General features: G+C 41.9%; 1 protein-coding gene across 1 annotated transcript; it reads right to left on the bottom strand.

The window, feature by feature from the left end:
* Positions 1-4,363: 4,363 nt before the first annotated feature.
* Positions 4,364-121,379, bottom strand: adgrb3 (adhesion G protein-coupled receptor B3). Its single transcript, XM_061087441.1, has 30 exons — positions 120,626-121,379; positions 77,829-77,939; positions 75,133-75,294; positions 67,925-68,089; positions 66,980-67,144; positions 65,064-65,228; positions 64,569-64,670; positions 58,915-59,021; positions 57,702-57,896; positions 55,560-55,628; positions 52,244-52,352; positions 44,493-44,639; positions 43,412-43,487; positions 41,240-41,342; positions 40,146-40,189; positions 26,803-26,929; positions 25,708-25,811; positions 25,467-25,569; positions 16,343-16,493; positions 14,393-14,462; positions 13,916-13,982; positions 12,380-12,465; positions 11,919-12,017; positions 11,388-11,559; positions 11,069-11,164; positions 9,369-9,408; positions 7,062-7,774; positions 6,889-6,924; positions 5,880-5,984; positions 4,364-4,552 (listed from the first exon to the last, which is right to left on the bottom strand). The coding sequence occupies exons 1-30, from the start codon at positions 121,377-121,379 to the stop codon at positions 4,364-4,366; spliced, it is 4,632 nt and encodes a 1,543-aa protein (XP_060943424.1).
* Between the last annotated feature and the right edge of the window lie 2,151 nt (positions 121,380-123,530).

The raw sequence follows: 123,530 nt of genomic DNA, 5'->3' as shown, positions 1-123,530 counted from the left end.
TGTAGATACCTGAGAAACTACACATCAGGGCAGTCTTTGTCAGGAACCTTATCTGAAGCCATCGTCTGTCCACTGCTCCACAGGATGACAGAGCGAAATGCATTATACAGTGCAGGAGAAGTTCCTGCTGTGTCTTTCAAAGCTTAATTTCTGTTCAAACTTTCTCCTCACATGAAGTAAATCTATCCTGGAGAGTACAAGTTTCAAAGTTTGGCTAATTGGACTTTTTGACACACGTGTATGCTACAGTAACTTTATCACCACAGACTCAGTTCAGGCAATACGCTAATTCTGAACCTTATCTTCCAAACTGGACAATATACTTTTGATTTCATTTCATGGTATAAATCTTCTTCTTTAGTTGTGTTACATATTTGAAGCAGTTCATCACCGAATAAAACCACAAATGGTCCATTACTCATGCAAAATAACAAGATTAATGATCAGTTCAATGTTGAAACCAAGTGGCTGGAGTGAGTGTATGTTTATGTGTGTGTGTGTTCTGATCTGGTGTCTGTTTGGAAACAATCATTTTGGTTAATTTAAGATCTGGATCCTAATTTATAGATTGTGTTCATGTACACTCATCTACACTCAACCAGAGGGCGAAATAATTCTACTTGCATCAACTTCAAAAGTAGCCCATATGCACAAAAAGAAAATTTAGGAGAAACGGCCTGAATGTGATTGATTTGTGAAACATCACTTTTCCTATTTCATTTGCTGGAATGATTTCTTTGATTTTTTGAGATGTTGCCCTGGAGTCTCTCTTCCGGGCTTTAACTCTTCCGACAGGCCCCTTACAGACCAGCAGTTTGTCTTCCCCCTGAGTCGCGCCTCCAGGGAGGAAAGTGACGCAGGACCAGTGTAATTATGTTGATTCAGCTTTTGCAGCCCCTAAGCAGGTTAACCTCTTTGCTCTTAAGGGCCTGAGGGACCTGCCACTCACGTCCAGATGAAGACCTCTCCAGCAGCCTTGTAAACAGGTCCCTCAGGTTTTCAGTTTCAGACCCACAACCTAAAAACACACATTTTGCATACACAATCCATTGAAATTAAAATTTAAATAATTATAATAACATAATTTTCATGGCAAGCTAAGTGTGAAATATAAAGTCATCGCAAGCTCTTGGAATTATGATCTTAGCCATATGACACATTCATTGAGCTCCAATGTTCAATCAGGACCTCTGTGAAGTATTCCCACATTGCATCGTGTTTTTTTCTTCCTGCATTTGAACTGGGGCTTTTAGTAAGTGGTACGAAGAGACTATGATGAAATAGCTATAGTTATTTTTAGGAAACTCATTTGCATGTGGTGCCTGTTAAAATTAAGGGTCTCTTAAAATAAAGATGGCAGCGTGTTTCGCCCAATTTGATTGGCAACTCTGTTAAAGAGTAGTAATGGTGTGTTGTTAATGGGGGAAACAATGAACCAATCTGTGTTATGTCTTAGTACGTTGTTCATTTAAGCACTTTTCATCCTCATCTTTGACGTTTTTTTCAACTTGTTTGCTAAACTCAATATTATCACAAATGACATCTGAGACAAACAGCAACATAAAGTGTCTTTTCCTGTTATTTATTGGTGTGGTCGTGTCTGTCATGCTCAGTAGCTAGTGGGGTTATGGCACATTTAGTTGACACAGTACCTTGTCACTTCCTGCTTCTCATTTGAATAGCATTAGTTCATATAAAAACATAAATTGTCTCTGGAGTCGCTGAAAGAGGCTGTTTGAGCAAACGCTTACAGTCTCAACAGCTAAGGCTGAACAAAAGAAAAGCAGCTGATGTGCTTTCCAAACATGACATTGGTTCTTACAACCATGACACCCTGGTTTGTAGCTACATGTGCACAATGAGTCTGTCCTTCAAATACAGAAAGTAGAGCATTAATCCATCAGTGTGAAAGGAAGAAAGCATATTTAGTGTCTGTATAAAACAAGTTCTGTCCTTAACAAGTATCCTTATGTAGTATTTATTAATACCCTGTAGTTGCTATAGAATGTCATGATATAGTCCAGAGGTTATTTTGCCATATACAGGCAAATACTAAGACTGCTCCAACAGTTACTGTTACAGTTCGTAAATACAAAATATTTTTGTATTTTTCAAAAATTATCCGGACTCAAAATGCATTATGTTCCTCATATCCCCCTATAAAAATATTTGTTTATTATTATTAAAGATCAGTTATTATACATTATACACCACTTTCTAATGGTGTATAAGTTTAAACCAAATATCACAATATAGAGGTGTTTCTTGTTCTTAAGGTTATTTTTATGCACCCCTCTCTGTAAAAATACAACTTTGTTTTAAAGTATTATTGTAGTATAAAGCTAATCCTTGCTATAGGTCAATTTCATGCTGTAAAAAACATTTTTATAAATTAAACATCACTCTGTCAGAGGATTATATTTTTTATACATCTTAAAGTTACTATCACTCTCTAGTCGTATTTCTTGTTTTTTTAAAAGAATACTTTTATATATTACAAACTGAATAACACTGTATTAAAATGTTCTTCTTTTTAAAGATTCATTTTCCTACAAGATGGTTTTCAGCTGAAACTCCACAGGCAGGCAGCGCTGGGATGATGAGTGGTGAAAAGCCCTTCACACTATTAGACACATTAATGAAAATCCAACTTCTGTCTCACAGAGTTCTGCATATAATTAGCCTTATTATGTCGGCTGGTCTTAATTGAAACGGCCTGTAAATCCAGACATTCATGTCTAGTCAGAGCTGGATGTGATATCAGCTTCTTTTATATTGAGCTGAAAGTGAGTCCTCCTCGTCTGCTGCCTCTTTTTTTCTTCCCTCGGTTGTCATTCTTCACTGATGGAGCAGGTCCAAGTCCCTCCTCCCCTCCTCCTCCTCCCCCTCCTCTTCCTCTTCTCCTGATGGGCTGACCCACTGCTCCCCCACAGGAAGGACACATACTGATGTCCTTATTGCCGAAGTGCCAGACCACCACACAGAACAAACAGGATTTTCCCCCTAAGCCCACACACACACACCCTCTCTGGCCCTGATATTATCAGGTGGAGCTTCCGGAGGTGCACAAACCCGTTTAGGGAGCTCGAATCCAAATTCAGAAATCAGATACAGGGCTGGATTTATGAGGCGAGTGAGGAAAGTTTCCAGTAGTGACCTTCAGCTGCAGTTAAACCTGAGGCTTAAATCACAGAGGGAACGACCTCCTAACCCGAGAAATTATCTTTGGCGATGAGACGTGAGGTGCGAGGGAGACATAATCCAGTCTGTGCTAAGATAACCTGCAGAAAAAAAGTTGAATTTTCATGGTCTTTTGTTCTTGGAAGTTCAGATTTTACACCATTTATAAAACTTCCATAGTCACATCCCCATCCTTTGATTCCATACGTTCAAATATTCTCCTCAAACACAGCAAACAATTCATCCCACATCCGACAAACCACATAAACTTGACACGACCTCTGAAGCAGTACGAACATATTTCCTCTTTTATTTACATTCCTTTTCAAATGTTAACATTTTTCGCTATAACTTTTGATCAGGTTGGCATCTTTTTTTTTCTCATCAAAATAAATTGGCACAAGTAAAACATATGTAGACAAAAGTTTATTTACACCATACAACATTTCTGTTTTTAAATATTTTATACAGAGCTGCAGATGTGAGAGCTTGCTGGGATCCTTCAAGCAGAGTCTGCAGTATTAAAGTTGTGAAATATATTATTTATATAAAAGTGGGTATTATCTTTATTGCATTTAAAGCAATGAAGAATGTAGCTTGACAAACATTCATTTTAATATGACAGAAAAAATCCTCTTTGCCTCCCATGTTTTTATATCATAAAGTAAAAAGTGTAGTAATGGCCAAACAGACTGTTATAAACTTTTTAAAAACCTGCATAAATATATACATTGTGCTCCCGGGTCCAGTTTTTAGGAAATCAAAACTGGACCCGACGAAGCTGGGACGACATGGCATGTCATTTGCTTTTCGTGAGGTTTTCATTTTTCGAGAGATTACCTTTTTTTTTCTTCTTTTTTAGCCGATTCCTCAACAGATAATTTGAAACACATGATGGTAAATATTGTACACCAGGCTGCCCCACACTAAGTACACTAGTGAGAATACAAAAAGTAACACTGATGTTTTTTTCCCCTTTTTTTTTTTGTCTCTTTTTCTTTTTTTTCTTCTTCTCTCTCTCCTCAGTCCTTATGTTGTATTGGCACATAATGTCCCTGCCACACTCGTATTATCCAGATATGTTTGCCAAGGCTGTTAGAAAAGTCTGTTGCTTTATTCAGTGCAAAATACATCCCTTTCTCCTCCATTCCTAGTTTGCATTTCTCCTCCCGTCTCCGCCCCTCTAGACCTCCGTTTGGAAGTCTCCTTCCTGGACGTCTAAGGGGAGGTTGACACACTTTTCCCACTCTGCGGCCGTCATCTCCAGTGAGTCCTTGGGGTCAGATGCTAGTACATTCATAGTGGCGTAGTTCTGGTACTCACAGGCTGGATTGTAGCTCTCCCATGGGTTCTTGTTTGGCATTGCCTTGTCCTGTGAACACGGCCAGTGGGGTGTGATATTAGTGGCATGACAACCTCTGGAGCGAAAATGTTATTTTTTTGTCACACGCACACACACACACACACAAAAGAAAACACTATTTTGCAGTGAGGTCAATTCATTCAAACAGGCATTATATGAATTCCTACCCACTGCTAATTGAAAATAATGGATTAATGCTGTGGAAAGCATCAAATAACAAAAGATAATGGCAGTGTATTAAATGTGAACATGCTTACGTTGAGTCATAGCAGTCGGGTTTCCCCCAAGCTCGGTGACCGGTGCACTAAACGGGCTTCACGTATGAGCCATTCATCTGAATGAGCTCTCATTGACAGTCCCAAAGACACTATTTCAAATAAGGGCGAGGAGCTGCTCCCAGTCAGGGAATACAAAATGGATCCTAATGTCTGCAGCCAGCTCTGCAGTGCATTCATTTGGGGAGTAAAAAAAAGAAAAAAAGCTGGAAGTGTGAGTGTACTGTAGTTATCGTTTTCGACACAAAAGAACTCGCACTGGTAACTTAGCAACGGGCCTCAAATTGCATTGTGCAGTAGGGGTGATTGAAATGTGAGTGAAAGAGGATTACGTGCAGCGAAAAAAAAGGGAGACGCGGAGGAGCTGACATTGTCTGAAAGTCTGGCCGTGTTTGGTCACCAGCTCAATTTCTGTTTGTTGCGTTCAATAGAGAAAACATCGCCGATTGTCTGAGGGGGGGCAGTAAAGCTCTGCGTCCCCATCGTCTGCAGCTCCAGTCAGGTGTGGAGGATTCTGGGACTTTGTTTCATCTGCGGCAAGGTCAGGGAAATGTTTTTGTCGTAATTCGCCTGACTTCCAGAGCAGCTACGAAAAAGTTTCCCCCCCCCCGCAAAGAGTAAGAGGAGAGCGACCGGTAGATTCAAAAGTCTGCCATGCATTAATGGAAAGAAGATGATGCAGTTGCTAAGTAGATAAATGTGCATGTAAACAAAAGTGCATTCGTGGCCTTGCATTGGAATGGGTGCACTCTATCGCAAAACAAGGTTACCAAAGGTTTCTCTTCCCTGAGTCTGGCCTTGTGGAGCTAAAAAAAGACGCTTCGGTGCTTTTAAGGCGGCTGCCTCCTCCCTCACTGCCCCCCCGCCAGCTGCTGGCAGGCCCTCCATCTATAGGAAGCTTCACTTCCACATGAATACCTCAGCTACGCAGCCGCTCATTTGCACAATCACACGTTACGTGTCCTGCACCGGATGTCTACATAGGGTGTTTGGATGTTGCTCTTTCTCTCTCTCTTTTAATTGGCCGACAGCAACCCCCCTCTGGTTTTCCTGTTACTCACCATGCTGCCCATATTTGGTATGTCTCGAAATCGGTCCAGGGTTTGAAATTTCTGATTCAGTTCCTGGAACAGCTCCATGTGTCTTTTCCTGGTGTGCATGACTTTCTGCAATGGCAAGGGGTTTTTGCTTTGGTATTGACAGCCAATAATGGAAATGCATCTTCCTCTCCACCCCCTCCAACTCTGATCAATTTGTTAGTGTCATGGTGGTTTACTTATAGGCCAGGATTTGAAGCAAATCTGTGTGTCTCTGCATAAATATACAAGCCGCTGCCAAAATAAAGGAAACACCGGGGTAATTAATGTTCGGTTGATGGGACGCTGAAAGCTCGGACTGTTTTAATTGCAGTATCTAGATTCAACATAATTCTCCAGTGACAAATTTCCTTTTAGAGTTTTGTAGGGGTAAGGGAAATCCTTATCATCAAGCCTTGGCACAAATCTTCCATTTTAAGGGTCGGTGTGCATCTCAGCTAAAACGGAAAATGCTCGCCGCGCCAAGAGCAGCTGCCAGAAGCCTCATGTTTCCTTTACTTTGACCGAGCGTACAATATAAATGCAGCAAAGCCTGATTTAATAATGCAAAGGAAATGCTAAAAAATCTGCCAAAGGGGGTTGAAAGTTATGTGTTTGCAAGCCAATATAATAATTGTTGGAACCAGTGGTAAAATCAGATGTGAAATGTGCAAATGACTTTTAAAAGCATACAGTTTGGAAATCAACGTATAGCTAATGGATGGAGGAGATGGCGGAGGGCAAAATGTAGATGAGGACTGTTGCCCTGTTTGTCAGTTGACAGCCTTGCTTTCACCTTAACTACACAGCATGTCAATAAATCTCAGTTGAGTCAAGGCTGTGTTACTCCAATAAGCTTAAGAGGCACAACAAGTACTAGTAAATCAAATGACAAACACAAGTGCAAAAAATGGCTTTTCTCTGCATAAAAAAAGAAAAGAAAAGAAGAAGCTAGATGCATGTGCTATGGCAAGAAACGTTTATCGTTACGTACCTCAAAGTCCATATCGGAATATCGCGACTTTCGTCTCTGTAGGGGTAAAACATAAAGGTATGAAGTTATTAAGTAGTTACGCACATTTCCAGACATGCATTGTGTATTTTTAGATGTGTGGTGTTGATCGCAGCTCTGTCTCCTCTGCGCTTCACCCACAGGAGCATATGTACCTCTAAGGAGCTCATAGATATTGTCGACCCTGTCTCACTCCTAGAGAGCCCGGCAGATTCCTCCATCTCCGCCAGGAAGTTCTTAACCGCCGTGCGGGGTTCAAAGGGCAGGTTCTGCATCTGCTCCGGAGCGCTGGGATACTGCTGCTCCAGGTTCACATTCATGTGGTCCATGCCTGACGGGCTAATATTGAAATCGGGGCTCATCTTGTAATGCATCAGCCTCTCGTGCGACAGCGTATCCATAGTGATGTTCATCTTGGTGTCGTCCTTGAGGAGAGTGGGCATGTTACCCGACGCCGCCGAGGCCCGGGGCATGACGATGTAGTCCGTCTCCATCATCTGACCCTGCATCGGGTGGCCCTCCATGTCGTGGCCCCCCATGCCGTGGCCGCCCATGCCGTGGCCGCCCATGCCGTGGCCGCCCATGTCCTGGTCACTCTGCCGCATGGCGTCGTCGGTGCACAGGTAAACGGCGCGGCGCATGTCTCCGCTGCCGTCGGCCATGCATTGCTCCTTCAGATCACCCACTCCCATTGGCATGTGCAGAGCCGAGGGCTGCTGGATAATCACTTTGGAGATGATGTTGCCAGGCAACGTGGCGTAGTTGAGGCCCTCGGGGATCTTCTCATCCTCTTCATCATTGAGGGAGATGCGGGAGAGGGTGCCTGTAATGGTGGCTGCGCGACAAGAGCCCATGTCTTTGTGGAGTGCTGCGGGGCAGAGTGATACAAGGATTAGTGGGAATTCCGCAGTAATGAAAGTAATGTCATCGTTTGTGTGAGATTATCCAGCACATGACCCAAAGAACAAGAGAATCCGAATCAATATGAGTCAATTCCCAGAGGATTTATTTCTGCTGAGCGAAGATGGGGATGACAGAGCAAATAACTGTGGATGTGTAGAGTTTGACATTACGTCTATACACAGGAGCACAACAACAGATACAGGTATCTCTGGAGGATGGGACTGTGAGAAAGTGCTGAATCATTCTCACTGCTATTCAGGATGCGGCTAATCCTAATTTAGTGATTGGTGACGACCTTGTAATCCCTATATTCATAAATACCCTGTCGTTAAGAACATCCTGTCCTCCCCTCCCTGCATTTTACCATTTGCCTCATGAATCAGTGGGAATTATACTGTCTGTTCACTAAAGACCTGCAAGGAGACGACAAATAAGATCTGTTACCTCAAGCCCTTTTTTTCTGTTTGAGTGTCATATTAAACTCTCAGAGTCTGGTGGTATTCACACTGAAGAAATAGTCCGATCCAAGTTTACACTTTTGATTCTGCAGGGTGACACAGCAGGTCCTTGTCTCTGCCCTTTTTGTAAGCAACCTCTGTTCAGCCCAGGGACTTATCAGTGAAGTGCATTTCTGTCTGGCTGCCGCTCTGACATCAGCCTGAATCTGCTCATGATTTATAAATGACACCTGTCTCTTTGTGTCAAGGGAACGTGGGTTAGAGGAGTCTGTGTTTTTTTTTGTGCTGTGAATAATTGGTCTGCTCCGTTGTTCCCTGTTGGTTATTGTTGGTTTTGGATGGTTTGGTTGGGGTCAGAGCACGACAAGAGCAAGTCGACACCATTAGTCACATGAGGGATACTGTTTTTGTCTGCTTTTGTTTGTCTGTTACTTAATAGGATTACGCAAAAAAACGATGGCCATGAAATTTCATGGAGGCCTGGGGGAATGACCCAAGGAAGAAGCCATTAAATGTTGTTGTGGCTCCAGATCAGGGGGCAGATCCAAGAATAGTTTTTCACTTTCTTTCACATTGCCAGATAGAGATCACCAATTTCTAAAGGGGATCATCCATGGATCTTGATGAAAGAAATCATATTTATGGGACACGTACACAACAACAAGATGAAGGAATCGGGAAGAAACGTTTCCCTTCTGCTCAGCATCAGATGAAAACAATCCTCCCAAAAACCAGACACATAACACCTACGCACATTATCTATGTCGGCGTTGACATGTTAATGAAAAACATAATTATGCGTACGACTGCCAGATGACGAGAAGAGTTGATGTTGTTTAAATCTATTAAGGCCGTTTATTGCGGTAAAGCCGACTCGTGAAGTGAACATCCAGCAGCTTTCTTTCTACTGTTTTGCTCTCAGATTAAAGTCAGTGTTTGAGTAACTGTGAAAAGACTCCTGTGGGGTTTGCTGGTGGTTACGTAACCGAATCTATTTTTTACTGTCTAACCTCTTTTTGGTGGGTTTTTCTTTTTTCCTTCACAGGAAAAGTAAAAGAGCCACTTGTTCATGATAATAATTATAAGACAGCATCTGTTTACCTGATCGGCAGGCGATGTCCACATCCTTCTCAAAGTCCGTCTGTAGAGAAAAGACAATCAAATGGTCAGTGTTTTTTTTTTACCGTGTATATACAAACCCAGAGCTGCAAGATGAGGATCAATAGCCCATATTTATATCATTATTTCTCACTGCTTAAGAAAAATGCAAAGCAGTCATTTGTTCTCCTTGTGCTCCTCCTAACAATGTATCAACAAAACATCAATGGGGGGGAAAAGTGAAGATGCAGCAGCTGGGAAGCGTTTTGTGCATTTTGCTAATGACTATATTGAAGCGGGGGGGGGGGGGGTGACGGGGTGGGGGGGGGACACCATTCTGTTATCATGAACACTACCTCACTCCGAGGGGCATTAGAATACTAATCGCAGATCATTGCTTTGGTGTGCCGGTGGTGTTGTCATGCTAGATGAAGAGAACCAGTGTCCCATTTCAAAGGTCAGGCGGGGGTGCGCTGGTGCCATTACCCCGAGAGAGGAAATGAGAGGGACGACGCACGGGCAAACATAGACGCCGGGTTCAATCACAGAGGTATAAAGGATTGGGCTCAGGGGCCTGAACAAGAACAACCAAAGGAAACTACATGCCGTTTATCAGAGGGCCGAGCATCCACCCTGCATGTAATTGCAGCTTCACAAAGGCGTGAACATTATAAACCAATGGGAAACAAGGGTACTTATTGAACTGAGTAATGCAGACATTTTCAGACATTGCATATAGAGCACAAGTAAAGTTAAGGTCAGAAGGTTGTGCATGTGTTTTAAAAATAACCAGGGAACATTATCCGTCCATCCATCTATTTATCAGATGGAGCCAGCTGACAGAGGGCGAGAAGCTGAGTGCACCCTGAACAGGTCCACATACAGACTAAAGGCCGGCGCATGCTTCTGCAACGGCGACTGCGGCATTTCAAGCAGTTGTGACGCAGGACTTGTTGTCATTCATGGTTTTCCAAGCGTTGATCAAAGCAAAGCAATTCCCCGCCAGAACACTAGGCAGAGTAATGTTTTTTGTCAAAGTCGGCTCTTCTTAGTGCCACACACGAAGAAGAGACGTTTATTTACATCGCCACAGCGGATCCTCAGAGCCTTTTTCTGGCGGACAAATCCGCCAGTCAGTGACGGGTTATACTAGTGGTCATAGTTCCGGATCTCTTCTGCCAAGTGCTCTTCTATTTGGTCCATATTCGTTCTTCTAAATCTTCCGTGGTTTGAAACCGGAAATGCGACTCCGGAAAGGATGTAGTTAGCAGACCAATCACAGCCTTGCCGGCTACGTGAGGCTTGCGGAGCTCTGCGTCTAGTTAGAAAAATTGGGGGACGCACGTAAGCATGGAAGAAGGGAGACGTAAACACGTAAGGGGCCCGGAAGGGCTCTTACGCTTGCGGGCCGCTGAAAACGCAGAAGCATGCGCCGGCCTTAACAACTATTTACACTCACATTGACACCTATTGGACAATGTAGATAGGAACATAGCACCAATCTGCATGACCCGAGTAAGTCGGGGTACCGGAGGAAAACTCAAACAGACACAAGGAGAACATGCAAACTCCACATAGAAAGACCACGGCCAAGAAGAGATTCAAACTTTCTTGCTAAACCCCTTCATCACCGTGCAGGAACATTAGGTCTATTTAAATTACAGAGGATCTTGTCACAGAAAATAGGGGGTAACTGTGCCTACCATTATCTGAGCATGTCCATTAGGGAAGGTTCCTGTTGCGTCACCGCTGATCGGGTCTTGGCAGTTTCTCAGCCGACATCGGAAAGCATCTTGCACCTAAACACAGGGGGAATCAGTTCTTCATCATGTCCTGAATACTGCATATCACAAAAAAGTGTTGGAGTGTTGCAAAATCTCTCAAGATACAATATCCTGATTGAAAAATTGCTACTTGATGTGTTTAGGGAGTAGTTTGTGACTTTAGCCAATCTCGTCTCTGCAACATTTTCAATAAAAGACCCACAGGGGGAAGGACGGATGACTAGAAAGCCTCCTCTACCTCTCTCCGTAGGACACAGTGCACCATCACGATGACGAAACCCTGCAGCGAGTCGAAGACGGCGAAGAGGATCTGAAAGAGGATGGAGCGCTTGTCCGTCATGGCGAGCACTGCGGACATCCAGGTCAGCGCCAGCAGAGGTAGGACCACACAGGAGCTCCACAGGGACGCCCTGCAAATAGGGGAGGAAGGATTGTGTAGAGGGAAAACAACAGTGAAGACGCGATGATGTCTGGACCTCTGAGTGCAATCTGCATCACAGCCTTTTTATACTCCATTGCAACAGAAGGGCTTTAATGTGCATGCGGGTAATAATGTGCTAAATTTACTTTTTAAAACAAGCACTGCGTGTTTACAATAGCAGATGTTCCTGCACTGTACATCAAATCTCCTGTGGATGCAAGTGGAACATCAGCTAACGACGCAGCGGACTGCGAGCGGGCTCTAAAATGGTGGAGGTGGACACGTTGTACATGCAGAGACTCCCTGTAGCATCGTCTTATTGATTCAGAGACACTGACAGGCACTTACATTGCATTGCTAGCTGTAGTTGCTGATAAAGCAGTTGTTGATACAACGCCACATTTGGCACACTTGAGAGTTAATCCTGTATGCGGCTCACTCATCTGTCTGTGGGACATAGAGACAACAGCATGACACACAACGCTCACGGCCACTACCCCGACTTTAAAACCCACCCCGTCATATCAGCAACAAGCGGAGGCCGCCAAAAGTGTGTGCGTCGTGATGATTTTTCGTGAGATCGTGGACTGATTCTGCCAGAGAAACTACAGAGCCGTGTTTTGCTCCCGAGAGAGATCTGACCTCTTTATGTTTATACCTCTAATTTCCTTTCAGCAGCGAAAGAAAACAGGGTCTCAATCTCCATATGTATACAAGACAAAATTCAAAGCACGTGTGTATTTTTGCATGATTTTTGAGAGTAAAAAAGAGAAAAAGCAGGGGGTACTAACAAGGACGTGCTGTCATACCCTGCACGGTGCTTCAGCTTCTTGTCCAGGATGCCGTCTCTGGACACCAGTTTGTTAAACACCAGGATTCCGATCACCATGTTAACCTGTCGATGGGGGAGGCGAAAAGGAATATTAACTTTTCAATAAATCAACGGCAACAAGATCAGTTCAAAATCAATGCGGGATATTTCTTTTAATTTCTCTGTTTGACATCCTCCGTAGGTAGTCGATGATTTATGTCAAGATCCCGCGGGTGTATCTTCTTTTTTTTTCACCCTCTCTCTCTCTCTCTCTCTCTCTCTCTCTCTCTCTCTTTCAGATTTTCCGTCTACGCTGAGCTTTGACCTCCAGCTTCTATCTCTGTGACATTTCAGCCAGTGGATGAGGCATGCCCGGCCCACTCAGCCCGGCACCACAGCCTTAAGAGAAAAGATCTCCCTGACAAGAAGCACTCGTCTTCTCAAAGGCACCTTCCCCTATTATTAGCAGTGCACCGCACTTGTGTAAAAACCGAGGGAGATTCGCATCAGATTCTCTAAAACATGAGAGGCCATTTCGAAATCCCTCCGGCTTGAGGCAAAGAGTTCATTAACTATTCATACAAATACATTTGGGTGCGTTTTGTTCGACACGCTTTGTTTGGGCGGCACATTTGATTATGATGTCACAGTATCAACTCAGTCTGGTGCTCGGTCTCACTGCCGAGGGTTTTCTTTCTGCTCGTGTTCCCACAGTTTTCCACGGTTCAAAAATAAAATCCCTCTCTCAGTTACATTCTTTTGTGAAATTGTCTCTTTAAAACAATGTAAAGACGAGATCATTATGAAGACTCCAGTGTATTAGATTTTGCACAAATCCGACACGTTAATAATTGATCACCTCACAGCTTGAGCCTGTTGCCTGATGGGATATGATCATTACTTTTACTTTCTAACCAGAGTGTTCCTCCATAGGGTGATAACACACTGCAGCTGTATCACTTTGATACTTTACCATCACTAAAACAACTCTGTTGTCTGTGAGCTTCTTGTCATTTGAAAACAAGCAGTAAAATGTTGGAGTTTATTATTAATAAGAAGAAATGCAAAGTCTTGTGAATCAAGATGAAATTCTCCTGTTGCTGCTTTAACATGATTATTGTCCTTTAACCCTCATCAAGGAGGTTAAGTATACATTTATGTTTGTTTGTTAGCAGGATAACAGAAAAACTACACAACTGATTTCCATGAAATTGTGTAGAGGGGTGGAGCTTTAGCAGAACTCCTTACATGTTGATGCGGATCTGAATCAGGGGGCACATCCAGGAGGTTTTTTCCATTTTCTTAAACATACTGTCCCTGTTTTTCAACATTTTTGTTGCTGAAAAAATTCCAGCATGCTTAGACGACTGATATCCACATCAAAATCTGTATCTCGTGAATTTGAATGTGATTTCATAAGGCCACTGTTGGGCCTTTGCGGAGGCCTGTTTTCTTTTCTGTTCTAAACCTACATTTCCCTTGTATCCTCGGTATATGAAAGTAGAAAGCTGGACGTGTGTAGACTGAAACCTACCAGAACAACAGCAGCTGCAGGTCCAACAAAGGCGTAGAGGAGCCCACCCTCCAAAGACAGCCAACAGCTGCAGGCGAAGCAGGGGAAAAACAGTTAACTCCCACCAAGGCATTAACATCCAAGTTAATGGCGCACACCAGCCTACAATTGCATTTCCCTTGACTGTCAGGGGAGATGTGCCATATGCTGTAACTCTATTTCCAAAGTTTCACAGGGTAATAAAATGCTAAAGAGATTTTAAGCAGTGTTTATGCTCTTGGTCTCCAGCAGGGATACAACTCAGTCGAAATTGGGGTCTTGCTGTGCTATTTTGAAATTTGATTGGGTTCATGGGACTTTGTTTATGGCGCTATTTAGGAGAGTAAGCCAACGCACGCGTATTCAATCACCAAATTTAACGTGTTCCCATGAACCTCCTGCTGCATGTGCGCTGAATAATACATTCAAATATGTCTATAACAAAAATTGAAAACTTACTATAAGGGTGTCCCATAGCCTTTTGTTTTGGTGAATCCCATTGAAACGGCAACCACCAAAGCTGGTAACCCTTAAAAAAAAAGAAGAAGAAAACAATCGATAGTTATTGGAGCAGCTCTCGTTGCCTGTCAGAAGTGAGAGACTAAATCCATAAATCTGCAGAGGGAGTCGGCCTCGGTGCCCTCCAGTCATTAAACAGAGTGCAACGAGGTTCTCTCCATTAGAAGCTGCAGGATGACACCAGACAGTCGTCGTCCCAGAGCATATGATCAAACGACGTGCATGTAAATATTTCATTCTGTATAACATTACACTGAATGGCAGAGGAGAACAGTGTGTTCTCTGCAATGACAAAATGGCAGCGGGCGCATCATGTCCAGAAATTTCATCACATCACACCACACCGGCTCTGTTAGAAATCTCACCGCCTTCCGCACCTTTTTTTCTTATGACGGAATCTTTTTTTTGCTGTACTGCTCCTCATTATAGATCTGTGTAATGGATTCAGTCCTTACTACAGTGTGCTCGGAATACCAACGCTTTTTTTTCCCCTTCCCTCCTCTCCGAGTGGCGCAGGCAGGCAGGTGCTATTGATGTAATCAGTTTCCCGGAGGCACGAGGCAAAGACCCCGTGGCCATCCAGATCCTCTCCGCAGTGCTGAGGAGGTAAAGAGTGCCGAGTGTACACAAGCACGTCATAAATCACCGCCTGGTGGAGGCTCCGCAGTTCAAACCGGCTGAATTAAGAGACAACAGGTTCCGTGTGTTGCACGACAGAGAGAGAAACCAGTTGTGTGTTTGTCTTCTGTCCTTGTTAAACACAAGAGGAAATCTGGAGGGGATTAGACTGGTTTTTATCTTTTGTCCATTCCATTCCATGGGAAAGACGATGTTGATATTATGTAACGCGTTTTAATGGTCACACAACAAAATGCTGCCCGTCTTATTTGTCATTAAAGTGTATGTTATATCTGTTTCTTCTATCTATATGTGATTGTGGAACAGCTTTTGTCCATTTCTCTTTCTTTGCAGCAGGCACTGGCACTGCAATGACTAAGAGAGCCTTGTTTGTTGCTAGGTAACAGGAAGAATGAGTGTGGGCTCTTTCATAATCAAATAGATTTTTTTTTAAAGGAGAGATTTCTACTAGTCTGTAAGAAAGAGAGACAGAACCCTTTGGACGAGGATTCATATAGACATTTATCAAATGAGGAAAACAATTCAAATGTTTACAGATATTTATAACGTGGTTATTGACTTATGTGCGTATTTCCCACCTGACGCGTAATTCTCCTGGTTTCATCTTTTTTTCCAGTGTGGTGCAGGCACACAGGGATCAAAGTGTGGGAGGCAGGAACGTAATAATCTAAGATCAACCATAATCAATCGTTTCCTCTGTGATACGTGGATTTTTTGCAGGTTAAGGTTACGAACAACTGAACATTAGCTCCTCCAAAGCGTCTGTGACCGTGCATAATCCCACAGCTCCGACACGCACCGAGCTCCAGTCCATAAATCCGTGACTTTATGGTTCTGTCAACTTCACATTATGCCGAGCTTGGTTTCTGAGGGTTATCAGATGAAATGTATTCCTGCTGCAGCGTAAATGCTCGACTCGAACCCTCTTGATCAGACATAAGGTCATTGCAACCTGCTACAGGAGAGCCACACCAGCAGTCTCACAACGCTTCCCCCCCCGCCCGCCGCTCGCTACCATTGCCTCAAGGCCGGCCCATTTACCCGGCCCCTCGAGAGAAAGCTCAAAAGTATCACAACAAAGGACCAGATAGGATGAAGATCTGGCTGAGGACGGAATGAGAACGCCGGGCCGGGGGAAAAAGAAAAACTACTTGTGAAGACACCTTGACTGAAGACCTTGAGAGAATACAAGCGTGAGGCATAATGGGAGATAATGGGAGCGGCTTAGGGAAACATGCTGCTCCGACTTACCCCAGCCCAGGCACAGAAAGCGCTTGCGGATGAGCCGAGTCCGAACCTTTCCCGTCACTGCCATGTAGGACTGCCAGGCCTCTGTGAGCACCCAGCAGAACGATGCCAGGAAGAAGAAGTGCAGGAAGGCTGTTGTCATGATGCAGACGCCCTGGAAACACAAGGAGAAGAAAACAGGTCAGGACGATATACACTCATCGACTGTGGATGGAACCGAGACAGACACTAGCGTAGTGCCCAGTGTAAACCTGCCTGTTTGGAATGTTCTGTTCTCTTGTCCTGTGTTAATGCTCGGGAACGGATTCAGAATTAATCCTCGTCATTAGTGAGTCCTCCTCAAACAGTTCAACAATACATAGTCACTTTTTATTAATTGTGTGCAGAAGCTTTTATAAATAGTCTATGGTGCAGAGGGGAGTTAAATAGCGTTGTTTTCATCCTACTTGGTTTAACTGCAATGAAGATTTTATCATTTATTTGTTTTGTTCTTAATATAGCTATGTAAAAGAAGACATGTTCAACTTGGTCCGCAGGCTGAAGGCACACTGCCCCACCCCCTCTGGTGGCTACAGAGCACTGGTCACCTGTTTATTCAAATTATAATAAAGAATGTATAGCGTGTTGTTGGTTCGTGAGATGTTTGTTCGTCATAAAGAAAGAAAGACAGCCATTTGTGGAATTAGTCAACAGATACACCTGTGTAGCTCTGCATTACCAAACCAAATGCACACTACTTCAGATTCCACATGTAGAGTGCTGATCCTCCCTGCAGGAACACGTCAATTCTATTGATACCTCATTATTCGGTTGAACTTTTCTCACAGCACCAGCAGGCGTTCGCCCGTCTAGACCCCGTCGGCTGGGGGGGGGGCCGTCCCGTGCCGTGAATGAAAACAAAGCGTCTGGTTTTGAACCGCAGCAGCAGCAGAAGGCGCTGGTAGTAAAGATCAGAGACAGGCCCTCGCTGACACAGAAAGCCACAGCGTAGCATTCCTCCGAGCTAACTCTCATCAGTATGCTGTGGATCCCACCTGGAGGCATGTGAGCCAAGGTCAACTGTTTTGCACGGAGAGAAGTGGAACGACCCACAACACGGGAACACACGTGTCGGCGGAGGAGGCGGCAGATTACGTTCAGGCTCCACAATGTAGCCGCGCTCCTCCGCTTCATTAGCGCGTCAATCTTTGTTCCATTTCTCTCCAAATGGGATTGTTTAGAAGAGGATTACAATGAATAAGTGTGTTCTTCAGACTTTTTTTTGTCGTCGCACACTGACATTTGTGAGTGAGAAGAGATTTAGCGTCTTCTCTCTTTTCACTTCAGATCTGTTTGCAGTGTGAAGCTGTGGTAATCTGAGTGACACCGCACAATGAGGAGGAAGATTGAAGTGTATCGTGTCCCGGGGCGTCCACAGCATACTGCGAGAGCTCATCTTCACTTTACATCCCCACTGAGAGAACCACACTAAACCCATCATCCCCTGGAGTGTTCCCGGGGTTCACGTGGAACAATAATCCTGCATTACCTCACACCTCTGAAAACCCAGGGAGGACGTTTATCACTGTACTGTACATGTGGATTCAGGTAGAGAATACGGCTGTTATTATCCAATTTCTAACGCCAGTGTTACTTAAAAGCCAATGACAGGTTTATTGTTTAATACGACCAACTTCAAAGAAATTCTGTGTAAAGTAAGAAGACAACAAAAACAATCACACTGCTTTGCTAACACTAAGAGGATTTATTAAATATACAGCATAGTGTATGTGTGGCATTATAAAAAGCTGCAGTGTCAGATTAACAGTGTTGCACTTATACTTTGACTTAACTGCTGACCAATTGTAAAACATACTCTGCAGTTGTGGTGACATTAAAATATTACAGCCAAACTATTGAAGTATATAAGTCAGTTTTGTCACAGGTTTTTTGATAATTCACTGTTCAAGATGCCCAGTCTCTTAAAATGCACATGCCAAAAGCTGTATGGCCTAATGTCTGCAATGACACAGCATTTTATTAGTAGATTTGAAAGGAAAGGTAGAGAAAATAAGCAACAGCCTATTGGATTTGTCTGATCACGTGCTTGTATAACATAGTTTTGGAATACTATATCTATTGAAGTACTGCACACATTGCATGGCTGACAGGAAAAGAAACGCTCAGCTTTAGAGAAGAAACTGAGCTGCCAATCCTGCAAAGATGAAAGTGTCGGAGCAACACATCAAATCAAAGTGTGTGAAGTTCCCATGACACACAGCCACCTGCTTGTGTGGTAATTACAGGTGCGTGCAGCTGCTTTTGTAGAAAAACACACTTATTCTTGGAATGGCAGAAGGTTTTGCTTTTCCATTTCAATGCTACGTGCGGTGTCTCCTTAATGTGTCTTTCTTGTACGTTAGCAAACAGCTGGGGCGTTGCAATATGACGACCAACATCTTCTCACAGAATCAGACTCTTTAACTGTTTCCATCATTTGGACGCTGCTTCATTTTTTCACACTACAGGGATGCAGTCTGGAAATTTGCATGAAGCCATCAAAAAACTAACATGGAGGTGAGTCAGTGAATAAAGCTGGGTCTCGATTCATGGCTCACATCCTTTGGAGGCTGCATTTAAAAAACAGTTGCGTCAAAGCAGCAGGACTAGACGGGTCGATTCTTCTCAAGGCCAACCGATCCCAGGATTCACTGCGCTTTGGGCAATGATGCTGGCAAGTTGCAAGACGTCCAATGCTTGACTATCACGCTTCAACTCAACCGAACAACTAATGGTGCACAGGTCAAAACTGTCTCGTCCTGTCCAACTTCAGCTCTGTGGCTAAGACACAGAACTAAGGGAGGGACAAGCTGGTAACGTTCTAGACAAGAGTTCAAGACAAAAGACAAATAAAATCTAGGGAATAAGACAAGGAGAAGCCATGTTGATTCTGTTATATACAGTCGCTACACTGCTTGTAAGTCGGCTCACATCCAAGGCTTATTCTAGTGTAGCTGTTGCTCATGTACTGTTCAAGGTGCTGAAAATAGATCCTGCCTTGTTCCCTGGAAACAGGTCATATGCAGCCATTATGCTTCACGGCTCATTTGGCTGCCTATACCATCCGCTCTCATTAGTCCTCAAACAAAACAAAAAAAGTACATTTGAGAAGAGAGAAAGGTACACGAGGAGGATGTTGTGATGTCAGCGGTCGGACGTAGGCAGTCCAGACAATGTAAGTAAACAAACAAGGTTGAGACCTTGAGTTCCCTCTGCCCTTTAGAAAGGCAAATGCCGGGAGATGCTGAGCACACTGTGTCAGTCTCCATGGAAACAGAGGAACCGAGGAAGGGACCACATTAAAACCGTGGCTGAGTTGATAGACATGAGGGTAAGATTAGGCTGCGAGGGGGTGTACTTCAAACCAGTTCTATGAAGACAGTCTTAAGGTCAGGGCAGGAAATTTAAACTGTTTATTTTTTATTTTACCTGATTAAAAGTCTGGGCTGAACCCCGGTGCTCTGACAGATATTATCAACAGGAAAGCTAATTGCCACCAAGTTCTTAATGTCATGGCAGGCCAGTGGAATGGAAAGGGGATTTCAGTTTTACACATTTTAGAATTGCATCAAACAAATATTCATACGGTGACTTCAATATTTTTCTTAGCGGTCCCAAATGATTCCCACCAGTTCAAATGTTGTTTGCCTGAGAGCGTTTACAAGTTGACTTTTAATATATCATTACTTGTATTAAAAAGTGCAATATAAAATATAGTTATTATTATTATTGCAATGCTTTAAGAATTGGCTCAAGCGGCACGGTGGTGCAGGGTAACAGGGTCATGTTACAACAAGAAGGTTTGAATCCCAGCTTGTTGATTTTCTCAACAAACTGGGATTTGGAACCCGGCATGTTGACAAAGAGTCACTCTGTCCAAAGACATGCAGAACCAAATCCAGGATTTTTCCAAATCAGGGGCCATAAAGGGGCAACAGTCTACACATATGGTGCAATTATATGTCCCTGCACAATTCCAGATTAATTAAGATGCATAAGTCATACCTTGTTTATTGTTAGCTTGACCAAAGCCACAGTTATGTATTAATATGTTTTCTATTTTGTATATACAATGAAAACTGTTCAAGCTCATTGTCATACTATTTGTTAGTACTGTTGATAAGTGACTTGTTTTTTTTCTACAGGGCAGGGGCACTTCAGGGGCCAATCAGATTTGAGCTGGGGCCGGTGCCCCCTGGACCTGCCCCTGGATCCGCCCCTGAGATTGGGGTTAGGTTAATTGGAACCTCTAAATTGTCTGTAGGTGCTAATATGAGAGTGTTAATGGTTCATATGTCTCTGTATGTCGGCCCTGCTATATGCTAGCGACCTGTCCAGGGTGAATCCCACCTTTCGTCTAATATGACCATGGCTCATTGGAAAAATCGGCTCGCTGGGAAGAATCACATGAAACGCACTGTAACTGAAGTTTAGCACCGGCATTCTCTTCGCTACTCTTCTGGTTTAAGAGTGGGAGGAGGAGGCTGAGGCAACAAGTGTTTCACAGAGTGGGTGCTTGGGTGGAGGACAATAAAACTCCAAACACAAGAGTGGTGGTAGAGTGTTTTTGAACCAGCGAGCAAGACACTAAAGTCAGAAAATGCATACTTGTACTTCGTATCCTACATGAATGTGCCTCCACCGCCAACCTGGAGTGAACTTGTGTTTTAAGACTCCTGCCTACTTTACTTCGATATGCATGTTACACTCTCAAGGCTCCAAACAATGCATATATTATTGTGCTGCACCGCGCCAGAGGATTCAAGCTGCTGTTTACCAAGAGTTTGGAAATGAGCTGCATGTTGATTTCACCTGTTTCAAAGTTGAACCTTTAATGACTTTGTCTTTGTTGCTTGAGACAAAGAGTTAAAAAAGAAAGAAGCATAATTCATTCTTCGTTTCATTCTTTGAAAACCTCAATACTTTTTATTTCAAATGTTCCACTGTACTGTGAGAAAACATGTGGAGACACTGAATTTGCGAATGTGACGGGAATGATTAAGTGCATTTCAAGCTCTTTTTTATTATAAGGATATTAATATTTGACAAGTTGCCTGCTTTGATAAGCCATCTGTGGTGATGCATACAGATTTAACATTAAATATGTTCTTTTATTTTTCTGAACTGCGTCTTCTGGACAGATGTGATTTCATAACACGCTTATTTATATGATGACATTAAGGCTCACACATATCTGATGATCTGTTTATTAACTTCTCTGTTAGGACAGGCTGACACGCGGTGGACCTCGGCCACCTCGGCCCCCTTCTCACCTCAGGTATTTTTAGTCATTGTAGTGTGGACATTTTTACAGAAACATCCCAGTCTCCCTAAATCTCCTGCACCTCCACGGTGGAAAAACAAAGAAAACAACAATGTCTGCCTCTCGTTGTTTGTCTTCACTCCATAAACCAAGATGAACAAGGACAGAGGACAAGGGAGGGAGCGCAGACCGGCAAAGGTGACTCACTGACTCCTCGCTCCCAGAGGACACTTCCACAGCAAAGAGATGATTTATATTAGATGATGAGCAACTGTGAATCAACAAACAGTGGAGCCAATTATATGCACTTCTTACACGAGTTGAAGGAGAAACAGAAAACAAGTGAGGCAGTGCCAGGCAGCGTGGCAATTAAACCCACACAGGGGTGATGTTTTCTCCTCATGTTGGCCTCAAACATTGTGCTTCTACAGTATGTCTGATCCAACACAACTCAAATATTATTTCTACGGGAGAGACACATTCAAAGCAGCAGCAGCAATGAAGTCGTTGGCCTGGAAGTTTCCTACAAAGCAACCTGGAGTTCAACAAGACACAAGCAGCTTTCTAACATTAAATGACTTCTCTTGAACATAAACTTTAGAAATAAAAAATATAAAATGTAACCTTTGATTCTGATATATTCTTGCTCGCAAAGAACGAAACATAAAATGACATGAAATTTAATTTGACAAGATTGTGTTTGTATACAAAGCCACACTGTGAGGTTGCTTTACTTTAACGATAGAATTGGATGCTTTGATCGCAGCTTTTCTGTTATTTGCTTTCTCAGTTTCTAAACCTATGAAAAGTGTCTTTCACTACATGAATACAATTTATTATCTTTATGATTATTATTCATATTCATATCAATTAAGCAACAGACTGTAAACACAATACTTAATAGTGACACGAAGTTGGCAGATTAACTTATTTGGAGTCATGTTTTAGGCCACAAACTATTGACATTGACTCGTCCTTTAGCCTAACCCTAACCCTGACCCTCTCGACAGTGTCTTAATGCTTCAGTTGCTAACTCTGTCAGGTGCTGGGCAGGTTGCAGGTAAATCAGAGAGAACCCCATCACTGAAAGCTTCTCTTTCCACTGGACACAGGCTGATGATTAAACCAACAGAGCAAAGCTGTAAAACCCAAACAAAGAGCTGAAAGGTGTTAAACTGCTGAGTAAGCTGCTAAACCTCTATTTGTTTTCATCTCAACACGATACCTCTGTCACATCACACTCCCATCGGATTTAGTGTTAATCTGAGAATACTGATGAGATCAGCTTTTATTGTTCAGTAAAAAACAATTACTGCACGTTGGCCCATGAAGAATAAATCGGTCCACGTTGCTGTAATTCGGCAGCCGGTGAGTCAGGCAGGGTAACTTTGTCGAGTCACTCTGGGGGAGAGACGCTGAAAAGACAGCTCCAGTATCTCAGTGGGGTTTTTTTTCTCAAAAGCACATAATCTGGTTGCAGATCTCAGAGACAGATATCCCATCAGAAGCGTGCAGACTCACTCTTCCATGTTAAGTGGTGCTCGTCATGATCAAGACAGGAGACGACCGGAGCCCTGATTAAATCTGACAAGGCTTCAAATCAGCTCAGCTCTAAAAAGTGCCCTGAAGCCCGTTACATTCATGGTCTGACTTGCCATTGTGTGCCAGATATGTGAGGGAGGGGCCGGCGAGGAAAACAGGAAACAGATGAGCCCAAGACGCTGTTTGTTTAATGGGCGGTGAATGATAACAATAACTCATTCAGTTTCAGGTGAGTGTTACCAATTGATCACATTTGATATTCTAAAAAAACAAGCGTCACGCTATTTTTATTGTTTCGTTCCTTCATTCATTAATCCTGACTCAATTTTCATTGGACATATTAAAAAAGATATATATTAATGACCAGGAGGAAGCATTTTGATTAACGAGCAGGGTCGGGTTCATTATGAGCCCCAACTGCTGTTCGGCCCATCTGCTCCCAGAATAACTCCTACCTGTAAGCACAGTGGAAGTGGCCACGCTGTGTGGCACCAGCACAGGCACCCCTTCTAAATGGAATACCCCAGATGTGTATATTTTTGCCTTTCATACATATATTTTGGGCTCTGTTTAACATGCTGTTGCGCTCAAATAAACTAAAGCGATTGAATTAATTAGTAGGAGCGGGACCTAAAAGCAATGTGGAGGATAATAAACAATGCTTTCCTTGCAGAAGGTGAAGGTACACGCTGATAATATGGTTACACAATAAATGTCTGTGTGGTTGGATGTGTCGTTCTGCAGCGCTGCCAAACGACTGAGAAGTGCATCTGTGTGGGCAGCTTGTAAATCCCAACCTCTGTTTGCCAAACAATCTTTTTACATTGGCCACTTGTTTACTGGCTGGTTACGGAGCCGGAGAGAGAGGAAAAGTGATACATATTTATTGGAGGCACTCCGGCTTTAACTGTATGAATCCTGCTGACTTGATCCAAAACCGCGACTCTCGCTCCACATCCCTCTGTGATGGGCCTGAGTCGTTTGAGGAATGCAACACAGCGAATCTAAGATCCAGATCCAACCCAGTCACCCTTCCAGCAGAGCTTTACTGTAACCGTAAGAGGATCCTTCTGTGGCGGCATCACGATTTCGCTACTTCACATCAGTATTTTACAAGGACCGTTGTGTGAGGTCAGGGTCAGAGGAGGGATTTACCTGTGCACCAAGTGTGAGTTATGTAAGATGTGGGTGAATCCAGCCAAATCCTGCTGTTTGAGACCATACGTCCATGCACCAGTAAATTTGTTTCACTGTATTGGACTGTTTGTTTGAGATAATTTATGTCCTCTACTTTGTACTATGTATATCTATTATCTATTACTTTATATCTTTAATACTTACTGCATTTAAAGGTGATATATCTGAGAGAAACATGAGCTCTGATGAAGACTGCAGATGCTTTGTTGACTTAATTGATGCATTTTCTTGTTTAGTAATGGTGCACATTAACTTATGTTGTTTATGTCTAGAAAAACAATCCATTCCCCTACTCATCCACCTATTTTGACTAATGGATAAATGCCTTTTGGATCCATGTGTTTGAATGTGCACACCAGCTAAGAGATCTCTGACCCAGTCACCTTAAATTCAACTACCTGAACTAGGTTCATAAACTTCAGGACAACTTTACAATTGTATAGTCTTTTTCAGTGTCTGTACAGGCATCACGCTTTTAATCGCAAAGTCTCAATGCCGACAGATTAAGGGTCAGCCCTCGATTTTGACACATCCAATCAGAGACCAATGGACGCAGAGTGAAGCCTTATCTCACATAGAGCCATTAGAAACACTTATTTCTCCATTTGCATGAGATATGACAGGCTTCTTAGTGCAAAAGCTAAAAAAAGAAAATGAGTAATGAGCTTGGAAGAGGCTGTAATCTCCCAGTTATGTTCTTGTTTTTATGCTCCGCGACAGGAACTAACATCTGGTGCACTAACGGCCTTATTTTGAAGATTAAATTCCTGGTGAATGTCGTATAATCTCAGCCTTTTCTCCAAAATAAGACCAAAGCTGATTGACAGTTCTCAAATTGATTGGTAGAGGGTGAATGTGATGGCGCTTGGACTTTAGAGGAACTTCTTGATGCACTGTATTACTGTGTAACAACACAATAACAAAACTAATGCTCACAACATAAAGAGTACCAGGCTCCATTCAAATCCACAGTGATGTGCCACGTGTATCTTTCCACATTATCTTTGATATGGGAAACAACCATTAATCCCTCCCCACACACACACTTTGTAAACCATGCAGAATAAATCCTTAAATAGCACTTACCACATTGTGTGTCTGTGTTTGTCCAATAAGGATCAGTATATTGGAGCAGATTATAGATAAGCAGAAGTTAAGCAGGATGATGGATCGCTCCGAGCGAATGTACCTAAACAACAACGAAAGGGAAAAACAAAAAAGCAGCAGGATCAGTTGCCTTCCTTCCATGTGTGGCCGGACGTTCTGTTTTCAAACAAAATAATTTGTTAACAACATCAACGTGTGTGAGAAGCTGTGTTGCAGTTACCTCCATAGCACGGCATAGATCACTGCCAACGTGATCAAGGCGAGGCAGGACAGACCACAGCCAACTATCAATGTCACAGATGGGACCCCTGAGTACGCCATGGTCTGTGAAGGAGACGGAGCAAGGCGGAACCAGTCAGTGGGAGGCGTTGGACGCGCTTCACACAGGACAGTAAATCTTTATTGTTGCCCAGAGAGGAAACCAATCAACAAACAACCGCCGCTAATCTGAATAACTCCTCAGTGGGTTTCCCTTTATGCACCGCATAGGTTAGGGACTAGCATGCGTGGGCTTGAAGGTTGTTTAGTCACGAGGCCTCGAAACTTTCCACCTGCAAATTACATTAGAAAACAGAGAAAGACATGGGAAGCTGCATAGGCCTGAGTGCATGAAAGTGTTGCTTCTGCTTGAGTCTGTCTTTGTGTTGTGCAAGCATGGGCCTAGAATTTGGAGCTATACTAATGCTGTTCCCGACAATATATACACTTAGCCTGAGCAATAAATAAGTGTTTATGTCCAAGTTAACAGCTGTCATCCTGCTGCAGGCCTCACAGAGGAGATGGATCAACTAAATTTGTGTTATCTCACTTCCTACTGTGTTTCTCACAATATGCAGAGGCCCCAGTCTAAGTACTCCATGTTCTCAATGTTAATTACTTTATCCACTTATGAAATCACAGGCTCAAGGTTCTTTTCAGCACATAAATAAACAATGTGAACTCGAGAGATTTTGATGTTTTCTAATGTCACAGAAGAACAAACACTACAAGGGCATTGCATCCCCAAAACTTCCTTATCTGAGGCCATAAGGTGGGTTTGACTGATGAGAAGCTGACAAGCATCAGCAGGCACACGCCCTTGCAGGAGTTATCAGAATAATGTGCAAACTAGAGACAAACACATGCACACACTCACTCACACACACACACACACACACAAGCTCCCTTTACAGCTGAATTACTGTTTAACAGGATTAGCACTGCAAAGATTCAATTCCCGTTCTCTCTCACACACACACACATGCACACACAAACATGCACACACACACAAACACACACACACCAAAATGGATCACAAATCAATAGCCACACTTACTATTTCTCTCGGTTGCTGAGCCAAAATGGCGAAGGTAGACACACGATCACACAGGCATTTTGTATGGGATGCATCTGTGAGCACCGTTTTACATCCTTTTTTGGACCAGGCTCCCCAGGAATCGTTCCTGCAAAGAAGAAAAAGGGGAGAGGAAGAGGAGGAAGGTTGTTTTTTTTAATTCCAGCGGTGGCACGACTTCACACGACTTCTCCACATCAGCGACATCGGAGCTTGTTGTCTTTGCTCTCTCCCCGATGATTTCACTATTTAGTCCGAGCGCTATCAGAGTCGGTAACGCAAAAGGAAAAAAGAAAAAAGAAAAAAAAAAAGACAGACACATCGACGCGGCTCCTGTGTGGCCACGAGCGGAGCGGATGGAGAGGCAGAGGCACGGAGGAGGAGGACGGAGGGAGGAGGGAGAGATGGAGAGATGGAGGGATGGAGGAGGGGGGGACACAGGAGCTGTCCACGCAGACCGGTGCTGATTGATTCGCCATACGCAGAATAAACAGCATCAGAAGAGATAAGATCGCTTCATATTCACCTGCATTGGGATTCCTCTCTTCCCTCAAACGGCTGTATCACCCCTTTTCTCCCTCTCCTCCTCTCAATGCACCCTGTTATCCCCCTCTCTTTCCCCCCCCTCTATCTCTAGCTGTTTTAATTAGCAGCTTGTGGATGCTTCCTCAGGGGGGGTTTCACCCTGGAAACGGCGGACAGCATCAGACTGATTCTCTGTTCCTCTCCGCTGCCGTGAGAGGAGGATGAGGAGGATGAGGAGGAGAGGAAGGGCTGATACAGTGAAGGGAGAGAGGAGGAAGCAAAAAAAGAAAAAGAAAAAAAACAGACCCGCACGCTGTCGCAGGATCCGCTCACACAGCCCCACGGTGCGGAGACGGGACGGGATGAATTGATGGGATTTGGGTTATTCCTCAAAATCATCTTTATTATTTCTTTCACTGCGGCTCCGAGCTGCAGGAGCGCTTCAGAGAATAACAAAAAAAAACACCGCAGAACTAACACCACCCCGCGGAAGCAGCGCCAATGGTTGCAGCCGCTCCTCGCTTCACACCACGAGCTGCCGAGGTGGAATAAAACGAGCGTCTCTCTCCTGTTTATCACACCTCTCCACTTGTTCTCAATCTTCAGGGAAAATCCACCTCCACGAAAAGTCCAAACATCCGAGAAAACTTTATTGACGCGGAAATGGACGAGGACAGTGGTCCCGAGTCATTTCACCTGCGCGTTAGGATTCACGTCACAAACACCTGTTGTCCAGCCACACAACTTCCTGTCTGTTCACTCCTGCACAATCCAGCCCGTTCCAACACAGAGACAGAACAGGACAAGCAGGTCAAACTGGAGTGAAGCTCAGCAGAGTTCACATCAACAGTCACCTGAAACAGCATTTAAAATTAGCTAGATTCATATTTTTAATTCAGATCTGCATGCACACACTCAGAAATACCATCACTGCTGCGGATCCGCATTTAAATGTTGCGCCCCTCCACGAAATTTCATGCAAGTTGGTTGAGTGGTTTCTGTGTTATCCTGCTAACTAACAGACAGTCACCCAGTCACTGCAAACCTCCAGCAAGACCCAATATGAAGCAACATTTGTTTGTTTTTATTTGGATCAGCACCAAATTGCACAAACACATGAATTGCATATCCCCTAAACATCCCTTGAAAATCAACCTGTCTTGCAATGTTTAAGAAAGAAAACAATCCTGGATCCACACCAAAATGTAATGGGCCCTTCCTTGGGTCATGCACTACACCTCCACAAAATATTATGGAAATCATTTCAGTTGTTTTTGCGTAATCTTGCCCACAAACAAACAAACAAACAAACAAACAAGCAATGCAGATGCAAACACTTGAGGGGCACTGGGGTATGTGATGTATTTGTACCAATGATTTGTTAAATACCATCAATCCATCATATCACACGTGTGCAGCAGAGAGAGGGTTTGCTTCTGAATGTGACAGTCATGTTGTGAGAGTGCAAACAGCACTATGCTCCAAGGGGGATATCTCAAGTGGGCAGTGAAGGGTGTGATGCTCGCTGGTCACCCGGTGCTTCTGTCTGTTCGGTCCTGCAGGATTTACCTCCCATCGACCTTCTCTTTTGAATTACCCAGCAGACTGCAGCCTCTCACATGGGCTCAGACTTCATGGCTGTTGTTTGGGCTGCCAGAAACCAACTTTAATCATTGTTTCAAAAGCCACAAGATGGTCAGACACATCTACTGATGCAAACCACAAGAAACAGAGGGGCTCTCAGAAGAGTGCATATTCCTGCCAGAGTCCAACAGTCCTCTGATGAAACCACATTAAAATTCAATAGATTCCATCTTACCATTGTCTGTTCAGTTGCTGATCTCTTGGGGAGCAGAGGAATAAAAACCTGCTTCAATGTTCATATGAGTTATAGACCTGAAAAATAAGTGATATATTCTACAGTACTATATTAATATTGTGTGCATAATATTTTCATTATCATGTGCAATGCTTCTGAAATTGTAATTTCCAAAGCTACGTTTTCTCTTCCTTGTTTTGTCTACTTGTTTTAGTTTATTCTTTTACACCTTTACATTTTTGTAACTTATCTTACTCCTCATTACACTCTTGTATATTTGTATACTACTATATTGCTATACTATTGTAACTTCTGAGTTCAGTCTTATTTTATCTCATCTTATTTTACACCGCTGGCTTCAGTAGAACGCTCACTGCAGCTGTTGATTTGTGGGTAGAGCGGCCGCTGCCCATGCAGCTGCAAATTCCCGACCAGGACCATCTCTGCAGTGTCAGTGCAAAGCAATAAAGTAATAAAGCAATAACCTTCACCATACACCCCCTTACAGCCCCCATCCCCCCTCTTAACTAATGCATGTTTTTGCTTGGCCGGCAGACTGCACATATAAAGCCATACAGCTTATATTTTATGATGAGTCACTCTTATGCTGCTGTTTCGACCGATTTTTAAAAAGGAAAATCAATTTAAATGGGATAAATGCACTCGTATTGGTATCATCGAAACACAGGGTTGTTAAAATGTCCTTTCATAAATAACTGTATGAAGCCCATTCCAACTCAGAAAGCCCTTGAGGAAATATGTCACAGTAGAATCAGCTGCATTCCTGAATCACATCTTAAAGGTCGATGGAAACACAATGGATGAGAACCGTTTATGAAGATGTCTTCATAGAAAGACAGATTCAAACACAAGACATCCCACAATAATAAAGTAAAGCAAAGTCTCTGATTAGGAATTCGGCTGGTTTAGGTTGTGAAGCTACTCAGCTACACTGAATAAATATGATTAGAACTGACAGTTGAATAGAAGCCAAATTATATAGCAGCATGTATTGGCAGGAAACAGCCTTTCTGAGAGTCACCAGGGTGAATAACGTGAGGCACCCGAGGGTACAATAAAGACCCCCGGCTCAGGCGCCCAATCAGAGCTACAGTAACTGTGAGTTCACATAGAGTTCATGAGGGTTTGACCTTCCTGTCACTGACAAAAACCACACTGCTGCCTGTAGCCCAGACCACTTTAAAGACTTGACTCAGGGGTGGTGCAAAATTCATCATGAACTTCAAGTTTTGATAAAGAGATCAACGTGTAACTCCACCCCTTAGTTTTAAGTGTCTCTCCCAGGGAATTCAAGAGAATGCCTTCAAACGGCAGTGATGATGATGAGAAGGAGGACGAAGAGGAACCATCATGGAAAGGACAATCCCCTTGCACGGCATGTGACACCGACAAATAAAGGAAGTGGTTGATATCACGAGATCCTACCAATGGCTGGAAAAAGCTGGTTTATATATACAGCACAGATTCACTAATCATGTCAGCACAGGACCAGGCCCTAAGCACAATCTCCACAGAGGCCAGGGTCTATCACAGCAGACAGGATCCAAGGTGCCGGCTGTGCAAAGATTCCCCTGAGACAGTCCAGCATATAGTAGCAGGGAACGTCTGTGCTGAGTATGTATGGATTAGAGGCACCCAAATCCCGTTGGGACACACCACCGAGAGAGGTAAGAGAAGAACAGAGCTAAGATCCTGTGGGACTTCATAATTTCCAGACTGACAAACAGCTGCTGGCTAACCCACCAGACACACTGCTGGTGGACAAAGAACAGAAGATGCCAGTAGTGATAGATGTGGCAATCCCAGCAGACGGTGACATCGGGAAAAAGGAGCCTGAGAAGATCGAGAAGTACCCGGGGCTGAAAGAACAGCTGGGACAGATGTGGAAGGAGAAATGCCCTGGGATCCTTGTGGTAGTGGGAGCATTAGGGGCTGTGACCGCCTTTAAACTGGGAGAGTGGCTCCAGTAGATCCCAGGTAGAACATCTGATGCCTCTGTCCAGAAGGGCAGAGATCTAGGAACAGATGAGATGCTGCTCAGAACCCACAAAGTCCCAGTCCTCTGGTAAAAGACCCGAGCTGGAGGAAGACCGAGGAGGTGTTTATGTTTATGTTCAACACATAAATGTAGGCTTTTTATTAATTTGGTAATGAATGCGATACTAAAACCAGCATTAATGTGTTTCATGAAAGAAGAGTAATATATTTAATTCATAGCTCCAAGAGGTGCACAGTATGTCTTTAATGACAGCCTGAACAAACAGCCATGAAGTATGAGCCCGTGTGAGAAGTTGCAGAATGCAAAGTACTTCAGGGAGCTTGCACATGATGGAAAACAACATTTTAGTAATCACATCATATAATATACGAGTGGGTTTAATTATTGTGTATCCTGTCAGACAGAGAAGACAGGTCACGGAGAAGCACTTGGTGACCAGCGAGCATCACAACCTTCACACAGCTGCTCCCATGGAGCATAGTGCTGTTTGCACTCTCACAACATGACTGTCACATTCAGAAGCAAACCCTCTCTCCACTGCACACTCGGGATATGATAGATTGATGCTGTTTAACAAAACTTTGGCACAAATCCACCACGTCCCCCCCGGTGAGATCTCAATCCTCGACATGATCTGTTTCTAACTTTTTTGACTTGCTAGATGTTTTTCCTCTGCTCTGTGCCAAAGGGAGCAGCTGACAGGAGCACATCCCTGGCTGGGGATTTATGTACGCCACGTTTGATGTGTTGTCTGACCTTATCAGGGGCCTGGTGGCCCTAGAATATAAAAATCGTCCCCGAGGGAAAGTGTCAGTGCTGATGTTAACCACAGCGAGGCTGATGACACGACATCCGTCACGGACCCTTTGTTGACCATCCCTTGTTGTGATGCTTTGACAACTTTGAGCTGAAACTTCCGGGATTGGAATGTGACAGACTTGAATCACGCTCCTGTTTTAACATATTTGGGTGTGAAGACGCCTGATAAGTGACAGTGGAGTGGCACCAACAAAGCTTTAGACGGCGCATTCAGTATTTAAACCGCTGTGTGGAAGTGAAGCAGAGAGACAGACGGTTGCTAAAACGCTTGTGTGCCTCGCTGGACTCTGACAGATTGAGGTCCTGCAGTCAAAGAGATCGTATTACCGAACCCATAACTTATCCACTTTAGAGTCAAACAATGAAGCTCCGTAGCCTCACAGCACGGTGCAGCTCCACCGGTTAAACACCCAGACAAGGTCGCCGTCTCTTTAGCCTTCATTACACTGCTTTGCATATTGTATGTTTCTCCAGTGATGGGGGTACGGCCACCCCAAGAACCTCTCTAATTTCTTTGCATGCCCACTTCAGGATTAGCCAGACGCTGGGCTGGTTGGTGGCTTACGGGCCTGAGGCGATGCACTTCAGGAAATTCTAGGGAAGTCTTGAATGACTGACACGAACTGACAGGCAGAGGAGGGAGGGGGCAACGCTGCATGAAAAATAGAACACTCCATCCATCCTGGATCTCATGATGATAGACATGGTTGTTTTTTTTGCAAGAAGAATCTTATTAATCCTGAGTGGAACAAAACCGTCGACAGGCGGCCGATGAGGAAAAGAAGCTGATGTTTGGGTTTAGTCAGTGAGGATGTAAATAACACAAAAGTCAAGATATTGTATTGTTGCTTGCAAGTAAGATTACAGAAAAGCTACTAGATGGAGGAACGGAAACGTGTATGGTCATTTATCTTCCATTGTATATGTTGTATACACTGAATTTATACATTTATTGCATATTCTTACTGTGCTTCTTTTTAAATATTGTATTTTAATCCACATATACGTTTTTTAAAAGCTTTTTATATTGTACTTTTAGTTTTTTTTTCTATCTCTTTGTTATTGCCTTGGTCTGTAACCCACTATCCTCCTGGGATCAATAAGTATTTCTGATTCGTAGGGGTTTTGGATGGGGCAATAACCCATTACATTTTAGTGGGGATTCAGGAACTTATTTCTCAGTGTCTTTAACATAGATCTTGATAAATAAATTAAGGCATGTTCAGGGAACTGATATTTATGAGCCTCACTCTCGCTGTGGCTGCGCCACACAACTTGCATTCATTATCATTTCATTTATTATGAGGTTTTTGATTCTGTGTAGGTTCACAAGTAAAAGCATGTATAAATACATCAACCAGGGCAAGTAGAGCAGGTAATTACATGTAGCACCAGTGAGTGTTCACATCATGTAATATGTCAGGGTTTACATGTGAATCACTCCCACACACACACACACACACACACACACACACACACACACACACACACACACACACACACACACACACACACACACACACACACACACACACACACACACACACAGACACACACACAGCGAGACCTCCTGCAGTCAGATAATGCACGGTTAGTGTCCTAGCTTAGACGCCCCATAAATGCCGACATCCTCTTACAGTACATCGGAAAGTGGACATCCTGAGATCCCAAGCAAAGGAAGTTCTTTAATTTCATGATGAATTAATCCACCAAAAATAACCCCAACGCAAAACTCTCGTTGTTATCCTCTCCCCCATCTGCAGCGTAGACAGTTCCCATTCAAACGCAGCTGAAAAACAACAAAAACCTTCCCTGCAAGAGCTTGAATCTGATCAAGTGTGAGGCGCAGACAAGTCTGTTTGAGGGTCTGTGACGTGAGAAACTGCCGATCTGAGATACGGAAATGTCAAAAGAAAGCTTGACGTCAAAGAGGAAAAACAATTAACGAACTCTTTCAACGGAATTAGAAAGATTAAGACTAAAATTAAATAGAACTTCAAGTGAAAGATGGAGGTGGAGATGTAAATTCAGACGCATGAAAAACGCAGTATATCACCAGCTCCGGGTGCTTTTACTGTTTACTCAACTTGTCCAACTTCTTAAGTAGCTTTAAACATAAGTAGATTAAAAGGATCAAAAGAAAGTGGCGACAAATATTATTAATTACATTATAAATCGAGCTGTACACGCACACACATTATATAACTCTCTCTTTAAACCGTGCATATAGCTAATTAAAGACTGTAGGTGATGTTTATGCTGTTGACTTCACATGTCCTCGGGTAGATTCTTGTTTCTAGTTAAGCTGGGACCAAAACGTACAGCAGAGGTTTATCCGGGTTCTTAAGCTTCGCCTCGGCCGGGGGGGTTTAATGTGGCCTGTTTGGCTCGAGTCCAGGTTCACCAGATGTTCAGTAGAACCCATCGCTGCCGCTGCTGCATTTCATACCTTCACATGTAAATGATTAATATGCTTTGATTCCTCAGGAGGTAAACTGCTGCTGCAAATCTGTGGCACTGACTGTTTAACACCAAGTCATCTGGAAACTGATTATATCACCAATGCAATATCACAAGAATTACAACGTTTTTGTTTTGATTCAGAATTTTTAAGAGCTTGTTACTGTCCACTAACTAAGAATGAGTTTAAACAATGTCTTATATATTAGAGTATTTAAAGTCAAATATTAATTAGAATCAAACTCACAAATAAACTGTTTTCTATTTTATATTGATGAAAACAAACTCACTCAATAAAATCCAGTAATTCAAATAAAAGGAATAAACCACAAAGAATAAACTAAAGATAATTCAAAAGAATTTAGACTCACATTTATTCAGTTTTATATATATATATATCTATAATATGCATTCAGATAACTGTGCATTGAAAAAAGAAAAAAATACTTTTTAATCGGTGGCGTCTGTAGTCTCCCACTGCAGTTATGTCAAACATATCTTACATGTTTGCCATTAAAGTTTGCAATCTGTTTGTTTATGGAGCACCATAAAAGGAAACTATACATTTAATACTAACAAGGACAAAGTAATGATATCATTTATCACCTTCTGTTTGCTTTCAGAGGAAGAAATACATAAAAGAAGGGTAGATAAATGTGGAAAAAGTAAAAAAGAGAGGTGTAATAAATGTGGCAAAAATGCTGTGTCCTAAAGGTGTTTTATAGAAGGCTCGAGATGTTGTTAATCCTGATGTGGCGAGTAGTTCACTGATAAAGGTCATCGCTCTCAGCCTGGTATTCGGCCTCTTATCAAGTTATCTGAGATTAATAAGACAGAGACACACTCATATGTGTTTCTCTGCAAAGATTCATGTGATTTTAAAAGCATCTAATTGCTGCAGGATAAGGAGTTAGTCTGTACTGTGATAACAATATTCACAATGAGATGAATTAATCTCTTGAGCCATTAAAACAATGAGTTCTTCAATTTGTTGTCAAGAGACTGTAGAATAAGTTATTTCCCGTGATTTTTATAAAAGTCAGTGAACAAACTAATACCTGCATCCTTAAAAAGATAGTTTGAATAATTCTAGTATTTTTTTTACTTTCATCTTGTGAACACAGTGGGGACATCACAGGGCTGCACTTACTTTTTTTCCACCCCTCGCCCGAGGGGTGAGATATTGGTCATTTCAGGCTTGTTTGATAGCTGAAAATATTGACATCTGAGAGAGTAATAAAAGTGCATACATCTGAGCTGTTTACGTTCGGTGCTGTGGAGCTGAAGAGTAAATGAAAAAGATATTGGCTCTCCAGATACTCCAGAGTTACATTTGTTTTTTTTTACAACACGCTAGTCGCATATCAACATGTTTATTTACAAGTTTGTTTGATTCTTTTCCTCGTTTATTTTTCATTGATTTATGATATTGAAAAGGTAATCACAGAGGCAGCAGGCTGTCCCACAGTTCTCTGGGATACATGACAAACGCAGGATGCTCATGTCATTGAACCATCGACAGGTCAGAGTTGTTTTACTTATTTTAATTGCACATAAGAAAAGAAGATATTCAAATTCATATTTAATTTGTGTCATACACCAACCCAATTGTATGACATGCGTTTCTGTGACTTTCCTTGACATGAAGAAAGGATAAAAAGATATTTAAAAGATTTTACTTGGGAACTGATTATATTGTTGACGGATTTCTGCTTCACTATAATGACACAAATCTTCTTACTAAAGCAGAATGTCAGTGGTAGAAGATTAAAAGAAAATGTACTATTGTTAAATTACAAATACCACAATTTTCTGTGCTACAAGTACAACATGTATTGGAACATATGAACATATAAGTATTAATTTATGGAATTGCCTTCTCTCAGATCCTCACTTATCACATTATTGATTATTATTATGATTATTATTATGATTATTATTGGTCACAATTTCAATGCTGTAATTGGACTTTAGTTAGTAATTAAGTATATGTACTTCCCATGACTGCACACTATTACCCTGAGTTATCATAAAACGATGTGGGTCTCAAATGGGCGTCTTGTATTACTGATACAAATATCTGCATAGACAGAATAGGTCAATTTTACACACATACATTCTTTTCTGAAGTGCATCTTTGCCTAGTTTATGGATTTCATTATATATTAAATTGTTCTCATTAAAACTGTTCCTTAATTTAGTAGAAAATATCGAACATCAAATGAGAAACTGCTGCAGTTGCTCTGATTGAGATTCAATTGAACCTCATTAAAAATGCATCCGTTCAATTCTCTGTGCATAGTGAAGTAATGCACAGAATGCTGCGAAGTGAAGAATGTATGGATTCCATCACAATGCTCAAAGTGGGGAACAACAAAATGAATTCACGCATCTGAATGTGGGAATTAATTTTGTGTAAAAGACGTGTAAAAGGTTTTTGTTGCTTTACAAACACTTGTGTATATGTTAATTACATTTGTGGAGGAACATGTTCATAAATCAACAATGAGTCGCACAAATTTGGCTCAAATGTTTTAGTCACGGGCAAATAGTTTGACCCTGCATTTAATCCTCTGCTGACGAGCCAATCAGCATGTTACCCACTCACGATCCAATTAGAAGAAGTCACACTGTCCAAGAAAAAGAAGATGAAGAAGAAGAAGAGAGTAATCTCTCGGTTGAAAAATTCCTGCACATTTTTAATCACACAAACATAATTATTATAACAAATATATATTTTTATCGTTGCAAAACTATAGTATTCATGAACATCATTGCGAAAGCTCATACCATCAAGAACCCTTCTTTACAACATCCTTTGAGTTGCTCACACAAACAGACAAATCATGATGTTTTTCCCTGGCGCTGTCAGACAATATATATATTTCAGGCCTGTGCTGAAAGTGAAGCAGCAGAGTCTCGGGTGCAGGATCTGTCTCCGCCTCACGGCTTCATTCCAGCCGCCTCGAGTGCACAGCTCAGTATTCTCATGTTGTGTATCAGCACCACAACGAGTCGGTGAAACAGGAAGCGCAAAGGACTCAGCTCTCCACTTGTGAACAACATTTTCATTCTGCTAATTGTTATAGTGAGCACTCTCATTTCGTTTGAGCCAACATGGCTGACAGATGGTGTATTAGCCCTCGATGGGCCCGGAGAGTGGCTGCTAGTCTGTAATAGGATGAGCCAACTGTTTGAAATGAACACGGTAATCATAGCATGGAGTCATTCAGCGGAGCCCTGATTGTAATGACTTAGGGTAAAGCAGAGGAAAAATAAATGGTAATATCCAAGAAGAGAATAGAGCAGAGTCGTCCCAGTTGCGTCTTTGCTGTTCAAAAAATAGAACGCATGCCCTCTGACATAGAGGATAGAGGACAAACATGCAGAATCCACATGTAATTTCAGAGTAAACTGCTGCCTAAGCTGCTTCATCCACAACTGTTTGTATACTCACAAATAAAAAAAACTCACAACTGCCGCAAAACCCATCACACAACAGGAAAAGCCAGACAATGGAAACAAAACCACAACAGAAGTGAGCGACAGCAGATGTTGACAATAGAAATAGAAGAGTTAGTTCCTGCTGTCAAGTACACTGCCGTTTGCAAAAAAACAAGATATGTGCCATTTAAAATCAGATGCTTGTCTATTTGAGGTGTTACGGTACAGGGGCTAAGAACATCCAAAAAGAAGAATACGCAAGTACTGTAAAACCTCTAATAGACAAGCATTAAATTTTGTTGTGTTTTGGCTTTTGTAGTGTTTAGTTTTTTGTAATTGTGTTGCGTGTAAATGTGCATGTGTGACACATCTCGACCACCTTTATTTGAAATCAACGAATAAGTACAAACCATATATACCTGAACTACAATTAGTGGCTAAGGGAAAGACTGTGCTGTATCCATAGACAGTATATAAAGATCTATCTATATCAATCTATAGCTCTCACAAGCTACACAGCAATATGTGATGAATTGGATCCAGCTGCAGAACCAATACACCCATTTAAAAAACTGATTTGATCTTGATATTGATTTTAATTCCCCTTGTAGTAACTCGCAGTAACAGCGAGTAGCTCTAAATGGTAAAGGTTCTCAAGTTGGGTCTAAAAAGAACTTAAAAATACATGAGGATCAAACGCTGGTGGAAGCAAACATGCCTGGAGCAGCTCCTGTCAGGACGGAAACAGAAGGAGGGCAGAAGCATGTGTGTGTTTACAGCGCACCCAAACAAACCATGAGCTGAGACCATTCACCACATTCAACAATGTCGCCCGACACCAAATGTTTCCCTCCACATTACAGAGTGTGACACGCAGGCAGCCCGTGGCCCCTGCATCACGTTTCCTGCGAGTGCTCCGTGCAGAAGTTTGATATTTGGAAAAGCAGCATTAACATTTAAAAAAGATTACTATACATGGAGAGATAATAAGAGCAAATATATAAAAATATTAATAAACCTTAAGACCCTCATGTCAAGTTATGAACTCACAATAAAATATGATAACGAGAAGTAGCCAAGGGAATAACCCTGGATAAAAACATGTTACCTTGGAAACTAGAGGCAGAGACAGAAGGCATCCGCAGTCTTTCCCACAACCACATATTGTTTTATTGCCGTGTGCTAATATCCGTATCATTAAGAAACAACCACAAAACATGGAGACATACCAAACGATGCACTACGCCAAACAACTATTATCTTTAAGATATAAATGATTTATTTGAATATGACATTTTAAGACCGAAATTTCAGACAATTGATATTTAGGTTATTGTGGATTTTTAAGATCCTGCAGAAACCGGGCCTGAAGCAAAGTCTCAAGAAAAGTTGAGTCTCTGCAGGTGGAAATGCTTCAACAACTTTGGTTCTATCACAACTGCAACAGGAACATTGCTGTCAAATGCAAACCGAGCGAGAACACAAATCCTTCTGCTGCAAACAAGGTGACATGGAATCAACTCCGACAGCAGCACAACACCAAACTCAGGCAAAACAAGCCCAGCATAAAAAAAAAATCCAGCAGCAAAGTTAAGTTTCAGAGATGTTGATGACGTGTGAACACGTGGGTGTTTCAAACGTCCTTGTGATATTTGCTATGTTATTTTACTATCCAGGCACTTCCTGGTTTGTTTCTACCTCCGTGAGCTGCTGTTATCAACAAAATCAGCTGAAATTAAAATAATTTCAGATGTGTGTTAAAGCCGACACTCATTCATGCCTGGTTGTACATTCTGTACAGTACAGCTCACTTGTACAAATGACTGTAGAATTGTGATGTATACACTGAGCCTATGACTCATGAGTGACTCATGTCAGGATGGAGGTATGGGCTGAACACAGGAACACTGCGACTGTAGAACCTGAACAACACCAACTCAAAGCAAAAGAAAATCTCCACAAACTGAGACGTCGTGAGTTTGATTCACAGCGGAAGCGTTTGTCTAGGTCTGTATGCGTCATAAGATATTTATGCCCATCTGATGATAAGAGTTAAATGTACAATAATGCACAATTAGGTTGCGTCTATGTTAAGATATGTGCAGAGAGAAGATGCACACTAACCCACAATCAGAGGTGTAACAGAGAAGCACTGTAACAACACTGAAAAGCTTGATATTTAACAGAGTGACTGAAAAAAAAAGCTAGTTAAAAAAAAGAAAGTTCATGCCCACTTACATGATGTTGCTGTCCCACAGGGCGCAGTACGGGTGCATTGTTCCCTGGAAGGTAGGAAAAAGGACAAAATGTTCACCTGATAAATTGTGATGATGACAATTGCTCTTCATCGGCACCATCGTTATTAATGAACTTCGCATTTGCCCTTCTCTGCAGATCAAACAAATAATAATAGAGTGTTTTATGGATCACACAGAAACTACAAACTGGAGTGTGTATTCCATTATCACACATGAACGCGTTTGTTGACCCGTTCAGACTTACATGCACTTTACATCCCAGTTGAGTAGCAAGGTCTGGATCATAAAAAAGGGAAAATGTCCTCGTAATGATCCGACTGCCAAATTAATTATCGAGCCAATTAGGCCCCATTGTATGCAGGAAGGTGCCGTGGTCACTGTCGGGGCTCATACAGTCAACAGATAGGACCTCAGGACCATCGAGAGACAATCATAACTTCATTCTTATTTTATCTAACACCATCACTTTTCCTTTCTCATCATGAGATAAACTCATCTTCACCCCGGTCATGTGTATCTAACTACAACAGGACTGTTCACCCATCCATAATTCTAATTAATCCGTCTATATCTGTCTGTGTGGCCTGCCTGTCCATCTGTGTGTCGGTGTATCCTGTCCGCCCACATGTCTGTCTGTCCTCCATCGATCCGTCTGTTTGACTGTCTGTCTGTAGTATGTCCTGTCCACCTGTCTGTTTGTCCTATTTGTCCTCCTGTCTTTCTGTTTTTCCCATCTGCCCACTTTTCTTTCTGTCTCTTCTGTTTGTCCACCTGTCTGTCTGTCCTGTCTGTCTGTTTATTTGTCCTGTCCTGTCCGCCCACCTCTCTCTGTCCATCCATCTGTCTGACCTGTCTGTCTGCCTGTCTGTTTGTCCTGTCCACCCACCCACCTGTCATTCTGTCTGTCTTTCTTTCTTTCCTGTCCATCTGTCTATTTCCGCTCTTGTCTCTCAGTACAGGTTTATCACCAATGGTTTGAAAGGTGGGACAGAGAGGATTATGGGTAAAGGTAGGTGTGGCTCCTTCACCTGTATCTGTAATAAAAAGAGGACAGGGCGTGTCTGTGGTTCTTACGTTTGCCAGGTGAGCCAGTTCGATCTCCAGGTGGGACTCCGTCACTTTGGGCTCAGGTCTCACCGTGACAGCGATGACCTTGGAGTTCACAACAGTGTGGTTCCTGCGTCAAAGAAAACAAAATCAGTTAGGAAACAAATCTCATTTCCTGGATATTTTTTTTAAACTCTGTTTAATTGAATCGTCGAGGGTCAAGTGTTAAGACAACGTTTGAAAAGCAGAGGCTCCTCTTTGAAATAGAAGCTTAACCATGATGGTATATTGTGTATCCCTATAAATGTTACATGCAGCTTATTGATATAAAGGATGAGCACTATACAACATTTGCAGTGTTTTAAGCCTTGACCCTGATTTTACTTCAAACACCCCAGGCCTCTTTTTCTGCTCTGTGAAGAAGCATTAACACTTAAGGATTAGATTAAGACTTATGTGGGATCTGGAGTATAAGGAACTCTTGGTGTTAAAACCTGATTTGGTGTCTGAGAAGACTTTGAATTTAAAGTTCCTCTCTGAGGGGCTAATCTAATTATCTGAAATCGGGAGTGCAAGTTTCTTCAAATTAATTTTTTAAACCTTGCAGAGTGTTAGTGTAAGGTATTTTCTCCGGTGAAGCTATAACCCAAATATCACACGGACTTCAAAAGCCCATCAGACGTGAAAGCAGCTCTGCAGGATGTTTTCCAGGTGTTTCAAACACCCGAGCAGATCAGAAACCCGAGAGTACAAATCAAAGGCTCAAGATGTTTCTTTGTGTCTTTCCCTTTTAAAAATCAGGCATTCTACTCCCGTTTCAAAAAACCCATCTCCGGCTATTGTATAGTTGACAGAATATTACTTTTTATTAGGAGCTGGAATCCACAAGCACTTCCCACTAAGGAAGAAAAACTGTCAACCACACAGAGAAAGCAGAGTAGAGAGAGGAGCGGCCGGCTGTCCTAGCAGCACCACCTGAGAATCATTTCATCTGCCTTTTTCAAATTGTATAAATCAGTCACTTTCCTGGACTCATTTGAAATCGATGGAGCAAATAGGGAAGTTCTTTTTGCTCCCTGCTCTCGGTGCACATAGAAACTTCTGACATTTACTTTTTATACCTGAAACCTCACAAGCTTAAAATCTGGCAAATAGAAGATCGGTGTATCCTCTTGTTATTCTAGGGAGAGTGACCTTCGGCGTCACATCATGAGCTCCTCTCCACACGTCCACAGCTGCTGCTGCTGCTGCTGCTTCTGCTGCTGTGACTGACAGCCTGGCCGGTCCTGGGATGACCGCTCTGTCCTTGGGCTGTTCGTGCCAGGGACCTGTTGATCGGGCTCTGGCATCCCGGTGGTTGTCTGGGACGTCCCACTGCTTGTTCCAGGCTATAACGTCTCCCTGAATTTAACTCCACAGTCCGTGCTTCACTAAATACGTTTTCTTTGAATTGGACTCGTTGTGTTCTGTAGCACAAACCCCTCTTTTGATGTTTACACTGTATATGCTTTCTCAGCAGCAATGACTCCATACAAATTGGTATGCGAAAGAAAACTATTTATTAAACTTCTACTTAAAATAGATGGAGCAATCCTCCAGGTTTATTTAAACAGAAAACTACTACAATTTAAGAAAGTTCAAGCTATGAAAAAATTTAAATACTCAAAATAACGAAGTGGATGTGTATGAAAAAGTTTTGGCTCCCTAGTGGAGGTTATAAAGATGATCAAAATACAGGTAATTAAAATAAGTTAAAAAGCCTGTGTAAAACCTCTATGTTATAAATGTGTTTTTTCCCATAACTTTATTCTTATTTTCTACTTGTGTCTCTTTGTTTGAATAATTTGTGTTTTTGATTGTAAACCCATGAATTGTAACTTGGAAGCATTAAAGCTGCATGTATGTGTTGTATTGAGAAAAAAAAGAAAGGTAACTTAAAATAGAAGATACAACATCAGCAGCACATTCATCTGCTTTTCTCTTTCTTCCTGTTTGACACGTTTAATGTCATTGTGCTGCGGAGGAACAGCCGAGGGACACATGAGCGAGGCAGAGTCTCTTTTTAAGACTTAATCTACAACTTCAAATAAAAATAGATACCCGTGCTGCTTCAAAAAGATTAAATCTGTCATATTGTTTGTCTTTTCTTTTATCACCAGCAGTTCAGAAAATACAGACGAGGAAATGTGATGCTCTTACTTTGGTGAAGGCAGCATGAGTCCGAGAGTTTTGTAGAGAACTGTTCCCAGAATAAAGGTGGGGGATCCTTCCATATCTAGAAGAGAAGATGAAATATCAGGTATCATCACTCATAGACTTTTATATTTATAGCATTACACAACCTTATTATTCAAGTGGATCAGATTTAATGAGGGAAATATTCAAAATGTTCATGCTGTGTAGATTTAACAGTGTACGGTTTTGCTTTCCAGTAATATGGCTGTTTTTCATAACTGGAGACAGTTGTAAATGGGAGTAACACTTGGCTTATGCAAACCTGCTAGTTTGTTCTGCCAGTGCTGAATCTGCCAGAAACACTTAACACTCAGACTTATTTTTGACGAAGACTACTTTTTGCAACTTTTTTGCTGCAGACTTTGTCGACTCGGCTCCTACACAGAGTCCAAATGAGAGTGGTCGGGATTAGGCAGAGGTTCCTCTAATCAATCCCTTGTTTTGTTATCTTTGATATATTCCAGATAAGACTGATTACACCAATTAAGCAAATTGTCTGGCTCTGGATTGCAGTAAACTGTGGCAACTGGCACCATTTGAGAGGAGGCTCAAAACGCTGAGTCGATTGGAAATCCTCGACGGGTGAACAAGCGAACGCAGGCGAACCAGCTTTGTTCGGAGGCGTGCAGCTTTATTTCACTCCCCAGATACAAGGGTCGGAGTAGCATAAAATGAAAAATATAATACATCCTGCAGAAGACTAATGCTGCTGTGCAAAAGTCATACTGCAGGTTTTCAGGCAAGGCAATGCAACCAAAATCACTCAGCGTTTGCCGAGATGTCAAGATATTCATTTTCCGCTCCTCAGCAGTGGCCCCTGAATCCATCACAATGTGTTCGCTGTACATTCATCTCACATTTCTGCTGCATTTACCTGCACAGACGCTAGAAAACATTACAGCCGGCTTTAAAAAGGAGAAAAACTTTACGTGTATGTCCTACGAGAAGTAACACTCGTGCCCGCAGACGTGTTCACGCGGCTCCGGGTCCTGAGGAAAGATGTACAATTGAAACGTCTCCGTGTGAGATATATTGCGCCCCGTACCTGCTGACTGGGAAACAAAGAGGCCCTTCGGGATGACCACTTTATCTTCGGAGTTTCTGGCCCAGTCGACCATGCCTTTACGACCCTTCATGGGGAAGTTGATGTCAGTCATTACAGACACTGCTGGAAGTCTCTGGATGCTGGCCACTGCAGAATTCAAGCAAACGGAGCAATGGAGAAATATGGATGATCAATATACTTTCGGGCTATTTATGCATTAGGAGATTGTCTTACAGAGGATCACAGTGGATACATTTACCAGAAGTCTGTTGTAAAAAAAAAAGGGCTCCTGCCAGTGTTCATATTTTCTCTCTCTGGCCACTGCTCACATGTGAATTATGGAGTGAAATACACAGATTCATGTTTAATAAGTATTTCTGTTTGCAAGTTTAGTTTTTAAACCTTTATGGACACATGGGAAATATAGAACAACAGAATTATAAAATAAAATCCATTGCTCTTCATTATTTGTCTCTCTATTATAAACTTGTTTGTGCCTCAGGCTCACAGGATGGGACGCACACAGAAATCAGTTGTGTTGTCTTTGGTGTGTTTGAGGTTGTTGTTGTGGTTGTTAGACAATTTATAAAAATGAAAAGTGGAGAAGAGGAAGATGTTTGCATTGTTGCTGTTGGTGAGAAGGAAGAGGAGGAGGATGTGACGTTGTTGAATGCACTGTGATGTAACCTGCTCCTCCACCTACATGGTAATATATGCTGTGAGAAGTCAAAATTCTTTGACCCCAGAAAACCCAGAGTTCACCTCAATGACCCTGAATCCTGCTTCTTAGTAGAGGCCTCAGATACTGTAGCATCTTACCACCAGCAAAACAAATACATGTCTATATCAACCCCATGGAATTAGTTATTTAACCTGCTCTATTTCTATATCAAGATATATACAAAAAAAGTGTGTCTTACTCTTTAAAATCTGTGATTTGTGTATAAACTCTTGGAGGCTTTGGTTTTCCTTTTTGGAACTCCTTTGGTTTGTAATTTAGATCCATGCAGTGTTAAGGGTTTTGGGGTTTGACTTTTCTTTTTCTTCTCCCCATTTTACCTTGAAGTTAGTCGCCTTGTGTGTTTTCCCGACTTGCTTTACTTCCTGTCTCTGTCTGGTTTCCTGCGTGTGCGACTGTCTGCCCCTCCCTCATCTTTCACCTGTGCCCAATTATCCCTCACCTCCCTCATGTATTTAGTCTCCGCGCTCCTCAGTCTTCTTTGTCACTTCGTCTGGCTTTGTTCCTGCTGGTGCTCCCTGGTGTTACCTCGTACTTGCTTTCCCTATTTGTTCCTGTTCCTTAGTTTTTGCTTGAGTTTGAGTTTTGGAATCCCAAACTTTCTTATTCTTTGCCTTCCTGTCTGCCAGCAGAGACTTGAAGCCTGTGTTTTAGATTAAATATTCTGTCTCTGACTGACTTGCTTGTCTGACGTCTGCTCTCTGGGTCCTGTAAATCACAACTCCTCACTATATAACAGTCCCATGACCTGAATTCAAATACACAGGGTTGCTGCCTGCAAATTGAAATAGTCCACTAACTAACACCATCAGTTTTAATCTGTGACCATACAAACACGTGACCACTCACACACTTTACCCGGGTAGAATTTTTACATATTGCTTGAACATTGGCTCGTCTCCTATGTATGTATATAAGCAGTTGTATCATTATAATTGAATGTAACTGCACAACAGCAGTTAGCAAAGACGATATTGCTTGTAATGGATTCCAAACTTCTTTAAGTTTAAGCAGCTCTAAGACTCCAGAGTAGTGTGGCCACCAGGCGTATTCGTATAGTTGATGTGTTTTCAAACTACAAAAAATTTATAGTTTGGATGTAGCCTCAGATTCTGTTTGTTTTTTGGGGCATGACAGGCCTGTGTTTTCATTTAAAATAAACTGTAACCTTAGAAATCCTCACTTGACATCTCCAAATAACTTAATACCATTCTGGATGTCTTTGGATTGTTAGAGGAAGCTGCACACCCCAGAGAAAATAAAACACAAGGACACAGGGCGATTGAATACGCAGGTAATTTATCATAAATTCTCAAATGGTTTTCTTGCAACGCATCCACATTTACCACAGGGCGGAAAATCAAAGGAACCACATGACAACTTTTAGACCGGTAATCTCCTTAATCACTGTTTTCTTCTCTCAACTCCCCGGTGAGGTGCAATAAAACACCAGTCCATACGCCGACAAGGAAAATACCCAGGATCAGCTGAAGCCGCCTCAGCATTACAAGGGCGGGGGGGGGGGGGGGGTCGATAAAGCTGCTCTGTTCTCTACCTGGTGTCACATCCAGTCCCTGTCAGGTGGTGCTTCACAGAGACGGAGAGCAATCTGAGGCTAATCCCACCATTGATGCACAAGCTCCGTTGTTCCTCAGGCCCAGACTGACAATTTTAAATCTTGGAAAGACGCCACGACTGAGTGAAAACCTGAGACAGGGAAGGTGTGTCTCTGGTGCTGGGGATGATCGAGCTGCGGGCAGGAAATCACAGAGCACCACAAAGGCCCTGTTCCCAGCGCCAGATGTTGGGAGCAGCGGTGGCTAAGTGTTTGTGTGTGTTTGGGTCGGCGGCTTTAGTCACGAGGCACGCTGTGACACACACGCCGCTATAGGCTTCTGGGTAATGCGGCAGGTAAATGGGGCTTTTCCACATGCCTGACGGGAGCCGACAGCGTAAATAGAGCGATCGTGTTGGACTGTGATGCTTCTGAACACGGATTCGCTGAGGGAATTATAGCAACATTCCATCAGAAGTGCTCATACAAGACTCAGCATTCAGCCACACGTACAAATCAGACGACATAAACATTCTGCAAAAAATAAATCACTGTGCATTTGCAGCATCTTTTTTCGTGTGTGATTACGATTAATGGCTATTAATGTCAAAACGCTCTCCGGACCATGAAGTGCGGGCTCACAATAGACCCCTAGAAGAACAAAAATGTCAAAAGTGAATGATGTCTTCCACCTTCAAAGTGGCATTTAATTTAATTTCTAACATGTCCCAAGCATCACTTTTGTCCTCCAAGTGTTTGCTTGCGCGGCGAGACAGTAAGTTGCCGGAGTGCGGAGCATTTTTGCAATCAAGGTTATTTGACTAAAAGTGGGAGGACAGAGGACGACGCCCTGGTGACAGCCAGTATTTATCTAGGTGTCAAGAGGCTGCCATAAATTAGTGACGAAATGATGCCGCAATATCTTACTCGGCCAGATGCTGTCCACTTGGATTCGACCGATTGCTCCACAAAACTTTCCATTCCTTTAATCAAAAGAGACACGCCACGAGGCCTGGGCTGAGACGATCGTGTGGCTGCCGACCAAAGACTGAGCTGTTTCCGGGTGAAATAATTAACATGAAATATCTGCATCCCCGTGTCTTAGTCGTGTCTATTCAAAACACAGATTGGCATGGGACTCATGGAAATGCGGAGTCTGGAATTGTTTCTCTATAATGACAGAACCGGAAACTTAAACAAGAAGCAGTAATTTCTTTCTGAAGGTAGAACACAGAGTTCTTTCTCCCTACAAGACCTCGGTGCTTTCAACCAGCAGCCAGCGAGCTTCTGGATGATTCCAGCCAGAGGCAGCTCATTACTGCTACATCTTCAAATAACCGCTCACAAGCCAAATAAGCCCTCAGCTTGTGTGCGAGGATGTTCCGCCCAAAAAAACTCTCAAATCTGCCTCTGCTCGGTTCTGCAAGACCAGAAATGATAATGATGCTGTTGTTCCAGGGTTATTTTAAAACAACACATATGTTCCCTTCAAAAATTGAAGGAAAAACATGTTTGTGCTTTTTTTTTGAATGAGTCATCACATTTTTTTCCAGAGTAACTTCAAGTAATTAATGTATAAACATTACATAAACTCTATGTATGCTAAAAATTTCAAATTTCAAATTCATGTTTAGTCGTCATCAGTATTTTTCTGTGACCTAGTAAAAAAAAAAAAATCCTCTTAATACATATTAAGCTTGTTAATGAGGTGAAAGTGTGACTAAACATATCTGCCTAATTAGATATTAAAAATGAGGGTTGATACAGATTTAGGACAATAACAAGATGTATGGAATAATTAACCAGACTTCAGTCATGATTTTTATTTGCATGTATTAGAAAACAAGGATTCAAATAAACCTAAGGAGTGCAATATTCACCTTTCTAAGAGTGTGAGACATCTACACCTACTGTAAGTAATTTAAAAAGATCTAATTTCCATTTATTTAAAATATCATAATTAAACATGTCAGAGCTGTTGACGCTTTCAAGGTGCCTGCAGGCTCTGCTAAAATAGAACCAGAGTTGGACTTGTGTCTTAAAAAATGAGTTTCCTCATTAGAGCAGTCAGATTCATTAGTGACAAGATCATGGTTCAGGGAAAACATGTTGTTTCTGATCACTTGTGAAGCTCAAGATAACAACAGTGGTGTACAGCTTGTGTAAAATATTTAAGTTTATTTAAGTTTATTTTTAGCCATCCATTATCTATGATGTTTATCATTTGAGGGATGTTGACCGACTGTAGCCAATCCCTGCTGGCATTAGCTGGGGGTTGTGGTACTTTGCCAAACTCAGCCATATAACAAGATTGTTTTGGCCCAGATTTGACCCACATCAAATACTGGAATGGTGTGGAGTGATGGCACTTGAGCTGTCTGCTCCTGTTTGCCAGATCTGGGCCACAAGCAAGCCATAGCAATACCGCCGGTCAGTGACCTGAATTTGTTTTGTGTAATTCAGGTCATAGTCACGAGTTCCATTCACATCCAGATTACACATTGCCTAGAGCAGCGCATGTCTGCATCCCTCAAGACTCTTACCCTTTGTGCCTGAGCCTCAACATGGTCAGCAGTGCCACATCATTGCCTGAAGTGGCCCACATCCGTTTGCTATCTGAGCTCCAGATGATCATTCACAGCTTTATTTTTTCCCCTTTAGACTACTGCAATCCACTGTTCGCCTGCATCAATAAAATGTCCCGAGTCTCTATGGTCTTCAAGTGGTCCAGAATGCTGCTCCTACACTGTGGTCCATCTTGTTGTTGTTGTTGTTTCACTCTTTAAGTCTTTTTATTTCATTTGAATTTCTTAGTAAATGCTTATTTTTGTATTATCTTATATTCCTTTTAAAATTAGTCATGACGCCTTTTATGTTTTATGTAAAGCCCTTTGAAATGTGCTTTACTAATAAAATGGTCTTGTCTTGGATTTTTGGATTTGTCTTTGCTTTTCATTCCCTGTTTTATTTTGAAACTTTGTGCCTCTTGTCTCTCTCTGGCTTTACTTCCTGTCTTTGCCCTGCATCCCGTCTGCACCTGTCCTCATGTGTTTCACCTGTGTTCATTATCCCTGCCTCCCACGTGCATTCCCGTGTTTCCCTTTGTCTTGTTCGCGCTCCCTGTGTTTCAGTTTCGCTCACCACCGTTAGCCTACTTGTTCTTTCCTCTTGTGGAGTTCTTTTGTGGAGTTTTGGATTTTCAGTTTGTCTCCCTGCCCTCCAGTGACTGTTATCTGTTGATCTATTTAAGCCTTTTCTTCTTTGCTGCTTGGTCAGTTATCTGCATTTGTGTCCTGCAAACACAACACCCTGATAGAGTCAAGGTGATTGTACTTTCAAAGTTGTGGCCCCAACACTATGGAAAGCTCTCCCTTTAGATTAACATGACTGACTTTCATCTCACTTGGTGCATTTCAGTGTTTGAATATGTGGGTTTTTATTGTCTTTCTGCTGCATATTTTTAACTGTTTTCATTGCTTATATTTATTGTGTTTTCTACTTCCTGATGTTATATTATTCATGTGAAGCTCTTTGTGACTTGTCTGAGAAAGGTGCTTTATCAGTTAAACTTACTTATCCTGGACAAGTCTACAGATGTATCAATTGGAAATAAAATCGGTAAAATATGTTTTTGTAGGGAAGAAAATAAAAAGAACGAGCAATAACTTGAGTAGGAGCACTGGTTGTGCCACTTAGTGCTGTTCTCTAAGAAGGACTCACACTGTTTAGTTGCATCACTGCCTCAATATAGATAGATTTTCCATGGTAACTGGTCTAATGGATGGACACAGTTTAATCCATTGTGCTACAGAATGGAGCGATGGCCCCACGGTCATGTAACTGCTCTATACAAACAAAAGTAAAGTATTTTATTTTTATATTTATCGAAGTAAAATGCACTCCTTTTTAAAGAATTTAGTTTGAAAAACTTTACTGTCTTTAAAAAGACAGTAAAGTTTAGAGTTGGTTTTTTAAATAATAAGTTGCATATTGTCCATAAGGCACTGGTCATGTGTTAATGCTTTTTCTGGCCTAAAGAGGAGGCCGTGGCAGAGAGATCGGATGACCACCATTAAGCCAAACTGGAGGGTGTAAATATTCCAGCGTCTGTGAAAGAAGTCAATAATGGTCGGCGTCCGAGCCTCGTTTCCAAGTGTCCGTTACTTAATTTCCCTCTCACATTGTTTCATAATGGCCTTTTGATGGGTGCATTCATCGCGCCATGTTTGTCGTGCTTTTTCCTGGGGGCCGCCTACAGTATAAATCATTATGGAAATCACACACCATAAAGAGCCACTGAGTGCAAGTGTGTGCTCGAAGTGGGTCAAATGTTTGCTATTGTACAGAATACATGGAGGCCTCGCTCCCCATCAGAGGAATTGCCCACCAGCAGCAGCTGTACATGCTCACATTCACTTGCATGAATAAATCAGCACCAAGGTTCTATTATTCCGTTGCGGTAAGTTACCATTTACAGCTTAGTAAGGAATGAAATGCCACCGAGACCTCAGATCAGCAGAGAGGCTCCGCGACACAAGCTAACAGAACCCATGAGAACATTAGGGAGGAGACATAGTTTTCAAAGACTCATATCTATGCACTATATTTTAAGGGGGGAGATGTAATCTGGACCACAATCAGTGGTGCAGAAAATTTGTTTGCGAGTTTATTACAACTGCAAAGAATAACTTGAAATTTCACTTCCAATTTATCTCTTATCAGACACTGAAGATATTTTTTCCCATGACTTTTAATTTCACAAGAAACTGACAAACATATTTTTTTTAATGATGCTGCACTTCTGTACACCGTGCTTCAGGGCATGTTCTACTAATCAAGCCTCTCTCACAGGACTGCAGTAAAGTGCAACATCAGACTCCTACTTTACCTTAGAATACGACAAATATTTAATCTGACATTTATTTTAAACTGCGGATGAATATAGCGACAAGTTCACACACTTATTAATTATTCAAATAAGTTATTTTAGTCTTATTTGTCTTAATCTTCTATTAAATTGCTTTAAATATGAAAATATTACTAAAACAATATCTTTCTAATTAATTGTTTGCACCTGCTGTGGTTTTTAATCTTAGGGTCAGTTGTTGTTGTTCTTAAATGTTGTATATAAATAAAAGTGACTTAACTGGACTCCTTATAGCTGCCGGTTAGGAAAAGCTTGTGTAGGGCTCTTAATATTAGATTAGCTGTTAAGTGTTTTTCTAGGAATTTAGCACATTAAGACCACAATCTCAGTTTTAAATTAACCTTATTGATTTGCAGTAATTCTTCCCCCCCACCAAACCCTCACCACGGGCCATTTATCCTAAATTAATGATGGAGGGGAAATTGACACAAGGAGTGAGCTAAGCACAGGATTATATGTCCATGTCAGGCAGAAAAGAAACGGCAAAATGAACGAGGTCAGGGAGTAAAGTGGGGCTGGTTTCTTCTTACCCAAGTTCCCAGTCATCAAATAGGCGTTGTGGAAATCCTTCATGCCCAGTCCGACGATGTGGATGAATTCCTCTATGACCTGCATGAGCTCCACTGCTCCAGGATAGATCTGGACAAGATGAGAGAAACACAAAAAGACAAGTCCAATGTCAACAGTGCTGCCATGATTAGGTCAATGATAAATGGATGGAGCATAAAATACAAATAAATGATAGTAAATAAATTAAGTATATTAAAAAGCATGAATTTGTTTTTTGATTTTCAGTTTTTAATTTGTGTAAAACTCTTGATATACAATGCATTGTTATTATTATAAAAAATATATACTAGAAACAAACACCGATACAAAGTGTGGATGTTGTTAAAAGTATCTCCTAAATTATATGAAGATATAAAAGTGCGTAAAAAAAGTAAAGTAAATAAGTTAAAGCCAAATAAAGCTTGAAGCAATGATAAAGAACAGTCAGTGGAAGATAAATATAGAAGTTCAACTGAAATTCTAGAAGAACCATTTGATCCATCGCCTGTCATTTCTTTAGTTGGTGTTGCACCACTGAATAAACCTAAACAATCATAAGCACAACACTCTGACCTTCTGCACTATTGTGACTCTTTCTATTTAGATGGAAAGACCATCTCCCCCCCCAAAGTATTTTCATCGGATCAAATAGCCTGTGCAATACATCAGACTAGAGAAGATGAGATACTCTCCTTATTCAAGGGTCTGTTCTGAAAGTCTTCTAACATGGCAGCCATTTTTTATGTTGGAAGATCAGATGGAATCAGAGCCCTGTAATTTTATTTTACTCCCCTGTGGCTGTCGGCAGATTATTAACTTTAATTTGTAGGCACATCTCTGATGGTTGGACACAATGTTTTGTTAGTACTCCTGTTTCTAATATGAAAATCAAAGAAGTTAAAGAAAACATTGTGTTTTCTGATGGAATGCATTTTTTTCTAACATTTTATAATGAAAAGAAATTATAATGATGAAAAAAACAGTGCATTTTAGAGAAAGTCCCTGGTTGGCGTCTCTTCTAAAAGCCTCTAAGAGCGATCGTCTCTGTTCATGTTCTGCTCTGTGGCCCTCAGCAGAGGAAGGAGTTCAGCACCACGGACAGCTCCACTGCTCCACCAGTGACACGGCTGGTCCGCTCAGCTCTTTTCTCCAGGTCAATAAACCGGAGGAACGCTTAATCCCATAACTGACCTTCAAACGACTGCACCACTGTCCCGGCTGACAGTCCCGTGGTGATGAGTCACATCTAATGAGAGGCTCTGATCGACACTGTGTGAAACTTTACACCACAGACTCTAACACATCCGACACTTTCACAAAGTATCAGCGCGGAGAACATTTCAAGAATGTCTGCAAGAGGAACGTGTCATATTTCCACAAAATATTATTGCAGGACTTCGGCGAACGTGAGAGCACATGCTGATGATGTCGGGCAATTAGAGAGACGAGGCCTTTGAGTGGCATTTAGCAATTAACACCTCACTCAGGCCTGTTATTCAACAAACACCTGGGGCAGGTATCTCTCTCCTCGCTAACACCTTGCACTCGGCGTGTTTGCAGATGCCTTTCCGTGTGCCGCTGAGCCGGGGCGAGCGGCTCGGTGATGCCGAAGTTTGAGAGCCTCTGACACAGCAGAGTGAAAGCCATAGTGGGGGAGAGAAAAGCACATCACGTCGCCCCTTCCGGCATGTCTGACGCACAGTGCAGTCATGCTCGTTCCGCTGGTCTCCATGGCAACCGTGAAGATGTGAAGGCAGCGGAGGGAAATGGCTGCAGTGGAGCTTCTGTAGACGGAGCTCTTCCTTTCCTTGCCATGGTAACAGTGACAGGAGGTGAATATATAGTGATCTCTGCACAGAGCCAATTCTGCAGCCAGTAAAAAGCTCATAGTGAGCTGTTTCATCTGGGGGTTTTTTTGAACGTCCGCGGCACGCAGCGTGTGGGTGCTGTTGAGAAACTCGGCTCGGAACACTCATTAATGCGAGAAAAGCCTGCGAGTGAGAAAAAAAACTTAGAGCTGTGAAGTCCAAGCGTCGTCTGGTGAAATCAGACGACGCTGCTTCACCAGTGTCCACTTAGCGGAGTGCCAGAAGTGAAGCAGCACCTCCTTACAAAGGCACATTAATAACTGCAGGAATAATTACCCATGTCAAATAGCTTCTCTGGGTTTTCAATCATGGAGACAATTTCTCCTTTTTCTATATTTTCTCTGATCTATCCGTCTCCCTCACCCACTCCTCCTGATGAAACCGCTCCTTTGTGGGCTCCTCTCACCGTCAACCTGTCTCTTTTGGGGCCTGCCAAGCTAAAGCTGCACTGAATAAACACCAAATTGCTGCCTGCAGAGATGGAGACAGCCATGACTGGCACTCCTGGCAGACCTCCAACCGCTTGTGTCTCCTTAAACCATATCAGTCAGAGGTGGAGAAAATGGTCACAAAAATAAGATCTGACCGATTTTTAAGACTTGCCCCTCTGTCATGTGTCAGCGCAGGCGATACCTAATTTAAGACAATTTAGCAGTGAGGGTGACAACAGAGCAGATGCCCTCTGCTGACTTGCAGTCATCACAGATGGTATCTCAGTCGGGGTCTGGATGTGCACGGTGTCGGGATTCAGGTCGTCTCTGACACCAAAGATGAGAGTTGCCACCTCACAGGCTGAGAGCTGTGTCTGACGGAGCCAGGAGCCTGTCTCCATGGATAAACCCGGCGTCGAGAAAATGTAATGTTCTGAGCTCAGATTTTGATCTACAGTACGTTACTGCAGTGCTGCCGTCTGTCGCCTCTGCAATTCTACTGAATATTGAGACTGTCTTTCTCCTCCGCGCGTGATGGAGCTGCTTTACAGTGTCAGAGAAAGACACACAGGGAATCAGGAATAGTAACTGCTGTGGTACAAGCAATAACACGTCCAAACTGTTTGTCTTTATGTTTAAATTCATCTTAATTAATGGTCTAATCACGGTCGTTGTTGTGATTTGTATGAGCTGAGTGTCAGCCGCAGGAAGTGAGTCCTGCAGTGCTGATGCCTGGACAGCCACAGTGGCACTGCTGCTGCCACCAAGTGGAGGTCTGGGGAACTGGCTCTCCAAATGAGGCCAGATGTCACCCCTGCTAAATGACCTTTCACTGTGATATGTGTGGGTATAACATTATATCAGCACCAACCTGGCTGCCCTTAATCTCTGCTATTCAGACGCAGCGACTATAAACAAGCTTTCAGATGATTTTCGGGGGAGCGTGGCATTCATGCAGAAAGCTAAATTATTTATTGCGTGCGCTGCCAGATGCTTACCTTTTGTGCATCTTCCCATTTCTCCTTATTTTCCTCCTCCAAGAGGTTGCTGATGATTTGAAAGAAGTTCTGTGGAGATGATGAAAGGGAAAATACATAACACGCCCACACACACACACAAGTACTACAGGCACTGCGGCGAGATGCTTTTCAAACCATGAGACATAAACACTGTGCACACGGAGGCGACTATTATGGATGATATACTGACATTTGTGATCGCAGGAAATTAGGGAATTGTGTGCCAGGGGAATAATGGCGTTCCCCGCAAGGGCTCAATGGCGACAGGAAATTCACAGCTGAGACCGCCATGGGGAAATGATTCGAGAAAACATGGAACGTGTGATTTGCCTCTGACAAAAATACACCTTGAACCCTTGCAGCGTGCCGCAAACGCCCAATGCTAGAGGAGAGGAGCACAAGCTGCAATCAGGGAAAGAAAAGGAAGATGAAAAGGAATGTTGGAGCAGATGTGTGGATTGTCTTTTTTTGTTCCAGCAGCGGGAAGCAGGGGCTGCTCGGGGTGCATGCCTGCAGTAGTAATAGGACCCCCTGTCTGATCTTTAGCCTTGTTATTTCGTCTGGTCTACAATGTGCCTGAGGGAGTGGCTCTCTCTCTTGACACAGGCTATCTTGTTTTCTACTTGAATGCTTATGCTCCCTCTGGTGGTAATGTGCCCACTTTAACACTGCATTAGCGCAGAGACACACGGAGGGGGTGGGCTGGCTGGCTGACTGCTCTCCTATCTGCCCACACACACACACACACACACACACACACACACACACACACACACACACACACACACACACACACACACACACACACACACACACACACACACACACACACACACACACACACACACACACCACATAGAGTTCTCATAATAACCAGGGACAGGATGCTTTCCTCATCTCATAGATTGTCTAAGGTGGTGGAGAATGGCTGAATGGGCAGAGTACTCCATCCTTGGCCGGAACATTTTGGCTTTTATTTCTGCAGAATATTAGCAGCGGACCGTGCACCTTCAACCACCGTAAATGTGCACAACACCAGCAGAAAACTCGGAGAAAGGAGCATCCCTGACATTTTGTCGTCCAAATACCACCGAGCTTTGGAGAGGTATAACTTAGTGAGTTGAACATTTTGGGTGATTTAATTATCTCTGTCCTGAGCTGAAGGAAAAAGCTGCATTCCAATTAAGTTTGATCACATTCAAAAGGGACTAAAGCTCCCATAGTCTGTCTATAGGAGAGGGTTTGGGTTTCTTTTCCTCTTTCTGTATATATTCTTACTTTTAGAGTTTATATTCTTTCCTCCCCCTTAAACCTGGACATCGTTAAAGCATCTAACAATGTGAGTTTATTTTCACATTCAATATACTGTAAAAAGCCTTTTGGGTGACATTTTACTGGATTTTATAACCAACAGATGTTTTTTTCACCTTGTTAGAAGCAGAAATCATTTCTACTTCCACACAGAAAAATGGCTGATGTTTACTTATAATTTCATCTTTGTGTGAAAGAACAGCATCTAAACCAGCTTGATACAGTCGCAGAGGAAGATGGGAAACACCCATAAGAACTATAATGGGAGAATTAGGGTTTTTCATTAACAAGCGTACACTATTCAATCTGTTGTTACCAGCACAGGGCGAGCAACAATTACTTCTTTCCCATTCAGCTGACTCTGAAAGAACAGCAGGAGCCAAACATGTGGTGAGGGAAAGACACACACACACACACACACACACACACACACACACACACACACATACACACTCTCACACACAAACACACTCTATAACAATATGGGCCTATAACACTGCACAAAGATGCCTCAGAAGGGTGTCTTTGAAAAACGACACAGCTCTGAGGATCTAAATTATCTTATTGGCGACTGGGGTGGAGCTTTAGCTATAATCTCCATCATCCTATTGACATAAAGAGGATCAAGACAGCAGTCAACCCAGGCATGATGAGATGAAACAGTTCAGGACGTGGTGGGGGGGGGTCTACTGATACAATAGAGACACGGGATGTTCGTCAGCATTTTGTGGTGTTTCCGCCGTGTTGGTCAACGTACACGTCCCAAGCCAAGATCCAAATGTGATAAAACAAACTCCACTCTGCACTTACTTGCACATCGTCAGACGAAGGCTCGTAGCTGGCTCTCTTGAATGTCTCGGTCACATTGCGCAGGATCTCCACAGACGACAGCAGGTCGCCGGCGTAGAAGTTCCTCCTCTGGGTGAGGTCCAGAAGGTTCTTCGTGACTTGGGACATCCCGTCCCCAGCCAGCATCCTCTGGCCCTTCGCAAGGTGCCCCTGAACCTCCAAAAACAGCAGAGGAAAGGACTTGGGGCCTTAGGTGTCCTCAGCAGGTTTTTTCCTTTTTTCTTTTTTTTTTGCCAAATACACACTTAGCTGCACATTCGGAGTTAACGGAGTGAAAAAGATCAGGAAGAAAGAGCCTGCTCTCTGAGGCCCCTCCTGTGACACATGTATATCTGAGCCGGGTCGAAATGAATTCTGCCTCACGGATGTTTTGAAATGAGCCAGTCTGAATAAAAGAGTTAACTGGAGCAGAAGACTCGCATTTAGGCAGAAATTGCACAGTGAAATGACATTTCACATCATTGCACAGGGTTTAGGTCCATAAATACACGTTCACAGGTGCAGATTCTAGTTTTTTACTGTGATGGAGGTTTTTCTTAAATCACCTCTTCTAATGGACGTGTTATTGTTTTTCCAGGCTAAACCCACAAGCCTATATACTATATTTTAAAAAGTGCATCAAGATATTCTCAGATTGAAAATGTCTCCAGAATCCAAATGACTAAAGGATCCATCTCTCCATCTTTGTATATATCTATGTATCTATATATAAACATATATATATATATATATATATATATATATCCCTCTATCTGGATTATTAACTAAAATAAATTGTAATATGTGGAAGTAGATGCTATTTAAAATGCAGTAGTGTGTATGTGTATGAGGAATAAGACCTAATATGATGATACAAAAGTACAATATGCTTCTTCCCGTCTTAACAATAATTTATATCATTTGTTTCTTCTATTTGTTTTTTATCTGATCAGAGACTGACACAGATGAGACGAGAACTGTCTGGAAACACTAAATCAACCCGGTAAGGACCCGACTATGACCGTTCATTACAAAAGAGAAAAACGGCAAAATCAGTGTTGTAATTTACTCCTACTTATTGAACGTGGTTAATCTTTAGGTACAGTGTGATGAGAATTGGGGGAGAGCGGGGGGGAAGGTAATTTATGATGCATTGGAAACAGAGGCAGTGAGAGGAAGCTGACTTTGCACCTACTGATTGCTGCAAGTATCTGAATTCGTTTGTTATGCATCGAGCATAGCTGGGCTGCTCCCAGAAGGCCATACCGCGGTGATCCAAAGAGCAGCGTCGACTAGTGGTGCCTGTAGAGGAGGAAGAGGAGGAGGAGGAGGAGGAGGAGGAGGAGGAGGAGGAGGAGGAGGAGGAGGAGCAGAGGAGACAGCGACAGATTTGGAGGGGAGATGGCAGGAGGAGGGAGGGAGGGAGGGATGGGGATGCAGGCGGAGAGAGCGCAGAGATGGAGGGTGGGGTGGGAATAAGGAGAGCCAAAAGAAAGGCAGATGGAAGTGGAGGGGTGGAGGGAGCGGAAGGACAAAAAAGAAGAGGAGAGAAAAATTAATTCTTCTCATGAGAGACTTTTTTCTTTTTTCTTTTTTTTTTCTTCATTTCGGTCGCCCATCACTCATCATCAAAATTTGATATTGCCCATTAAACGTTGCGGTGGATGGAGAGGGAGAGGGAGGACTCTGGAAGGAAAGTACTGCAGTGTCATACAGAATTGGTTTTATATCACATCGGCTCCAGACGCAGGCTTTTAATGCACAGTACTGAGCGGCGTGGATACAAGATCCAGTGGTTTACTCAACCTACGGGCTGTGATAGCTGTCAGGCATTTAAACAGGGATCCCGAAATAGCCGACCCACCCAACATCCCTCCACATCCCCCCCACACACATCCCACGTATGGGGTCTAACATCACATCTTCCCAGCTGTCGACCGGGCGGAGTGCACTTCACACATCACCCAGCCGCTCCGGCACAGGTGCTTGACATCCCGAGGAAAAACTCCCACAGTACAAAACATTTCCCCTGGCGTCCATGCTTCACATAAAACTCATCGCTATGTCTTCTTCGCTCGCCCGCTCCCTCCCCGCCGTCCACACACAGACAGAGAGAGAGAGAAAGAGATCAAAACCACACCTCCTACGCCCACCTCCTCAACTGCTACTACCTGGCGATGTGCACTTAAAGCCACGAGTGCACACACAACATGGTTATGTGCCGGGGGCGTCCATGCAGGACCGTGAGACGGCCCAGAGGGCAGCAGGAGAGGCCGACTGGTTCACACTTTGCCGAGCATCCGTCGACCCCTGAGCCGGCTTCACCTGGGAGGTTTTATTTACCTTCATATTGCACCCTCCTTTTGTTAAGCACTCCAAAAAATATATATTCTCACATTTCTATTCGATCATCTCCCTGCCCATGACAAATACGGCAGGGTAAAATGTGTATTTTCAAAGGATGCCTGAAAAAATTGGGATTCACTTCAGTTTCCTGGCTCCATCATTCTAAAAGGTCATTGTAAACTGAGAGAGACGGCGGTGTGCTTCAAATGGGAAGCGGCAAAAAGACAAGGAGCAGCGAGAGGAGGCCACGTTCAAGAACCTCCTTAAACTAATAAGCAGGAAAACTGCTCGAATGAAAGACGCAAATCTGGTTTGTGTATCAACTATAAAGATGAATTGAATTCAACAGTAACAAAAAGACTTTGAAATATAAAAAAGACAGATCGGGATTTAGACCTGTGGTCGGCCGTCATTTCAGTATTACACTGGATGACACAATTTTAATGTGAATTCGGCAGAACTGGAAGGTTAAAAAATTGCTCAAGGCCAGAATCATTTTTGTGACACTTATTGGGACAGAGCTCATTTTTTTTTGTCTGCACGACGGATTTGCAGAGAAAATTCATGATTTTAGGTAAAAACAAATGTGGTGGAAGTGTATTAGCTGTATAAAACAAAACCTAATACCACACTTGTTGCCATTTCATAACAAAAAAATCGTCCATAAGCACTTCTCTGGTGCTCGCGGGGTTTGAATTACTGAAGAGGGAATGAGCAACAGTAAATTCAGCTTTATCTCCTTTTGTCATCAGTTTTGTGAATTCAATAGATGCACATTTTTATAAATAAACCTTGTATTTAATTTAGTTTTATATTACTGATTCAAATCCTTTTAAGTTATTTAGAATTGGCTTCGACCTGCGACAGTCGTGGGTTCCAACAGGTTCAGGGCTGCAAACACAAATCTTTTCACTGGGATTTTGCATCAGTCTGTCATCTGTCCATCGGTGATGTACGTAGAGTAGGTTGACTGTGAAATATAGGTCAGTGGAGATGTGCTCCATCAAAACCAAGGCTCCACAGAGGCATTGACCTGTCGCTGTCCGGCTTTTACGGCATCCTTAACTCGGCTGCCATTAGAGGAGAACTTCTGCCCAAACAATCCTCCCCGAGACAAAAAAGGCTAAAAACCAAGTTAACAACCTGAAGAGTTAAGAGAAGAGAAGTCTTTAAAAACACAGGCTGAGGAGGAGCTTTGTGGACTTAGTGAAGTGAATATAACCAGTGGTGGAAAAACAACAGAAATCCTTTAAAAACAAAATCTTGCAGACTATGAGATCCTAAAAAATGTATGGGACATGTTTTAATACTGCATGTGCTAGTAAATACTATATAGGATGGTGTTATTTGTGAAAGGGAACGGGATCATTTTCCTCTGTGTTAACCTGTGCTACCTTGGTGTAATAGCTTATGGTTCCGTTGATTTAATTGCTCCTTCTTTCAGCCGAGTGACTCAAACTTCAGTTGATGATTCAGATTTCTCATTAGAGAATGAGCATCAGCTTATACATGCAAAATCTCTTCTGTAAGGCTACTGGTAAAAACCATCCACCTCCTCCCACTGTCCAGAGATGAAGCCAAAATATATGGAAACACACCCTCTTCCACATTTGGAATCTGCACAGTAGAGGGACGCCGCAGCGTCAGCAAGGTCCACGCTCGACCAATCACGAGTCAGTCACAGCTGTTAATCAGGACATTTCAGTTTGTTTTTAGAGCCTCTATTTCCAAATAAAACCAACTACTGTAATTAAACACACATTAAAACTATCTGAAATTACAGAAACCATCTTGGAGAAAAATCTATTCAACCCATACTGCAACCGGCCACCAGATGGTGTTTGAGATACTTTGGCTTCACTTTTGGGGAGCTGTTATGGCGTCCATCTTGATATATAGTCTATAGTCTGTATTTGTCCTAATACAAGGTGCACAGTTAGATTAAATGATACTGAACATATTGGGTTTTTCGTCTTATTTAAGAAAAACGAAATGTGACTGAGTATGAGATGAAACAATTTTGTGAAATATAATTCTATCTCATTATTATACAAACACAGTATAATTAAAGAAATTCAGTTATATAATGTATAAGATCACGTGGTTGCTCATGTGGTGTTTTGCTTCTACCCTCCACAGCACACAGAGGTCACCTAAGGAGCAGCTGTAAGTGTCCTTTACGTGTTTACAGATGTCTGATCGTTTTCTGAGTGATCCAAAGCGAACAAATTCATCTGCTGTCTGCTAGCATCCTCTCGACTTTTCCCTCTTTCTCGCCTCCGGTGGCAGTTGTCATCGGCGATGACCGCGGCTGCGCTGACGACCCTGTTCCTATGATGACCTTGATGACGCCAGCTGACTGCAGCTGAGTAGGCACTGATGGCTCTAACACATTCAGACGCCTCACCCGCTCAGTCTCACTGCGTTTGTGTCGCACACTTTGTCGTGTCGCTCTCGCTGATCAATATTTCATCTTTGTTTATACTCGCTCGGAGCAGCCGTTACGTTTCTGACTCGTCCTCGAACAGGGGAAGAGGTCTGGACGTGAGGGGTTTGGTCTCTTTTCCCGTTTCTTCTCATCGAAGGCCATTGCTGGATTGACCTTAATCTAATTACCGGCCAAAGGTCGGAAGGTGTTGATTTCATTTATAGTTCCATAATGTGCGCTCTGTGAAACCTGCTGACACCGGACCTGTGATTAATGGCTTTAGATATAAACTTGACCCGACCTGAACAGTTGTTCATCATGCTCTGTTTTCCTTGTGGTCAGTAGCGGCTGTGACCGGGGGGACGTGCTGCAGTTAAAACACTAAAATATGGCTGTTATTCTACCCTTTTATCAAGATACTGTTCAGGCATTAAAGGTTCTGCTTCTCAATTAACTGATACAGCAGCCTTGTGTTATTGCTCTAGGCAAATTGTTGTGCATCCTGTGCATACAGATCACGATCTTCAAGTCCACCAGCACTGACGCACACAAAGAAGTCGGCACAAATTTATTATGAAATGTCACAATGTGTTGACCTGCAGTGCAGTGTGTAACATTAAACAGTATATACACAGCAGCAGGTGTAACAGGATCCACATTTAGCTCCATATAAGAGGAGTTTGTGGAACAAATTAGTCGTTTATGTGTGAGGTTCACAAGACTACTGTTAATTTCCTTTTTTTTTTTTATTATAATTAATGTAATTAATGAATGTGATACCGCTAAGTAAAGAAAAGTAATTAGTCTGGCTGCATGAAGGAGCCAAGTGTCTCACTCTGACTAAGTGACCTGAGACACCTCTCAGTGTAAATTAAATTGTTAATCAGTGAAGGTGTTAAATTTCCGTCACAAGAAGACGACGACGCAAAAGAACCCCCCCCCCCCCAAAAAGTCCTGATAGTGCGAGCTTGAAAAAGCTTTGTAGTGCCGAGCAGTTATTAACCATAAAACTAATGTCAAGCCGGAGAGCTAATGTCACACTAGTAAATCTGACTCTGCATAACTTTGCCTCAGGTGAGCCATCTGTGAACGGCACTGTGTTTTCCTGCCACACCTAATTTACCAGTTAGCCTTTTTTTCACGGTTGTGAAAGACGTGTCCATTCAGGGAGTCCAGCGTGTTTGGAGTTTTATAACATGTGACTTTCACAGCCGACACCATCGTCCTGTTGTCTTCCTTCTGCAAACTGCCCTTCACCACACACAGAGATAACCTGGATCACAGCAGCGTTACCATCGGTTGCATTTCTCATTTTATCCTCTCGCCTCTTTACCCTCCTTCCCTCCTCTCCCGTCTTTCTTTCCGGGAGCCGAGTGTTAGTCTCGCCCTGTTAGAGAACGTGCATCCTCTCGCTCTGATGCTCGTCTCTCACTGCACATATTAAAGCTTCTGCTTAATGTCTGAAAACAGACCTCAACAGTGCTCACTTCCCCCCCCCCTTCCCATCTAGTACACACCTTTTGCACTGACAGGTGCAGAAGCATCGCCGTGTGTGGAAATGAAGGGAAGGAAAAGAACATTCACTTTCTCCTTTAAACTGGAAACAGGGCTGTTGGTGCCATGCAAAGATTTCAAGGGAAACTAAAGTTGTGTTAACTTTCCTTTGTGGCCTTATTCTTCATCATAGTAGAGGAACATTTATGACACCAGTGTGTTTCAAAGCCATACTTTGAAAACAATGCAAATGTGGCTCCATCGATAGTCTTGAATAAACTTTATATACGTGAAATATTATTCCATTTTTTAGCCCCTTTTATTAGAGGTATTCTCTTTTTAGATTCCATCAACCACATTAGTTCACCTGGTCCATTCTGAATGCATGAGAGTGAACCGTGCAACATCTTGCTTTCGATTTATTTCGGTGAAAAAAAAAAGGCAGAGGAAACGATCTTTCGTATATTCAAGACAATCTCTGTTGAATGTGTAACAAACAGAAATATTTGCAACACTTCCTGTACCTGTGTCAAAGTAAATACCATAGTGTTGTTGCAAATTGTATTGAAGGTGTTGCTCACCTGTGGCATTGGGGGGGCATCTGTTGAAGGCCAGTTCTCCCGAAGGCGTCCGTCTCCACACCATGGACGCCGCATAGTCCTCGGGACAAATCTCATACGGTGCTGAAGAGCAAAGTGATACTGAGTTAATGCAAAGAGGCAACAGCTGTGCAGTGCTGGGGAATATCACTGTGGGAGCTATATTATAATAATAATAATAGTTTTATAATGATATAGATGATGACAATGAGTTTAATGCAAATTTATTTTGGAAATTGCAGCGTGAGCTGTAATGATACTTGCATTACTCAGTATGTCCATGACCATCATAATACATCCAAATTTATTCACCCCCCTCCTCTGTATCCACTTATCTGCATCTCCTCTTCACATTCTGTTTGAAATCATCTCGTGTAATGAGACATGTCATTCAACTGCACACTGATAATCATCTTCCCGCTTTCAATTGGCTCCCCCCGTCCCCTCTGCGTAAAGTCTGATTATCCTCCGGCTCACCTGGGCAGCGCTGGTCGCTGCACTTTCGGACTTCCTCTCCCTTGCCGTCGCACTGCTGCCCGGTCGCCGCCGCCCCCTGACACACCCGGACTCGCCTCTGCCAGCCGCCGTCGCACGACTTCGAGCAGCCGCTCCACGGACCCCAAGGATTCCACTGGCCGTTGGCTAGAACAGAAGCACGCAGGGTCAGAGCCAGATACTCTAAGATGAATCAAATTATTAAACCAACACCTACTACGACCCATGATTTGTATTCGTGTGTGAAATCTAAAATAAGTTTCTGATTGCACTTGATTCTAAATGATTAAATAAATGCAGTTTGTTGTTAATATTCCAAAACTGAATACGATTACTCTGAATAATCAGGAGACTGTGTGTTTTACGACTCCAGGAGCTGCTCTGTCAGTGGTGATTATTTGCCTCACTTTGCCAATATTAAAACTCATTTTTGCTGAAGTTTCCAAAACGGGCGGCATGTTTTATGTCCTTGTAATGAAGACTGTTAAATTGTGCATTAGACACAAAAAAAAACCCAGATGCGCCCCTTCAGCGGTGTAGTAAATCACATACCCTTGTCTGAACGGAGAGGTACAACACTCTGTGAGCAGCGAACACACTCTACTCTGGTCTGCACCTCCACTTACCCCCTTCTGCACACGTGTCAGGCTGTTTCATGTCCTACAACTAACCTCTGTCACGTCCGCTTCCACCAGGAGTAAAAAAAAAAACAGGAACCACTGTGGGGTTTTTGGGGCTAAAACTATCCACCGGACCCAGTAGATACTGAAGCCTCTGGCCCGACATCAGAGCAGCAGATTCCTCAGACAGACGCATGCTCGTGTGTTTCAAAGAGCTCAGTGAGGACGTTCTAACACATAGCATTGATTCAAAGTCCCTCACAGGCCTTTATTGTATAATTAGGAGGCAATCTTTTGACGTCATTGTGTTTTTTATTTCACTTTTTAAAGGATTCTACACTTAATACTCAATGATGCCTGTCTGTTTTCCTGAGAGAAATATTGGGATTTACCTTGAAATGTTTCGGGTTTTTTTTGTTCAGTAAACCGGGGCGACCCCTCAGATTCTCTTTTAATAACGGCCGTCTGCAGTCTCTCTAATATCTGATCCCTCACCTCGGAGACAAATGAGACTGGCTGGGCCTCATTAAATGAAAAATTGCATAATGCGTCCTCTCACAATGAGGCAACCGGCAGCCTCTCCTGCTTCATTATCATTCGCACGGACTAAAAATACGTATTCACCAGCTTTTACCGCTGCTTTAGCCGTCTGAGAGAGCATAAGGCTAGATGGCTGGTTACGCAACACCCCCCCCCCCTGAATTTCAACAATTTGAGAGGAATCTCTTTGCCACACACATACATACAAGTGAAATACCCCCCCAAAAAAAGGGAAAGAAAAGAAGAGCATTTTTTTACTCTGCTCTAGTGAAAATTGCATCAGGAGATTATGAGAGTGTTCAGGCCCTTCATATGATCAGACAATTCAAAGCCTGATGGAGAGCACTAAGCTGACATCTTTGAGCCTCTAATACATCTATGATGTTGACAGGCAGTTTGGACAGCTAACCCGTGCATTATGGGAAAGGCATACAGTACATCTAACTGGATTTCACAAATCCAATTGATAGAGCATGGTCTTAAACATTATTCTGGATTCTTACAACACAGATTTGACTCTTGCTACGAGGCTCCTCAGTGTGCAACACAAAGTAAATCAGGATCTGTATTTAATCTTAAATTCAATCTAAATTTTCTATGATTACAGTGCTTGTGCTTAAAATAGTGATTATGTGGGTCGAGGTCTATTTGTAGTTCTTTTCCCTTATTACAAATCATGATTTATTTTAATTTAGACATCAAAGTGGATATATAGAATTAAGAGGCTCAGGATTTTACCTGTGCAGTCAGGATTATGGCACTCTCTGCTTTCTGCCCAGTGACCGCGACACTCAGATCCCCCATGGGCGGCTGCTGAACACTGCCTGGTCCTCTGCTGAGTGCCATTGGCACAGGTCACCGAGCAATCGCTCCAAGAGCTCCACTCCTGCCACTGTCCATCCACTGAGGCACCAACCACAACCCAACAAGCGTGTCCCAAGCGGAGGGAGAAAGAGGGCAGACAGAAATGGGAGGAGATATTCAGATCACTATTCCCTCGCAGACGTGAGAGCCAATAAGACATTAGGTGGAAAGCAAAACAAAAGTATTCAATGAATCACATGACTTTTTGGTAAATCTGGGAGAATTGTATTCTTTCAAAGGTTAGAAAATAAAATAGTCAAATGCGATAGGAGAATAAAACATAAAATCTGTTTTAATAGAATGTTTTTATGTTAGATTATTATCATGGCTACTGCACAAAATGCACACACACTATTTGTTTGCCGCCTTCCATCGTCCATGTGGGGTTGGAGGGAAAGCATCTGCGACTGAGTGGTTTTCACTGAGTCTGTTACCAGAGCAAAGCTAACATTTACTGTGTGGAAGAACTCATCATCACTAATCTGCTTAGCACTCACAGGCAATTGCGAGTAAGTGATGTGGACGTCGGTAGCAGTATTGACAGGGTTTCCTAAACAGCATTATTCTGTAAGCGCTATTACTTTAAATGCACCGCAAAATGCAGTCACTCTTCTTTTTTTTTTTTACTCACCTTTGCAGTATTGTATTGATTAATGATTAAATCGCTGTGTGTGAGGGAAACTGCTAGCGTCCTCAAGAAAGGAACTTCTGAAAAGTGTTGATCATCATCTCTGCGATTACATCTTTTATATTTCGCCTTTAGTAATAACGGTTGATATTGTTATTTTTAAATGCATTTAAAGAGCAGTGAGATAATACCTGGGCACAGGGCTATGTTGCAAAGCTTAGTCTGGGTCTCAGGTCCATCACAGGCCCTGCCTCCGTGCTGGGGAGGGGCGCACACCCTAGTCCTAGTGCGATGCCCTCGGCCACACGTGAAAGAGCACAGGCTCCACGGTGACCACTCATCCCATACACCGTGTACTGCGGGCACAGAAAAGGCGTCAGGCCTAATCAATGTCCCTCTCCCTGCTGTAGCATAAACAAACCCATAACAAACTGCAGCCAGCTATAAATGAAATTAAATCAATCAAAAATAATTAGCAACAAAACTAATGTAAGGGAAACACTGAGCGAGCAGACTGTGTGTGGCTGAGCCACAAGCTTCAGTCACCTCTGTGCATGCAGTGTTCTTCATCTTGTGCACAATGATGATGAATACTTATCCACTAACAATTAGATAAGAAATATCTTCACATGGACGTTTTAACATACAGGAAGAAACAATACGAATCCACTCTTTCTAACTGGGTGAGGAGCTGCAGGTCTATTCTTCTTCTTGGGAATCTAGAGGCACTGAACCCTCAGGTTAACATAAGCTGACAATTGTGTTGCAGAACTGTCATCTCCTCAACATACTAAATGGTTGTTTTACACCAAACGGACAGGACTTCACCTGGTCTCAGACCTCAGAATAACAGTTCACATTTCAGGTTTTGTCAAATAATTTGTAAGGACGTGGCCACTCTGACTGAAAATCAGCCCGACTGTCCAAATCCAAAGGAAACTGTATCATTAAGAAGACACTGGTGTGTTTCGTGGATATGCCTGCGGGCAATTATGCAAAAATGTTCCATAGAGCGATAATTCTCTCTTCCTCAAAATCATTCTAAATCCCATGTGGCACATTATTAACATGGACACCTGGGACATGGGACTGCTGCAATTGTTCAATCCAAAAATATTAAAATGTAAATTGGAAAGGTAGCTTTAAAACAGCAACAGCGGAATGTGGGTGATTTGTTTTGCATCTTGGTTTGGGTGTAATTTCAAGAGGATTCTGTTTGAGGGATGCTGAGTCTTAGAACTGCGGAGGATTTTTGCTTTGGGCTCAAAGTTTTACTTCAGAGAGGGAAATATGGAAAACAGAGAGACAGACAGAAGTAAGGACACTTTCTGTCTCGTGTCCCCACAGAGACAAATAACAATAATGAAATGAAATGATGAAGACACTGGTGATTTAAATGTAAAAGTTGAAGCACTCATATTAGCATCTAAAGTGCATTTACTGAGACAATTAAAGTCTCCAAAATAAACTTTAAGTGGATGGTAATTGGATCAAACCCAAATCACACTGGAGCGATTCTTAAGCACCAGACGTACGCATTGTTTCAAAATGCACAAAACACAATTTAGCTGTGAAGTCCTTGTTTTCTATGCAGCTTCAATAACACCCAGGGAGCTGCAATGGGAACGTCAGGTTGATGTGGGAGCAGCCGTGTATATACATTTACATAAGAACAGATTCAATTATTCTAGCCTATGTGCACTAACAAACAACAAAATGAGGAACACAACAAACTTAAGGACTGACGCATGGAATAAAAATGTATGGAAATTGGCGGCAGACACCACCGATCGTTTGGCATTTAATCATCTTGGATAACAAATGGGATTTAAGACGCTGGAAATCTGTCCGACTGCTTTGTTTACAGGCAACCGGCGGTTCCTGTTCCGAGAGGTCACGGACCTGTGCAGAGGCTTAAAGATGCCGCGGAACAATAGTCAGATCTCAGGATCAGTTGCAGAGCCGTCGGATCATGGAATCAGGCCGATGGGCCGCCATGACGGGAGCTAGCGTCTGTCCCTGCCCGTGCCTGCAGGCGCAGCTTTGATGCTCTTAGCTAAGTGTCCCGTGGTGGCCGGAGCGTTTACTTTGAAAATGTGGAGTTCAAAGCAGCCAGTCACCACTGCTAGCAGTGATGGAAAAGGATTCCGCTTCTTTGTGTGGTTTCCCTCTGAACCGCGGCCATGATTTACTGGGACAGACATGAGCAGTCGCACAGTGCCCCTAGAGGTGAAACTCTTGGATCACCACAAGATGGTGGCCGAAGCGAGTGCGTTTCCCAAGCTGTGTTATTAATTTGCAGTAAACTGGGATTTGGTTGGCCCTCTCATATCATTCCAGTGAGGGTTGAACTTGTTAGCCTGCCTCTTGTGCTCAACTGTATTCATCATGCAGTATTTATTATTTTGCTGCCGACTCATTATTTTTGCCACAGGGCTGTTTGAGGCTCCGTCTCGAATCCACACTGCTAAGCATAAAGCTGCACTTTACATCTGTCGTGCTCGATATTGCACCTGGCTCGTGCATTTGCACAATGTTAAGAAGGCAACAATAAATGTTTTTGGCCGTACAGCAGGTCATCCTTATTCATATAGTGCTTAGTTAGTTTCAGAGTCCTTCAGGTTCACAGAGTTTTCTGAATAAAGAGTTAATAGTCAGAGTCTGGATCATAATCAAGTTAAAAATGCCAAATAGTACGCCCTTATTATAAGTGCTGGCCTGCATAATAAACCCTACTCAAACTTTTACAGATTTTATTTTGCCCTTGAAATTACGTGGGCAAAAGCCAGTGTTCAATAAATGTAATTGCCTGTAAATGCTCCTCTAAATTCCCAATTTTGTATGTATTAGTCATAATTTTATGTTTTGCAGAAGCCTCCACAGAAAATATCTTGTACTTGGTATGATTATGTCTAATATAATTGTTGTTTTATTTCTTGTCACTTCTACTTTGTGTACATGTTTTTCACTTTCTTTATAATTATCACTGTCATGTATTAATGTCCTATAATCAAAATTTAAAAAAAAGCTTTCACTTAAGTTTTTCTCTTGAGAAACAAACCAAATATAATGTGAGGGAAATCAGTAGTTGTAGACTTTATCAAAAATCAATATTTTTGCCTATAATTTAGAATATAAATTGTTGTTCCATGTTTAGGCTTGTATCAGTTTGATGTCTATGCAACGCTTACATATTTATGAAATTCCACAAGAGCATATTAGCCACCAAATGTATCTCACAACAATCTGTGGGAGCAGAAACCTGCCAACCACCCAAATCCCAGTATAATTATCCATGGGAGCGATACCTGGGAAGCTGGGTGTGTAACTTTAACGAAAAATATCATCAAACTGTGGTTAAACAGGAAGTAGTTTCATTTGATTCAGTTTCAGTTCATTGGTTTATTTTATTCTAATCCTCGAGGAAGTCCAGAGTTTTCCAACTGACTGACGCATCTCAGTTATTAATTTGAAATATAAACAACTTCCTCCAAGTTGTGTTTACTGTGTTGTTGTCCTGTTATTATAAATGTCTGGCTTTTTGGGGGATTTTTTATAATGAATTATATTTGTGTTGGGTGGTGATGCTGTGTTCCTGTGAAATAGAGTCACGGGGGAACTCATTTTGGTGGAACTATTTCATGGTGGGTGGCGTGTTACACATTGGTGGTGAGATTTTAATCTTCGTCAAAACCAGCTTCAGTGTGTCTGGTGCCAGATCAGATGCTGGCTCCTGCAGTGTGTCTGCAGCTAAATTCAAAGGGAATTTAAGGCTTTTTAAGATATCTTGCTGTCACTAGTGATGAAATATATGAACAAGCTTGTGATGGAAAATAAGCATCCTATCTCGGACTCCACCGCCTTGATCCCCATTGTCCCAAATGAATGACAGCCACATGTCAGTTTCCATCAGAATTCTCTTAATGTTCGACTTGTATTTGCTTATGTTCATAAACTCACTAGCTGACATTATTTTGACTTAAACCTATCCAGAGTCTTGTGATGCAGCACATTTACCGGAACTGATAATTCCTCCTCAGTTTGGCAGACTTGAAAAGTTTTTGCAGTGACCTTTGGAGCTGACGTTCCCATCAAGACCCAAGCTGAATCATTTTTAGTGCTTTTTTATTTGTAAAGTTGAGACACAGAGTCTGTGTCAAAATCAAGTTAAAAATGCCAAACGCCCTAAGTTATTATAAGTGCTGGGCTGCACAATAAACCCCACTCACAATTCTACAGATTTTCTGATTGCTGATTGAATAAGGAATGGAAGGGGAGGAAAACGGCACCAGAATGATGTGCCTAATGGTAGATATTATATCCACAGTCTACATCCAGGGAGTCAGACTAACTTTTTCTAAATTTCTGCTGTAAGAAATAATAAATATTAAAGCAACACTATGTAACTATTGCCGAGCAACAGCAACTTCTCTGGCCACAAGTGGTTATTAATTCTGGGAGTGTTCAGAGTCGGACTTGAGCTGTTTTCACCTCCACTTCCTCCCACTATCCAGACATGACGCTAAAGTCTCCGTGATTCGTACGCCAGCATCTTTTGTCTTTGGAGGCGGAGTCTGCGGATTGTGGGATGGAGCATCAGCTGTAAATTGTTATGTTTTTACCTTGTTTGTGTTGCATCAAATAATTAATAAAAACTAACCTTACTATATAAGTTCACTTTGAGTGTTTATGTTTTAGTTTGGTCCATGTCCCCTTCACTTACTACACAAAAGACTAATAATTGATGACCTATACTGCAGTCAGCCACAAGGTGGCGACTCAGATGCTTTGGAGGAGCTATCAAGTCATCCATCTTTATGTACTGTCTTTGGTTTTGTCTTTTGACCGAAGCTCTGACTCTGTCGTCTTCTCCCTGAACTGAAACATGTGGGTGTATGTAACGTGTATATTCAGACGCAGGACTGCTGCCATACTCGGTTATAAAATGTTGATATTTGAAGATTCCTCACTGATTTGTTTGTGACTTCTAGGTCTTTTCAGATTATCCGCAGTTAGGCGTTACTGTTGCTGGGCCTAACTATCATCCAGCTCTTCTAGCAGGAGATCAGGAGCAGATGTGAAGAGTGAAATGAAGGAGCACCATTCTCCCCATTATAAGTCAGTGTTTCCCCTCAAGATCCTTGTGAAGCTGTTGCTTAGTGAAATAGTTGCATAATGTTGCTTTATCACAAATGAAAGTAAACCAGGCTGTCCATGTTCACAGTGTAACACCCATGACAGGATGAAGCAAAAAATGTGTTTTACTGCTGATTTTACTCAGTGTTTGTTAAAGTGTGCCGTTCAAAACAATCAACAATAATATATTTACAATCGCTCACTCTAATAGAATACTATTGAAATCCTCTCACTTTATTATCAGCTACGATTGAATTATTTCACACTTGTTCTGTATTGGCACGAAACATTGGCACTGGATGTGAACTGCAGAAATGTCAAGTATTAACAGGATTGCTATAGACTGGACTGCTTTCCTTCTGAGGGGAGATAACTGCACTACAGTTCAGAGGAGAAACAAGATACAGCCATGGGTGTTGGGTTATAATGGGGGAGGCTTTTATAGAACAGAAATGTTGCTGTATTTTGACAGATGCATTGTGTTGGGGCGAAAAGCATCACAACCTGTATGAAAGCTTTCAGATTTGCCGGCGTGCTTGATCTGCGGCTCGCAGCGCCGGAGCCATTACTCACAGATGATGCTGATGTCTTTTGGTGATGGTGACTGTAAGGTAAGGTTCCTTTAAGGCTGCAGCGACGTGTCTCTAATTTGAAACATGTATTTCAGAGACATCCTCACATCTTGGCACACTGCAGACATCTTGAAGAAAGCGGATTGATCCGTTTGCCTTTCAGAATATTAGATATGGACTCTGCGTTTCATGTGGCTTGGTGCCAGGTGGGATTTTTTTTTTTGTGCAGCAGTTTGCAACTGTGACTTTGTATGGTTGGTGCTATATCAGCTCCATGAGCCCGGTGTGAGGGTTTTAATATAGGTAAGTGAGGAGAAACACCCTGCTATTTCAGATATTACAGGCAATGTAATTTATCGTCACTGCAGGACCACAGTACATTGGATAGGGTCTAACTTAAAACCCATGAAACAATGCAATAAATTAAAAAGACTTAACTTTATGCCCCCTTCTCTTATTTCCTCTAAAAGAAGAGAAAACTCCTATCACAGTCTTACTCTTGTCAAAATTGCCTTGGAGGTTTCCCAGAGTTTTATGGCCCAGTTATTTGGTGATAACGACTGCTGCTTTATTATGTGTAAGAAAGTTCCGGATCCACAATTAGCCACGAGTAAATGCCTAATGTTTGCAGGTCTTGAGATAAATCAAAGGCACTAATGAATTCACATGGGCAGCTCTGCAAGTTCAGATGCTAAAGTTCTAATAATTCTTTATTCTTTATACCTGGAATATGGTTTTTTTTCAGGAAATAGGAGCTTTAATGCTGTCTGAGCGAAATATTAATGACCACAGAGAAAAGACTGGTGGTATTTAGGCGACTTTTATTTCTAAAGGACTCACTCGTTTTTCACTTTTTAGTGTCCACGCAGAGTAGAGAGAAAAACCCTTTTGAAAACTGCCAACTTCACGTTTGCATGTGCCGCAACTAGCAAATGTGCCGCAACTACATCCGAGATCAGAATGTCAGAAGATAGAACTCGCAGCACTTTTGATCAGCCGTAATTATTGAAGAGTCTCTGGTGCAGTCTCAGAAGCATCATGCTCAACAGTGCCAGCGAATATCTCGACTGAACACGGAGTTCAGGATCTCATTACTAAATCTGCATGTTCGTGTGTCTTAGCAACCCCTCAAAAAAAAGCATAAAGGCGACTCTGCTCGGAAAAACAACAGGCTTACCCTACCAGATGCTCAAAGACAATTATTAGCGCTCGGCAGTCACCCGTCTGAAGAGGATGTGATGCCGATATACCTGACTACCAGTGACTCATCTGCCATGCCCTTATGGGCTGAGCAGGAAAATGCCTCACAGCGCGTGTGAAGCGACGCTGTCAAGCTATTTCGAAGTGCACAGCTGACCTTCAGGAAATGAAGCCGATGACATACCAGGATCAGCGGCTCCCTGAGCACAACCACATGTCATTAAACCATTTCAATGCTGATGAATTGCCCAACAGTTACATGAAATGGAAAACACAAATGTGATAATGACAAAAAAAAAAAATGAAGACATTCACAAAATAACATTTAAAAGGAAATCATCAGATTAGGTATAACAGCTACAATAAAGATAATAACACATTCCTAAATAGACACATAGAAAGTTTTGTTAACACACAGCAACACATTTCCTCCCAATATAAACAACAAACGAGCAAAACATGAATATTCAAGAATCTGCGGCTAACACTACCTGGACAAGGGGCAGTGTTATTGCAAACCCTTGATTCTCTTAAAGGGCCGATGCAGTGAGTTCCGTATGGAGAGACACATGTTCTTGTTCGCACCTGCGACCCTTGACCGCATGTTACAGAGCATGAGCTCCACTGGGACCACTCCTCTGCACCTGTTTCACCTGTGTGGGAGAAGGGTGACACTAGTTAAATGCAGCAATATGGTCCTGGGGGGGGGGCAGGTCTAACAGGGCAGGGTGGGGCAAGGTGGGCGGGTGGGGGAGTTGAGTAGAGTGGGGAGGGGGGGCCAACATGAGTCACGTTGGGGTGAGGTGTGTGTGTGTGGGGGGGGGGGGGGGGGGGCCTTGAGACTTATTTACAAGAACACTATTGTACATTCTGTGCTACCTTTATGTGATCTTTGATAAACACTGAGTCAGAAGCTTAGTTCCTCTGTTTACTTTTGTATCAGCACAGTAAAGTGTTTTTTTGTGTGTGTCTGCGATAACAGAGAAGTTGCTTTTTAACATTGGTCTTAATAATGGAGGTGAGATCAAATGGGCATTTATGCAAAGATCACAAAAAAGCCGAAGCTGTGATTTATATAAGAATGAACAGCAGACATCGTTACATCTAACTGTTTCACTTCATCGTTAAAAGAAATCCTTCATGCATTTTAATGAAACCCAATAACATGTGTAAATAAAGCCAGGAAATCAGCACCAACAAAAAAGAAATTCATAATAACATGGTGGCATGCAAGAGAAGACGACATCTGAGAAAATAAAATGGATTGTAATGGGTGTTAGTTCAGAGAGAGAGTTCAGAGATGTGGATTCCCTTTTGCACTGCTGCAAACTGTCTAGTTTCCTTGACGACAGCGGAGCCAATTCTGTACTTTAGAGACGTAGGTTTCAAATCATTTTCAAATCCATCTTAACCAGTTTACTCATAAAGATGGAGGAAATAAATGGGGATGTTTGCAGATAATACTCTGCAGTTGTGCCGGTGTGGCTCCGAGCAGACTGTTTCTGCCATATTCAAATTTCAACTGTGAGTTCCCAGAAGGAAATGTTCTGGCAAGCAGACTTTGAAGTAGTTATACTCTGCGTGCAGACATATTGTCATTAGATAATCGTATAAGGCATTTGGTAGCAGTTAGTAAGGAAGATGGCTGTTACGGTCGTAAAGTTCAATTTAAAGAGATTAATAAGAAGAAACAGCACTGAGTGTTTTAATCTTCATGGTCCAAAAGGGCCAAAGATTAAAAAGGCAGAAAAGGCTAAATGTAGCTTTAACCGTGCTATCTGCACTAGTTATTAATATTTATATTTTGATGAGACAGTGGGGTTGATTTTCAAAGTCATGGTAGTTCAAATGAGAAAAAAAAAGGAATAAATTATTTGGTGACAAGTTAGTGGACAATAAAAATCCCTGCATCCGAGTAGTCACCAAATAATTGATGTTTGATTACGATGAACCCTCAGGTGAAGTATTCATTCTCTTTGAGGCTCGGTGAATTAGAGGAATAATTTATTACAGAGAAAAAATAGTCTCGTTGCAGCTCTGAATACATTTATGATATTTGAGGTCATCAAATCACATTTGAATTGTGTTTTTTCAAGCACCGTATGCCTGAAAGTAGTTTTCTCAGCGTGTTGCTTCAAGGACACAGATTTGGCCAAATGGGGATCTAAACCCTGCGCTTAATTTTGAAGATCATAAAATAGACTGAAAGGTGGATCAATTTGTTAAATGAGGCAGTACAGGGAGAGTAAATTGTGTGAGGATGAGGAACAGAAAAGCACGATGCGACTGGACAGGGAAACCACATTCCTACAGCGAGTGTAAAATGGGGAAGTGTTAATGAGAATATGTTAGTATTGGTATGTATGCACGGTGAGTACAGTAAGTATGGCGTGTCGCAAAATAAAATCATGATGAGTGGAGTTTCTGTGAAACAATGACAGCAATTCAAATGGAACACGTGAAAAAAAAATGAAAACATTTCCCAGAAAATTAGTCAAATCAAAATGAAGAAGTTCTCAACAGCAGCTAAATCTAAAACCCACTCACTAAGAAAAGAGGCTGTTTAAAAAAGGTAGCCAGAAAATAAAAGTAAAAAGTTTCTACTTTAATATTACTTTCCCTTCTTTCAAAACTTTTAACTAAAAATGCAAAGATGGTATGTTGTAAATGTCATTATGAATTTAAATCATTTCAGCTTTTTATGCTACACTTGATTAAGCCACATAGCTTCACTTTATCTCTAAGGGCAGAATCTATCAGCTCGACTTTTGCCAAGTCTGGGTTTCATATTTGGCTGAAGGGGTAGGGTATTTTTCTTTTATTTCCTCAAATGACATTTAATTCATCTCGCCTTGGAGGAAACTATTAACTACACCAGGGCCTTAGTTTTTAACCTGCTGTTTAATTAATGCTCTGAGAATTTACTGTGTTGCCAACTCACTGTGTGACAGAAAAGAAAAAAACAAACAGACCCACAAAACCCAATTATCTGCTATAGTCAATGGAAATACTCATAAAGAAATGGGAAGTTTATCGTCCTAGTTCATATGTAGCAATAGAGAATGAGTAGGAAAAAAATAATGCAAAAACATTTCCACTTAAAAAGGTGCAGTACAAGAGAGAGCATGCATGATGAAATTAAGTTTAGTTAACAAGATAAAGTAAAGAAACATAACTATTGTATTACCAGTTTGTGCCATAAATTTAGCAGACTCAGCTTGCTCCTGCAGGGCCTTTGTGTCATGAACTGATCTTGGCCGCTGACTTTTTACTGTATGCTCTCCGATCATTCCATATTCTATGGGACAAAATAGAGGTTCATATGAAAGCTAGGCTTAAACATGATCTTCTGAGAGGGGGGGAAAAAAAGCTTATTACATACTGTATTTTTTTTCAGGATGTTCGAAAGCAACTGCAGTACATGGCTAGAAACAAAGACCACACAAGTTTGTTTTTAATTCTTCCTTTTCTTTTGTTTTGCTTGTTTACTCTAGGGCATAGAACAATGCAACGTAATTTATAAAGGGGTGAGTTGGAAGTATTAATTGAGCTTGGAAGCACAGCGTAGACACATAGCAAACATGCAAATTACCTCACATCGCTCTTTTTTTTAAGACTAACACTTTGTCAGACCAGCTCCCTCCCTCCCCATCCCTTCCTCCCTCCCTCCCTCCTTCCTGCACACCCGGAAAAAAGGAAAAGAAAAACGAAATGAAAGTAAAAATGTGTAAGCCATCAGAAAGCCACAGAGGAGGGGGGGGTCATGGACAGAACATGCTATTGATCCACAGTTTCTTCAACAGTTTGTCAGTCCCTTTTTGTGGGATTTATGTTTTTTTCTTTATTTTTTCTTTTGACGACCCGCTAAATAAATATTGTGAGCCTTTTTGTAAAATTAGACAAATGTATTCTGAGCTGTATTCATTTCAATGGATGCCCTCTTTGTTTCCCGTACAGGGACAAAGAGCCGATGAGTTCTGGCGCCACACTGAGAAAAGCGGTGCTAGCCGATTTGCATTTAGTCAGGGAATTTGCATCAGCTGCTTTAAGTCACAGTGACACTGCGAAACAAGGTTTTATATTTTACTCTCTTAAATAGCTTCATGCAAATCACTTGTGAACTCCTGTTTTTTTTAATTAAAAACCAGCATCACTTTTGCCAGCGTGGTCCTAATGAGGTGATTATACCATTTGCAAATAGGCAATGCAGGTGATGCATCAACAACAGATTCACACATAGCTTATGTTAGTACATTAGACAATGCAATGCATCAGCCATTGATAAGGAGGATGTTTACATCATCGCTTCTAATATAGTTTGCCGCCTCGGATTCCTGCGTTTTCCTGCGACAGACTGTGAGCCTAAAGAACGACTTGACCTCCCGGAGCAGCGAGCCCCTGTCGTCTCGTCTGATCACGTTTCACTGAAAAGCTTTATCAATTTTTTGTCACTAATTATATGGTAAAGCACTCGACTACACACAAAAAAGGAAAGACAGCTGTTTGCTCTACGCATCAGACTGTTGGCATTAACCAAATCATAACAACAAACATGTTCCGTGATTGGGTTTGAGCAAAAATAAATAGATAAATCAAGGCAAAATGTGACTCTGGGTTCTCAGCCTCACTCAAACAACACGGCCGTGCTTGTGTTTGCGTAAGACATTGGAATATTGAGAGGGTTTAATGAAAGGACGGAGAAGCCGCCAGGTAGAGGTAGAAGCTGCAGCCTTTTTTTATTTTGTATTATGCTGATTGGTATCTTCAGGACCAAAACTGCACGAAGTAACCGGCTTCGGAAGTGTGCTCTAATGTCTCTCGCTCTGATTTGATCGTGTCCACATGTGCTTTGCTCAAATTAAGCAGGGAGCCCAGTTTGAACTTGGACAAAGAAAAGTGCGGATACGCTAATGATTGACAAACAGCGGGTGGCGGAGCTAACGGTTCAATCGCGTACAGCCGGCTACAGTAGATACTTGGCCGCGTTATCGCTTTGCTGGGTTTCCGTGCTCTACCCTGTGGTGTCTTGGATGATGAACCAATTCCACATTTGGCAGAATAAAAAAGCTCTGTCTGATTGAGTCAGCCTGAACGTCTGCTACTATGCAAATCACACAAAAAGCAAAAGGCCCGGTTCTGTTTAACCAAATTAAACAAATGTCGCTTGACTTTAAAAGCTATAAGATAGTTAGAGTGGCACTTTAAAGCCATTTGGCTCTGAAGGATTGAATGGGCATTGCCAATACCTACAAAATTATATAGTTAATTTGAATGCTTTTATAATAAAATTCAATGCTAAAATTGCAAAAAAGGTTTCAAATGCTGCCTGTATTCCATGATAAGCAGTTCTCTGATTTGCTTTTCTTTGATTTACATTTACAAACATCATAAACGTAAAGAAATTAGCCGATGCCTGTATCACTGAGGAAGTGCTGTGAACTATATGAGGCTGGAGGCATTTTAATTCCATATTGTCCTTTTGTAATAACTAATCAACACGGCCGCTCAGACCATTGATCATAACTCCATCACACCTTTTTGAAAACGACTCGCCTCCACAAAACATTGATCATCTCAGCCTATTAAACAGTTATTAGCCCCGCAGCCAGTCACACCTAATCTAATCTCGCTCCGAGCAGCTCGTGATGAACAACACAACCGCTACATTAAAGAGATTATAAAATTGTCATTAGTCGCGATGTCAGTCAGATACTTTGATGACAAACCGTCATAATGGAGGAGGTACTGGATGAATCAAACGTTGCGAGTGTTTACAAGCGTTTCATCATCGCAGCCTCATCGCTTGGTGAGGGAACGTTTGAGTAATTATATCGAAATCAGTGCAGACGGGAGGCCGTTACAAAAACAGCTCAACCTGTTTGTACACAAACGAGAGCTGGTTAATGTACTGCAGAGGAAAAGTCTCAGTTTTAAGTGCATCAGACTGGAGTCTTTGTTGATGGCACAGGACCAAGATGTTAATCCGAACGGTGTGTTTCGGAGGGCCTGAGGTAGACTGAAAAAAGAGCAGGATGTCAAAACACCAGAAAAGTACTGAGGAATAAGCACAGTGATTTAATTGAACTACCGGGGTTGTGTTTGAGCCCACGGCTAAGTAATGGTAAACATGAGAGACAAACCCGAATTTTAATATCTGGAGGGACAGGGCTGTTGTCATTTGTCAAAACAGCCCAAAACAATGCGTCTTAATAAAGAAGAAAGCGCAGATGTTGCATTTAATGGGCCATTTCTTCGGTTTCAGACAGCGTGAATCTGAAGGTTTTTGTATTGTTCCGAACTTTTCAACTGTGTTTTCTGGGTAATGAAGTTCAGGAGCCAGCCAGGACTAACTACAATATGTACTTATGCTATCCATCAACCATCATGCTTCAGTGACAATGGGGAGAAGATACCATTCAGAGTAATCCATTCATCTTTTCTATCACTGCTTTTCGTATTTTATTTTCTGCGCAACGAGAGTTTCATTCACTTTTTTTTGCACGCACACAACCTCGATGGCAGGCGTCGCTGGCAGAGCGTTCGTTTATTAGAATTCTACAGGTGTCACAGTGACCATTGAATTTGGCCGGAATAGCAACATTGCTTTTCAGGAATACCCAACATATTTGCAGAGGATTAAATACACTGGCGTGGAAATGGGCTGCTGAATTGCACAAGATAACCTTGGAAGACAGATCAGCACTAACCACATTTCCTTCTGTAACAGGCAAAATGGGTTGGGTCAAAGGCAAGCGGCTTTTTCTGTAAATCATAAACAAAATCAAAATGGGGGGGGGGGGATAGGGGTTTTGCAAATGGACCTCCATTAGTTTTACACTGTAGATGATAGCAAAGGCGTGGAATGACTGAGGGAACGGTTGGCATTTACAGAGATCCAATAGATCAAGCTGGTGGGTCAGGCTGATTGTCCCACCATTCAATTCCATCATTAACATATCAACATGAACATGTCATCATACTGGAATTAAAGATATATTTATGTAGATTCCCTGCACATGAAAAGTGTCAAATAAAGACTTGTGTTCGCAGGATACTTTCATGGTCTCATCTCCTGAGTGTTGTGTTTAGCATCATGAGCTTATTGCACAATTTCCCTGATGTAAAGAAGTCAGCAGTTTTTGTCTCGTTATAAATTTATGAGGTTTCCAGTTCAAGTATAGCTCTGTATGTCTCTTTATAACTGTTATCATTAACATCCTGGCAAAGAAAAGCTAAGGTGGCCGACTCCATCTAATGAGGAAACCTATCATACACTAACCTCACAGAAAACCACACACACAACACATCACACATGCAACCACTGACAAATTTATGCATTCACCGTTTTTCAATTTCTCATGTTGAATGTTTTTAAAATCACTTCAATCGTCTTCAGGAAGAAGCAGAATTCGCACTCGGTTTAATGTGACGTCAAACCTGCAATCACTTCAAGCAAATGCAAAAACAAAACTTTTTAAAAGGTTAAAAAAAGGACTGTTTTATCCCACAATGCTGTGCCACCAGTGTGTAATGGCAGCCATGTTGCCTTCTTGTCAAGGATTATCAACAAATCAGGTGAGGAAATAAGTGGTGGAAATGAGATTAGGCTGTTTCGAGTTCCTCCCTCTCAACTTTAAGAAGCTGAAATGATTGCGTGGCTGGTCTCATGAGTCAATCTCCTTTTGCAATTCGATCCTACCGTGAGATACGCCTGGCTGCTCCAAAAAGGAAACAGAAAGTATCTCTTTTGTTTCAATGAGCTTTGGAAAACTGATCTCCAGGGGTGCATCTGTTAGTGAAGCCAGAAATGCGTGCAGAGCGGCATGCAGCCGTGGCCCCTATGAAGCTAAAATGATAAGAATCTTAGGCCAAAATCTGATAAAAATGTCTGCTCCAGTTCCTGGCAGTGCAGCCACAACAGCATGGTCACCACTGGGCTGTGACCTCCGTGAATGAAGGTTCTAACACAAAGATGCCAGGGCGAAGAATTTGAGGCAGCGCTATGTGTTATGGCAACACAGGCCTTCATCACTGTGTCAATGGTGTGCAAACATGGAAATAGCTGGACATTGTTTTCCTGCCCGAGCCAAAGTGGGGCGCCTGATTTGATGGGCTCAAAGCTTTTCTCACCCATCACAGCCCATTGATGCTTTCAAGCTTAATTAGTGACCATATTTACCATGATATTCACGCTTGATTTAATTAATGTCCTGCTACTAAGTACGCGCAGTGCACATTACAAACAAACAAAGACTTGCACACAATCAAAGACAATGAAAGTTCCCTGGTTCCATGACCTTTGTCATCAGTGATGCTTTGAGCTGCTGCATGCAGGGAATTTTAAGCTTTAACCACCGTGGGCAGAGTCCAATGGAAGACATTTAATTTCCAGGTTCATCTCCACTGTGTGGACACGTTCCATGTGTAATCTTATTGAAAGGCAGTAAAAGCCAGCCCCATGTCCAATGACTGATGTGTCTAACCTTGCATGAAATGAGCCTTTACTCAGAAGCCCCTATGAGTAGATTCTGTCCCGGGTGCTCCACACATACTCCCTTTCAAGCATTCCTACCCGCCAGCTGACTGACTATCACAAATGTAGCACTTGATGAGAGGCACTTCATTTCCGCTGCACTGTACGAGTGTAAGTTCCCCAAATAGTGACAAGTGTAGAGAGAAGTGTTCATTCACACGGGACCGGGGAGAAGGATCACTACCTGTCTGTGTTCCAATTCTCAACAGCCGACCCTCTGAGGCTAGTCAAAGGTAGTGTGTATGTTCGGGCTGGGAGATAATACAATATCAATAATAATCTCTATGTAAATTTCATCAATAGCCATAGACCGTCCAATATATATCAATGTGTTGCGTGAGCACAGTGAGGAGATAAAACTCAAAATTGATCCATTTCAGATTTTATAACAACCTCAACAAAGGAGCTTTCAACTGACATTTTTTTTGCGTGATAATAATTCTCGTCATCGACTAATATGAACATGTATTATATTGATAGAAACCCTAGGATATGCATTCTTAAACTACATTTTTAAAGTTATAAAGAAACATTTTACATTGACCACCTGCTTAAACAGTTATTTAATTTAAGGGGTTACAAACTCATTTGCTTGTGTCAGGGGAGGTTAATATATCTGAACATATATAAGGAAAAATTATCAAAACCTTTTCTTGTCAATAATTTATTATCCTCCAAAAAAAGAATAATCAAATAGACTGAGGACGAAAAGCTCTAAACAGAAAACAACATTTCAGGAGAAAGCAAAAAGAAAATCATTTCGTGTGTTACATTGGGAAACATACAAATACATTACATAAAAAACAATATGTGCATCAAATATACAAGTACTCGTAGGTAAGGAACAGATTCCGCTACTCTTTTATTTTTTCCAACATTTTATTTTCTCAAAGTAAGAGTCAGTAGTTTGTCAGAACTTTAAAGGACGACTTTTCAATGTGGAAAAGCAAAATAATAAAAAAAAGAGACGATGATGAAAGTGGTGATGATAGTGATGTAATGAGGATGCACCTTATTTTAGCTCATAAATAAACTTCCACATTCACACTGAGCCTCAGATCATGCTCCAGCCTCACATCCCGTTCAGACACGATCTCATAGAGCTCCTCAAAAACCCTCGACGTATCTCCTTACAGCTATTGTACAAATCCTCCGCTATTGGTGGGACCATATGCTTGAGCCAATCTAAAAAAAAACTCAATTAGTCCTTCATTAAGAAAATGAGGGGGTTGCACTGAATCAGATACAAATTACGATTTGTCCTCTGAGACGTACAATTATCCATCATATTCCTGCTGCCATCTGTTTGCTTCCTGTTGACTCTCCTAATGACTCAGATTGAAGCCAAATTAGAATTCTGTGCAATTGCCACTGCACCTCATTGAAGAGTCATGTGAACTCACCTGCAGAAAAAGGAGCGAGCGGAGTGAGACGAGCACTCCGAATAAAGTCTGACGGAAGCAGAGAGGAAAACATATACACTATCCACCCCCCCCTGATGTGTATTGGCAAATGAGTGGCTACCGGAGAAGGCATTGATAATCTCCAGCTCAACGCTAAATCACAAGGTTGTGAGCAGTACCTCGCAAAGCAACCTAGATGGAGCTCTGACGTTATCAAAGCACTGGATCAAGAAGCCCTGTTGCTGGGCACCGGGAGCAGATCCTTCCTCCTCTGCTCCACACACTTGTGGGAACAGGCCTCTGCAGTCTGTTTTCATATGATTTCAACTCATCCAAACATGTATAAATTAGTTCTCCACACGGTGTAGACACACGTTTCACCAGCGTGGCGTGCGCTGTAATAGGCTGCAGCACCAGAATCCAAAGCATCCTCCACATTACTGGGGCTGTAAACAAATGCTTGCTTATCACTCTCCTGCAAAGTAGAATTCATTTTGAGTTAAATAAGAGGGAGGGGGGAAAATGAGAACAACAAATGAAGATCTTCATTTCCTTGTCGTCTATTTGGGGTTTTCACAAAGATGTCCCCTCTGCATGATAATGCGAGAGCAGCGTCGGGTGTTTTCAGCTCTGCCGCGTGATGCTATCAGAAGATGTATTCGCCTATGGAGCATTTTAAAGAGAAGGCAACGCCAAGATTGCAGCTTCTAACTTGCAGAATCACCCGGCTTCTCTGGGAGCGACGCTGCCGAACCACCCGTGACTAAGAGAGGGGCTGCTGCAGGGACACATCTGAAAGGACTACTGTGCACCCACAGAAACAAGGATGGAAGCGGATTACTAATGACATCATTTCAGACAGAAGTCATGTTATGTGAAAAGTGCAGCAACTACACATAAACTCTGCGAAGAACTGAGGGCGTCCCTGTGTCCTTAAATCGTTTAATGAAATATTCTCTCACAAGTATCGGGCCAACTGCATCAAAACAAGATTTTTTATTTAATTTTTTTTTCATGAACAGCAGGATATGACCTTAATATATGAATTTTGCATAATTACTCCTCTCAGTATGTATATCACCCGTTCCTCCTATGGGAAAACGATGGAAACAGCTCTTGGCAACCGTATCCAAACACCCCCCCCCCCCCCAGTAGATGACCTGGCAGTCGCACCTACTGCCAAGCCCGGCGCCGGCATGCCAAGCAATGCATCTGTCAAGTGAGAAACATGACACATTTTTTACCACCTTTGCGGCCGCAGCCAATTTTCAAAGAGCATGCTTTGTCCTTTTCCGAGCCATTTTGCTTGGCATACCAAACAGTGACCTTCGATTTAATAGAGTCATCATTTGGCCTCCGTGGAAATACCTCGCTAATAAACGGAAGGGGGGGGGGAATGACACACCTAAGAAATTAAAGGGGGGGAAAACACAATATGGACTCTGTAGCCACGCAGGCATAATGTGGTCAGATGACCATATTTCGCTGCAAGATAAATCATTTGCAAAAGCCCCTAATGAGACTTTCATAATTCATGCTGTCAGCTTTTCCACAGCACCAATCATGTCCGATCCTCGTGCAGTGGTAAAGCCCCCTGCTTCAGACTGCCAACCTGCATCTATCATTGTACGGAACATTGTGTCACAAGGCAAGTTAGTCATGAGGAAGATGCCTGAAACATGCCCTGTCTTGGCTCATTGGCTAAGCTCATGTTAAAGCAAATATGCTCTCCAAAATAATTACAAGGACACAGTGGCGATGCTGGAATGTCCTCAGACAAGAGCACAACAGCGGTGCAATATGATTTGTATTTAATGGATTCTGATGCCAAGTCCGGGAACATGAGAGCCATCAGAGTTATTACAAGTTTCAATACCACGCACTGCTGCACTGGATTGTAATTACCGTTTGGATTTTCTTTTAATAACTAAAGGGCATGCGGTGGCATTAATTTCACTTGAATATTCCCCTTTCAAGAGAATTTATTGTTTCATTTTCTTTCATTTTAAAGCAAATATCTTCGATAATGTTTCTACTTTTGTCAGTTGTGCTAAAATCACCATTTCTTCTTCTCTTTTTAAAGTCAGTTTTAAATTACGCTCTTAAATCATTTGGCTAAGATTCAGCAGAGAGGCTGATACACAATATAGTATGACTTTTTTGTACTTCAACTAAAGCATGACTAACAGAAGACTCAGCTTCTATATACAGGGTGCAAGGCATTGTTTTCATTTCTAGGCCTGCAATGATCAAATCTGTTCTTTATTCTGAGGAATAAAAGTATATAGGTCTATTATTTTCACTTCTTCGTTTAAACTGTTGTGAAGTGGTGAGGGAGAAACAGGAGTGAAAACCCTGCAGGGATTCACTCCCAGGACAGGAGGCCATGTACAGGGATTTAACCGTGACTGAAACCGAGTACATCCCAGAGATAGATACACCACACAACGTGGCCACATACTGAGCTCAAATCGGCCCATTTTATTCTGTAAAATGTTTCCTCTGATCTTTTTCAAAGCGATTTTACCAAAGATTTGTGGAAAAGAGGCAAAGTCAAATGAGACATTGCCCGAGTCACAAAAAAACAAATCATGCTAGGAAGGTTCTACAATAAATATTCAGACCGAACTGTACCAAGTGGGCGAGCATGATGCCGAGAAGTTTTTTAGTTTCATGCATGTATTCACACTCTTATTTTTCAACATTTGCTACCCCATATCAAAGAGATGCTAAGTACCGTTAAAGCAATGGAGCAAAGAAGTATTATCTCAATTTTAAATTATGCAGAGTAGCGCTATTGAAATTATGCTGCAGGATAATTGTGATTTCAGCGGGGCAAGATAATTGTGAGGACTAAGCAAAGGAAGGGTTGCATTAAAATAAATTCATGGTATTATTATTTTTACATCTTGAAAAATAAAAAGTCGCAGGTTATTATCCACTAGAGGCCTTTGTAATCAGCCTTCTAAAATATAAAAAACTGATAGGAAAATAGAAATGTGTGTGATTTTTCAGCCTCTCTCCTTGACCAACTAAAGGCCACAGTGTCAACCAGAGGAAGAGCGGTTTCCGTACCGACCGCTGGGCTGCCAGTGTTCGTGGGAGATAAAGCAAACACGTTGCTTTTTCAGGGCAAAATCAGCTTCTATTCATCGATAGAAAAGAGAGAACCAGGTTGCTCTGATGTCCCGGCCTGACAATGTGACACAAACAACGATGTTTCCTGTCGTTTGCTACATCTTTCTGAAAATGTGCCCGAACTATCAAAAGCACCATTTACACACAGATTGGTACACAGGGAAATCAGGCGACTCTGATTCTCCGGTCAAGCTATTTCCTTAATGTGGGTAATTTTACTCTGATATGGTGGCACTGCACTGTAGCCACATCAAATACAAAATCCATGTGCATGGAAACAGAGAAATAAACACTTGAATCAAAGTTTGAATTTAAAACAGAAAGCAAACTATTTCCTGAACAGGCGCCAAGAAGCACTCAGCAACCAGAGCCTTATTCATCAGTGATGGCTGAACCTGCTGGCTGTGTAAAAATAAATAGATAATCAAATCCAACATTGCCCATCCACTAACAACCGACAAATTAGAGCGAAAATGTGTGGGGATTTTTGAAGTGTTGTGATTTCTGGAAAAACGTTCAAAACGATGTCTGGATGCCATGCGAAGCTGCCAAAGTGCAAAGTTCCCGTCTGCAGCTTGAAATGTTCTGTAAACAAGAGTAAGAGCAATTTGACTCAGTGGCTGGAGATAGAAAATGTAATCAGTGCATAACCAATGCCGTGACCTCATGACTTCTGCAAAGAGGGATGGAATTATGAGACTGAAACTCATCTGCCAAAAAAAAAAGGAAAAGCCTAAATTCTCATCAAATTTACTCTAATGAGGGAAAAAAACTCAAAACTGTGTCTTAATCCAACAAGTTAGGAGCCTGGATCAAATCCTAGATGGAGAATAAAATGAGTTACCAGTGACAGCTCCTTGTTAAATGCAGCGGCAGAGGCAGCCAAGAGTGACATTAGTATTGGAAATTAATTGTTTTTTAATGGGCACGTCTCCATCGTCCACCACCACACAGCCATGCACCATTACTGTGGTCAATTAGCCATTCAACATCTTAGCATTGGCCGATGTATGGAATTGATTACCTAACCACAAGCTCTCCCTGCAGCCTGCCATGGCCAGAATATCAAGTGCTGTGTCAAGAAATAACTAAAAAAAGTGAATTAAATCGGCTGTAACCATGAAACATGACTGCTTAAATGTATTCCAGGCAACATGTGTCCATAAAAAAAAAAAACGCCATTTCACATTTCCATCCCAAACACTGAGTGCAGCTGGTCAGTATAATTAGTGGGCATAACAAGCGCAGTTCTAAATCGTATTATTCAAACTTCAATTTTTCTTCTGGGATACGGAGGGAATAAAGCTCCTTCAGCCCGGCTCCCGAGCCTTTTTAGCTGTGATGACATTAAGGATGATTGAAGTGCATTATCCGGGCACACAAAGGCTGCTGTCCATTCAGAGGTGCTCTGCAGAGCCTCGGAATAGGGAGCGGGCGACACACTTACTGCAGAGGAACGTGTAGTTTTAAAGGTCCATGACACCCCGGCCCCCCAATAGCTCGGGCTGAATAGCCTGTCTGACCTATTGTCAGCGAGTTCACGTTATTGTCGATGTACCTGTCTGATACGCAGTCAAAGCTCTCGGGCCTTCTGCCTCTCAGCAAGAGCGCTGCAGGCCTTTGAAAAAGAGAAGTAATTTAAAACGTATCCCTTTCTTCGATTCACGGATGACGCAGGTGAAGCGGTTAATTCGTGGTGAAGAATCTATGGAGAGTATTCAACATAATGTCCCCCCCCCCCCTGGGTTTATTGGGATCTCGCTTCAGATGAATGTGACAAAATGTGACTCGAGGTGTTCAAATTCATCTCAGTGCTCGGACTAACTACTGATTGTGTGAGATGCATATGCATTAAATAATCAATAGGTATTTCTTATTAAGCAGCCGGCATTTCCCTCATATGAAGGCGACCACTTGTTCAGTCTGTGTTTTCCCCGACAACAAACAAAGTGTGATCTGTGAGGCTGAATGACAAAACCGTTTCCTTCCACTTCCCCTTGCATTTCGGTGAGCGCTGCCTTAATGAGCTTTTCTGTGCAAAAAAAAAATAATATGTAGCCCCATGCATCCATTTTTTCCTCCACTCTAATCAGCAAAGAAAAAGGCTGTCTTTCCGTGCACTCTCTTGCTCTAATCTAATTAGAATTTATTAAACTAGGCTAAAGTTCAAGGACATCAATAGCTACGTTTTCCTCCACAACCAGAGTTTGCTAGTTAGACAGTAGAAAACGATTGTACACCAAATCGGCAAAAGGACCATTTCAGTCTGGACTATCCTTTCACCTCATTATGGCATTTACAGGCACTGATGATGGCACATTTTCTGCATTTCCTCCCCATCAGCCGGCGCAGAATGGTCACGTAAATCAACGGTATTCAGCCGGTAATTGAATCTCCATGGACATAAGATGATATAAAAATAGAGGGTAATCAGGGGCCACACTTTACTATTCATGTATCTAAAGGACATTATGCAGAAAAGAAACAGTGGAACTGCGATGGGATGATGTTCCTCCATAAACACGAAATGCTATAGTACATATGAAACTAAAAGCCCTGCATCTGGACATGCAGAGATTATCTTCAAAATTGCATGCATTATGTATAGAAGACATAGCTGGTCTACAAATAACTGAAAGTGCTGAAAAATATATATTTAATGGCCATTGAAAAAAACATTTTCATATGTACAGGTTCTACATTGGGATTGTACCTCAAGTACCTTAAACATTATTCTATACAGGTATTCTTCTATACCTCAGTTTGTAATAATACAATTTGACTATGTAATTCTAAGTTTGTCCTTTTCCCAAAAAGGGACATTATTAACTTTCTTTCATTCATGTTGCCTGTTTATTTTTGCTTCAAATATTCCAATGGCACAAAAGCTAATTGGCAATGCCAGGTTTTGGGAATTGTCTAATTACTTTCTGCTTATGTACACAGGAACACTACATTGTAAATTTGCAACTTTCCAGAAAACACAGTTTCAAATATATATCGTTATGTTTTATATATCTCAGATTTAGCACTAGTATACCCTCTCTTACTGCTCCACAGTTCAATAAATCTTTTATGACAGGACACAAACACACAAACGCAATGTGTCTGTGATAACAGATTTGTAAACTAGTACCTGAGAACTAAAGTCATAAAAAGCCTTATTTACGGTTGAATGTTTTCGTGATTAAACCTTGAACAGTCTTAGCTTGTTTGCAGAACTTTATGGTCGTTTGAATTATAAAAGAGCTCACGGCGGGTATATACCATACCTTAAGGTGAACTTAAGGTAAAACATCATTGTACTATACCAGCAAAGAATCTAGTGTGAATCTCAGAAAAAAAAAAGGAATGTGAAAATCCTTTTCACATTCCTTTATTTTCCTGCTCGGAGCCGTGTGTGGCCTTGGCTCCAGCCCCTGACAATTGTACAGAATGTTCAGTTGACATGTGGGAGCGCAACACCTTCGGGGCAAACTTCTTTTTTTTTTCTCTCAGGTTGCTTTTCAGTTATCACATGAAGCGTTTTTTGACATAGGATCAGCTGCAGCTTTGGCTGAAATCGTTGCGATCCCGCAGTTATCACACCAATCACATCAGTCTCCCATTGTCAAGAAGAATAGGTCCACATGTCTTCATGAGTCTGCATAGAGCTGAGGAAAAGCATTTAATCGCCTGATGAGTCAATTACCAGAATTTTAAGTGCCTGCTATTTTGATATTGATTTGTCATTTCGGTCATTTATCATGCAAAATACCAAACAGTCAATGGTGGCAGATTCCCAAATGTCAGCATATTGCATGGTCTTGCATTTTCCTAGCTGAATATCTTAGGGAAAATGCGTTGTTGGTTGTAATAATAATAAAATAAATTTGGCTGATTGCTTCATACCCACACAATCTTTACCTTCTCTTTTACATCTGTTGATTTTTATGTAAAAGAACCTTCCCCCCACGTGTTAACAAGGCGTATGTGGAGCAAGTGTCACTCAATACAATGGGAGCCCGCCTGTCGCTTCAGTTTATGGGCAAAGTGTCAGATTACAGACAGACATGAATGACTGAGTGAGGGATTGATCGGCTGCACTGTTTTCCCACCTCACGTGTATTGGTGTTTCGGCAACGTGGAATAATTTCTTGTGTCTGGAACGGCAACAATTAAGTAGCTGTGCTGATGGTAAACAAACGGCTGGATTGACAGGGGTGTGATCCAAACAAAACCGGGTGGCGTCAAGGGCAGGCAATCGGGAGGGAAGGTTGTTCGCTGGCTCCGCCCTTTGCAATGCGTAATAGAGGACGAGGGTTGTGCCGTCCTTTTTTAAAGTAGCCTCTCTTACACCGGTCTCTGTCAGGCAATGACTTTTCCTACTGTTGCTTTCAGTGATGTTCTTAGAAGGCTGAAATGAGATGCAACAATTTCTTTTCGTATTCGAGACTAGATCAGCATTGGATACAAGACAGTGGAATCAAAGCAGCGAGACATTTGTACCGAGACATCAGATAATCTCGTTGGTATTCAACATATCTGATGGGGTTTTGACAGCACGCTATTATGACCAAGACCCATGGGAGCTGTAGCTTTTCAGTGCTGGCAAAATACTGACTGTGCTATGAATGCAGAATAATAAAATAAAAATCGTACATAGGCTACTTGAAGACTATAGCCTTAAGAAATGCTCAGTTAGCCTACTCCATTGGCTTTTCTTTTTTTACCCAAGGCTTGGTTCAACAGCTCCCACACAGCTCCTGTTCTCCAAACAGTCTTTATGTCCAGACTGAATCATAAGTCCCAGTCCCAAGCAGCCAGCTTCCCACCACAAGGCACATGGGCTCATCGCATGAAACTGTACAAGATGTTCCGGCGTTTGATACGATCGACAGATGCACTGTATCTCCCTTTTCAGCCTATGCCTGGCTAGCCCTCCCACACCCATGTCAAGTATATCAGTAACAGTTTTGCTTCTGGTGCTGTGTACCCGGTTGTATGCCACTGCAGATTGAAGTGTTTGTGCTAAAACTAAATCACTCATACCAGACTGTGTAGATAACACATAAAAGAGCGATTCACATTCATAATGGGTCTAACTTACATAACGTTATCGATCTGTCGAGTCCCACGAGGCAAAGCTTTATTGCTTGTTGTTGTTTCTTCCATTAAAGAGCCAAATATTTCCACTCAGTGTCTACACTCAGCCATTTTTTCATGGCAACAATTATCATTCCCTGCTGTTAGCTTCTTGTGACGGTTCTGAGGCAGACAGAAGTGACATTTGCGCACACAGATCTGTCTGCTGATAAGCACTGTCACAAATGGTGCTGTGATGATAGTAATGTGTAAGATATTTGAGGAAAAACAGCAATTATTTTTGACAAATCAAATCGGTCTTTAAGAATTAAACAAAGATGGGAAAAAAAGGCACATCCCATTAAAAATGTCAACATGTGACAACAGATTTGTTGTACATGGCTAATAAACAAACAAATATTCAAAGCAAATAATTGCATATCTGTGATTCACACTTCCCCTTTTTGCATTGAGGATAATCATTTATAAATACACAGTAGGCCTACAGTATGCAGCTTTATCTCAAATACACACTGACGTATAAATAGCTAAAACTAATGAGCCAGGACACTTTCTCCATGACTATATTTATAAGTTAATGCAAAATGCAATACATTCGTTTGAAGTTAGAGCAATCAGCATTTTCAGTGTCTCTGGGCACCCAGCAGAGACAGGAGACAGGATTCATTATATGACATTCTAAAATAATTCATTACGAATGAGCCCGCCCTGTTTCCCCTTGTTTTAATGTCTCGGTCAGCCGAGGCTGGGCAGCTTGCATCGAGTGTCCTCCTCCGTGATCAATTTATTATTAGCTGACACCCCTCGCGCTGTGAAAAACCACAGCGCATCAGAAACACCTACTTTTGCTCACGTGTTAAGCATGCGACACTTAGCAGAAGTGATTACAGGGGGGAATCGCAGAGGAGCACAAATCAGTTGGAGATTTTCTCTCATTATATGTTCTTCCCGATTCCAGGCTACTCGCTTATACAGTATGTCCGTGCTGCAGCCTCATCCCTTTTCACTCCTCTTCTAATTACTCTTTGCTCTGCTTTCGAGATCTTGGTGATTCATAACTCTCCACACATCAGAATCCCAAGAAGTACAGTGAAGTTTTAATTGTAATATATTGATGATAACAGAAAATTTCTATACACCTCCCAGAGAATTTATTTAAGAATACAACATGCGTGTGTGCATAAACCGAGGTTCAACGTACAGTATTTACAGGCTATATTTATTTATGAGATTTAACAACAATTTTTTAGAGATTAAGTGAATTAAAGGCGCCCTTACAAACAATAAAGTCCCACTCCCTCTCTCTGAATATGCTGTGATCCCGGCTTCTCCGGCTTCTCGTTTTGGAACCGGTCATGCAGCGTGCGTGTCCGTGCACGTGATTCCCTCCCAGTGACACCTTCGGCCCTCGCCATGTTTATAAAGCGAGATAGCAGAGTCCGGGTACAAAGCGTTCGGGCGAAAGCGACCCTCCAGTATTTCCTACATGAAAGAAATCATGTTCCTCAGCTGAAAAGGCCTCTGACAAAGAAAGTGATAAGACCAGAGTTAATATTGGACTGGCTTTTATCCGAGATGGAAAGCCATACCGGCTGCTAAATGAGACCAACTTGATTCAACTTGCTGGGTACATGGTGTTACGTGTCCCTTTTCATTAGGGACTGACTACAGTAGATATGATAGCAGTAGCAAACGTTCTGTTCCCGATAGTATCAGTTAGTTCTGCAAATGTTGCTGTCACTACAAAAGTTGCTGCCACTAGTTGGCTTCCTTCCAGCATTACTGTGGAGCACAACATGGTAGAACTAGCGTGGGCTAACGGTTGCAGCTGGATTGCGTTTTGTTGGCTCTCATGTCCACAGGGTAACTTTATTGACCTCGGCTTCCTGTTGATAAGGAGTTACTTCTGCTGGGCTTTGCAACATCTTACGTCTCATTTATTCTCCCTTTAACCAAAAGAGATAAGTCAGTGTCAAGCTATGCAACTGTCACTGCCCACATACTCCCATGTGCCCCTTACGTTGGCATGGTTGTTATGCAATACCTCCACTAGAGGGCAGCGCAGATCGTAAAAACTCACATCTTGTTTGATCCGTATCCATAAGCTTTCAGAAGATGTGCACAGATATGGAGGAAATAAAGGCAGAGTAAAAACAGAAGGCTCCATCACAACTGGAGGCTGGTGTTGTGACATACTAAGCATTTGTGTTGGTCCAAGATGCTGGTGCTCCAAAGACATCTAGTGGAAATGCTATATTACCTTTTAACTTTTAAAAAATGGTGAGTCAAATACAAAATATGAATATTGGCTTTGATAACTAACAAATAACAAATTTAAAATCCTAATATGATGAGTCATCCCAGTAGCACAGTCTCAATAAACAAGCAATTATAGGATAAACTGAATATGACATTGATGAAACATGCACATTGGTTAAATATCAAATCAGTGAAATAAGTTCAAACACTCATATTGAATTGAAAAACTAAGTATGACCCTTTTGAACCATGAACCTGAACTGAGGTAGTTGTTGATTTGGACAATGCCCTAAATACACAAACCATGTGCTTGGATTGTTAAATAGAGCCCATAGTGTTCTTGATAAATGCTTGGGATTCCTTTAGTTGGATTCAGCTGATCATGAGGTGTTTTAATACAAATAATCATTTGTAAGATCTGCTAATACAAACTCCCTTATTTATCTCTCCATTGTATGACTACAGAAGACCTATTTTACAAAATCCTCACATCTATCGGAGCTTACATGATTCTTATCCCCCACCTCCTGACTCCAGCCCCACTGCAGACACGCCCTCGATCTATTCAGCAGCATCCCTGTGCGAGCGAGGGGGGGGGAGGCAGACAAAGGAGGCCACAATGCCACCAGCAGCACAAAGTGCGGCTTCTGGAGTTAGAACAGGAAGACGTTTGTTTTCTAACTCACTGGGGTTCAGTGCTCTGTGGTCTCTTCGATTTAGCTTCTGTCCCCGGAAAATGAGCATGTTTATAAGCGTCGGAAAGCGAGTGATTCTACTTCCTCCTTCACTTTTACTCAAAATCGAATCGGGCAAATTGCATAGAGGATTTCAACATCTGCCAGTGATAGTTTTTGCGCTTTCAACACCGCACTTATTTCAGTCCTCCGGGTCAGGGATGAGGCAGACGTCTGGTTTGTTTTGTGTGACACTGAGCTGGATCAGATGGGTAGAAGATGAGCTAACCAGTGTATCACTTCTAAAAAGGCTTCATTATTAAATATAAAAAATAAAAACGGAGATGGGAATCACATGCATACCTTCTTGTTACCAAGCAACCGAGACAACCAATGTGCATACCACTCTATTAAAGCAGGGTGGGCGGAACTGGGGCTCCCTGCCCATTTTTCGTGCCCTCTTTTTCGGATATACTCCCGTAAAGGACAAAGCTATAGGAATGTGCACAACAGATCAAGTCTAAGTGGGGTGTTTGAAATTCCTTTAATGAGAACTTGGCGCATTGAGAGGCATTATTGAGGCTCCCAGGCTGATGTGACTGGAATCCAGAGCAGTTGGCCAGTGGTGATGGTTAGGGCAGTAAATTCTCTGCTGGGTTTTAAAACAAGTGAAAATAGGAAGGAGAGGAGGGGGGGGGGGTGAGATTCAGGCGGTGTTTGCTATCCTATTGTCTGCACTGAAGATAAAGCCACAGTGAGGATAGGAGATGGAAAGGAATAGCGGAAAGGATTTACATTTTAACACTGAATTGCATTATGTCTTTTATTTCCTGAAATAAAGGATACGGATCAATGAATCTCTCAGAGCTGAAAACAGGCAGCTATTAATCAATATGTGCTAATAGATAGACAGATGAGCTCCTTGGTTAAATAATATTGACTTCTATCGCAAGAAATGGCTTGAAAAAGTGCAAATTCAAGCAATATAAAAACAAGAAGCTGACTTCAGGTTTTTGGAAAGTAGAAAACGTACCATCTTCCACCATCTGCACACACAATATCCACGTCTATAATCCTAAGAATACGAATAATAATAGTTAAAACTGCACATCAGTTAATTAAAGTTTATTTTGCCGGGTATATCATAGCTCGTCTGTTGGACTGCAGATCCTGAACATCCTGACTCATGTGGTATTACGAGCGCAGTGTTTTAAAGCACACAGCTGTGCTATTATGTGTATGGGAGTGGGCAGGCGAGGACGTACACATCCAGAACGCATCCGCCCCTACCCTGCCATCCACACTCACTACAAATATCCATCCCATGTTTATGTGCTCCTGCCTATGTGTCAAGTTCATTTCGGTTCAGCAGCGGGCGTGAAGCACACAACGGCACCACCCACCTCTTTATGGCACTCGACAGCCCTCTGCATGACAGATAACTGAGACACAAACTGCATTTGAATAATGCAGGCGTCCTCGGCGCACTGCGATGCCAACGCTAAAGTGATGGTGGAAAGGCATATGCATGGAAAGGGTCCAACTAGTGCTCTAACACCTGCCTGACTAAATCTCACCGAATTGGGGTTTTAATGGGAGCTACTTTTATCACGACTTGAAAGCCCTGCAAGTGTCTACAATGCTCTATTCTAACAACGGCCCACATGGAAAGTGCTGATGTCAAACGTGAGATTATTCAAATTACGGATGAGCTCAGAGGTCACTGAAGCTGTCTGATTCCCTTGATCACTAACCTATTTCTTCTTTCCTTTTTATCCGTTCTTATCTAAAGAACAATTTTCCCCTTGCCCCCCCTCACTGTTTCATTTTTTGGTATTTTTGGACTCAGCACCTGCTTCCTGTTAATTCTGCACACATACCCAGGTCGGTGGATGGAGGCTTGGGCAATTACCACTGTCTTTTTTTTTTAACAGAATGTTGGATACTTAGCAGCTGAAATACATTTTTCTTGCTCAGGCTCTGTTATACATGTGCCCACTGTACAGACCACCTTCATTAAAACCATCTGACTCTGAAGGGATGAGCTGTCAAGGGCTTTGCAGATTGCCCAAAACCCTCCCCATGCCATTAATCTAAATTAATGCTCTGACAAATATGTCATAATATTGGGGGTGAAATATGATAAATGCTTGCTCCAGCCCATCCATAATTAAGTCTCTTTAGCAAAATGGCAGAATTTCAAATTGCATAGCTGACGTGGCCTCTGAAAGCAACAAAGGTGACCTTATGCTTTTGCTCCAAACAACCTACTAATAACGGAGATTGCCCTTTAAAAGGACTTGACAGGTGGAATATAGTGGAGTGCAGTGGATGACTGTGCAGTCTGTCTGAGCCAAATACAGATTTAAACCTGAATCAATGATCTTAAGTTGTGCAAACCATTATTTTTTTCCTGCATAGGTCATTAGGGCAGAATAATGTTTTCATTAAATAAAAATATAATTAATACTCTAATGCACAAGGGTTAAAAAGATAATAAATGGTGTCTTTGTTTTCTATTGAGAATTTAATGAGCTATGACTTACTGTACACAGAACGGGCTCACAGGCCAAAACAAATAGCAGCACGCATTAGCATGGTCCAAATCATTTAGTCAACAAATTACTGGTTTAATGTAGCAAGAGTTGCAGATATACATACTAAGCAGTTAATGATGAGGGTACATAAATATGAGGTTCACAATTATATCTGCTTTAAATATATTGTAAATGCATGTTTGAGCAAAATGTACGGAAGAAATTCTGGTTTAGGTCATTTTAAGGGGATTTAAAAAATGTAAATTCTCTGGCTGATGCTGTTCGGTAAGAAAAGGTAGTGTTGTGTGGATAAACATCCCTTCACCACCAGCAGACAAAATCACAGCTCTGCAAGATTGAAAAAAATCGAAATGCAGGCCATCAGTATTTTCATCATGTGAAAGCAACTATGAAATTTCAAAAGGAAATATCACAGCTGCCCTATAGATGTCCGACTGGTTCGTCGTGTCTGTTTTCTCACTTGTTATCTGAGGTAAATGACATAAGATATTGTACGGCCCCAGGTGTCAGCCTCTAACTAGACCAGGAGGCGGCATTCACTTCATTCACTGGCCTTCCCGGTAATGAGGTGGAAGACAGTGTCAGCCTATGGCCAGCTGGGAGGCACAGTACACTGGTGAGTCAGACCAAGTGTAATAGGCAGCGCTAAGACATGAAGGGAGGCTGCTGCAGTCAGGCTGATGTCACAAGTGCTGCAGGACAAGCTAATAATAGGACATGTTTATGAAAATATCAAAAATATAACATGCCATGGGGTGTCCTGGTTGCTCAGAAGTGGGGGACATACAGTGTGCTGGCTGTGATTTTCAATCTGGCCTCTCAAACTCTCTGCTGGCCTTGTCTTCTCACTTTCTATAATGTCCATGAAGCAAATGAGCTGTGCATGTAACCTTCATACTGGATAATGTCCATAATTATTCAATTCATGAATCAAGAATGTAACGTATGGATTTTTCTTGTTACTGTTACTGATTTCCAACTATTAAGACATCCAACTGTAACATCTAAAATCAGGCGTGATCCGAGCCTTTCTCGTTAACAAATTCATTTAAATTGTAATGTTACTACAGAAAAGATAAAATAAATATACATTGTTTGTTCTGCTCAGAGGACAGCAGCTCTAAAAAGGTATTTTGTCATAGTCCAGTGGAATGTGATACATCTTTCAGGCTTCACATGTCTTTCCACAGTTAGAGGTCACATCCACACCATTATCTGACTGGTATCCAATGAACAGCATCAGAAATGAAAGGAAATGACTGCACTCACTGGTTGTGTTGTCACATTTTGGACATTTAAGTAAGACAACATATCTTTGAAGAGAAATGCAACAATGTTTGAGGTACATTTTGTTAACAAGAGGATTGGCGCACGATTCTTCACCATCATCATTTAAGAAATGTGGCTTTATACTTTGGGTCTTTGATCTCCTTTTCTCCCTCCCACTCCCCCAGTGTTGCTGTGCAGACTTTAAAAACTTCCCCTCCGCTCTTGTCTATCAGAGCTGATTCTGGCAATTTCTCATGTAGAGAGCCTAGGGACGATCAGAACTAGTACAATGCTGGCATAACAGGCACAGACATCCAGCTCAGATGGGTACATGATGTCCAATGCCCACAAGCCAATCTATTTAAATTGTAATGTTTTAAGCCTTTTTATGAAAGCCTCGAACTTGTGTCTTTGTAAGTCTCAATAATAGCTGACATAGTTTCCAGGCCTACTGCATTTGATTGCAGTTAAGAAATTTGAAATGAATTTGACAGGCAAAAACATCTTTGTTCAGACCACGCTTAATGAAACCTTTTGTCAATATTTCTTAAGGTGATGATGGGCACCTTGAAGTACGAGACGTCATAATCACACAGGGAATGTTATTTTGACGCAAAATGTTCTTATTTCTATTGCCTAGCAACGGAAAATGCATAGAATAACCATTGGTCAGCCAAATTCCATGTGACCTTCCTCATTGACCATTGCTCTTAGCAAAGACCCAGTCTCTGTAATGTTGGGATTTACAGACAGTGTCTACAAGGAATTCAGCAGTGTTGAAATGCTATGTGAAAACGAAGAGTAAGAGAGACACACACAGATAAAGAACTGATAAACATGCTCATATGCATCGAGCAACATTTGGAGAAGACTTTAGCGCTGTTTCAATTAAAAGCAGTTGTTTATACAGGTTCTACAATAAACACAGTATAGCCATACAGTCGGTTTTGACCGTGTCTATTGTGTTAGTGTCCATCCTAAAAAAATCCATCAACAATCCTATATTGGTGAGGATGTTTTTATTTATTTATTTTTTCTTTCTTTTTATTAACTCTGCTCTTCTCCAGAGACATTCAATTTAAATTCTAAAACAAACATACATAGGTAGTGACAGATTTGTGTGGGTGTTTACTCTGTCGAAGGCAGCACTGACTTTATCTGATGGCGTGGCGTTTATTTTTACATGCCAGTCCAAGGTCTTGAATAATGAATGGAATCGGAGTGCTCCCTCTTTTTGTTAAAGGCAGGAGGTATTCTGACTTTCCCTGTTAGACACGCTTTTTTCCCATCCCAGAACGTGAAGGAGCATCTAAACAAAGCCTCGGCTTTGTGCATTAAAGGCAAGGAGACACTGTCCAGACCAACCTATTTCACACTGAGTTCACCGATGCTGCTCTGTCCTGAAAGGCAGACTCCAGCAGAAATCTCATTGCTTGCTTTAGATTCATCTGTCTGGCCGGGCTGATGGCTTCAGTCCATCTGGGAATTCAGTCAGGCTTGGAGTTACACTCCTGACAAGCAGCAGGAATGGACACAGACCAACACTCGGCCCGAATATCAAGTTTTTTTTTTTCCCTGTTAACGTCCAAAAAGGCTGCAGGGCCGATAAATCAATGCTTTTTCAGAAATTGATGGAGGGCGTTTGTAGGACAGGTACAAATAAAGTACCGGCCAAACATCCAAAATATGCTCCTACCTCAAGGACGAAAAAAATTGTGTTCCGTGGTTTTTCGCCGTGAACGAGCGTGGCCTTAGGGCAGAAAGCATGCACGGACATTTGTTCAGTGTGTTTTGTGCCCATATGAAATAACTCACAGGAGAGCCCTCTTAGCCGCTCCGTGACAAGGTTAGAACAATGCAAACTGACAAAAGAGAACAAAGAGAAGAACATATTTCCACACGTTGCTATGAGGACATGTGTGACTTAACTCACTTTGCCTGTTAGGTCAGTCGCAGCTCAGAGAAATGTTTAGACACTTACAATTTACAAATGAATGACTCATAGGATTTTTAAGTCCTTTTTTAAATCGCTTGCACAATTTAATATCTTTGAAGTTGCTCTGCACTTAGCACACCCAACATGGTCAGGATGCAATATTGTTGTATATGCTGTGATGTACATTCCATATCCAAAATCCCTTTGCACTAGTTCCAGAAACTGCTGACTGCAGCGCCTGCACTCACGTCCATGTGTTTGTGAGTCCTCTGGTTTGCCACTTTGATAATGATCCGTCCGGTATCATCCACTTTTCTGCTTGCCCGCTTTGTCAAAATAACTTTTAGCTCAATATCTGAGTCGTCAAATGCATTTGAGAATGATTCGCTGAGCTTGGTGAGACCCCGAGGAACATTTGTGATGTCATTTGATCACAGTGTTACCTCAGCAAGTGCAGGCAATAGAGGAGCAAGTGTGTGTGGGGGGGGGGAATCCAGCCCACGGAGGCTTAAAAAGCTGACATCCAGTTATCTGCAACTTCAAAAACAAATTTATTTATTTTATGTGCTGACAATAGATATGGGAAGTGGAGATGCATTTTTCCGTCTTTGTTTGCAGTCTAGTGTTGTAATGTGTGGGTCTTGATTTGATCTCTGCAGTAGCTGGTCTTCTGCTGTTTGTACCTTTTGTGTGTGGCCTGGTAGGTTTGCAACCGCTTGTGTGGATTTCCAATGAATAACGAGCCTCGCTGAGACCATGGTCTTCATCCATGATATATGGGGCTGCAATTAATGTTTTTTTTAATAATTTAATCTGTTATTTACCTTTTTGATTACTTGTTTGCTCAATAAAACATGGTAAAATATTTTTATAATATCTGCAGTTAGTTTGCTGTGTCCACAGTCCACAACACAAATGTCTTCAATTTGCAGTGAATTAAAACTTCTCTTGTAATGCTGCACATACGGCAGCAGACCTACAGAGTATAAGGGTTTTTAGAGGGTAAGGACAGAACCTTTATGGTTGTCAAGGCTGCAGTGCTTGTGTTGTCAGGGTCTTTAAACATTCTATCGATTCCATTCCGTCGAGTTTCTGTTTGGTCCTTTAACAAACAGCAGTGCTGTGAAGAAGCATACACCTATAACCTGTAACTCATTCACATGTCGTGTTGCCCCTTTGCTTACCCCCCGCTCTGCCAGCATATACCTAATACAGCTGAGAGAGCCCTTTCCAATCAGCAATCTGTAAACTGTGCAAACTGTTAGAGGTGCACAGCAGACTGTGGGGTAAAGCCTGTAATAGCCAATTGAGGGTGAAATTCACCTCATGGACTAGCACGTACCACTAGGTGCCATAACAGGGTCACGGAGACATGGACCCTTCGGAACAGACTGCTGTGATAAGGGCTGACATTAGATCTGCATTCGCCCACTGACACTGACCTCAGAGGCTTATTGTAATGCCTCAGTCAGCTGGGGACACAGATAACCAAATCAGCGTCTCCCGCTACTATTTTTCATTTGTCACACAGGTCAAAGATATGAGGCACGACTGACCTTAAACATGTTGATTACGCATCACGGCCGCAAAGCGAGGTTGAACTTTACAATTTCCAAGGAGAAAATGTAAGACAGGAGGGGACATAATGAGCTTCTACGTCCTGAAATATATTCAGGCCCTCTCGCTTATCGGGAGCCACTGTGAAAAAAAATGTCAACGCTGCATCTCTTGACACCCACAAAGAACATTGTTTACAGAATCCTCTGATTGTTCTTGCAATTCAGTGTGCCTACTTTCAAACTGCCAAATGGCAAAGCGTTCTCTCACTCGCACTGCTAATCCTCTTTTTCTTTGCAACCCCCCCCCCCCCCCTCTTCCCCCTCTAATTGTCACCTCACATCAGAGGAAAAAGCTGCAATTATTGCACTTGAATAACTGTTGAGACAACATCACAACAGTGGAGCGTTGGACACCGCTGAGCTGATGGTTCTGCAAGATGGTGCGAGGAGCAGAGCTCTTAAAGTGGAGCATCTCAAGGCTACTGAGCACCTGCTAAATGATGCCTTTAGATCACTGTGCGAGAGCAGGGCACAGACATTTTCATTTAATGTGCCTATAGAGCCGCAAACCCACAGAGCGGTGCCAGGTGTTGGTGCCTGAAGACACCTGATCACAGCTCAGTCGCCCTGCAGCAGCAGTTACTGTAGTGTCATACATTTTTCAGGCTTAAAAAAAGTAAATGGGCACTAACTGGCAACACGTTGTACGTTACCTGAGTGTTAAAGGTACACTCAAATACAATTCCATTCTTGTTTAAAGAGGAACACATATGGCCTGATGAGAAAAATTGCAACCAAGATGCTGAATGCAGAAAAGTGCAGTGTTGATTTTTGCCTCGGTTAAGTCTTGACACCATACATTAATCAGATTTGGCTAACTAAATTGCTTTTGCTAATAGTTTTCAAATGAGCCTGCATAGAATAAATCATGGGACTAATCCGTTTGCTTTCTCATGCAAATAAAGACTTGGCTTGGTATCGGGTGTTTTTAGTTGAACATCTCAATCAGGTCAAAAGAGAAAGATCCAAACTGTACATTTGGAGAAAAAAAAATATTCAACAAAAACCTTTTTTTCACGATGTATATAAGGTCACAGTGACCAATGACCATTGAGATGAAATCACTGTTTCTGAAAATCTTAGTCCAAGTGACAACTGATCAAAAGTTGAAGAAATTCGGTTCCTGTGTGAGGCCACCATGAAATTGAACTTTGTCTACCAAAGTGAAAACCAATTTCAAGCGAATGTTTGTGCCAAATGTGAAAGGATTCCCACAAGGCGTTCTGGAGATTTACCAGGCAAAAACATGTGCTTTGTGAGGTCATAGTGACCTTTAACCACCAAATTCTATTCAGATCATCCTTGAGTCCAAGGGAATGTTTGTATCAAATTTGAAGAAATCCCCTCAAGATAATCTTAAGATATCACTTTCAAGAAACACATTTTGTGAGGCCACGGGGTCCTTTGACCTTTGGCTACCAAAACCAAGTTTGTTAATCCTTGAGTCCGAAGCGAATGTTTGTGCCAAATGAGAAAGGATTCCATCCGGGCGTTCCTGAGATATCACCCTCACAAGGCCAAACATTTTTATTTGTAAAATCGAATCAGTTCATCCTTGAGTGCAAGTGAATATTTGTACCAAATTTAAAGTAATTCCCTCAAGGCCTTCACAGGAATGAGGCTGGCGTACGGACAACCCCGAAAAACACAATGCCTTTGGCCGCTGGCTGTCGCCGGCGCAGAGGAATAAAACCAGAACAAGTTCTCAGTTTGACCTACAGCATGTTCAGAGCTGATAGTGGCAGAGGCATTTTCAGTTGACAATTTATTTTTTGTCATGTGTTATTTTCTTTTTTTGCCAAAGCAAAGCTACAACATACATTGCAGTTTGACATTTGTTGAAGCCTGACACGGAGTGAAGAGAACAGGTTTCACAAGGTTTGACACGTAACCACAGGGTCACCTTAACTATTCATTGTGGTGGCTTTTGCTTTATTAAGGGCGTGCTGTTGTATGTGCAGCTAATGTGGACCCATCAGTTTGGACACTGATTAAAGAGGCTGTACAGTACGGCTCCGAATGCATGAGCCACTTGCTGAAATGGTTTCCATGGATACAAGTGTTCTTTATTCTACATTACCGCATGCACACAAAAATGAGGGTTTGTTTTTAATATGGCTCTCTCAAGCGAGGATGCTGTGCATAAGTAAGGTGGAGATTTTAACCTTGAAAAAAATTTACTTTTCCAAATAACACTTTTGCATTCTGTTATTGCAAGGGCCATTTTCTTCGAATTCATATATTTCAAATTGGAAAAGTACAAATCAGCCTCAGTCAGCGGAACTATTTTCCTCTTTATTGCTGCAGTAAGAATTTGTCAATGAATGCAACAAAGGAAGGTTTAGAAAGAAGAAATCAATAAACCATTGTGATTTTACTTTACTATTACTCCTGCTGTGTGCCGTCATCTCAAATAAATTAAATATACAGTAGAATTTAAAATCATTACACCTGATTAAACATCTGAAGTGAAATAATTTGCTTATAAACAATAAATGCATTTATTCATTTATCAACTACTTTTTTTTAGATTCAGTGCATAAATCAAAACAAGTTAGGCAGATTTGTATGACATGTCTGTGTTACTCATAGCTTAGTGAAAAAAAAAGGGGTTTTTTTGGTGTGGGAGTGAGTGATCACATGACCAGCTGACGCACAAGGATGACCAGCGAGTGATGGCCTCCAGCCGTCCTGTCTGCATTGATGCATTTCAGAGCAAAGCAGGAAGATGGCTTTTGACCAAGGAATACTGATCTTGTTGAAATCCTCAGAATTTACAATAGGCCCGGTGCAGGTTTGGAGTTCAGTTCTCTCGGTGTCCCGGCCTCCAGTGACCCGTGCCTCCAAAACAAACCGCGACTGCAGAGTGGCGCAGAGGCAAACTCTCCACAACTGCAGTGGCTGTGGACTTCCCAAGTGGAAGTCTCAATATTCCAGATGCGCCGCGTTTGGATTTAAAGTTTAAGGCGGGTGCGGATGCAGAGCGCAAGCACTGAGTCATCACGAAGCAGAAGTGTTTATTAATAGTGACGGAAACCAAGTGCAGCTCAGACAGGGAGTAGGAATCACAGGGCGATTATTTTCTACATTATCTCTTCAGTGCCATTTGCTCTATATTCATTAGCTTGATGCAACACACACTCACACGCGCGGCAGCTGTGTGTCTCATGACCTCTTTTCATAGACGCGTTTTCAAAGAGACAAAATCAAAGGCTCTGTAAAAGTGCCTCACACATAGAAACGGCCTATTAATGTTTCCTCCACAAACAAAGGTGTCTTTCAATGCACCAAATCAAAGACTGCACAGATTACAGGAGAGAGCACGGGATTTACATGCCAGCCATTTTTGGATTTGCATCACACTCAGGGTGGCAGATGCTCTGCAAAAGATTTGAGAAATGGTGGCAAATATAAATGTATCTGACAGATGCAAAATCAAACCAAAAATATGGGTAAATTCTGATCAAATTGAGGCCTAATTAACAACTAATACATTTTAAAGCGATGTTAGAAGTCCAATTTTACAAAAACTGCCAAGAACAGTAGGCATATTGTAACAAACTAGTTATGACTAGTTTAGACAACAATGAACAAAACATGATCATCCATGAAGCTCGCAGCCACAGCTCCGATACATAATTTGCCACATGATGTGTAATGAAGTGTAATCCATCTAATATGAAATATAAATGCTGTGAAGCTCAATATTAATGATTCATCCCTTCCCTTCCACTTCCTTATGTGAATTTGTTTATATTCTCACATAGATCAGAGTTTTAGATTTGACAGGGTTTTGAAAGGGGAAAACATTGTTTAACACCCTTTATAAAAAAGTGAACACTATAAATTACATTTCCAGTAGATTTGCCATTACCACAGCGATTTGTCTCCTCACATCCACCATGTAAGAGGCCCACATCAGATTCAAATAAGCGAACCTCCACACATGACACGAGAAATGGCTGCAGTTACCGGTCGTGATCACTTTGGCTCACACCAAACTCATTGGAGGGAATAACGCTGCTACTGACTCACTACGCTCGGGTTGACCTCTTGCATAATTCAATCACGAGCTGATGCTGTATGGGACTGCGACGACAGATGAACTCTGTCAGCCGTCCCGAGCTTCAATCCGGAGTGTTTCAGGGCCAAGAGATCACCACGACTAAATGGAGTCTATTCAGGTTTCCTGTGTCATTTATTCATGTGTTTGCATCGTACATACGAGGACATGTAGGTTTATGCATTCAGCCTTTGACTTGGTGAGGAAGGGAGCCTGGAATAATGCAATCGCTTGGCACTTTAAATTGTATTTACATAGCCATGTGCTCTTTTCCATGTTTGACATGTCACAAGCTGGAACTCCCTGTTGCACTGACCCTTTCTCGTTGAACATTTTCCACCATTTTGCCGTAACCTCCCCTCACAGCGACGTCACAAAGCACCGATCACACACCCTCAGGACGCTTGCATCCTTGCCGCGAGGCGGGAACACCAACTATCCAGCAAAAAGAAACATTTCCAGCTGCTGCAAAATTCCTGATTAAGAATTAAAATGTAAGAATCGTCTTTAATCCATATTTGAAAGCCTGAGATTACACTGCGCGTGTAATTCTCAGAGACCTGCGCTAGACACCATCTGCCTGCAGTGTTTCATTCAATCCTCCGTAGCTTGCATTTATTTTGTGGCCCGTGCACAAAAGAATGGAAATTACAATCCAGTGAGTCAGAGGATACTAAGGGGTTTTAGTGGAGGTGCTTCTGAGGCAGAGCAGGTCTGGAGAGTCTGGACTACCTGTGGTGGTCCACTATTGATTCTCTAATCCAAAGCCATTTCCAAAACCTTCTGATTTATCTATCACATTTCACCGTGGCTCCTGTGCACTGAGGCTCTTTCTCTTTAACACGATACCGCAGAGAACTTCCCAACACCTGACGTGTCGTCTGAATTGGCTGAGTGGATGGGGCTCCCTGCTGCAGATTTCTGCTAATTTGGTGGAGTGCGATTTGCTCATTTCGCTGCGTTCAGAGATCTCACACTGATGCCGCCATTTAGACTTGGAGGAGATTGCGAGCAAATTAACAATTAAGGATTATTTAAGGAAAGAGCATGTTTATAATATTACATACTCAAGCAAAGCAATTAAACTCTCAAGGATATCAAATGGCGGAGGTGGCGCTTCTTCAGGGTTGCAAAAATATAGGCTTGAAAACGGAAACTGTCTCAAGGTTAAAAAAATAAAAATCATAGAAATATGAATCTCCCTGACATTATTTAAATACTAGACTAAACATGACCAGACCTTGACCAATGTGATTGTTAGAGGGCTGAACAATAACCAAATTAGATCAAGTTAGAAAAACATTATATTAGACAATATCAATAACTTATAATAAGTGGTAGATTATTTCCTTTAAGTTTATTTACAGATTTTTGCTCCTGAGTAAAGGTTTTCCTCACTGTGCTGCGCAATGCATAATCAACATATTGATTTATGTTGCACCTTTGCTATATTGCTGAAAATTAAATTGTAATAATGATTATAGTGTTTCATAGCCCAGCTTTAGATGGTTAATAAAAAACAGATTATAAGATTAATTATTAAAAAGCTCATGTGGATAATGGAATTGTTGCATCTTCACAATTATCCCACCGATAAGATATAAAGTCCTAGGCTGCAATGATGTCTTTAAAGTGCAATATCCAAACTACTAGAAAATCTAATTTGCTTCATTTGTTATTATTACATTTTATCCGTCCAAGCTGCTGTTTGCAAGTGATCGGGTAGGAATGGAATGCCCATCTGCAGTGGTTGCTATGGTAATGACATAGTAGTGTGTAGGTTTGTTGGTGGACTAGACTCGGAGGAGAATATGCTGCAGGCCAGATGAGGATGCATCGACCATCTCTTTTCTTTTTTTCTCATGCCACAGCACATCTAGTTCTGGTGCATACCTGAGCCAACGCACCAGACAGCAACAGTGACAGATGAGTTAGAGATGTGTGGAAGCGTCGGCGGGATAATCATGATGTGAAAGTGACATCGTTGTTGGGAGCGGGGGTGGATATTGGTGTAAAGGACAGTTTCAAATCTGATTGGAACAGGCAGACTGACGCGCACACACACACACACACCAACACTGTATCCAGAAATTTGAAATCTGATTTCAACACAGCCACGAACGTGGTTAAATCTGATTTGTAAATCAAGTTACCATGTGTCCTTGATGAAACAGTCTGATCCATGTCTGGTTATGATGTTTTATCCATATCTGGCTTATCCATTGCTTACATCTACTTAAGTACTTTATCTTTTCTTTATATTATTATCGTCGTTATTATTATTTATTCTGGACTATCTCTCTGTGCTATGTAGGACGGAGAACTGTTGCAGAGTGAAAAAATGTTTTAATCTCATTCGATGTTACGTAACACTTTGCCTTACAGTGAGAGGAGCCCAGTTTTAATTGCGCTCCATGGAAACATGCAGGCAGTGCAAGTAAATGTCAGCTGTCTTTGCACATGGTAGCCAAGTTACTGAAATATCCCATCATGCATCTGTCAAGCCTTAGTGATTCCACTCAAAAGACCACTTTTTTCCCCAGAGTTTCTCAGTATACAATTATCCATTTTAGTACGGGGAAATAATCGTACAGGCGCAGAGCAGCGGATATGTTTTGGACTTTGTTGTTTAATCCTGCAAAACCACAAAACAAAAAAACAGCTGACAACAACAAGATCAATTAGACAAATAAGATAAATGTGTTCATGTCACTGTGATATGGTAAAGGATGATCAGGGCAGATCAGTGATCAATGCAAAAATATTATCACTGTGTTTTTTAATTTTTAATGAATATTACATTATTTAGGTTTGTATAGCATGATATAATTTATTTACAAATATTGTGTTGTAAGCCTTTTTGATTCATGGATTTGGATTTGTATGTTTTCTCTATGGATGACACTGTGTTGTTGTAGCTGAACCATCCACCATTAAGCCTGAATACTGTTGTTATTGCAGTTGCCCACAACAAAACATAATCTTGTCGTTCTGAGAAATTTGTTGAATTGAACTCTGATGCATCCTTTGTCTGACCAAACGCTTGTCGTCTGAACCCTGACACGGTCACATGAACGACTTGTATTGTACCTTGTTTGTCCTGCACTACAGCACATCATGTCGTTCCAGAATTATGTATTTACAATGCTGTTTTCATTTTCAACAGAGCGTAGGGCATTCAGGACCATTTGTCTCCAGTTGTGCTGTTTCACATCAAAGTGAAGGCTTGTTTACAAAGGATGTTCATGATTCTTTAAAAATCCTAATTACTTTTAAATAAGTCTCTTTGCTTTTTTCTTTCTACTGTTTTATGAGCGACGCTGGAGTTTCTTTTTTAATAAGCAATAGCAAGAAGAAAACCTCGCCCGTGGTTATGTGGGTGTTCAGATAGGTTCAGGAGTCTATAACGGATTAAAAAAGTCACAACTTTGATCTGGATCTTCCTTATCCTGACAAATCAGTCTGGATTTTCTTATTTCGGGCATTAGGAGTAAGGTCTCTGGTTGTAGATTGGACAATCTGGGATCACAGACAGTGGTATTTGCCTTAAACTCGTGCCCTTGACCATAAACGTTCATTTCAGAGTTAATGCTTCACAGAGCAGTCGTCAGCACCTGTGGTCCAACAGCCTTTTATTCACAGATACTACTAATACTGTATGCGGCTGTCATGCAATCAGGTCTTAATTAATCCCACAATAAAGAATGCGATTTCAATTCCTCGACTTGAGTCCTAAATGTTGAATGAACGACGCAGGGATGAGTGCACAACCTGATATTGTTACATGACACTGATTATGTAAGCATGTGTGTGCTGCCCTAGATCATAGCATGTAAGTTTAAAGGCAGCATCCATTACAGCTCCACGAGGACACTTGCTACTTCTGCAGAGGGAGTGCCAGCGAGAGCAGTGACAGGAAAAAGATGGATTTGCCTCCACTTTACCACACAGACAGAGTCTCTGAGTGACAGATTCATTTGCCAGGTTTTTGTGGGCGGATGTTTATGCAAATGCCGCTGCTGAAATAGCCGTCCGGTGACAGGCCGAATCTAACTGGGTTGAAACGCAGGAACATGCAACTGAGGGGCAGAAAGCAGCACATAATTTGCATTACCATATCTGGCACCGCATGACAAAGGCTTGATAATAATTTACAACATCGAATCAGCCCACGCAAAAGTTGGAATATGATGTTTTTTAAGCTTATTTAGAGAAAAGAAAAATGCTGGAGACATCTGACGGTGTTTGTCCACACAAAGAGCTTCAAAGATCGGCCCTGGCCTCAGAACTGTAGGGCAGAGCGTTAACAGACCCGTGATTGTTGCTCATGTTCCCTCAGAAGGATGAATAACGCACTGGCTGAGGCCCGCTCTGAAGGATTTTGTATTCTAAATGGATTTGTCATATGAGAATCACAATTGTTGACCAATTTAGTTGTTTTGCAGTGAGCTGAATTGCTCCATTCTGCTGTGAAGAAGAGACGCCACAAACCTTTCGGTGTCACACTCTGTTCTAGTTGGATATATTGGAAACAAGCTCGCCGTGTGCCCCCCTTTTCTCCGGCGTCAGACAGCAGGGGCTTTTTTTTTTATATGCAGGGAATCAGAAATAATTGTTTGGATTGAATTATGCATTTGATGGCATTGAACAGATGTAATTTGTATAATAAGAAGATGAGACAGTCTTCTTCATCTACCGAGACAGACAATGGCTTTTGCTTTGATTCATAAGGTCCCACTTATCTTTCACACATAAATTGCAAAACAGGGACTGGATGCTGTGATGTCAAAGACGTGCAATTACAAATGGAAATGTCTGGTGATAAGTGTGTACTGCTGTTGTGGTGATGGAGCAAGCACAGCCTTTGACAAAGAACAGCATCAGCTTCTGCCGTGCACGCACTACGGCAAAATTGATGCAGCACCAGCGTCTCTCAACATGATGAGACGCGGAACAATTCCTCTGCAGTGGAAAAAAGGAGGAAAGAGATCTTTATCAAGACCCAAAACCTTTCACACATTGATAGAACGTTTCCTACAGTGAAGCCTTTTAAAGGAAAAACTCAGTATTTCTTGTACATATTGCTAGTATTTAAAATGATGTATAGGAATCATCCAAAGTGATAGAAGCTTGACCACAATAAATGAATCTGCTAACTATCTAAGGTACAGAACTGCTAACTCAGACCTCGTTACATCCTATTTTCCTTTCATCCTTCAGACAAGAGTATCAATCCAGCCTCGGCTCAACATTCTCCACAACAACAACACGCTGGTGGTTAAGATTTGTGGCTTTGTGTTATTTTCGTTTAATGGGCAAAGCTGAGAGCGCTGAATGAGCGATTGAATGCTAAACAGGCATATCTGTGGCGTTTCAAGAAGAATTTATGAGGAGTTGTGGGAGCGCTGGTGCGGCGTGGACGCGCAGGCACACAAATCTACCGCCGCGAGAACTCCACAACGGGAATCATGCGTACAGGTGGGATATGCGTGATAATAAATCAGACACGCACGCTCTCTTCCTCGTCACCCGTGCAGGGTTCCGCTGTGGGGGGGCGGCTGCCTCACATCAGAAATAGATATTACATTACATAAACCATACCGCTGATTACCATAATATGACATTATTGACATTTAGTGTTACTCGTGACTTTTATTGCAATTATGTTTATTTTTGACTATTAAGTTAAAAAAGGTGCACATGTCACCTACATGACACTGAATTGGTGATGGTCCCTGGGTTGATGTTCTCATTTAAGAAATGTGGGTTTGAGGCTGTAACTGTAACTAAGTACATAAGCTCAATTACAATACTCAAGTAAATAAGATTTTGGTGAAAGCGATCGATTGGCAGAAATTGAATATAAAACAATCCTTGTGGTATTTTCACTAGTGTGTGATCTTTATATAAATAGTTTATATTTACATCAGGAGCGGGTCCTCTCTACGGAGGCCGCTATGTTTTTCAACAGTAGCTCAAACTGGACAAACTAATCACCTTTTGAGTTTTTATGACAACTGAAGGCGGCCACAGGTTCTATTCCATGTTTGGAAGGGGAGGGTGAGGTGAGGGGTATTCAGCTGCAACATACGTCCTTTCCACTAGATGTCACTAACTTATGCACACTGAGCCTTTAAGTTAAAATCTTAAGTATTTTAAATGAGTATCTACAGTTCACATTACTTTTTATTCCAGTACATTTATTCCATATATGATAAATAGCTCTAGCCTCCCCTAATTAGTTATTAATATATTACGATAATAAAGAAAAAAAGCTTATAAAATATGATCTATTGATACTGGTGATAATTCCCAACAGTTCCTAAAAACTGCAACAGCGAAATAGTATGTGTTGAAGTTTATTCTATTTTAAAAGAGACAATGCACATTAATTAACATGAGCACTTGTATCTATCTTGTTAATGTGACTAATCTAAATTTTATCTGCAGTCCCAGACACATTGATAAAAAAAACATTTAAACCTGATATAATCTTTTTTTTTAATTGAAAGATTCATTTTTGGGGGGGAGTTTTTGAAAGTGCTGGAAGGATACTGATGGGTCTCTAATTACTGATGACCATGTGGTCGCCTGATTTGAACATTGGTGTAATTAAATTATCGCAGTTTCCCAAGCACTTGTGAAACACTAATGAAACTCTCCTTCATTAATGGACCAATTAAAAAATGTTGAAACAGAAAGATTTGAATGCACCCTTATGGATTTTGATAAATACTGTGACCATCCCATAGACATCCATTGGTGTTGGGACCATTAAGAAGAAATTTTAGGATTTACTTGTCCATTTTTTAGCAGTCAGAATGGCAGCGTCACTATGAATGAGATAGAGGATAATATGATATACAGAAATTCTGAGTTATAGTCTTTATGGAGTCAGTGAAATAAGTATGAAATACTCCAGCGTCTCTACTTGGATCATGACTCACATCTCCTAAATTTAGCTCTTTTGTTTTATTAATGGTCGTAGATTTCCCTGTACAGTTCTTCAAATTCTGCCATTGTGTCTTCTTTGGCATCTCTCTTTTGTTTCAATTATAACATCAATGGAATATGTTGCTTTTGCATTCATGAACATGATTCCAACTTTATTTCTCAGTGTTTTTAATAAGCAGCTTTCATTTTCTACTTTCCTACCCAGAGCCGTCTTGAGAATATGGTCCCATTGTTTCATCAGCGACCACATTTCTTTCCTTTTAACAGGCTTAGCATCTATTAGATCATAGACCTGTATTACTCTTAATGAATCAGTTTAATCGACAAATTAAATATCAGTAAATTAACTTATATGTACATTTTGGTCACAATACCAAAGCTCTCTTAATCTATTAATTTTCAAGTGAATCATCAAATTATAATTTTGTATTATTTGGAGGTAGTTTAAGTCACAGCATCATGTTTTTGCATTTAAGCAGCAAACATTTAAATTTTTGCAATTATCCATGCTGTCTTTCCTGAAATGTCTGTTTCTCACACTGTGCACTGCTAGATTCTCTAAAAAACATATCTCAGGACCACACTTTTCTAAATTGAACTCTGGTTTTCCATAGCGTCCTCCTGAGTGCAGCTGAGCTGTGACAACACAGGACTTTAATTTACTTGCAGCCAGTTCACAGCACACAGTCTGTGGAGAGTTATCACTTTGACTTCCGATTGTCATGCTGTTGAAACATAGCCTCAAGACCGAGATCACAAATCCATGTCAAATGAGCAGCTCATCTACATCCACCCCACTGCCAGGTTATCGCTGTTAGCATCATGGCTAGGCCCGCAGTGAATCAATTCTCCGTGGGCCACTTCATTGGATTGATGATTAATGGTAATCGAGTAAAAAATCTAATTATAGTTTACAGATGAGATTGAACAAAATACACTAAATTATTGTCAGTTCTTCGTCATTTGTCCATCAATAGACAACAAGTCCCAGAACAAAACCACATCAATGATTCTCACACTGCACCATTATGTTATCATACAAGGCAACTGTCAACACATGCAGTGTCAGTAGAGCCGTGGAAATAGTAGTTAAATGAAATTACGGCAATTATAAAAAGTACATGTGCTTACTTTAAGATGCCAAATAAGAAAACCTTGCTTCCAAGGTCTCTTCCTGTTCCAGCTGTTCTAAAAATGTTGTGCAAGCTGAAGGAGAAACTGAGGATTGGCTATTTAAGGCTCTTAACTTAATTCCAAATGTTAAATATATATTTAAATATTCATGACTACATGAGCCACATTCAGAACTGAGGTTTGAGTGGGCTCAGCTTTGATTGACAGTTGCCTGGCAACATCCGCAAGCATTCACACAATTGTCACATTTGTCACGTTTTGATTTGGATATTGCTGCGATAAGTTACAAATACATGACATCAGCATTTTCTTATTGAGCTTTGCTGATGAACTGAAATAAATGCAACTATGGCATAAATGTATGTGTTTGTGTCTGTTGTTTGTGTTAGACTATATCTTCTTCTTTTTATAACCTATTTGGGAAAATAGCTTTTTTGCCCTTTTTAAATAAAACAATTACCAGAGCGACCATTTGATAAAATTCCATGTATTTGTTTGAATTTCTTAACTTACAATTCAAATAAAAGCCATGAAAAGCCTTGTGTGGTGGGCTCTGTACTTTATTGTATCATAAATTTGTAATGATTGGGAAACAGTGATGTTTGTGGTTCCAAAGAGCCCATTTGCATCCATGTGTGACAGTGTGAGTGGCTCAAGCAGAACTTTAAACGTAGCAACAGTTTTGTGGTTTAACTGTGTATCACTGACTTAAGTGTCACCTCAGAGCCTCATGAATTTTTTATATCTGGAAACGTTGGCCTGGGCCATTTGGAGAATATCGAGTTTAGATATGTATATCTCAGCCATGCAAAGAAAAGACCTGCTCACTCCCTCCAGATCCGTTTTGGTCAAATATTTAACCTATTTTCCTACATGTTTCCCAAAACACGACTGGAACCGGTCCATAGCTTTGTCGTTTATTACAGCATAAAACTTAAAATTTCACACTCTGCACAACCCTGTTTTTTTTTTTTTTTGAATAGGCAAATTTTATACATTCAGTTCATGGACAAAGAAGATGGCTGATGCTTTCATGCCGATTCTTCAGAGTCCCCCAGTGTATCCTGCTTTTTGTGTTGACCTTGTCATCCCCTAACAACCTTCTTAAGCATTTCCTCAGCTGTCTCCAGAGGTTTAATACAGAAAAATGTTCATAGAGAGCATCACTCAAATACTTTTTTTAAACATCCAAGAGCTGAACCTGGAGACAGTGTTTACAGCAAGCAAGAATTCTTTTAGGTATTTAGCCCAGGATTTGAGGGGAAACTGGGACATGGGATATTTAAGACATTCAATACAGCTAAAGACAAACACTGCATGTCTATGATAAAACAAACAGATTCTGTGCTGTTGAGCTGAGCTCTCTCCTTCACTGAATTGGAACTAAAATGGCCTCCAAGTGTACTGAACAATGGGGGTGAGCATAATGCAGTGTGACTACTGAGTGACTTGACTGAGATCCAAAGTGAATAAAAGGCCTCACTGTGTGAGGCAGCAAGGCTGAGCTGCTGCAGTGCTCAGGACTTTGGCAGGTGACGCTGCATTAGAACGCTTCACGCACATTTGCCAATAAAATCCTATTGCCATTTTCCACATGGCACATGGTCTGCATTGTCAAAAAACGTAGTGATCATAGGCGTCCGCACAGATTAGCATCTGCAATTAGTCTTTAAGTGGCTATGTTTCTTAGATAACATGAACATACTGCAACAAAAGAATGTGACATGTCTATCCCTCTGTGTCAGATCTGTGGCAGTTGGCTTTAATCATCCGTGTTAAACAAAGCTACAGAATCCATGAAGAATTCATATATTGCATACATATTGCATGGTGCATGTACGAGTCAAATCAATGTGCATAAGTGTGAGCAATTCTGTCTCGACCGAAAAACAAAAGGATCAGGACTCCAATCTGTGATGTCATAGTCATTACTAGGCTACTTCTTGTACTAACAATGGGTTTGGAGGCCCGCTTTGTGAACTCATAAAATATTTATTTGAATATTTTACATTCTTATCAGCTTCAGCTCTTTTGTAGCCTTATCGGGTTTAAAACAAATTATAAACCCTAATCTCCAGAAGGCATCGTACTGTCACTGCCACATTTGACTTATTTTTCCTCTTTTACCTGGAAGTCAGTGAAAAGAAGAAAGAGATGGTCGAGCTAGATGCAGCCATATAAACTGGAATATTTGACAAAATTTAAGAACTGAGATTCTACAGTGGGTCTCTTGAAATGAACAGTGCTGTACAAGGCATTAACAATGAAAACCTTGGAGGACATGCAACAAAGCACATTCCCCTCAAACAATGAGACCCCTTGACCCTGATCCTCGAAAACTGGCAAGTTCCAACCAAACGAGACAAAGAATGAGACACTTCCTTAGCCAGGGGCAGACTAGGAGACTAGGCCACAAAGCAACACAACGCCTCATTGTGTTAACTTCCGTGAGCCAAGTGCAATTTCTGGATGTTTTGAACCGTACAATTTGAGGATTCTAAGCTTGTAGACATGTAAACATCAGCATCTGCACAGGATTGGACACGGAAAGGGTAGAAAGCTGTGGGAGAACGTGCACTAAAATATCTGGTTCTGCTTCCTTTCTGGCAACTGAATGCCTCTTTATGAGCTTGACTCATCTTTTCAAAACGAAAAATATGCCCCGGGGAGATTCAAATTTAGGACAGTATAGAGACTCTGTAAAAAGATTGTCTGCTTTTGACTTCAGATTTTTAGATTTTCTGCTCCAGAACTCAGCACAGCACCCGTTGGATCAGGGATTTAATTGGATCGACAGCAAGAAAACACCCAGGGCACGTCACCAGGACGTCAGAGCTATGCAGTCACTACTCATTCACCTGTGGGCAGCTCCGCGTAAACAGTCTCCTTGACTTGCATGTTTGGGATGAGAGAGAAATCCATGTGAACACACAAGAGAAAGGAGGAGAAAAGACAGAGAATTGTCTCAGTGTGAGTGCCACTGCATCATTGTGCTTCCATCCTTTTACTACTCCTATTCATGAAATGTGAAAATGTTGTAAAAAAAAAAAAATGTAACTGCAGAAATGAGTCACCCTGGTGCTACATCTGCTAGGGATCTCATTTTGTCACTGTGATTTCCACAATACCCCAGTATCAAGGAATGTTAGGAATCCATTTTCTGCATAACCACCTTAAACGGTTAAGAGATTTAACCTTAAAAACGTTGCTTTCCTCTGTCTGTGTGAAACACCAGTTGGGCATTTCAGTGCATTTGCAGTGGTAAGGTTGGAGTATACAACCTCCAGCACTGCTTCCCTTTGATGTGCTGTGGAGCCATCCTCTACCAGGAACTGAGAAGATCAAAGACAAGCCATTTTATCAAATGGAGCCCTTGTCCACTGTTTGTAAAGCTTTATTCTTCATCAGGAACACCCAGTCTGTCACCACGACGCCACAGGAGACGCAGTGCTCTTTTAAAACCCAGTGGTGATCTCCCCGTTATCCAGATGAAAACGGATTATTCAAACCTCCCATCACCCAACACTATAAATAGAAGCTTGTGGAAAATCTTCTGAGAGGGGGAAAAAAAATAAGCTGTGCTCTTAAGCTGTTATTAACATGCTGATAGAAAAATGTCAAATGTTGTTTTGGAGCAGAGAATTTTCTGTGAAAATAAGCATAATTCTCCCCGGTTATTTTTGTGATATGAACATGAGATTCGCCAAATGATTAAATTATCTGGAGAGAGAAAAAAAATAGACAGCTGAGTCATACTGTCTGAGGTGACCGCACATGCTGCTTGACTGCAGATTGAGTTGTAGTTGGGATTTGCATCAGAAACTGTATATATTAATTGCTTGAGGGCTCTATCATCCAACTTGATGGAGGCCAGCCATTTAATTAATCGTGGAAATTTGGAGCAAGGGCAACTCTTACGAAAGCATTAAAAAAGATCCAAGGGGCGTAGTAGAATCTAGGTCTAATATTTCTGTGTATTAGTTGGGTTCAAAAATAGGCCTAGAAAAAGGATTTAGAATATATTTAGCGTGAGGCAACCAAAGAGATGAACTGCTGCTCACCTGTTCTTCTTGATTAGAAAACTGCCACCTGTACTCCGAGGCGCTATTATAGCAACTGTTATTCTGGTAAGTGCCATGGGGGAGACAGCACCTGCTATCATTATTTCCCCCAACCCCCCCCCCCCCCCCCCCAAAAAAAAATCTGAAGGTTGACTCATTATTTTTGGTTCAGCGTGCCGGGATGAACACCCCTCCTTTATGTCTCACGGTAAACGCACCTCACCTCTGAAGTAAGTATCGTATTCCTGCGGGATTATCTCTGCTATCTGTTAGAATGCGAGCAGCTACGTGTCAGGAAGGGCTCCCTTTGAAATTCAAAGAGCTGCAGAAATGTGTTAACTACAATAACTCCCCTTGCTACCTGGTAACACTAATGAGCAGGATCATTATGACCTTATCCAAACCGCTTACTATTAAATGTCCTTTCTGCCGTCTACCTGTGAATGTGTGAGGATGTATAGATATGTATGTTTCGATTTAAACCTGTGTTTGAATCAAAGCTGCAAGTGACTCCACCTTTTTTTTCTGTAAGCTCCTAACTATATGGTTAATATTGCTCAGTTCCAACACACAGAAAAATCACGTTGCATTGCTCTATGGCAACAATGGATAAGTGGCTCTCATTTAGTCAGTAATCCTGAATTTAAATATGTTTAGTTATTAGTTCCTACATATTTGACTAACAGCTGAACATTTGATTGGTATCCACATTGCATGAGCAGTGTGATCCAACCTGACACTGCTGAATCCATGATCCCAATCGCTCCATGTGACGTAGATGCCAATAAAAACCGATGGATGTGTCCATATCGACCACTGTTGGTCTTTGTATGGATGACACTGACATGGATGTGTTAACATTTTGGAATCACAGCCATTTTAACTCTGTGCTGAGGAGCATAGAGAGAGAGAGAGAGAATAAACAGCCATTTTAAATTTGCAGCAATGATAGTGCATTTTGGATCCAACCAAATGAAAGACCCCACCCCCCCTCACCCCACCCCCTTTAGGTGGTTTGGTTTGTGCTGGTGTGGTCTTTACTGCACCCAACTCCTCTGGCAGCTTTGTTCTTGAAGTTGACACATTTCTGAGCCAACTGCAGTCTATCTATCTATGTGTGCTCTTTGTTTCATGGGCCATCACACTTCAAACATGCAATAAGGGCAGAGAAGGGAGTCATTGACGTGCACATTTGAACGACATGATTACCATCTTATCTACGCTTACAGTAGTCCATTAAGTCTGCATCTATTTCAGCATAAAAGGAGCATGAAATAGGAAGGTTAGAGGATACTTACCTTCTTTAGGAGGTCGTTTCACTTCTGAACTCAGGTTGCAGACCTGCCCGGTTTGCAGTTGGGGTGACAAGCAACCCTCCGTTTGTGGATTCAAAGGTAAAACCACGTTATTGAGCATGAGCACGCTCTCTGATTCTCCATCGCCTAAATGCTGGGGACATGTGCATTTTGTGTACACGATCCCACACGTCTCCACTGTCCCTTTCTCTTGTTTCAGGCAGTTTTCCAGCCATGTACAAAGCACTTGACACCCAAACTGGCTCGGGCTCGCCTTATTCAACACCAGAAACTCCACATTGGACTTTTCCTCCTCATCCAGCTTCTGCGGCGTCAATCCGTTATAATCATAAGGGAAAACTCTCCGTAGTTGGACAAAATTCTTGTCATACAGCAAAAATATATAAATATTCTTGGAATCGCAGAGGTACACTATAGACTCGTTGACTTTCAGCAGCTCATTGATCTTTTCGTGCGAGTAATGGTCAAACTGATAAGCAAGCAGGGAATACTCAGAGCAGCTCAAGTCTCGCTTGTATAGCTTCAGGTAGATGCTGTATTTGGTTGGGTCTGGATTCTCCAGCGTCCATGTACAGTTTGTGTAGTTCTTAGGAAACATCTCAGTCACCGAATATGATCCATAAATGACCCCCTTCACCAGAGTGGAACACCAATAATCTTGGGCGCCAGTTAATCCAAACATAACCAGAAGATAGGTGGAAAATATATAAATCAACAGGTTTCGAACAGCCTTCATCCTATGTCATTTGGCCTGCAGGGAGAAATGGGAGAGAATTACAGAAAAGGCATGTCAGAGCAGAGGACACAGGGAACATGGTAAGTGATATGACAGGTGAGCTTCACACGGTCCTAATCACGTCCTACCGTGAAAATGGCTGAAAAAGACACCTTAACCTCAGCAACGTGCCTTTTGCATCCCCCCCATCCTGCCTCCTCCATTACTTTACTTTGTGCAAACATTGCCACCTTGTGGTCGCTTCAGCCACTACTTATTTATTTATTTAGTGTCGGTGAGGGGGTGCAGTAATGTGAGTAATTTAGACAGTTGTTTATCGAGTGGTATGTTTGATATGGCACAGTCCCTGAAGGAATTCAAATGCTGTTTAGAATAATCTGACATCCAAAACGCACAATGAGCAAAGTGTGATCCAAGTCGGTGCGGTGCTCGTGACGCTGCGGGGAGCAACTGCTCATTTTACGCAGTAACCGGGTTCTTGTTTCTCTCTCTCTTGTCAAACGCAACTCTTTTTCTTCGTGATTTAACGTTTTCCTCGCACGACACAGTTCACCAACAGGAGGAAAACACTGTAAAAAAAAACAATGAATGTTTCTTCGGCAGCCTGGTCACTGTGGCTCCTCTGCTCCGCCGCACGACCCGCACGTCTCCGAAATTCAGGGCTTGACACATTTGACAATGCAATTTGATAAAGAGCCAGTGTGTGTCTGCGTGCGTGCGTGCATGTGTGTGCTTGAGCTTTCACGTGTGCGTGTGTGTGTGTTTGTGTGTGTGAGTAAGAGAGAGAGAGAGAGAGAAGGGGAGAGAGAAGGGGAGAGAGAGGGAGAATGCAATGCGATGTCCTGATTGCTTTAATCCTACAGGCAATGCAGCTGTGAGCGGTGTCACAGCAGAGCGTGCGTGTGCCTGTCTCCAAGTGAGTGTGCGCGCGTGCGTGTATGCGTGTATGTAGGCGTTGAACCCCCCCCCCTCTACCAAAAAACCCCCATGCAGGCTGCAGACAGTGCAGAGGAAAAAGGATGCAAAAAAAAAAACAAATGTGCACTTACTGTCCCCAACTTCTTCCCCTTTTTGTGTTTGAATGCTGGAGGACCCTGGCCGCCACACTACGTTAGGAGGATGTATGTGTTACATAAGGATTTGTGGAAGCAGCGTGGGGCGAAATCAGCTTTTAGTCGCGATGAATCCATATGACGAGTCCGTCATCCTTACCCCCCCAAAAACAGGAGAGAAGAGGGATCGCGGCCGTGCGCGGCTGCAGCCAGCCCGTACACAGAGAATTAGTATTCCGGGGACGATAAATCGGTCGTCAGGAGACGCTGATTTTTTATTACCTCGGCGTCTAAGAGCAATTTCGTCTCAAGAGGAAATCTGAATATAGAGACACGGGGTACATCTCATGCGGTGTCAGCTCGACGCGCGGCACTTTAAAGTGATTTTTGCCTCTTCAGAGAGAGAGAGAGAGAGAGAGAGAGAGAGAGAGAGAGAGAGAGAGAGAGACCAGCTCTTTGGAAAGAAGGGTACAATCATGTGTTTAGCGCGGATCTGAGCCGTGGTGCTGGAGGGACGGGATCCGAATAGGTGACAGGAGGAGGGTAAACTTTAACGCACAGATGACACATGCATATTCCCCGCGGCTGATCCACTGGGGCTGCCATGCAATCACAATAATAATCATGAATAGGAATGGTGATCTTACCTTACACTGCGGAAGCTATGGCTATTTTCCCAACATACTTGACCACATCCTTTATAAATAAATTCTGCAGCCCTCCAGCGAATCGATACTCCCCATTCCCGACAGTAGAAGTCCGGCGCAACAAGATGCTTCAGCGGGTGGAAAATAAAAAATGCGTTAGACTCCGGTCTGCCCGATCATATCCCCCCCTGTCTCCTTCCTCCTCTTCTGGGTTTTTCCCATCAAAACGGAGCGCAACAACCACACGACAGCCAACGAGAAGGAGAGAGAGAGCAAGGAGGAGGGAGAGCGAGAGAGAGAGATGGAGAGAGAGGGAGAGAGAGAGAGAGAGAGAGGGAGAGAGAGAGAGAGAGAGAGAGAGAGAGAGAGATGGAGAGAGAGAGAGAAATTCTTGGAGTGATGGAGAGAAGACAGCGATTCTTGCAGTATTACCATCAATTAAAATCGAAACA

This window comes from Limanda limanda, chromosome 15 (genome assembly GCF_963576545.1).
Source record: "Limanda limanda chromosome 15, fLimLim1.1, whole genome shotgun sequence".
Taxonomy (NCBI): Eukaryota; Metazoa; Chordata; class Actinopteri; order Pleuronectiformes; family Pleuronectidae; genus Limanda; species Limanda limanda.
This window is presented reverse-complemented; position numbering and strand designations above follow the sequence as displayed.

Bases quoted from the DNA above. Each gene is read 5' to 3' on its own strand.
- adgrb3 (XM_061087441.1), bottom strand. From the start codon at position 121,379: ATGAAGGCTGTTCGAAACCTGTTGATTTATATATTTTCCACCTATCTT. The intron at 77,940-120,625 runs GTAAGTATCCTC...TTTGTCCCATAG, and splicing joins GAAACGACCTCCTAAAGAAG to AATATGGAATGATCGGAGAG. The intron at 12,466-13,915 runs GTAGGTTTCAGT...CCCCATCGACAG, and splicing joins CTGCAGCTGCTGTTGTTCTG to GTTAACATGGTGATCGGAAT.